The sequence below is a fragment of the Nelumbo lutea genome, chromosome 4, assembly GCF_056320005.1.
Source record: "Nelumbo lutea isolate HS-2025 chromosome 4, American lotus-T2T, whole genome shotgun sequence".
Taxonomy (NCBI): domain Eukaryota; kingdom Viridiplantae; phylum Streptophyta; class Magnoliopsida; order Proteales; family Nelumbonaceae; genus Nelumbo; species Nelumbo lutea.
In genome coordinates, this window is record NC_142687.1 from 47,724,113 (window position 1) to 47,860,405 (window position 136,293).

General features: G+C 38.5%; 5 protein-coding genes, 1 non-coding gene and 1 pseudogene across 6 annotated transcripts; 6 read left to right on the forward strand and 1 right to left on the reverse strand.

Moving 5' to 3' along the window:
- Nucleotides 1-8,691: 8,691 nt before the first annotated feature.
- LOC148855622 (small nucleolar RNA R71) lies at nucleotides 8,692-8,798 on the forward strand. Its single transcript, XR_016095343.1, has one exon. It is a non-coding gene; the product is annotated as a small nucleolar RNA R71 (small nucleolar RNA).
- Nucleotides 8,799-21,586: 12,788 nt separating this feature from the next.
- LOC148855623 (transcription factor JUNGBRUNNEN 1-like) lies at nucleotides 21,587-23,441 on the forward strand (annotated as a pseudogene).
- Nucleotides 23,442-36,171: 12,730 nt separating this feature from the next.
- LOC148855624 (uncharacterized) lies at nucleotides 36,172-37,473 on the forward strand. The gene is made up of 4 exons (XM_088984289.1): nucleotides 36,172-36,359; nucleotides 36,470-36,545; nucleotides 36,658-36,830; nucleotides 37,242-37,473. The coding sequence occupies exons 1-4, from the start codon at nucleotides 36,235-36,237 to the stop codon at nucleotides 37,315-37,317; spliced, it is 450 nt and encodes a 149-aa protein (XP_088840415.1). The 5' UTR covers nucleotides 36,172-36,234; the 3' UTR covers nucleotides 37,318-37,473.
- Nucleotides 37,474-54,125: 16,652 nt separating this feature from the next.
- LOC148855625 (uncharacterized) lies at nucleotides 54,126-55,252 on the forward strand. Its single transcript, XM_088982179.1, has 4 exons — nucleotides 54,126-54,427; nucleotides 54,527-54,602; nucleotides 54,719-54,891; nucleotides 54,989-55,252. The coding sequence occupies exons 1-4, from the start codon at nucleotides 54,315-54,317 to the stop codon at nucleotides 55,062-55,064; spliced, it is 438 nt and encodes a 145-aa protein (XP_088838305.1). The 5' UTR covers nucleotides 54,126-54,314; the 3' UTR covers nucleotides 55,065-55,252.
- Nucleotides 55,253-72,561: 17,309 nt separating this feature from the next.
- Nucleotides 72,562-76,020, reverse strand: LOC148855626 (Protein prenylyltransferase superfamily protein). The gene is made up of 2 exons (XM_088985854.1): nucleotides 75,516-76,020; nucleotides 72,562-74,342 (listed from the first exon to the last, which is right to left on the reverse strand). Exon 2 carries the CDS (start codon nucleotides 73,976-73,978, stop codon nucleotides 72,974-72,976), a length of 1,005 nt encoding a protein of 334 aa, XP_088841980.1. The 5' UTR covers nucleotides 73,979-74,342; nucleotides 75,516-76,020; the 3' UTR covers nucleotides 72,562-72,973.
- A 19,719-nt stretch (nucleotides 76,021-95,739) lies between these two features.
- Nucleotides 95,740-102,269, forward strand: LOC148855627 (phenylalanine ammonia-lyase-like). The gene is made up of 3 exons (XM_088986737.1): nucleotides 95,740-96,903; nucleotides 99,649-100,185; nucleotides 101,601-102,269. The coding sequence occupies exons 1-3, from the start codon at nucleotides 95,815-95,817 to the stop codon at nucleotides 102,138-102,140; spliced, it is 2,166 nt and encodes a 721-aa protein (XP_088842863.1). The 5' UTR covers nucleotides 95,740-95,814; the 3' UTR covers nucleotides 102,141-102,269.
- Nucleotides 102,270-115,388: 13,119 nt separating this feature from the next.
- On the forward strand, nucleotides 115,389-121,644 carry LOC148855628 (zinc finger CCCH domain-containing protein 32-like). Its single transcript, XM_088981881.1, has 3 exons — nucleotides 115,389-115,792; nucleotides 118,960-119,070; nucleotides 119,255-121,644. Exons 1-3 carry the CDS (start codon nucleotides 115,679-115,681, stop codon nucleotides 121,388-121,390), a joined length of 2,361 nt encoding a protein of 786 aa, XP_088838007.1. The 5' UTR covers nucleotides 115,389-115,678; the 3' UTR covers nucleotides 121,391-121,644.
- The last annotated feature ends 14,649 nt before the right edge of the window (nucleotides 121,645-136,293 follow it).

Consider the following 136,293-nt stretch of genomic DNA (forward strand, 5'->3'; position numbering starts at 1 on the left):
AGTCGGAGTCTGGCTACCAATTGCACCCTAAAGACCATGATCTCACCAGGACCGTGCTCCCATGGGAAGTTGCCGGTAGGAAGGCTATATGAGTATTCCCTAGGGAGGTTGAACCTCTATATGAGGTCCTGGAGCCTCTCCAAAGTCATTGTGGAAGGGCTGAACTGATCTGGCACCCGACCTCAGTGGGAGGTGGATGCCAGTTGACCCGAAGCCGCCCGTAAATCAGACGGCTAGGCAGCAGAGGAGCCACCCTGAGCTGAGGTACCCACCTCGGGCTCGTCGATGAGAATATCTACATCTACACTAGATGACATTGCAAGGAAAAAAGGAAAGAGTGCTCGGAAAAGAAAGAGAAGCTCGAGGACACACCACTGGAGACGCGAACTGACTAGAGGAACAAACTGAGCTAGAAGACCCGAGCTAAGAACCTCAAACGCGAGCTCAAACATTGATGCTGGAGACTTTGTGGCGAAGAAATGGCCAAGTGTCCCCCACTATTTCGAGCTGTTGTGCCTGAGCATCAACGGTCGCGATCAAGATGATCCGACGACTCTCAGAAAAACCGGCTACGGGTTCCTCGAGGCGAAATCAATTTAGCATGTTTTTTCGCGTCCGCAAAGTCCAAACCATGTGACATCCGTGCATAAGCTGAACGCGCCCGTGTTCCTTTTAATTGAACCGGAAACTAGACCAGTCCAGCTGGACGGAACGCGTGACGAAGCGGAATAAGTGCCGAAGCCAAATCCACCCGACGCGACAGGAACTCCCCACATAGGGTCAACATCGCCAACACATGGAGTGGGGGGCAATTGATGGAGGGTGATTTGGCCCAACCTCGTAGCCCGAGTACATGTGTGTGTGACCTTGCTCAAACGATGACTTAGCGCGATAGCATAGTAGGCGCAACCGCAACTCGGAGAGAAGGTCCCACCGAGTTCAGCCCGGCAACTCGATAGAATAGACTACTCGCCAGGAGCCGCCTGGCCTGCACCGCCACCCCGAGGACTAAGGCACCCCGAGCTACCTTCGAGCTCGGGGCCCCCTGATCTTTCCTAATACTCGAGCTCCTCTTAGTGGATCTTGAACCACTCCCAGACAGGAACACACAGATCTGCCTATAGACACCCCGAAGTGAAGACACCTCGGGTCAGACAACTTGGCTTAGCTTACCACAGGCAGCTCGCCGCTTATGAGGTAGCCCGACACAGGGTACGGAAGGGTAGTTCGGCATACCACAGCTGCCCGACCACCGCACCCGAAAAATCTGGGGACAACAGCCATATCCCTCATCAGATAGCGCCGTGCCTGCCACCTTTAGAGGGTGCCACACACCTGAGAGGCATGTACCCTACGATGACGGCCCCGTGCGTGCCAGCTCAGCCCCTGCCAGTAACGACTGTGGTAGGCTGACAGTGGTGGTTATACCTACCCTGTTAGAGGCCAATGGGCCTGATGCAATGGATTTCTGTTATTTGGAGCTTATTATTAAGGGAGAGAGGTATGATCTTCTACTCACGCGCTATCTACACTCTTAGTCTTCGTCTTCTCCTTGCTTCTCCTATAGAATACTAACTTAAGCATCGAAGTGCTTGATGAGAGTAGAATTTATCTATTTTTATCCCCAATTATTCTGTCTTTTATACTAAATTAGCATCTAATTGGACTCATATCTCTTGTATTTTGGTCTAGGGTATGAAAGAAGGCATCAAGAGCAAAGAAAGACAAATCGGATGATTTTTCACAGTTTCAACATCGTTCAGTGATCTGGGCCTAACTCGCGTCTCCGAACTCCAAATGGGCTGATTCAAGATCAACTGGAAAGAAAAGAGAAAAAGCCACAACTTTTATGTTTTGGGCTTTCAAAGATTCGGCCTGCATCGAAGTCAAATCCGGGCCCGAAGTCAGGGAAATTTCATAGGAATGCCCAATCCGCAGTTGAAGCCCAACTCGCAGAAAAGCCTGGCTGAAGCCCAATTCGCAGAGGAGGTCTATTACGAATCCAAGAATAAGAAACTAAGAAGAATCCTTCTAAATCTAAATTCTTGATGAAATCTTAGAGTGAAAAAGGGATTGAGTTCAAGAGATAAAGAGATAGGATTAGAATTAGGATAGGACTTTCTATTTCTTGTAAAGATCAACTTCAAGAGAAAATAGGAGACCACTCTCTCCCCTTTAATCTATAAGAAGGAGGGGGTGGACCAGCTTGAGGTATCACTTGATCATTGAATCAAGAAGCAAGGAGCAATCAGTCAAGAAGGGTTCAAGAAAGGTTCAAGAATTCGAGAAACTTCAAGAAGATGGCAGCAAGAAGAGGAGATTTCAGCACCATGGGCGAATTCAAGAGTTCTTTCTTCCCCTTTGTTTGCTTTAATTCTTCCATCATGAACTGATTTGTTTTCTTGCTAGGGCTATGGAAAGCCTAACCATGTTAATGAATATATTTTTATCTTCTTGATTTATCCAACATTGTGATTTTCATATAGTCTATGAATTATTGTGCTTATTGCAATTAAGAGCTTGGCTACCTCTTAATTGATTTGGGTTATGTGAATGAATTGAGAGAGGAATTCACATAATTGACAGAACAATTCATAGTGTGAATTGAATGGTATATAGAGATGTAAATAAATGATTCATCTGAATTTAATGGTTTTCTTGGACTTAATGCACTTCCATCTTGAGAGCTCTACTCGAGAGATCGAAGGGTTACCTGACGGGCGTATGTTTAGTATATCTCAAGAGAGAGAGTATTAAATAAATTTGGGAAAATCTCAGCTTATGGGAATGACAATTAGTCTTGGATAATCGGACCCATCAATATTCATTACATTGGTTAGGTGGACCAAAAGTCCTAGTGATTTCATCATTTACATATTCGATTAGTGATCACCCTTGTTTTATTTTCTTTGTTCCAATTTTATTTTCAGTAGTTCTTGCTCAATCCAAAATTTTGATTGTCCAAATAATTGGGGAAAACTGTAATTCTACTATCATCAAATCCCCCACACTTAAACTCTTGCCCATCCTCGGGCAAGACAAAACTCAAGACAAAACTCAAAACAAACTTAAACTCTTGTCAAGGAATAATCTTAAATCGCCAATCCTCATGTCCCTATGTGAGATCGACAATCAAGGGGAGTAGGCATCTCTTCGCATGAATAATTTAGGGCTAGAGTAAGCCCTCTTTGTTTTTATAATCACATGTGGCAAAATTCAAAAAATATCCTCTCATGATTCTTCAGAACGAAACAAGGAATGTTATTACCATAAGCTTGCTCATGTATCACATCTCCTCCACTTATTATGAGTGCAATGCATCAAAAGGTGAGTTAGGGTTTGGGATTTTGGGATGAGTGCATTTTATGCTCCATCTCATCCTTTTATTCTTTTGGTGTGAGTGCATTTTATGCTCCATTTCACACTAACGATTTTTTCTCTCGGTGTGAGTGCATTTAATGCTCCATGTCACACGAGTTTTTTTCTTTTTGGATAATACGTTCCAATACATGAACTCATTATCGTGGTCTTAACATGCCTAACAAAACAAGTTTTAGAATAATCAGCCATGTTTATCCGTTAGAATCCAAATGCTCACAAGGGTCAACTCTGTATTGCATCTTGCCCGTTGATCATTCAAACTACTGAGATGCCTTCCCTAGCTAGATTTTCCTGCATCCTTTATTGTCTATCCTACCTAAGCACATGATTCAAGGTGGTTTGCAATCATTCAAAAACAAGTCTTTAAGGAGCAAAAATTTCAAAAGGAAAGGTAAAAAATGATGATCAAAGCATGCTAGAATTCAAAAAAAAATTTATCAACCCCTTACTCCCCCACACTTAAGATATACATTGTCCTCAATGTATGGAATATGCATAATACGAAAAGAGAGAGAGAGATTGAAGAGGACTTCCCTGAATGTCTCGCTGAGATCCTACAGATGTGAGATACGAAAAAGAGAAAAACACACTCATAAGAAAAAAGAAGAAAAAAAAAACTGAACAAACAAGTAACTAAACGTAATGGGTTGCCTCCCACAAGCGCTCTTTTTAAGTCGTGAGCTTGACCTTCACCTTTCTTTCATGGCGGTTTCAAGGAGAGGATGGACCTATGGTGGATGGGTTGCTCTCCTTCAATATAATGTTTCAACCGATGTCCATTTACCTTGAATGTACTCCCATCATCATTATGTAGTTCGATTGCTCCATACGGGAATACCCTAGCCACCACAAAAGGTCCGCTCCATCTGGTTTTCAATTTCCAAAGAAATAGCTTTAGGCGAGAATTAAAGAGCAGCACCTTATCTCCTTCCTTGAATTCCTTCCCAGCAATTCGAGAATCATGCCATGCCTTGGTTTTTTCTTTGTAGGTGCGGGCATTCTCGTAAGCGTGATTCCTCCATTCATCTAACTCGTTGAGCTGAAGTTTCCTTGCCTCACTTGCATTGCTTAATTCAAAATTCAGAAATTTGGTAGCCCAATAAGCTTTATGTTCCAACTCAATGGGCAGATGGCATGCTTTGCTAAAAACTAGTTGGTAGGGCGACATACCAATTGGGGTTTTAAATGTAGTACAGTAAGCCCAAAGTGCATCATCTAACTTTAAGGACCAATCTCTCCTGGATGTGGTAACCGTTTTTTCTAAAATCTGCTTTAATTCCCTATTAGAAACCTCTACTTGGCCGCTGGTCTGAGGGTGGTAAGGGGTTGCAATTTGGTGTGTAACACCATACTTATAGTTGTTCAAATTGCCTATTGCAAAAGTGCTTTCCCCCATCACTTATGATGGCTCGAGGTGTTCTAAAACGAGTAAATATGATTTTTTTCATGAATTTAATGACAACTCGAGCATCATTAGTAGGGCAGGCACATGCTTCCATCCATTTGCTCACATAGTCCATAGCCACAAGTATATAAGAATTATTAACAGACTTTGGAAAATGTCCCATGAAATCGATGCCTCACACATCAAATATTTCACGGACAAGTATGTTGCTCAAGGGCATCTCATTTCTTTGGGAGATATTACCTGTCATTTGGAAATGATCGTATGCACTTACATATTTCAATACGTCCCTAAAGAGTGATGGCCAATACAAACCACTTTGAAGAATTTTTGAAGCAGTTCTTGATGCTCCATGGTGACCTCCGGCTTCTTTGTCGTGGTAGAATTGTATGACACTTTGTACTTCCTCCTCAGGAATACATCTCCTTATCAAGCCATCCCTACAGATTTTATACAAGTAGGGTTCATCCCACAAGTAATATTTCACATCAGAGAAAATTTTCTTTCTCTATTGATATGTTAGGTGAAGAGGCATCACATTCCTTGCCAAGAAATTAGCCAAATCAGCAAACCAAGGTTCATTATTATCATTAATTGCATAGAGTTGCTCATTTGGGAATTCATCCTGTAAGGCTGAATTATCAATATTTTCAACATACTTTTCATCCAGCCTTGATAAATGGTCAGCCACTGTGTTTTCACTACCCTTTTTGTCCCTAATTTCTAAATCAAATTCTTGCAGCAACAAGATCCATCGTAGCAGCCTAGGTTTTGCATCTTTCTTTGCAAGCAGATATCTCAAGGTAGCGTGGTTAGTGAATATAATAACTTTGGATAAGAGCATATAGGATCTGAATTTTTCAATAGTAGATACTACTGCAAGTAATCCCTTTTCGGTAGTGGAATAATTTTTTTGTGCTTCATTCATGGTCCTACTTGCATAGTAAATGGTATGGAATTTCTTATCTTTTCTTTGCCCTAGAACTGCTCCTAAGGTATCATTGCTTGCATCACACATTATTTCGAAGGGTAGTTCCCATTTAGGAGCTGATACAATCGGTGCTTGAACCAATTTCTCTTTAAGAATGTTGAATGCATGCAAACAATCATCATTGAAATCAAAAGGCACATCATTAACTAGCAGATTTGTTAGGGGCCTAGCGATTTTTGAGAAATCTTTGATGAACCGCCTATAAAAGCCAGCATGCCCGAGGAAGCCCCTAACATCTTTTATTGATTGTGGTGGAGGTAATTTTTCAATCAGTTCTATTTTAGCTTTATCAACCTCGATGCCCCGGGAGGACACCTTATGCCCTAGAACAATTCCTTCTCTAACCATGAAATGGAATTTTTCCCAGTTTAAAACAATGTTAGATTCCTCACACCTTTGGAGTACCTTTTCCAAATTAATCAAGTATTCATCGAATGTTGATCCATAAATAGAGAAATCATCCATGAAGACTTCCATGAAGTCATCGATGAAGTCACCAAATAATGATATCATACACCGTTGGAAAGTGGCAGGGGCATTGCATAGTCCAAAAGGCATTCTCCTAAAGGCAAAGGTCCCATAAGGGCAAGTAAAAGTGGTTTTTTCCTGATCTACCAGTGCAATGGGTACTTGAAGGTACCCGGAATAGCCATCCAAGAAGCAATAGTATTCGTGCCCTGCAAGTCTCTCTATCATCTGATCAATAAATGGCAGTGGAAAGTGATCTTTCCTGGTGGCCTCATTTAATTTTCGATAGTCTATGCACACCCTCCAGCCAGTTATTGTTCTTGTGGGAGTTGATTCATTATTTTCATTTATGATTATAGTCATCCCACATTTCTTTGGTACAACTTGAACAGGACTTACCCATGATGAATATGAAATTGGATAAATAATACCTGCTTCGAGTCATTTCAAAATTTTTGCCTTTACCACCTGTTGCATTTTTGGATTCAGCCTCCTTTGTGGTTGTGCCTTGGGACTACAGCCTTCCTCCATCAGAATTTTGTGTGTGCATACCAACGGGCTGATTCCTTTTATGTCTGCAATGCTCCATCCTATGGCCGATATGTGTTGCTTGAGTACCCTCACAAGCTTTTCCTCTTGGAGGCCTGTCAAATCAGAAGAGATGATTACCTTTTAAATGAAAAGGTAAGGGTTTGAGTTCCAAAGCTGGAGGTGCTTTGATGGAGGGTAATAGTTGTTTAGAGGAGATCGACCCATCTAATGGTAGAAACTTCCCTTTACTTGGCTTGCATTCTTCTTGGCCGGCCTCTACATAGTTTATATCCTCCTCTACTTCGTCCTCCACTACCTGATGTTATTACCAGAATTAATGAGACAGTTTGCAAGGGGGTCATCTATCTTTGATTTATTAATTTCTGCTACCACCACATCAATGGAGTTGATTACATAAATTTCATGTTCTTTAGTGTTAGGATATACTTCAGGGTTTGAAAAACATTAAATATCATTTCTTCTCCATTAATCCTAAGAGTAAGTTGACCCTTTTCTACATCAATTAAAGCATTACCGGTTGCAAGAAAGGGTCTCCCTAGAATTAATGGCATCAATCTATCCTCCTCCATATCCAACACAATGAAATCAGCAGGGATGATGAAACTCCCTACTTTAACTAAGACTTCTTCCACCATTCCCCTAGGGTATTTGATGCTTCGATCAGCTAGTTGTAGGGTAATGGTGGTAGGTGTTAGTTCATGTAATCCAAGTCTCTTAAAAATAGAGTAAGGCATTAAATTTATACTAGCACCAAGATCACACAAGGCTTTATCGAATTCAACATTTCCTATGGTGCAGGGTATAGAAAAACTCCCTGGATCCTTCAATTTTGGTGGTAGCTTATTTTGAAGAATGGCTTAACATTCTTCGTTTAATTTTACCATCTCGCAATCCTCCCATTTTCTTTTGTTGGACATCACCTCCTTTAGGAATTTTGCATACTTAGGCATCTGCGATAACACATCAAGAAGAGGAAGGTTAATGTGAATCTTTTTAAATACTTCCAAAAATTTTTCAAATTGTTTATCTAATTTGGCCTTCAAAACTCTTCTTGGGTAGGGAATAGGGAGTTGGATTTCATGTAAATTTAGTTTAGGGGTACTTTCCTCATTCTCTTTTTGCTGATTGGCCGATTCAGCTTCCTTGTTGTCTTCTTGGGTTTCACCGATTGTCTTCCCGCTTCTTAAGGCTATGGCATTCACATGTTCTTTGGGATTTTTTTCTGTGTTGCTGGGCAGCCTTCCTTCTTTCCTCTCTGATAACATGCTCACAACCTGCCCCATTTGAGCTTCTAAGTTCTTAATTGTTGTTTCATGGCTTTGGAATTTTGCTTTAGCAGTGTTGATGAACTTAGAAATCATCTCCTCCAGATTTTTCTTTTTTTCTTGTGAGGGCGGTTGTGGTTGGAATCCCATGGGTGCCTTTTGATGATTGTTGCTCCAAGAGAAGTTGGGATGACTCCTCCACCCTGGGTTGTATGTATTGGAGTATGGGTTGAAGTTTGACATGCCAGCATGAGAGATAAAATTAGCATTCTCATGGGAAATAAAAGGACTATTTAATTGACAATCAGAATTAGTATGTCCTATTTGACTACATAAATCGCATGAGATGCTAGATGGTGTATTAATGGTTGCAATATTAAAAGCATCAAACTTCTTATTCAGACTAGCAAGTTGCGTAGATGGCTGCAAGGGAATCGATATGGTGTACTCCCCTCTGATTGGTTCGATCATTGCTCCACTGGTAGCTGTTTGACACCATCTCCTTTATTAGGTCATAATCTTCCTCCGGTGTTTTCCTCATGATCGTACCACCTGCGGCTGCATCAATAATAGATCGATTAGAGGGGTTAATACCATTATAAAAAGTCTGAATCTATCGCCAAGTTGGTATCCCATGGTGAGGACACTTCCTAAGCATTTCATTGAATCGTTGCCATGTTTCATACAAGGACTCCCTCTCAAATTGAGCAAAAGTGGTAATATCATTAATTAATTTTACTGTTTTGGAGGGTGGGAAATATTTAGCCAAAAATTTCTCGATTAAATCATTCCAAGTGGTGATGCTTCCTGCAGGGAGTGAGTTGAGCCAATCTTTAACTCTATCATGCAATGAAAAAGAAAATAATCTTAACCTAATTGCATCATCACTAACTCCATTGTGTTTAAATGTATCACATATTTCAAAGAAGTTAACGATGTGTGCATTAGGGTCATCGCTTGGTAACCCACTAAACTGAATACTAGTTTGGATCATTTGAATTATTGCATGCTTTATTTCAAAATTATTGGCATGGATGGTAGGTTTGCAAATGCTGGATGTTGCCCCATCAATGTTTGGACAAGCATAATCTAAGAGGGCGTGATTTCCTTCTGCCATCTCTCCTTCTATCTCTATGGCTGGTTCGCAACTAACAACCTCTTCTCTTGCTTTTCCTTTGTTGGCCCTTTGCAACAAACGAAGGGTCCTTTCAATCTCAGGATCGAATTCTGCTAATCCTTCCTGTCTAGTGCGTGCCATGCACTAGTAATTCTGAACTAACAAGAATTCGAACAAACAAATAAAAATAAAAATAATAACAGAAATAAAAAGAAATAGAATAATAGAATAATAATAAAAATAATAACAGAAATAAAAAGTCCAAATTAATCAAGGTTAACAAATTCTAATATTATTTTAGGATTAAATCCCCGGTAACGGTGCCAAAAACTTGATAGCTATAAATATATAACTCTAGCAAGTGTACTAGTTATCAAGTAGTATAATAATATCGTTCCCACGGGGATTTAACAAAATAAGTATTAGAATCACAGTTTTCCCTAATTATTTGGACAATCGAAATTTAGGATTTGAGCAAGAACTACTAAAATTAAAAACTAGAACAAAGAAAATAAAAATAGGGGTGATCACTAATCGAATATGCAAATGATGAAATCACTAGGACTTTTGGTCCACCTAACCAATATGAATATTGATGGGTCCGATTATCCAAGACTAATTGTCATTCCCATAAGCTGAGATTTTCTCAAATTTATTTAATATTCTCTCTCGAGATATACTAAACCTATGCCTATCAGGTAACCCTTCGATCTCTCGAGTATAGCTCTCAAGATGGAAGTGCATTAAATCCAAGAAAACCATTAAATTCAGATGCATCATGTATATATATATCTATATATACCATTCAATTCACACTATGAATTGTTCTGTCAATTATGTGAATTCTTCTCTCAATTCATTCACATAACCCAAATCAATTAAGTGGTGGCCAAGCTCTTAATTGCAATAAGCACAATAATTCATAGACTATATGGAAATCACAATGTTGGATAAATCAAGAAGATAAAAATATATTAATTAACATGGTTAGGCTTTTCATAGCCCTAACAAGAAAACAAATCAGTTCATGATGGAAGAATTAAAGCAAACAAAGGGGAAGAAAGAACTCTTGAATTCGCCCATGGTGCTGAAATCTCCTCTTCTTGCTGCCACCTTCTTCTTGAAGTTTCTTGAATTCTTGAACCTTTCTTGAACCCTTCTTGACCGATTGTTCCTTGCTTCTTGATTCAAATAAGAAATTGAATGATTCAGTAATCAAGTGATACCTCAAGCTGGTCCGCCCCCTCCTTCTTATAGATTAAAGGGGAGAGGGTGGTCTCCTATTTTCTCTTGAAGTTGATCTTTACAAGAAATAGAAAGTCCTATCCTAATTATAATCCTATCTCTTTATCTCTTGAACTCAATCCCTTTTTCACTATAAGATTACATCAAGAATTTAGATCTAGAAGGATTCTTCTTAGTTTCTTATTCTTGGATTCGTAATAGACCTCCTCTACGAATTGGGCTTCAGTCAGGCTTTTTTGCGAGTTGGGCTTCAACTAGGGATTGGGCCTTCCTATGAAATTGCCCCGACTTTGGGCCTGGATTTGACTTTGATGCATGCCGAATCTGCGAAATCCCAAAACATAAAAATTGTGGTTTTTTCTCTTATCTTTCCAGTGGATCTTGAATCAGCCCATTTGGAGTTCGGAGACGCGAGTTGGGCCCAAATCACTGAACAATGTTGAAACTGTAAAAAATCATCCGATTTGTCTGTTTTGCTCTTAATGCCTTCTTTCATACCCTGGACCAAAATACAAGAGATATGAGTCCAATTAGATGCTAATTTAGTATAAAAGACAGAATAATTGGGGATAAAAATATGATAAATTCTAATCTCATCATGCACAAAAGATGAAACTATGATAATGAGAGGGGGAAAAGGGTATTTTAGTCAAAATAGGTGTACAATAACTCCTAATGGGGTAAAATAGGCATTTTGAAAAAAATATCATAGGTTTAATGTTTTTTGTCTTGATCATTGATGGAAGGGAGGTTTTTGTTGATTTTTTTTGAAAATAAAAGGAGGTTTTTGCTAAAGTAAAACTATAAGGAAGGTTTTTATAATTGTTAGAAACTTCAGGGGAGGTGTTTTTGTATTTTACCCTTAAATAAAATATTGGATTAATTAGGCTGTATTTGATTTATTAAAGGAAAAAGTAAGAAAAGGAAGGGAAATGTGGGGAAACTTTTAGAAACATTGTATAGGTTTTCCTACATTTCCCTTCCTTCCCAGCTGCTTCAGTTATAGGAGATTCGACATGTATAGCTTTGGAAGAGAAATTGATGATGAAGGTATGTTTTTCGAACCATCGTTGATCCAGATGGTTGGACAATTCAGTCCAAAAATTGTTCAGGCAATATGTCCTATTTCACCCCTAATCCGGTTCTTTACCAAAAACTGTTGATTTAATCAACAATCCACTGAAAAATGGGCAATCAAATTGTCAACCCGTTAAACTCGGACAATAGTCTTAAATTGCAAAGGGAGCATAGTAGCTCGCTTCAATGTAGCGAGAGTTTCTTTCCTCTTCTCATAATTTTGGTGGTTTTCCTTAAAATTTGAAGAATAATAAAGGGTAAAAATGTCTTTTCATTACTACTGTTCAGGCTAATGGCCTATTTTTCTAACGGTGGATTAAGTCTATTAGAAATTGGAAAGCAAAGGGGAGACGTAAGTCTTTAACCCATTCTTTTTGGATTTAAAAAAAAGGGTGTGGTGGTCTGGTTGAATTACTTGGTACGTAAAGACATCCATTAAGAATAAACAAATGCTTAATTGAGGCAAGTGGTTCATGCCTTGCAACAAAAGCAATTACGGTTGTTTCGTCTAGGGATCTGGCCTCTGGGCTGGGCTAAGGGCCATGGTTCTTTCTCTAAGGCCCAATTAGATCGAGGCACATGGGATGAACATTATCATCTAAATTATCATAGATAAATTATTTAAATATATCCTGACGTTTCTCTAAACCATTTAAAGATACCTGTAGCTTTCGAAACTATTCAAAGAAACCATTGTCATCCAAGTCTAGAAGTCCTCTTGGTTGTTCTAATATTCCAATGAAATGGTAGAGATTTATTTTTGATAGATGTTTTTTTTAATTTAATATGGAAAGGAGTGGGTAATTTTTTTTTTTAAGATGAAGAGAGACATGTCAATGAAATGAAACAAGAATTAAAAAATAAATTATTTTTTATTTTAATGACATGATTCTTGTTATTTTAGCCAGTTTCATTTAAAGAAAATAAGAAAAGTTCAAATAGGTATTTCGATAATTTAATGCATTCCATCATTTGACTTAATGATCAGCCGTACTTATCATAAACTGAAAAGTTTAGAGTGTTTTTATCACAAGTGAAAGTTTAGGAGGTAATTGTCATTGATTCCATTGTACGCCTTTGCTTTAAATGAAAACTTAGGGGGCTAATTGTCAGCATCCCATCTCATTCCAAATTTCCTAAAATATCTCCTAAAGGTTTGAGTTCCTATTTGACTACACTCTAGAGGTCCCTTTGCAATTATATACAAACAAGAACAAATGTGTGGACTTCTAGATTCCAACACATTGCCACTGGTAATTAATTCCTAACAAGAACAAATGTGAATGTGAGCGTGTTTGGTATCGTGGGCATTTCCTAAAAAAACGGTGCCACGTCTGCGTAATTGGGAATGGATGTTTATTTGTCTTTGAACCACAGTTTGGTTTGGTTGTTTATCAAAATCAAAAACACCATAAAAACGTAAATGCCTCGAGTTTGGGAAAAAGTTCCTCGATTTATGTGCATATAACTATTCTTCACACCTGGCGCCTCACAGGCGCGTCATTCACACATCCTATCATAGATTAGTAACATCTCCTGTACGTATTTGTTATTATTAATAGGAGATGCTTCCAATGCACCTGTGTGAAACGCCCATTTGTGCGGAGCAGATCTTACCACCGTTTGGGTAAACTTCAAATTATTGCTTCTCCTAACGGTCGGAGCTGAATTGGCATGATCCAGTGTATCACGGGCCACCCAAAGTGCAAGAAAAAAGTTAAACCCTAACAAAAAAAAGGACTTGTAGCGCCGAGGCAACCATTCACACACAGCAATAGGAGGAGCTGTTTCTACAGGAGGCTTTCCGATCGGAAAAACCCCAGTCGTCGTCGTGCTGTTTGATGCCGGTAAGCCAGTCTGTTTGATAAGCCCGTCCATTCATTATCTTTTTATTTTTGAGGAAAAGGGGCCAATAACTCTCCATTTTTTTGCAGGTATAACCTAGATCGATTGCCGTTTGACACCAATAATCTAGTACGACCGCTTAGTTTTTACTTTTCACCGATAAGCCTCAAGTTTTCTCCAATAGATTTCTTATTTTTATTTTTTTATTTTTTCCTCTTTCCACCGATAAGACAAGTATGGGTTTTTCTAAATGAAGGCAGTTTGCTAGGCTGCATTTCAACTACCTTGTTGTATATTTTTATCTCTTTTGTTTGGTTCATGATGTATATAAGATATGATAACACTTTTGCTAAAATTGAAATTGAAATGAAAAAGTTTAGACAACAGACGTCAACCTGCAAATGATTGTTTGATTGCGTTGGTTAGTGATGTTGCGCAATCTCGCTGCTCCTGCTCGAGGTGATTTGACTTCCAGGCAGACGATGGACTAAGTTGATCTGCAAGAGAAGGATCAGAGAACCTAGGATTGCTAGTCCGGCGAGGTCGCTCCGATGCTTAAGTCAGTAAACTGGTAGCGAGCTGAAATAGCTTAAGGATGAAGGAGAGCTAGAAAGCAAAGAAATCACACGTACCTTGAACCACTAGGGGTGTAGCCTTTATATAATTGAGTCATCGCGGGTTTTGCAGATCAGTTCCGGGATTATCGTCATGATAAGATCTGTTTTCGCGTAAGTTGAAAGATAATACTGCCAACTGATAAGGTTCATCACTTCCGCCCGAATCGGTCGGGGAGATAATGCTAGTTGTTACACAACATGATCTCGTGAGGCCTAGGATCCGTTGGAGGGGTTTTCGGGATCACCACGCAGTGGCATGTCGGTATCCCTAAACTGATGTCTTTAAGTCCCGAACTGGGTTGAGTGCCGAAGTGTTCTTGTTACGATCTGGTACCGAGGCGATCTCGTCTCGAGGTGGCCTTGTCCCGAGGTCACTTTAGCCCGGGGTGGTTGGGTACCCGAGCTGGATCTGCTGCGGGATGGTTAGCTTCCTAATTTCTCTGTTATTTGGGTTCATCTATAACAAAAATAGGCATAATAAAATGAAAATAGAATGAACCCAAATTTCAAAAATACTCCCAAATTTGAAAGTTAACAAAATTTACAAAACTATCCACAAAACCCAAGCTTTTGGGAGAAATGGATTATGTTTCACATGGATGGATGATTTTAGGGTTGTATTGAAGGGAGGAGATATCCATCGTATGGACACCCGAATCTTGCGGAATAGAATGGGTGAATTTCAAAAATTTCTCTCCATCCTATTGGGAATCGTATTCCCTATTTTAGAAAAATCATATTTTTCAAGGATCAGTCTTGAACCATGAACCAAACTAGATCTGAACAAAAGCAGTAGGAAAGGGATATACCTGATACAGAGAAATAATATCTCCCAATGGAGGTATTCATGCCCAAGGAAGAAACCAAAAACTACTCCCACTAAAGATGGCGCAGTGCAGGATGAAGTAGAATCAATAGCGTTCTTCAAAAGAACTAGATCTTTCACAGGAATTAGTTGGACAACACATGAACACTTCTTCCAATCAGCCATTTCACAAAAGACTGATATCAAGATCCAATCTTGATCACTCCTACTGACAAGAGGAGACCGAACTAGCAGATCTAGCGGCGATAGGAAGGAGGCAGCAAGAGAGATTTAGCGCAGTGATACTAAATTCTCTCTTCTGTGATTTCAGCTCTGAAGACAGAATGTGATGAGTTATATATAGGCTGCCGCCCCCTCCTCCTTTTATAACCTTAAAGGGATCAACTTCTAATCCCATTAGGAGTTGTTGATCCAAATCATATTTGGATCAGAATTCCCTTTAAGTGATAAGGGTAAACCCTTATCTTATCAACAGATTAGATCAGCCCCCTCCTAATCCTATTAGGAGGTTTCTAGATCTGAATCACATTCAGATCTGGACTCTCTGAGTGGATAGGGTTAAGATTCAATCCTATCTGCTAATCTAATATCAGAATTCACCCCTCATTTAACTGATCAAATCAGCCCAATTTGAAATGGGCTTTAGGCCCAATAAGGTTATGTACTCGCTTAACCTTTCAAACTGCTACTCAGTTGGGATTCCTTGTATGGCGTAGGACCCAAACATTGATCTACACATCAGCCACATGGGTTTAGCCCAGTCTTTGTTACAAGGCCTGGCCGAATACACTGTTATGGACAGTGCACCCCTTGAAATCCATCACATGGGCTCTATGGGCCCAACACTTACCCTAAGTGGTCCTTGGGCCAAGTCACTTTGTAACACCCATGGACTGTGGGTAGATGCAAGATTAGCCCATCGGGTATTACCCTCAATGGCCTTACACTTAACCTCTCAGCCCATAATGATCAAACACTGCCCGACAAAAGATGACCTCTCCCTCGCTGAAAGGAATAATGTTTCACTCTCTTCTCACATGGATCCCGTGAATTAAAACATTTTGCAAAGATTTAGAAACCGTAATATATTTACTTTTATATCTCATATAAAATATATTTTGCAAAACAAATATCAACGATTGAAATCGACTACCGGTAGTCTTGATTTCCATCAGAGATAGTGCATCTCCGATTGTTACCTTTGTCCGACAAAGGGGCTGATCCTGTCACTATGATCACCCACTCAGATGAATTCTCGGACTGCCCCAACATACCTAGGTTTTGACCCCCACTAAGGATCCCACTGATTGGCATATCAAAGACAGTCCAATCTGACACCTAGTGTAGTATCATAATCGAGTCTAGGGGTTATGTGTAACTTTTCAGTTTTGCCCATTAATCTCCAAGGTCCAGGGCAATACTGGAAAACTGATTCGGTTCAAAGATTCAATTAATAATACACTGCATGTGCCATGGGTCTCACCTTGGTGACTGAGACAGGCCACCCCAACATTTGGCAACACACCAGTGTGAGTCTTGGCAGGATAAATCTCCCCAGACTTATCCAACGGTTGTGAATATTCTAAACTAGCATGAGTTTCATAAGTGTCCAGTTTAAGGGTATTACACAGAAACACACCACAGGAACACGAATCAAATATGTACTTTATTCATTTACAATAAATTTATAACGTACATCAATCTGATTGGAGCTAAGGGCATACACTGTCTAACATGCATCTCAAAATTTTTTCAAGCCCTAGCAGGGCGGCTTGGCCTGCAGGTCCTGGTGAATCCCCATGCAACCCACATAAGAACACCATAGTTTTTTATTTTGATGAGACCATAGTTTCTTGTGGGACTCAAGTCTAGAGGTTTTTCTCTGCTCATCTTTCTCTCTCTTCTATTCCAGCCTTCCAAACCCGCATTATCCTTTAATACAGTATTGGATTGCTCCCAATTTGACCAAGTCCTTGCAAAGCTTTTGTAAGCCTCTGGTCTCTTTATAAATGTTAGGCTTCTGCATGGGCAGCCCCATATAAAATGTAATTTATGTAACATCATTTGAAATTACTATGTAGAATATCTCTTCCTATGTTTGCTTGATGTACAAAGACAATAATGAATTCACAAACCATCTTTGCCTTTTAACAATTTTATTTCAGGCATGTGCATCTGTAGCTATTCCATATAAGTTTGTAAGACCTAGAGATATCACCAAACTAGCATGAAATTGATGCTCAACTCATCCTTTTCTATTACGAGCATAGATTAAGCAAAAAATTTATCACTAAGAAAGAAAATGGGACACAAAAGACGACAAAACAAAAGGGGGAAAACAACTCTAAAAATTGCACAATGATCTATCAGCTCCCCAAGACACTTATGTCCTTTTCAGAAGGGCTAAGTTAGACTTGGGCTAAAGAACCAGCTAACTCATTGACCAATCTACTAATTCAGTAAACAAGATGTTCCATTAAGAAGCCAAAGACTAAGTCTCCCTAATAAGATATGGGTGTGCTCATGGATCACCCCAATAACTCATCCTTAAATCATCACCAAGGAATCTCCCTCCACCCAAGCTTGGGAGAAACACAAAGCACACATCAACTGGGGACCCTCTTAATAAATAACAATACCTCCCCTTGATAAATCCTTAAAATGACTCCAATACTAGAAGGTTACAGATTCCACAAGGAACAACCATCAAAATTAATCTTGAAAACTTGAGGATGAAACCAAGCCTGAGGTCACATAGTGTTGGAAAGTGGAAACTAAGGAAGAATCCATAGATGGCTGAGACTGTACAAGCACAAAATCTTCTCAACTTTGCTCACATCTAACACTATTGAAGCACAAGGATCTCTTTTACAAAAATAACTCTAGCTCGGTGTTCTCTCTTTAAAAAACAACTATAAATAACATGTATAAGGTTTGCATAGGTTGTTTTTAACAAGCCCTAATTTAGATCTCTTCCTCTTTCTTCTTTGTTTTTTAAATAAGGTTGAACTCCTCTATTTATAGAGGATTTGAGAGCAAGTGACCATTTTCTAGCCATTGGAGGGATTTTTCTCTCTTTGGTAATGATTCAAATACTCTCAACATGTTAAAAGGATTTCCAAAGATAGCAATAGTTGTTAGAACCTTTAAATGGTTAATTTTCTTCAAAGTAGTCAATTATCAATTTTGTTAGCCAGCCACTTTACGAAGAGAGGAATCTTTTTCTCCTAGTTAACTGGTTCCTCCATATCAGTTAACTGGTAAGATTTGAACTCATTTTATTTGAGGTAGTCAACTATATATTTTAGGTAGTCGAAACATCTTCTCAAACAAGGCATTATGCATGCCTTGGCAGTCATAGTTAGTGGACACATCTTTTTGGGGTAGTTGACAAATCTTCATAGACCTGCCATTTCATGCTTCGACTGTCAAAGTTAGTTGAAACTAGACCTGTTAACAGGTTGGGTTGGGTTGGGCTTTGCCTCTACATTAATAGAATATGCTTAGGCCTGAGCCCGATCTTGGCCCAACCATCGGGCCTAGGTCTTGAGCCTGAGCCCAACCCTCATATAAAGTCTGAAGCCTAAACCTAGCCAGAAATTTGGAAAAACATTTTTTCCTTTTTTATTCAATTAAAAACTATTTTATTTATATTAAAAGACCTTAAAACCTAAAAAAATGAAATATCTTACTATTACTTGAAAAAAAGAGAAGAAAAATAAAGAAAACATATTATATATATATATATATATATATATATATATATATATATATATATATTGTATATAATATATTTTTATTATATATTACATTATCAAGTCAAGCTTGGGCTTTTTTGAGAAAGCTTGAGCTTGACCCAAAAAAAAAGGTTGGGATCGATATTTTAGGCCTAAGCCCAAGCCTATGGGCCTGAAATCCTGTCCAAGACCGACTTATATTAAGTCGGGCCAAGCTTGCCAATGGGCAACCCAACCCATGAATAAGTCTGGTTGAAACGTCTTTTTAGGGTAGTTGACTACTCTTTGCAGTTAGGACCAACTTGCCTAATAGACAACCCAACACTTAGAAACCTCGGAGATTTTTGTCCAGAGGTTTGGAGACACCTCCATTGGCTTTCAATAAGTATTTTCTTGATTTTTAACTCTTGTTTAAGCTCAAGAAAGCCTAAGAACCAAAGACATTAGAGTTTGTGGTTTCTAATGTTAATTGGCTGAATTCAATATTGTTGAGATGTTGTAGCAGATAATCTTTAAGCAACTCCAAAACCATTAAGTCCTTTAGTAGTCTAAATGTTTGAATTACTTGGAGCTTCCTTAGCTTGGAGAACCGATGATGGTGTAGATGTTCTTTGAAGCTTGGGCAGCTAACTCAGCAAAGCTTTCACTTCATATTTTGTAGCATTATAGCTTTAATACTCTTTTGGTATAGATAAGCTTGCTAAAGATTTGTAGCACACTTAAATACACCATTAGTACCCTCAATGTGTTTTCTTCATCAAAACACATTGGGTCAACACTTATCAATACAAAGGTCTACAAATCTTCTTAATTAACTTCCACTACTTGGTAGCCCTCCAAGCTCATAAGAACCTTGAAGAACATCCAACTTTAGTACTATGCCTACTTAACGGCTTCTTGCTCCAACTTGTGAAAATCACTTTAGTGAAAGTCACTTTTTCTAGAAAAGTCCATTGCCTCTAACTTGGAGAGCCCAACCTTTTCTGCACCCTAACCCAAAAAAGAGGTTGCTACCTCTTTGTTCACTAGGATGTTGTGGTGGGTACCCCCTTCGAATTCATCCTTTGCAATTTGTCCATGTACCGAAGACATCCACAGTTGGAGACCCAGAGACTTATTCCTGTTATCTAGCTGCTTTGTTCTGTTGTTTGTAGAAGCATCACTACCAAACTATCCTCTTTTCCTCCTTAAACCATCCATATGTAACCCAATTTTTTGGCATTCCTACCATACTTCATTGAGAACATAATTTTCTTCTTGAACTTATTGTAATTGAAGCACACTCCTAATTTCTTGAAAATCACTTTGGAGCAAAGCCAAAACTGATTCTGTTTGAGCAGAGGTGGATGAGTGGTATATGAATTTGTATGAGTTGGACAAACTGGCTGACGACCTGCAAACAAGACACCAGAGGCCCTGAGGTGGTTCCCCAGGGTGGAGCACTATTGGGCCTCTAATAACATCTTGTGCTCACTGGTTGTTGGCCACTTAGTCCTGCTCAACATACAAATTCATTTCTTACTCAGCTTGGACAACATCAAAAGCTTTGGGGTTTAATTCTATAAAATTTAGACATGGACCACTTTAGGTGCAATGGCTGCTTTTAAGTTGTTCCCATACAATTACAATTGGATCAAAGTTTGGTATTTATCCCTCTTTGCCAAACCCTCCTCAAACACCACTACTTTGTTTTGAACTTTAGACTATGAAAGCAAAATTGACCCACAAAAGTGGTGTTTGCAATTGTGTATAGTTTTGTTTTCAATCATATTGCTGACTTCCCCCAAAGTGTTTTGAGTGTATGGTAAGAATTGATCCAAACCAATAACATATTTAAGCTCCAAAGTACATAGCCCCAAATTTGATCTTTGTGCTTTTCAAAGCAAAAATCCTGAAGCATATGCAAATGCAGCCAAATTAAGTTGTTGAGAAGCACACAGTTTAGCTTCACAATATAAATACTAGTAATCAACTTAATACAACAAGAAAAATTAGTTGCTTCCTGAAATAAAAAATAACCGCCACATCAGCAGTTATATAGCTTTTGCTGATGTAGCAATTGTTTTTGTTTTCAAAAACAAAACCAACAATGTTGTCAAACACCCTTGATGTCCACAAGAATCTTAAGGGGTGTTTATCAATGTGAATAATTTTTGTTTTCTAAAACAAAAACAACTGCTTATCAAGGATAATGGTGACATGTCACCAGATAATCACATGATCCATATATGCGATGAGCTTCACTCTACTTAATCTCTAACTGTTTCTCTGCTCTCTTATCTTGATAAGTTCTATAACTCTCCTTGATAAAATCCTATTCCTATTGTAACTCAGACTAATCTCCTAACTTGAATACTGTACACAAACTTTAATAGTTATATTATATTCGAACTTAATCTTTTTAGTTTTTGTCTATAAATAGAACAAGGTTCGATGACCCCATTTATTCGAACCATTCTCAAAATCTTGCCTCTTTATTTCGAGCTCTGCTAAAATTTCGCTGTTGTAGTTAGTTATTATCTTGGAAATCAAAATTGAAGCATAACAAAATGATTCCCTTGACTTTCTACAACAAGTTTAATGCCAAAACCGAGAAAAAGTCACTACACATGATCTATCTTCTGAAAATATTTTGTCAAATATGGGCTAGGGTCCTCGCATCCACACCATGGGCTTACATGTTATATCTGACTTTTATACGTCCTTGGACTCTCCCGACATCAACTTACAGGAGAGCCCATGTGCATTTTTGGGTAATTTGCAAAAACACTTTCTCCTCTGAAAATATCCACCCCATGCTAGTCAATTTGCACCTACATTAGTCAAAGAGTGCGCCCACGTGACTAATTTGCACTGAAAATTCAAACGCATATTCACATGTCCTTTAATTTTACGTACTCTCAGAAGCCTCTTCTGATTAATTTATAATCACAAGATGACTAGTTATCACACTATCTCAAAAAAAAAACAAAGTAGAGAAGAGACTATTTACTTGCTGCATCATGGCCTCTCTATAATAAACAAATCTTCTGTAAACCCATTACCATTGGAGACTTGGAGAGCATAATAAACCTAACACATGCAAAGACTCGATCGACCAAAGCAATTATCTGTTCTGTACGTAGATCCATCTTCGGCATATCCGAGAAACAGAAAGGAGACAGCGCGCGCGCGCGAGAGAGAGAGAGAGATGACTCAATTAGACAACAGTAAGGATGATGAAATTCTGCTTCCTGGGTTTCGGTTTCATCCGACAGATGAAGAGCTTGTTAGATTCTACCTTCGACGGAAGGTGGAGAATAAACCAATTAGTGTTGAACTCGTCAAACAGATTGATATCTACAAATATGATCCCTGGGATCTTCCAAGTAAGCTTTACTTCATATTTTCTTCTTTTGGGTGCTCAGTTTTCCTGAAACAGTCATCTGGGTTTGCTTTAGAGGACATCTATTGCTAATTTAGAACAAGTTGATAGCTAGCTGTTTATAATTCTTATGTACGTGTTATAAAATTGATGGTAGAAAAGGAAAAAAGAAAGAGACAGAACAACAAATTTTGGTTTTGTCACATAATTAAGCAACTAGCAGAATACATATTAATCGTCTCAAATTAAAGTTTCCAAAGCTTAAAAGAGACGGGAGATGAGACAAATCAAGAAAATGAAAAAAGAAAGAAAAGAAGAATAAAGAAGTAAATGAAATGGAACTGATCGATTATTATTAACTTTTTGTTTTTGTTTCGTTTTATATGTACATGATCTTGCACCAACTTTTGTTTCATCTTCATTTATTTCTGGTAACCAGTCAGTACTGTAGGAGACAAGGAGTTGTATTTCTTTTGCATAAGATGAAGGAAGTACAAGAATAGCATAAGACCCAATAGGGTCACTGGGTCTGGATTTTGGAAAGCAACTGGAATTGATAGGCCGGTATATTCTGTTGAGGATACCAATGAATGCATCGGTCTGAAGAAATCCCTTGTCTACTATCGTGGAAGCGCTGGAAAAGGCACCAAAACTGATTGGATGATGCATGAGTTTCGCCTTCCTGCAGATGGGAAAAACAGCAATAATCTTGATTCCAGGAGCCTCATTCATGAAGCTGTAAGATATTCTAAACCCTTTCATTCAACTAAATTAATTTTGATTCCTATTGATGATCAAGAAACCTATGTTTTTTTTTCAGATTTATATGGGGTTCAGGGAAAATTAATTTTCCCTTGCCCCATCTCCCAGAAACCAGATTTCTTGCCCACTATTCTCTACCCGCTGTAAATTGTAACCACACATCGCCTTCTTGAATTGTGAGATCCGTGGCTGCAATTTAAGGCAAATAGAGTGTGGGTAGAAAAGTGAATAGGAAATTTGGGTTCCATCTTTTACGTGGATAAGTCAGGGAAAGCTATCAATACTAAGATGAGACAAAATTGCCCTTTTTAATAATGAATTTTTATGATTAAAATGGTCATTATCTTATTTAGATGAAAAATAAAGAAGATGAAAAAGAGAGTAGGATTTCTAGATTTTTGGTTTTGATTAATCTATTAATCTATACTTTGATATGCTTTCCGAAAGTCTTTTCTTCAATGGGTTGCAGGAAATCTGGACTCTATGCCGAATTTTTAAGCGAAACGTGTCATACAGGAAGAACACACCAGATTCTAGGACATTCCTCTCCAGAAAACAAAGTCCAACTGATTCATATTCTCGAACATGCAGCTTGGAGCCCACCAAAAGCAATCAGTACTGCATGAGTTTTGGTGCTCTGGTGGACGAGGAGAAGATTGTTTGTACTGAGGAAATGAGCAAGTTATTATCGAGTCATTTGAACTCGACAGTTCAACCTACAATTGGAATGAGCTTGCGTCAGTAGTGGAGATGGCACTTGATCCAAACCTTCTATACGGTTGTAGATAAACATGGAGGTCTACCCCAATAATGTATGAAGGAGGCTTGATATATTCAATAATGTATGGAGTCTATATTTTAGAGCCTGGATGCAATTGATGGTATTACTAAACGGTTTTGGATAAAATTGAATTCAGCTTGTGGCTGATTCTCTTTGTATTTATAATAATTCTGTTTACATAATAAAGGGATATATACAACAATTTGAAAATTTAAAAGGAGGTTACAATAGAATATATTTATCAAAGAAGGTTGATGTTCAGAAGTGGGAACCTTGAGATAAACATTGGGTAATTCGCCTAATCTGCATCAGAGTAAGCAATGATGGAGGTGGACTTTATCGGTTGAAAGAAAAGGCCATGGGTGATAGTGCCTTTGAGGTATCTTAAGACACATTTAGCAGCTGACCAATGTTCAGATGTGGGAGCTTTGAGAAATTGACAGAGCTTATTAACAGAAAAGGCTATGTCAGGTCGTGTAAGGGTGATATATTGCAGTGCACCCATGATACTACGAAAGAGGGATGAATCTTCTAGAGGATGACCAGAATCAACAATCAATTTAGTAGAAGCAGCCATAGGAGTAGGCATGGGTTTAGCTTCATGTAGATGGGTGCGCATCAAGAGATCTTGCACGCATTTGTGCTAATGCACCTCTAACCCAGTGGTAGTACGATGCACCACTAACCCAAGTAAATAGTGGGCCTCACCATGATTAAGATGTCGTCTACATAGACGAGTAAGATAAGAATGTCACCCCTGCCACGCTTAAAGAAAAGAGAAGTGTCAACCTGGGACTCATGAAAACCCAAGGATAGTAGATAGTCTTGTAGTCGTGTGAATCAAGTGCGAGGAGCTTTCTTTAACCCATACAATGATCGATTCAATTTGCAAATAGAAGAGGGATGACGAGAGTCAATAAAACTTATTTGTTGTTTTATATAAACTTCTTCATATGAAATGTCATTGAGAAATGTATTATTAATATCAAGTTGACAAATGGGCCAATGGTAGGAAACAACAAGAGAGAGAATAGTCTTGATAGTAGTGGGTTTAACTATCGGACTAAAAGTTTCATCATAATCTAGGCCTACTTCTAGAGTGAATCCTTTTGCAACAAGTCAGGTCTTGAAGCGTTCAATAGACCCATCAAGTTTACGCTTAATCTTGTAAACCAACCGATTTCCAACAATATTCTTATTTGAAGGTGGTGGAATCAAAGTCCAAGTATTATCATTGAGGAGGGCTTTGAATTCATTGGCCATGGCAAGAACCCATTTAGGGTCTTTATAAGCTTGTGTATAACATGTGGGTTCTGTCTCATAAAGTGGGCTGATAGTGAGGGCATACCGAGGATTGGGCCAAAATACCCCTTTCTTGGCACGGGTTACCATGGGCTGCTTCTTGAATGTACCCTTTTGCAACTCTAGACCCGACTTGAGCTTGATCTTGTAAGCCCATCGATTTCCAACAATATTCTTATATGAGGGTGGTGGAACCAAAGTTTAAGTATTACTATTGAAGAGGGCTTTGAATTCGTCAGTTATGGCAAGAACCCACTTAGGGTCTTTAAAAGCGTGTGTATAACATGTGGGTTCTATCTCACAAAGTGGGCTGACAGTGAGTGCATACCGAGGATTGGGCCGAAATACCCCTTTCTTGGCACGGGTTACCATGGGATGAGTTGAAGTATGGGTCGTGGATGGTATAGTAAGCATATTAGTAGTAGAGGAAGGCCCAACAAGAACGGGTGAAGAGGACTGTAAAGGAGATGATGAAGTGGGGCCCAAATCACAAGCACCTGGCCCAAAGCATTAGTTGTAATAAAGTGAGGAATAGAAGTGGGACCCAAATCATAAGTACTTGACCATATATATATATATATATATATATATATATAATAATAGAAAATGAATGCTGTCTGCATCAGGAAATAGAATCTACTCGTATAGTAATTATTACACTAATTTAATAATTTAGTTATTACAGTAATTAATAATTTAATTATTACAGAAATCTAATAATTACTGATTATTATAATAATTTAATAAATATATAATTAGTGAATATAATCAATAATTATTATTATTATAAATATTGTTAATAACTAGATATTTACTTTAATTTTATTTTAAATTAAAATTATAAATATTGTTATTAAAAAATACTGTTAATAAATTTAATAACCTAATTTTAATAATTACTGGCTATTACAATAATTTAATAAATATTGTTAATAAATTTAGTAATTATTGTTATATTAAAAATAATTAAAAATGATATTAAAAGTATTATTATTGATTATTTAACAAAATATTATAATTACTGACTATTACTGATAAATTCTATTAACTTAATTTAATTTTGGTAATTATTAATTTAATGAATATTGTTAATAGATCTTATTCATAAATTTAATAATTATTGTTATGTTAAAAATAACTAAATAATATTATTAAAACTATCATTAATAATTATTTAATTAAATAGTATAATTACTTACTATTATTGATAAATGTTGTTAATAACGTTCTAACAACCGACGGTTCGAACAGATGGCCCGTTTTGACAACAAAAATTACAAGCAAAAAGTTATGGAGCCGTTTTGACCACCGATTTTTTTGTCGATGGTTCGACCATCCGGTTCGAATGGGTCGACGGTTCAACCATTTAGTTTGAATAGACGACCTGTTTTGACAACAAAAAATTACAAGAAAAATTTCAGAACCATTCTGGCCACCGGTTTTTGGATCAATGGTTCGATCGTCAGGTTCGAACGGACGACTCATTTTGACAACAAAAATTACAGGCAAAAGATTGTGTGTAAAGTCAGTAGTATCATACATGTTATGTCATTCAAGTGTTTGACTCATACGACTTAAAAATGGAATCGTTTTGGCCATCGATTTTCGAGTTGATGGTTCAACCATCCGGGTCAACGAGCCAATGGGTCAATGAGTTGTCAACAATAAAAAAATGGCCAAAACCGTTAAACGGGTCAACGAGTTGTCAGGTCGACCACTCGGGTCAATGGGTCATTGACTGATTCAATGGTTTTTGGCCAAGGACCGGTATTGGGGTAAAACCGAATTGGTTGCCTGGACGGTTCCAAAAAAAAAAAAAAACGGAAGACTCGTTCTGACAACAAAAATTACAGGCAAAAAATTGAGTGTGTGAGGTCCATTAAGCAGTACCATACGTGTTATGTCATTCGAGTGTGTGACTCATATGACCTGAAAACGGAACCGTTCTGGCCACTGGTTTTCGGGTTAATAGTTTGATTATTCGGTTCAAACGGATGGCCCGTTCTAACAACAAAAATTAAAAATAAAAAAACAACAAAAAACCATTGAACGAGTCCACGGTTTGATCGCTTGGGTCAATGGGTCATTGATCAATTTAACGATTTTTGGATAGAGACCGAGATTAGGATAAAGTGGAACAGGTTGCCTGGATTGTTCCTAATTAAAAGAAATAAAAAACGGCCAAAAACGGGGCCCAAACTAATGAATTGTTAACGAATTCAACGGTTTTTGACGAATGACTGGATCAATGGGTCGACGGTTCCATTCCAGCCCGTGCAAAGTAGGGGACCTCCGCTAGTTATAATAAAAGGAGGAGTATCAATGGGGCCCAAACTAGATAAAATCGGCCCAATAGGAGTGGAAGAGCAAAGAAGAATGGTAGTGGGGCCCATAATAGAAGAAGTTTGACCAACATTTGTAGGAGAAGTGCTGATGGGCTAGTTGGGTCCAAAGTTGAAGAATGCAGCCCATTATTAATAGAAGTGCATGGATATGAACCGGAGGTGCCTGATAGCTAAATACGGTCCAAGTAGACGAGTATCATATGTAGTATTGGTAGAAGAGCCCGCTAAGCATAGGGGAAAGATTTTTCATCAAAAACCCGTAAGAAGCTATAATGTGGGGGTGTACCATAAAGTTTCTGCCGAGGAGACATCATGTGGAGAATTGGTGAGGGAATGTGGTTAATGAGAAATACTCAAATACAAATACCACAGCATCAAAAGCATCAAACCACCGACATTTGGGTATACTAGCATTCATCATCAATGTCAAATCGATTTCAACAATATAGTGATGTTTGTGTTCAGATGCGCCATTCTGCTGATGAATGTGAGGTCATGCTTTAGGATGTAAAATACCGGTGCCCACAAACAAATAAAGAACGCAGAGGATTGTACTCGGAGCTGCCATCAGTTTGAAATATTTTGATTTTATTATTGAATGAATTCTCAACATTGTTCTTAATGCAACAAATAAAGAAGGAACCCTGATGGAGGCGAGGAGCCCCAACATGCCTAAAAACCCTTTTACCTCTTTTTTTTTTTTACCCTTCTTGTACAAATGTTACTCATAGAGCCTCTAAGCTCAGTCTATAAGTTTTTTTTTTTACAACACCGGTGTACAAGAACTTTAGAAGTAATGAGTTACAAATCTCTTTTTTTATACATTGCATACATCTATTTTCTAAACACTCAACTTCAAAAATTTTCTAAGTGTAGGTTTGCTCAAAGTGCCTAAGCATAGTATGGGAGTAATTCGATGTGACTAGGCATAGTATGGGATATAACCCAAACTACCTGTGCACCAATAAGGCATAATAACAAATATGTTCAAAGTACCCATATGCCAATGCGACTAGGCTCTGTCGTGGTGTCGAGATCATTACCAGCTCAGCATAAGGGCCTTTAGGCTTAGAGTGACTCAACATCCACTCCTCCGTATGTAGTTTTAGCCAGTGTGCACTTCCTGCAAGGCGGCTTGATCGGATTGCCGAAGTGGGTGGTCTTCCATACTTAAAAAAATTTTGTTGAAGTTTGCGGATGCTTTATTCCCAAGTTCGTAGTATTTTTGTAAGTTATCAACATTTCAGGCGCAGGGTAGCTCGAAGGCTCCTCCTATTATTGTCATTATCTTTTTCAGAATTCCACATTTCCACCATTTTGTAGCTGAGATTCATTACACTGCAAGAGATGAAGACTCCTCCTATTGCCGTCATTATCTTTTTCACCATTGGGTTCATCTTGTAATGGCAAAGGATTCAAGGGGTAGACGATTTCCACCATTTTGTAGCTGAGATTCATCACGCTGCAAGAGATGAAGACTCCTCCTATTGCCGTCTTTATCTTTTTCAGAACTGTCTTCTTCCAGAGGTTGAAAGGAAGTCCGTATAACCTAATAGCAAAGGCTCCATTGTGAAGTTCCTTGCTATTGTAGGAGATTGCCCAGCTCTGCACCAAAATCACACCCAACCCAATAATGCTTATCTTTTATCAAAATGGAAGATCGACACACCTACAACCACTTGAAATTTCTTTTTTCAGAACATTCAAAATATAATCCCCCAGTCCAAAACAACTCTACCTGCTTCCAACACCAGTATCCTCTCCCATCCTTCTTTGTTTCCATCGAAGACAAACCAACCCTTCTGATTAAATTTTAAAACCACATGCATGATATTTTCTCCCTTGAAGTTCCGATGAACTCATCCAACCGATTTTCTTAACTGAAAAAAAGTACTCCATCGATGAACCCTTTCAGCCAATGTGTAGCTTCTTCAATTATGAAAATAGTTGCTCTTCCTTCTTCTCTTAGTTTCAAAACTGAAATGTTTCTATTTCTTGCTTTTCTAGTATCAGCTTCTTCACTTCAATCGTGAACTGTAATCTCCATCTTCTTTCTACGGTAGGAAACCCTTCCATCTTGCTTAGCTCCACCGATTCATAGCATCTTGGAGGATAAGCAGATAGTGTTCACGCCGGTTCGGTAATCAATGGAAAATAGAACCGGGTGAATTTAAATTTTTACACTGATGATATTTGGTTGTCACAGTGTAAAGTGAAAGGCTTTTCTGCTTGGAAACTCTCCTTATCTCGGCAATGCAATGCCAGAGACTAGCGTGTCATTGCCAGATAATTTTCTCTTCGGAAAATACGAACTCGGGAACGACTCTTTGTTGGTGAAGATGGGGTCACTGTAACTTAGGAGGAGAAGCTCTGAGGCGCGTCTGAAGACACTGTCTTTAGAACGTTATTTGCCCCCACTCAGTTTTACTGAGTTTGCTATTGGGTTACAGGCAAATTCGTTCCCAGGATACAACAAAGCCTTGGACGAGAATCTGCAACCAGCAAAGTTGAAGAGTCTCCAAAGAAACCTTCTGTGAGACTGTAGCAGACAGGACTGAGAGAGAGAGAGAGAGAGTGAATTTCGAAATTGTATGTTTTGGAGTCTGATTCATGCTCCTTAAATAACTTGTGAAGAGGTATGAGGAAAAGGTAGGTGCTGATTTAGAGAAGGCACCTTGAACAGTCACAATTTCAACCATTGTGACTGTTTAAAAAGTCATTAACAGTTGGTGACTGTTAACTTTGAATTGTGCCTCTTGATCACACCCGATCGAATCGTGACCGTTGATCTCATCAATGGTGATCAACGGTTATCAATGTAACAAAACCAAAGCCGCCCATCGCAAGCCACGCGGGTGCACGCAAAGTGCGCCTCTAAAGTGCCTCATTGCGCCACACACACGCGCGCGCACGCGTGCATGCACGTTGCATGATATCAAATCCCCATACTCTCCTCTACTAATTCTAACGAGTGTAAATCAGTTTCTATTGAAATATTGAAAACAAAACTTATAATTTTCCAATGTGGGACAAGTTCAAAACTGGGTTTTTGTAAGAGAAAAACTGATTTTTTCAAACAAGTGTACAAGTGCAATTTCTCATGTAATTGACCAATCAAACCCATTGGATTTAATCTCTTATGAGATTAGAATCCAACAATCCCCCACATTGATTGACCAATTACATAGTTCTCTCTCAATCCAAACTACTATGACACAATTATGCATACAAAAGGTGTTTATCAACTTAAACGTCTTGTTAGTATAGTTATCTCAGAGCCTTGTCAAAGTTATTGGTGGTAAGACCTTAAACCAACCACTCTCAAGACAGACCGGAGACACCTATACACATAAAAATATTCAGTCTCTGCAAGAGTTTCAAATTTTGCTCAGCACTGTTATGGCCATGTGCTTCTTTCCTGGTTTCATGAACAATCCCGAGAGCAAACCCAAACCCTCATGAGAAGCGGCACCACTTCTATGTTCACATAGGTGAAGTTCCACTATGTGCTCCGTTATTTGACACATTTCAGAACTTCATTAAGAGTTTATCTCAAGTTTTCATCATAACGGACAGCATTGTTTATGTTGTGATGGGAAATTTCTCAATGTCAGTGCTAACAGTCACATTGCTATAACTTGTTGTTACCCATTAAACCCAATACTGATGGATTTTTAGTTCAGGTTGGGTTACCATTACAGGTGACTAAGTAAAGGGTTTTAATCTCATCTCTTTGGTTGTCATTCTTACCAATTCTCTGGCTAAACCCTTGGTAAGAGGATCAGACAAGTTTTTACTTGACCTCACATAGGTTATAGTGATGACTCCATCTTGAATTAGTTGCCTAACAAATTCATGTCTCAGACTTATATGTCTGGACTTATCATTGTAGGTACCACTGTAGGCCCTTGACAAAGTTGCCTCACTATCACAGTAAATGGAAATTGGAGGCATAGGACTAGATCAAAGTTTTATATCCAATAATAAATTCTTAATTCATTCAGCCTCTTTTCCAGCAGCCGCTAAGGCTATGAATTCGGAATCCATGGTCGAGTGAGATATACAAGTTTGTCTCTTGGACGCCCAAGAGATCGCACCCCCACCAAGGACAAAAATTCATCCAGATGTGAACTTGTTATCTCCATTACCTGTAATCCAACTTGCATCAGTGTACCCTTCTAGTACAGCTGGATAATCACAATAAAACAAGCAAAGTTCCAAGGTTCTCTTGAGACACCCAAGAACGCTCCCAACTGCCTTCCAGTGCTTTGCACCGGGATTACTTGTAAACCGACTGAGTTTTTACTTACAACAAATGCAATATCAGGTTTGGTACAAAGCATAGCATACATCAAGTTCCCTACTGCACTAGTATACTCAAGTTGTGCAATTGCTCTACTAGTATTTTCTACTAGTATTTTCTACTAGCTTTATACTAGAATCATATGGCGTGCTATATTCTTTAAACCCTAAATGCTTAAATTTCTCAGGTACTTTCTCAATATAATGTGATTGGCTTAATACATAGCCCCTATTATGCTTTTTAACTTTTATTCCCAAGATGGTATCTACTTCTCCTAAATCTTTCATCTTGAAAACAGAGGATAAGTAGTTTTTAGTTTCATTTATGCCAACAATATTTGTACCCACAATAAGCATATCATCCACATAAAGACACACAATTACTTCATAATTTTTAGTGAATTTTGAGTAGATGCATCTATAAGCACTATTATGTTTAAAACCAAAAGCTAGAATGCAAGAATCAAATTTCCCATGCCATTGTTTAGGTGCTTGTTTTAATCTATATAGTGATTTAACAAGTTTATAGACTTTCTTCTCGTTTCCAGGAAGAACAAATCCTTGTGGTTGTTCCATGTAAACCTCTTCATTTAAATCACCATTTAAGAAAGCAGTTTTAACATCCATTTGGTGAACAGATAAGTGATAAATGGATACTAATGCTATAAATGTTCTAATAGAAGTTGTTCTAGCCACTGGTGCATAGGTGTCAAAGTAATCAATCCCTTCCTTTTGACTAAATCCTTTGGCTACCAATCTAGCCTTAAAAGTTTGCACAGTTCCATCAGTGTTGTATTTTCTTCTAAACACCCATTTACATTTTATTGGTTTTGATCCTGAAGGCAGATCTACTAGTACCCATGTGTTATTTGACATTATTGAATCCATTTCATCATTTATAGTTTCCTTCCAAAAGGCAACATCTCTAAAGGTCATGACCTCACTATAGGTTTTTGGATCATTTTCAATGTTTAGGACAATGGGTATTTTATTTAAAATCTTCTCTCTATCAGCTTCAACCAAAACTACAATTGACTGAGTAGAGATAAAATCCGAACACAAGTGTTTCTCTATTATTTGTCTTTGACTTCTTCTAAGTCCTATTTTAAGTGTTATAGTTGTGTCATTTCTTCTTTCAGTCTCATTATTATCAACAGGTATTGAGATCTGAGTTTCTCTGTCATTTTCTGTGGATTCATTTTCTACAGGTTCAGAACACAGTTTATTTTCAAAGAATTCAACATCTCTAGTTTCAATTATTATGTTGGACTCTAAGTCTAGAAGCCTATAGGCCTTTCTATGTTCTGCATATCCAACAAACATAATTTTCTTAGCTCTGAGTCCTAATTTAGTTCTTTTAGGATCTGGAACTCTATATGCTAAGCACCCCTACACTTTTAGATATGCTAAATTAGGTTTTCTTCCTGTCTATAATTCATACGGGCATTTGTTATTAACTCTAGAAACAATTCTATTATGTAAATGGCAGGTTGTTAGGAGTGCTTCCCCCCACAGGTTTAAGGGTGCATTAGCTTTTAACAACATGCAGTTTATCATTTCTATAAGTGTTCTATTTTTCCTTTCAGCTAGGGTCTTATCCTTATTGTCTCTAAACCAAGACTCTTCTTCAATACGAAGGTGTTGTTGAATTTGCTCCAAGGTAAGTTCTTCAGCCTTGTGCAGAAGCTTCTTCCTGCAATCCTTCTAAGAGGGTGGAAGTTTGGCAATGATTGCTCTCACTTGGAAAGATTCAGGAAGGATGATGTTAAGGGATCGAATTTTATTGACTATCATCTGTAGTTCATGAACTTGCTCTAATATGGGTTTATGGTCGTTCATGGTGAAGTCAAAGTATTCTGCAATAAGATACTTATTCGTACCTACTTCTTGCACTTTGTATTTGAATTTCAATGCCTTTCAAATTTCTTTTGGAGATGTAAGTTCCTTGTAGAAGTTGTAGAGCCGGTCTGATAAAGCATTTAGTATGTGTCATCGGCACAGAAGTGAGTCTTCTTCTCGTTTTGCTCTTTCCTTCTTTAGTTTCTCTGAGTCTTTGTTAGTGGGTTCAGAAAGTGATTGCAGATTCGAGTCTAGGAGATAGTATAGCTTCGGTGTGGTCAGAAAGAAGATCATCTTGTCTTGCCATCGACTGAAATTTGCTCCATCAAACTGATATAGTCGAATAAGATCTCGGTTCATCATCTTGATTGAAGTCATGCTTGCTTCCGCCTCCATTGCAGAATAATGTTCTAAAAATTGTTGGGGAAGATGGGGTCACTGTAACTTAGGAGGAGAAGCTCTGAGGCGAGTCTGAAGACACTGTCTTTAGAACGTTATTTGCCCCCACTCAGTTTTACTGAGTTTGCTGTTGGGTTACAGGCAAATTCGTTCCCAAGATACAACAGAGCCTTGGGCGAGAATCTGCAACCAGCAAAGTTGAAGAGTCTCCAAAGAAACCTTCTGTGAGACTGTAGTAGACAGGACTAAGAGAGAGAGATAGTGAATTTTGAAATTGTATGTTTTGGAGTCTGATTCATGCTCCTTAAATAATTTGTGAAGAGGTATGAGGAAAATGTAGGTGCTGGTTTAGAGAAGGCACCTTAAACAGTCACAATTTCAACCATTGTGACTGTTTAAAAAGTTGTTAACAATTGGTGATTGTTAACTTTGAATTGTGCCTCTTGATCACATCCGATCGAATCGTGACCGTTGATCTCATCAATGGTGATCAACAGTCATCAACGTAGCAAAACCAGAACTGCCCATCGCAAGCCACGCGGGTGCGCGCAAAATGCACCTCTAAAGCGCCTCATTGCACCACACACACGCATGTGCATGCGTTACACGGTATCGAATCCCCATACTCCCCTCTATTAATTCTAAGGAGTATAAATCAGCTCCTATTGAAATATTGAAAACAAAACTTATAATTTTCCAATGTGGGACAAATTCAAAACTAGGTCTTTGTAAGAGAAAAACTGATTTTTTCAAACAAGTGTACAGGTGCAATTTCTCATGTAATTGACCAATCAAACCCATTGGATTTAATCTCTTATGAGATTAAAATCCAACACTCTCTCTCTCTCTCTCCATTCCCCGCCCTAGTCTCTTCACCACCATCCTCTTTCTCCTTGAGGTCCCACCGTCCTGTGGCTCCACCCAAGATGCAAATACAAACAATGAGGCTCCGTGAGGAACCTCAATGTTCTCACAACTGCACCTTGCTCCGCCGGCCTTATTATTGATCGTGGTCTCTTTGCTGCCTCCACCACGGCCTTGTCACTGGAACAACTCTCAGTTCGTGTGGCTGTCATCTTCTTGGGTGGTGCAGACGACCGAGGAGCCTACATTCTTCCCGAATGGTGGAAGGTCCAACCACAACTGCCCTCCTCATCACACAGTTGATCCTCTCTGATTCTTCTAATCCCAACGATTGGGACGTCAAACTTGATACCGTAGTCATCACCAATTTTAAATCAAACACCTCCCATTGTAGAAATGTTTTCTTCAGAGAAGAGGTGGTGGAAGACGAAGAACAGATGGTGAAGATTATTCGATCCATTCACACTAGCTCTGACCTTATATTGGTGGGAAGGCGCCACACCATGGAATCCCAGATCATGGCTGGGATTGGAGAATGGTCTGAATACCCGGAGCTAGGTGTGACAGGGGACATACTTGCTTCATCCGATACAGATGGCCAATTTTCAGTCTTGGTGTTGCAACACCACGCAGGTTAATTTAGATCAGCTTGGCTCCACGTCGTAGGCTGCTGCAGGCAACAATTGATTAAAATTAGACCCTGTATATAACTACAAGCAAATTAATTAGTTGTTCTAGTCTCGAAACTGAAACTTTATTTATTTGTTACTCCATCACCCACCCTAGTCTCCTTCACCGGAAATCACGGCCGATTTCTTTCCATCGCTTTTCTGCTAGTTGCACCCTTGGCTATCCTGTTGTACTCTGCATATCAGAACTGGAGACTGAAGTCAAGATCCATAGATCTTGAACATCAGATCAAAGATCAAAGAGCCGTTGTTGGTTCATGGAACCACACCAGTGACACAGCAGCAGAAGCCACAGGCGAAGATGGGGAAGTGGAGGTGAGGCTATCACCCCCTGTGATCGGAGAAGAACACACGATCCTAGAAGCGATCAAGACCTTGGATTTCTGGATCTCGTGAGTACGGGGTTGGTGGTAATGAACAGCATGGGTTAGATAGGTGGGCGCTTTCGATAATTTCATCTTCAAATGATGCCATTCTCCGGTGAAATGGTTGCCCGGAAAAGATAACCATGGAGTAAAATTCCACTGATTCTCAATAAGTGAAATTTTACGCTAATTTACGTTGTAAAACAACAACTAAAACAAACATAGGGAAATTTGAAGGGGGTGTAAAATTTACCCAGTTCTCATTTACACCCAAAACAAACGCAGCCTTACTAAAATATAGGTGGTCACTAAAGGGAGATAATGAATGTTAGACATTCGATGAATACAATCCTATTTGAATTCGAACATAAATTAATCAAATTTGGATGTAACAGCTATACGGACCGGATAAAAAACAAGAATCTTCATTTCGGCCACAGTTTTCACCCATCAATCAGACTTCAATCCGTTGAAACCGTCATTAAACCGGGATACAGAGAAAATACCATTTCCGGTTTTACGGTCCACCCTCCGGTCCGACCCAAATCGCGACCCCAGGCATGATACGGGAGCCACGTGTGGTTTTGCATGAGAGGATCAATCTAGAAGACTAGAACATTCCAGTTGCAACCCGTCTAAGTGGAGAGCGCGGAAAGCCGAGGTCGGAAGTCGGAAGTCGGAAGTCGGAAGGAAGAAATGGCGGTGGCGGTGGCGGTGGTGGAGTTACTGCCGAGAGAGTATGGCTACGTGGTTCTGGTACTGGTTCTCTATGCTTTTCTCAACATCTGGATGTCTCTGCAAGTCGTCAGGGCTCGCAAGAAGTATGAAAACGCAGACGCAGAACCCTTTTTTTTTGTTTTCAGATATCAGTGAATGAAGGAATTAATATAATTAATCCAAAGGTTTTGCTCTGTTTTGGTTCAAATTACAGGTATAACGTGCAATATCCAGCTCTTTACGCTTTAGAGTCTGAGAACAAGGACGCCAAGCTCTTCAACTGTGTTCAGGTACTGTGAGAGGAAAACAAATTAAATGCCCAGCTTCGATTTGTATTTGGGTGGTGGATTTTGGTTCTGATTCGTGTTTTCTGAGTGAATAATGGGTTGTTTTTGAGCGCAGAGGGGGCACCAAAACTCTCTGGAGATGATGCCGTCGTTCTTCGCTTTGCTACTTCTGGGAGGACTCCAGCATCCTCTGATTGCTGCGGGGCTTGGCGTTGTTTACACAGTGGCTCGTTATTTCTATTTCACTGGCTATGCCACTGGAATTCCTGGGAAACGTTTGACAATCGGGTACATATCTTTTGTTTCTTTAATTGCTTCTGAACGCTATATTTGAGCTGAAAATTGATTCTTTTCTAAAGCTACAAAACTCCAGAGAATCAATTCTTACCTAGAACTAAAAATAATAATTCTTAATCCTTTAAAAGCATGTTGCTAGCTTCAATTGAAGCTTAAAATTCCGATCCAAACAATAATCACTATTTGAACTTTGAAGAATGAGTTTTGAAACAAGAAATGATTATGTTCTGTAGCTGATTTTTCATACATCAGAACTTAAAAAATAATTCTTACAATTTTAAGAAGCAGCAGAATTAGTTCTCTAAAAGCATGCCAAACACAGCCTAATCTTGTGAAATTCTGTTTGGCACTTGATTTCACTTTAGTGTTTTTTTTTTTTTTTTTTGGCTCTGTATGAAACAGGAGGTTCAATTTCTTGGCGGTGCTGGGTTTGATTATTTGCACGGGTTCGTTGGGGATCAATCTTCTCAAGAAGTGAAAATGGTAGAATCTATGTTTTGTTTGTTGTGTTGTTAAGTACTTTACAGCGATGCAGATTCTTGCTTTTCCTTTTGTGGGATTTTTGTTCAAACTGCTAGAAGTGTCAAGTTTTCAAATGAAAATTGAACCGATCTTTTGCTTTTTGGTTTTCCAATTCTCTACGCTTATGGCAGGCGGGTTCTTCTTTAAACCCGATTGCCCAGCATTCCCGGATAAAGCATGATTTCATTTATTGCCTGATTACAAATCCAGTCATTGGGGACCTACTTATTTTTGTTCATAAAGTTTATAAATTAATTCAACCCCGTGCCAGTTCGTAACTCATTTAAGGCACCTTTCTTCCTTTTTTTTTTTTTTTTTTTTTTTTCTCTTGATGCCACTTGGGCTAAGTTTAGGTGTTTGAAAATAAATTCTTATTACAGTAAGCATTTATTTTGGGCCGGGACTATATAAATAAGCACTTATTTTCATTTTGGAAATAAGCTTGAAATAGGTGTTAATAATAAGTATTTATTTGAGAACCCAAATTTTGGACATATTTTTAAATGCTTATTCAATAAGTACTTATTTCCTTCTAGCCTATTGTGGCTCATTACATCATTGTGAAAATATTTATACTAAAGACTTATAGATGTTTATTAGAATTAGAATAAGCACTCACTTGTTTTTTAAGTATTTATTTTTCAAATAAACACTCAAAGACTTGGGGAAATATTTACTTGATGGGTAAGTACATTTATCCAAGTTTATTTTTTATCAAAAGTGTTGTATAGGTAAATATTTTTAATCGTTTTTACTCAAAATGTAATCATTAGAAGGGCTCAGAAAGTTTTAATAATTTTTTTCCCAAATGGGAAACCAACTTATGCAAACTTATCAACCCGGAAAATAGATACCCATGGTAAAAGTAATTTATCTGCAATTAATCAACTACTAATAGGAATCCATGCAAAAGCTAAAAATAGAAACACATAAGAGTATATATATATATTATATTATTTTTAATAAATTTTTTATAATACAAAAATAACAATAATTAATTTCAATTAGGGTTGTTTATCAAACTATTGAAACCAACCAATTCGATCAACTAGAGCTGAGTTGGTCAGTTTTCTAGTATTTTTGGTATATATATATATATATATATATATATATATATATATATATAGTTTTTTAATACAAGAAAGTGGAAAAACTCCCATATTTCTTAGTATTTTTTTAATAACAAGAGTATTATTAAATCTATTAGAATTATTTTTTGTGTTTTTAATAAACATTTTAAAGTTATTGTATAATTTCGTTAGAATATTTTAAATAATTATTGAATTTTTTAATTCAAACATTCTTTAGATAAATATAGATAAAAAGGAGTCCTCTTACATGTTAGTATGCACGGGGAGATGTTTCCTTTGTGGATAGTCATCTGTTTTGGCATCATCTTGCAATGGGCCTGCAATTGAAGCGATCAAAGTCCTATGACGGTACATGGTGTTTGCTCTGTTTTGGCGTCAACAAATACAAGTGGTTCTTGAATTTTCTCTTCTTGTAATGTAAGAGAAAAGAGCTCCATAAATCTTTGCATATGGTGCAGCTTAACCCCTTCACATCTCCCTTAATTTCTTGACGTCAATGATTAATTATTAGGTCTGCTCTGCAATTTGTTTACCTTCTCTGGATTGATGACTTGATTACTGGGTCAATCTTCCATGGAATGGTTATACCTTGTCTTGATTCTCTTTGTTGAGAAGCTTCGGTTATTAATTAGCCATTCAATTGGTAAATAGTGGCATTCCACGGCATTGTAGATTTTGGACTAGCTCTGTAGCTCATAGAGCCAAGTCAATAATTCTCTATAGAATACTTATCGAAGGCACACATTTCGGACACACATGCACGTTAGGTACCGTAGTCTTTTACATGTGCTTCGACTATCTATTCTCTGCAATCCATTTGCTACTTTTGTCAGACTGTAATCTTCTAATGTGGTTCAAAAATCTCATTTCATTCATGGCATAAAACCATCCCTTGCTACTTCAGTTCCTTTGGACCTCACTATGGAACAAATCCTCAACAGAGAATAGTAACTCGAAGATGCATTTTTAAAATGGCTAGTTTTTTTTGGTTGATGCGTTGGTTCAAGATTAGTTAGGCTTAAGACAGAATGACAAGAAAAAAAGAAAATAGAGAAAGTCTAGTAGGGTATTTGGTAATTTAATGGCTTCCGTCAGTTTAGGGGGTTCTTTGTTGCAAATTAAAGTACCGGGGGGGTCTTTGTCACAGATCTCATAATACAAGGGGTGTCTTTGTAATTTATCCTAATTTAAAAGATATAAAAATTAGAGATAATTCAAGAGAAAGTGGGGGAGGAAAGAGGTAGTTTAAGAAAAAATTTAAGAGATGAGATTATTTAAGTTATTGGAAACGTTGGAGATAAAATCATAATTAGAACCCATATAATGGGTTTGGTTTTGCGGGCAGAATTGAATCATTGACTTCTACACATGGGGCCCACATGGGACTTACATATTAAGTGTATGCAACACTGGCATATTCATTGATGATAGGGTGCCCATTGACAGTCCTATACATGGGACTCACCACATCTTAAGTGTACGGTATTGTTCTGCATGATTATCTTGACTCAAATTTGATAGTTGTTTTACAAACTGTGGAGTCAATCATCTTTTATTATTTTCTTTTTCAAATCAGCTATCAATGTAAATGAAAGAAGTTCAGTGATTGTGGGCATGTACACTTTATAGCGGGCCTAGAGCAAAATGATTGGGCCTACAACCAATAAAAGCTGTTACCAAATTTATGGATCTTTCAAAGGGTAGGGTTGATTAATCAATTATCATACTTCCTAGTATCATGAATTTTCAAAAAAGAGATATATATATTACAATGCCATCTCAATGTAAACAAGGAGAAGATTGGTAAGGTTCAAGCAAATTACCGTCTTCAAATGACATGTTTGATATTGTTACCGTAAAGAAATAACATGTCACAAAACTCCAACATACAAAGTTCAAGCAAGCACCTGTCTTGTTGAAAGGAGAGTTTTTTTTCATATGAATGGTCAATGTGTATATATATATATACATACACTAAAATAAGGAAGTCTATTTTTTTTTTCCTTTTTAATAATTTTTATTTTATTTTGTTCCATGTCATTTTTACAAATAATTAATAGATATAAAAACAGAGTTGCTTTTTAATTTGTCTAGCTAAGTGGCGCCACTATTTTCTTTGCTACAGTCCCATTCTAATTCTCCTCTGTTCTTTCCTTGACTTTCCTAATACACCCATTATTCTCTCCTAAATTATCTCTGATTCTTATCTCTTCTCTCCCACACTTTCTCATCTAAATTTCTCTAAAAAAGTTTGAATTAAAAAATTTTAAAAATATTTAAACATTATAACTGAATTATGTAATAATTTTAAAATATTGATTAAAATAAAAATAATAATAATAGATTTAATAATATTTGGATTATTCATAATTTTATATTTTTATACAATTCATAACAAAAATCTAAATAAAAATTCTACAAATGTTATTTAAATAATAAAAAATATAAAACAAAAATATTATTTAAATATTTCAATAAATAAATATTTTAAATAAAAAATATTCAAATAGATAAATAATTATAAAACAAAATGTTTAATATTATCTAATAAATTTAAAATAAATAAAAATTAAATAACAAAACTTCTTAGCTACTTTTGTAAATTCTTCATTATTTTTTTATAAATATAACGTTTTTATAATCCATTCTTTTTGTTCTTTTGACACCTTTAGAAACCATTTTTTTCTTTTTTTTTTTTTAAATCTTAGATCTAAAAAACTTTTCTTTTTCACGTTTCGAATTTTTTAGTCACTGTATTTGGGAGTAGTGATAAATAGGAACTTCAACTTTCACTTGCCCCATAATGAAGTACCTTGTAAATCAATAGTTAAGCCCAAGTCCATTAACTAATGTTATAATAATTCATAATTTTATCTACACATCTATACTATTTTTAAAAGTGTATTTTCATTGACATAAATTATTCTTCAGACTCAGTTTGGGAGGAATACAAATACAAAATGTAGAGTGCAAAACCTTGTATTTTGTATTATTTTGTATGTATTTACACTATACATATTTGTATTTGTACTCTTTCCGAACCTAGCCTTAACCATTAGATCTCCAAGGAACAATTTTGTATTTTCACAAGAAAAATGTAATTAAGAAAGTTGATATTGTAGTAATGTAGAACTGTAGAAATCATGTGAATAAGCATGACATCATCCGTTGGTTAAAGTTCACCCAACCAAAAAAAACACGTACCTTCACCTTCACGTACACAAACTACCTTCTCCTCTCTCATTCAAAGAAAGGGGACAAAATTTACAAACAGAAAAAAAAAAAAAAAAAAAAAAAAAAAATCTAATTCTAAATATATGATGGGAAATAATGATAGTTATATAACATTTATAACATTTCTTTTAGAAATCTTACTAAGACATTTTATCCCCTTTTAAATTTCTTATATTGATTGAAACAAAATGGCTATTAAAAATTCTAATCAAATGCAATTTGGCTTCATAAGGGATTTTTCCAAGACTAGAGAAGTCTGAAGCCCTCAAAACTTCTCATATGGCAGATATCAGAAGATCACATTTTATCATTAGATGGGTTTCACAGGATAGGGTTGCAGTAGAAATCGATATTCTCAGTTGTCTTCTAGACCATATGAGTGCCTATTTAGGAGGCTTTTCATTTAAGAGTTTCTAGCTTTATGAGGTGAGGCCCATGGAGAACACTGGGATGATTTAGAAACTAAGTCGTGCATACCAGGCTAGATAACTTATCAAGAATGAACATGCCAATGTTCCATGGGACCAAGGTTCAAAATTTTTATTCGATACATCTTCCATCGGGTGTATTGTATCATCGTATCGTATTGGTAGCTCCCTGAAACCTCAGATAAAGGGTATTTCGGAATTTAGCCACTTAATAGACAAGCCTAAAAACCGACCTCTTGAAACAATTAAAAAACTTACAAAAAAAAAGTTATGAAGTATGAAACACCCAATGCGCCTGTTCATGCGTATCGATACTTTAGAACCATGTTTGTGGCCCACATGGAGCCCACACCATATGTATGCTTATAGAGCACTGGTGTGTATGACTTGTTTCTAGCTTATCCAGTCTCCATGACCAAACTATCATCAATATTTGGTCTTGGTAAGTAGGGGTGTAAATGGATCGAATTCAAATCAGATCAGGCAATATCTGAATTCGAAAACAATTAGAAAATCCGATATCTGAATTCAATTTGATATCCAACGTATATTGAAAATTAATATCTGAATTCGAATTCGATTAAATATTTGAATATTCGATTCAATTCGAATTCGAATTCTATTAATTAATTATTTTAGATAATTAATAAATATATATAATAAATATTTTATTGATATAAAATATATAAATATATAAATTATTTATATAATTTAATTGTTATATATAAAATATTTTATATATTATATATAAGAATTAAATAATCGGTCGAATTCAAATATTTATCGAATCAAATCAGGTCATATCCGAATTCAAATCTGATTAACTATTCGGTATTGATGTAGCGCAATCCGGTCACTCCTAACTGGCACTTACGTGGCCCCTGGAAGATACCTGAGAGGAAGAAGAAGAAGAATCCTCAGGGGTTTACCCGGTGGGAACACTCCAATGCTTAAGTTAGTACTCCGTAGGAGAAGAAAGGAGAAGATGAAGGCTAAGAGTGCAGATAGCGCGAGTGTAGAAAATGATAATGATCATATCTGTCTGTCCTCCTTGACGTTAAGCTCCTTATAACAGAAATCTGTTGCCTCTGGCCCCTTGGCCTTTGACAGAGCGGGTATAATCGCCACTGTCAGCATGCCACAGCCGTTACTGGCAAGGCTGAGGTGGCACGCGTGGGGCCGTCACTGCAAGGTACGTTCCTGTCGGGTGTAAGGCACCCTCTAAAGGTGACAGGCATGACGTTGTCTAGCGAGGGACATGGCTGCTGTCCCCAAATTTGTCGGGTACGATGGTTGGGCAGGAGATCCTTCTACGTTATGCCGAGCTACCCTGTGCCGGGCTATCTTGTAAGGACGAGCTGTTTGTGGCAATCTAACCTGAGTTGTCTAGCCCGAGCTATCTAGCCCAAGGTGTCTTCACCTCGGGGTACCTATCAGCGAATCGGTGTGTTCCTGTCTGAGAGTGGCCTAAGGTCGACTAGGAGGAACTCAGATATTAGGAGAGGTCAGGGGGCTTCGAGCTCGGAGGCGACTTGGAGTACCTTAGCCCCAACGAGTGGTCTATCCTGCCGACTTGCTGGACTGATCTCGGTGTGACTTTCCCACCGAGTTACGGCTATGCTTGTTGTGCTGTCACGCTGAGTCACCACTTGAACAAGGTCACGCCCACGTGTACCCATGCTACAAGGTCAGGCCAAATCGCCCTCCATCAATTGCCCCCTCCCCATGCTAGGGACGGGGCCCCAGTGCGTGGAGTTCATGGTTTGTTGGGTGGATTTGGCTCGGCTCTCATGCCGCGATGTTGGGTGGTTCAGCGGCTAGACCGGTTGGGTATTTAGTTTGCGCGAAGGGGAAAACCCATGTCTCGTACAATTCACGCATGGACATCACACGCTTCATGCTGCATGGACGTCAAAAAACACGCTAAACCAAATTCGCCTTGAGAGTTCCGCAGCCGGCTTCTTTGAGGTCCGTCGGATTGATCCAATCTTGACCATTGGCTATCAGGCCCCGCGACTATAAATAGCGGGATTCTGGCCATTTTCCTTCGTCGCTAAGTTTTTTTCGCATTGAGCTCGCGTCTGAGGTCTCCAACTCAGGCCTTCAAGTTTGGTTTCGTCTCTTTCCAGTGAGTCCCCAAGTCTTCCCTCTTTTCTTTTTTCTCGATTCGTTCTTCTTCATGTCTAGTGGGGATAGTCTCTCGGACGGACCCGAGGCGGGCACCTCGGGTCATGGTGGTCCTGCTATTGCCCGACCTTCCCACGAGGCACCAGCAACCTTGAGCAAATTAGCATCCACCTCTCATCGAGGTCGGATGCCGAACCAGTTTGGTCCTTCTACTCTGACGCTGGAGAGGCTCCAAGACCTCATTCAGCAGTTTAACCTTCCATCAGAGTACTCCTGCAGCCTTCCCACCGGCAATTTCCCCTGGGAGCACGATCCAAATGAGGTCACGATCTTCAGGGAACAACTCGTCGGTGGGCTTCATCTTCCTCTTCACCCTCTTATCCCCGAGGTGTTGTGGCGTTTCAGCATCATGCTGGATCAGCTCCACCCCAATTTTCATTCGAAACTTGGTGGAAACCATTTCCCTCTGTCACGAATGGAAGTTCTCTTTGGACGCGGGCATACTCTACTCCATACTATTAATAAAAAAGAGTGCCTCCAACGCTCCCCCCAAGCATGGGCAGGTCTACTACTTGTCTCCTCGCCCAAGCTTTAAGTTGTTGCATAAGTTCCCGAGCAAGGTCCCGGCCTGGAAGCGGAACTACTTTGTGGTCCAGGCCAGCACAAGGTGGCCCTTCCTCACAAGCTGGAGGGTGGCCACCCAAGCCACCAGCATCGCCCTCAACCAGCAGACGTGGGAGACCTTCCATTCGTGGGCTCAGGCTGAGCTCGATCATCGGGAGTACATCACTGAAGAGAAGCTCGTTTAGGCCATTTTGAGCCCGGGTAGGTCTATTTCTGTATTTTGGTGCTTTGCTTTTATCTGCTTGTTGTCTTCGGGTTTACTGACGCCAATTTTGTTGTAGGTCCCATGGATGAAGAAGAAAGGATTACGGCTACCAAGCTCCTCAACCAAATGAAAAAGAGGAAGAAGCGGACTGCCAAGAAGGCTGCCAAGAAGGCTCGCGTGGAGCCGCTGAGGGCTTCCTCCCCTAAACCCGATCATTCCCGGGCTCCCGCCCCTGAGACCGAGCTCAACGATGCTCCTCCAGTGATAGATCTTGATGATGATTTTCCACCCCAAAAGCCTGAGGCTGTGAAGGATTGGCGGACGAGCCAGCCGGGGCTGCTGCCGAGGCTCCGAGTTCTACTAGGGCAGCTACCGAGGCCACCGAAGAGTCGGCTCACCGTGCTACAGATGCGGCGGCTTCTAGTTCAAGGATTGGAGAAGAGGAGTCCATCTTGGATCCCGAGGTCAGCCTCGACCGAAGTAAGAGGGGTATCATCAATGCAGAGGTCGTGAGTTGGGCCGAACTCTCCCCAGGTCAGCTCGGGGGCCGTGCTGCAACCCACATCGTAGTGGTAAGTTTTTACTCTGTGAGCCAACACTCAATCCTTTTCCTCTCTTCTTTTTTTTTTGCTGACCAGTTTCCTTCTACTAGGCGAACACTGTCGTGCACGCCTTGACTCTCCAATCTGACAAACACCTGAGGCGCGCTTTGGCTGCTGAGGAGTCGTCCCACGTGGCTCATGCCGAGCTAAAGGCAACACAGGACAAGGTGCATCAGTTGGAGAGTGTTGCCGCCGCTCAGAGGAGCTTGAATGACTCCTTAGCGTTAGAGAGGGAGGAGCTGGCCCGTGAACGAGACAGGCTAAAGGCTGAGGTGAACGGGCTCCGAGTTGGTCAGGAGGCCCTGAGGCTCGAGGTGGAAAGTCTTAAAACGGCCCAAAAGGCTTCGTAGCTCGAGATGCAGGCCCTCAAGGAAACCAAGGAGGCCTTGGAGCATGAGGTGGAGTCTCTTAAGGCCGATATTAAAGAGAAGATGGAGATCTTCGACTACGCTCTAGAGCAGACCAAGGTTCAGTCCGTCATCAACTACATCAATTCGTCGAGGTTCGATAACATAGTGTCAAAGGCCTACCGTAGGGGGTTCAAGCTCGGCCGGTGGTGGATAAGGTGTGCCTACCCTAACCTGGATATAAGTGCCTTCACTACTTTCAACATCATGGATGACATGGCATGCCAGGCCGCGGATGACCCAGATTCTGAAGATGATGGCGGCAACAGGGAGGTTGACGCTACCGATATGACTGATTCTTCCGAGGAGATCCCTGAAGAAGCCTCGAGTAAGGCTAATGAGCCTGCCAAATAGTCAAGTGCTCCTTGTATTCTGGGCCTGCAAGCCCGACTTCTTTCTCTTTTGTACTGAACATATTTAGGTCATGAAATTTATGTGAGGGAGTTTATGCAATGAAAAATTCACTTTGCCAAATACTTGTGCAATGTTCTTTTACTTGCCGAAGTGGTTGTCTTATTCTAAACTGCTAGGCTACTAGGCTAATTACCCAAAGTGAGGGTTCCTCCACTGTCGTGGCCCCGAACTGTATTCCAACTCTTACTAGGGGTAGCCTTGTGTACATCGAGGTGAGTGACATAGTAGGGTACATGCCCGACCTGTCTGCACCCGGGTTAAGTTGACATCGGCTTGTCCTTTACGGATTCAATTAGTTGCATGCCAAGGCAGGCTATCCATCACAAGGTTATCGCCCGAACTACCTGTGCCTTGGGCATCGCAAGTATTTAGCCCATGCCGACGAGGCAACTAGGCCTTGTGTGCTACCGAGGTCTTCCATTAGCTCGGCGTTTTAGCCCTTAGGCTGGAGCGGCTTATGATCCGTTCTCCTGGAGTTTGCCCATGCCATAGAGGTGACTGGGTCTTATTGGGCCGAGGTCATGTTAGCTTGGCATTTTGGGCCCTTAGGCTCGGGGAGCGGCTCGTGGTCTACTCAGTTGTTACAGATAGTATTGTCTTAAGTTGACAATATTCCATGCCGAAGGTACTTGTTTCTCTTCGAGGGTCTCGAGCTCGTACGTTCCTTCCCCGAGTACTCGTTTCACTCGGTAAGGTCCTTCCCAGTTAGACCCAAGCTTGCTAGTGCCGGGCTCAGGTACCATAACTTTACGAAGAACCAGGTCGCCAATGTGGAGGTTCCATTTCTTGACCCTGGCGTTATAATACCAAGTTACTCTCTTCTGGAAGGCTGCGGTCCTGATGTACGCGAGGTCCCTTACTTCGTCGAGTAGATCGAGGTTGGTACAGAGCTTATATTCATTCGTCTGGTCACTGTATGCTTCTAGTCGCAGCGTAGGGACTTCAATCTTTGTGGGGATAACTGCTTCGGTGTCGTAGGTGAGGTTGAAGGGTGTTTCTCCCGTGGCGGTCTTCTCTGTGGTCCGGTAGGCCCATAGAACATTGGGTAGCTCATCTGCCCACAACCCTTTAGCTCGGTCTAGTCGTGCTTTCAGACCATGGAGGATGGCTCTATTCGTGACTTCTGCCTGACCGTTTGCTTGAGGGTGTGCGACTGAAGTAAAATTATGTCAGATTCCCATGTCTTGGCACCAGTCTTGGAATTTGATGTCCTTAAACTGCTTGCCGTTGTTAGAAATCAATACCCGAGGTAACCCGAAGTGGCACACGATGTTCTTCCAAAAGAAGTTTTGGACGTTCCAGGTTGTGATCGTTACAAGGGGTTCAGCTTCTACCTACTTGGTGAAGTAGTCCACTACTACTACTAAGAACTTCCTCCCACCCATTGTTGGCGGGAATGGCCTGAGTAGATCGATGCCCCACTGTGCAAAGGGTCATGGGCTAGTGAGATACTTGAGGTAGACAGCAGGTTGGTGGTGAATATTGGCATGCTTCTAGCATTTGTCGCATTTTCTAACGATCTCAATAGCATATGCCTTCATTGTTGGCCAATAATACCCCTGTCGAAGTGCCTTATGGGTGAGGGCCCTACCCCCCAAGTGTCCGCCGCACAACCCCTCATGAGTGTTGCGGAGTACGACCTCGACGTCGATAGGTCACAAGCAACACAGGTAGGGAAGCGTGTAAGACCTCCAGTATAGTTGTTCGTCTATCATAACGTATTTGGCTGCCTAACACTGCACCCTTCTGGCTGCATTGCGATATGCAAGGAGGGTCCCGTGTAGCAAGAAGCTCGCGAGCGGGTCAATCCAGCTCGGCTTTGCTTGAACGACGGGAGCGACCTACTCTGCCTCCCCGAGAATGCTAGGCCGAGGCAGGTCCTCTACGTACACGGTTCTCATGGTGATGTTGCTGGCGCTGGTTAATCTGGACAAGGCGTCGGCCTTAGCGTTCTCTAACCTATGGATTTGCCTGATAAAGTGTGACTAGAAGTTGAGCAGGGCTTCTTTGACTTTGGCTAAGTAGGCGATCATGGTTAGCTCGCGAGCTTCATATTCGCCAGTGACCTTATTGACCATGAGCTGGGATTCGCTACAGATAACCATGTGCTTGGCTTTTACTTCTTTGGCTAGAGCTAGTCCAGCTATCAATGCCTCGTACTCTGCTTCATTGTTAGATGCCGCGAACTCAGAGCGTAGCGTGTACTCCAGTTCGTGCCACTTGGGCCGTGCAAAACTATTCCGGCTCCACTGCCCTGTTGGTTTGAGGAGCCATATAGGTGAAGGATCCAGGGATCCTCATCCCAACTCGTACTTGGCCGAACTAGAAGAGATGCCACACTAGTTGCTGCCTCACGGGGCTCAGACTCAACCGGTCTGGGAGCTTCGGACTCACCCGAGCTGGGAGACTCGTACTCAACCGGCCTAAGAACTTTGGAGTTGAATGTGCACTCGGTGATAAAATCTGCTAAGGCTTGGGTCTTAATGGCAGTTCACAGCTTGTACTGGAGGTCGTACTCGCTGAGCTCAACGGCCCACTTCGTCAACCGACCAGAGACCTCAGGCTTAAGTAAGACTTGCCTCAAAGGTTTGTCAGTGAGGATGATAACAGTGTGAGCCTGGAAGTACGGGCGGAGCTTCCGAGCTGCAATTACCAGTGCGTATGCTAGCTTTTCTATCTCTAGATATCTCATCTCTGCTCCATACAATACTTTACTAACATAATAGATGGGTCGTTGAACCTGATCTACTTCCTTTATTAGTACCGAACTGACCACTTCGTCACTTGCCGAGAGGTACAATTCTAAAACATCACCCTCCTCGGGCCAGTTTAAGATCGGCACACTAGCGAGGTATTTCTTGAGCTTGTCAAAGGCGAGCTGACAGTCTTGGGTCCATTCGAACCCTTTGCCCCTGATTTCCTTAAAGAACGGCAGACAACGGTCCGCCGATTTGGACATGAAGCAGCTCAGGGGGCTATGCGGCCATTCAACCTCTAAACCTCCTTCAACCTCTGGGGTGGTCTCATATCTAAGATGGCCTTAATCTTATCCGGGTTGGCTTCAATGTCGCGCCAGTTAATGATGTATCCCAGGAACTTGCCTGAGGTCACACCGAATACACACTTGTTTGGGTTCAGTCTCATATTTAACTTATGTAGAATTTCGAAAACATAATGCAAGTCTTGTATTAATTCATGTGAAAATTGAGTTTGGACGACCATGACGTCTACATAGCATTCTACTTTCTTGCCAATTAATGGCGCAAACAACTTATTTACAAGCCTTTGAAAGGTTGCCTCTGCGTTTTTCAACCCGAAGGCCATAACCTCGTAACAGTATAGACCGAACTCCGTGATGAAGGCAATTTTTTCTTCGTCGCCGGGTCCATCTTGATTTGGTTATAGCTCGAATAGGCGTTCAAGAAACTTAGCAACTCATGCCCTGAGGTCACGTCTACCAAGCAGTCAATTCTGGGGTGCGGGAAGCAGTCTTTTGGGCAAGCACGGTTTAGGTCGATGTAGTCGACGCACATGTGCCACTTGCCATTAACCTTCTTTACCAAGATGGGTTTGGCTACCCAACTCGGGTAATGGACTTCCCTTATGAAGTCAGTTGCAAGGAGCTTCTTGACCTCCTTGTCGACCGCTTTCCACCGCTCCAAGGCTAAGTTGCATTTCTTTTGTCTAACGGGCCTAACTACAGGATCAATATTCAACTTGTGAGTTATAAGATTGGGGTCTATACCGAACATTTCTACCGCGGACCATGCAAAAATATCTAAATTTTGAAGTAAGAAACTTACCAGTTCAGATCGTAGAGGTTCCTGGACAGAAGCACCGATCTGAAGCGTCCGAGCTGGGTTTGCTGTTGAGGTCAGGACTGTAACTGTTTCCTCTATGGGCGCAACTCGTTCTTCGCCTTGATCCATAGGCCGCTCCAGTTCAAGGTCATTGGCCACCTTGGTCTTTCCCTTCAGGGTGGTGACATAGCACTTGTGGGACTCGAGTCGGTCGCCTCACGCTACCCCCACACCAAAGTCTGTAAGGAACTTCATAGCCAAATGATAGGTGGAGACCACCGCCCGTAGGATATGGGTGATTGGCCGACCTATTATGGAATTGTATGGGGAGGGGGTCGCGACCACTAGGAAGTCATGGTTGAGTCTGACTACGCAGGGCCATGTGCCGACTTCCACAGGCACTGTTATTTTCCCAAGGGGCCGGACTTTTTCTCCACCGAAGCCCACCAAAGGAGTGTCAGTGGGCTTCAAGTCACTTTTCTGCAACTGAAGCTGGTCGAACGCGGCTTTGAAGAGGATATCTGCCGAGCTGCCTGAGTCAACCAGTACGCACCTGACCTCGAAGTCGTTGATCCTCAGCTTTATCACAAGTGTGTCATCGTGGGGGTAGCGAACCCCTCGCGCATCATCATCCGTGAAGAAAATTGGCTCTTCTATCCTCAGCCGCTTCGGAGGATTCTAGTCTTCTCGGGCGGCCTCACGAACTGACATCCGAGCTGCTACTGAAGTATAACCCGCGACGATCGAACCTCCCACTATCACGTGGATGGTGCCCCAAACCGGCCTCTCTTCCGGAGGCTGCCTCTATGACAGTTCAGCCGGCCTGCTGCTAGACTCGGGATCATCCTTACCATGCTTCCCTTGCCAACCTGTTTTATTATTATTACTATTAATTTGTACAAAGTTCCTTAAATATCCGCGACGGATGAGCTCCTCAATCTCGTTGTGGAGGTTTTTACAATTTTCGGTACTATGACCGTGATCTCTGTGAAAACTACAGTACAAATTCTTATTTCTCTCATTGGGATTTCCCCTCAAGCGGGGTGGCCACTTCACATAAGGGGCATCCTTGATTGCCATCAGGATTTCGGCCCGCTTCACGTTTAATGGGGTGTAATCAGTTCGGTTCGCTACTGGAGTTCGGAACGACCAGCCCAACTTTACCCCCCGAGCTGCATCTTTTTTCTTTCGCTGTCTGCTTGACCGGAAGGCTCTCCTTCCCTTTTCCTCTTTTCGGGCGCGCCCTCGCCCTTCTGGTTGATCTCTTCCTCGGTGGCCATAAACCGGTCCGCGAACTTGAGGAATTTAGTTATGGTCATTGGTTGGTTGACGACCATGTGCCACTTGAACTCTTTATGCGTCACGCCTTTCTTGGCTGCTGTGAGGTGCACGATAGGGTCCAAGCGCGGTATCTGCATGCAAGCATCATTGAACCGCTTGACGTAGCTCCGGATGGACTCTCCTTCTCTCTGCACTATGTTGAGGGAATTTCTTCAGTCCGCGAACACCGCTTGCTGGTAACGAAGTGGGACGTGAAGGCCTGCGCGAACTGCGCTCAACTTCTTATTGATCCAGGCACCAGGTTTCGGTACCATGTGCAGGCTACTCCTCTAAAAGTGGTGGAGAAGGCCAGCACATGCATGATTCATTGGCTCTCGCCATGTGCATCTACGACTGAAAGGCGTCCACATGATCATTTGGGTCGAACGACCCGTCGTACCTGTCAAGGGGTGAGGGGAGTTTGAAATCTTTAGGCATTGGGACTGCTAGGAGCTCGAGAGATAGGGGGGATTGAACTGAAAGGATGGGAGCCTTGACTTCGCCCGAGCTTACCTTTTATTTGCCTCCGAGCTCGGGCAGGTCGTGGGTGGCAGATCGGCGAGCTCGGCGGCGGCGTCTCTGCTTCTTGGTGGGCTCGGCATTTGTGTTGCTCACCTCTGTGCTATCAGGAATGGTGTGTGCAGGAAGTAGCTCAGGCTGCTGGTGATGGCTGTGAACAGAGGGATCTTGCTTGGAGCCCGTGGCTAGGATCTCGAACCGGTTCTCTAGGAATGGGGTATCGGGCTTTGAGGGCTGAGGCGACGTGGACCTAGCAAGCGGAGGTCCTCCCGACCTGACTGCCCGCGGTGAGACCGGAGTGGCCGGTCTTTCTTGTCTACCGTGGGAGGAGGCTTGACTCCTAGGAGGGTTCTGGGGGGGCCTCTCCTTGGCGAGAAAGGTGCTCCTCCTGACGGCGAGGCCTAGCTCGCCGTGAGGTTGGGTGCCGAGGAGGGAGTTGCGGCTACTGAAGTTGAGGTTGAGGCAACTAAGGGAATTGTTGCTGATACTGGTACTGGGAGACTTGGTGTAGCACCTATTGCTGATAGAGCCGGAACTATTGAAACTGTTGCATTTGGGCCTGCATGGCCCGCATGCACTGCACCAAGTCCTTCAGTTGGTTCGGGTTGGCCGCTGGGGGCACAACCAAGGGTTCGGTGAAGGTTGCTCCGACTGTGGTAGGGAGTGGAGCAACGACGGGTGCCCCTGTAAGAGGCACGTTCAAGCTAGGGATCTCATCCGTTGATAGGGGGACGGTGAACTGTCCGATGCAGACAGTATGAAGCTGGGGTTGTTCCCTGGAGTTATCCATCTCCATGCTTCATCCGATGTCACTTGAGGAAGCCATGAGTGTTGAGTTTTCAAGGAAGAAAGAGCTGTGAAAGTTTAGAGAAAGGCTTTTCAAAGCGTATTCCAACAGTTGGCGCCAAATGATATAGCGCAATCCGGTCACTCCTAGCTGGCACTTACATGGCTGCTGGAAGATACCTGAGATGAAGAAGAAGAAAAAGAATCCCCGGGGGTTTGCCCAGCGGGAACACTCCAATGCTTAAGTTAGTACTCTGTAGGAGAAGCAAGGAGAAGATGAAGGCTAAGAGTGCAGATAGCGCGAGTGTAGAAGATGATAATGATCATACATGTCCTTGATGCTAAGCTCCTTATAACAAAAATATGTTGCCTCTGGCCCCATGGCCTCTGACAGGGCGGGTATAGCTGCCACTATCAACCTGCCATAGCTGTTACTGACAGGGCTGAGGTGGCACGCGCGGGGCCATCACCGCAGGGTACGTGCCTATCGGGTGTAAGGCACCCTCTAAAGGTGACAAGCACGACGTTGTCTGACGAGGGACATGGCTGCTGTCCCCATATTTGTCGGGTACGATGGTCGAGCAGGAGATCCTTCTGTGTCATGCCGAGCTACCCTGTGACGGACTATCTTGTAAGGGACGAGATGCCTGTGGCAATCTAACCCGAGCTGTCTAGCCCAAGCTATCTAGCCCAAGGTGTCTTCACCTCGGGGTACCTATCAGCGAATCGGTGTGTTCCTATTTGAGAGTGGCCTCAGGTCCACCGGGAAGAGCTCAAATATTAGGAGAGGTTAGGGGGCTTCGAGCTCGGAGGCGACTTGGAGTACCTTAGCCCCGTGGAGGAGGTGCGAGCTAAGCAGCTCCCGACGAGTGGTCTATCCCGCCGACTTGTTGGACTGATCTCGGTGTGACTTTCCCACCGAGTTACGGCTATGCCTGTTCTGCTGCCACGCTGAGTCACCGCTTGAACAAGGTCACGCCCACGTGTACACCCGTGCTACAAGGTCAGGCCAAATAATAGGATATCCAAATTCATTCGATTAGATATTTAAATTATCGAATTCGATTCAATTATATCAAATATCAAATTTGAAATCGGAGTTTCGAATACCTTGGGGTGAGAAAACCAAAAAATAGATGTCTTTTTTAGTGGCTTATCCCGTTAAAGAAGCTCAATAAAAGCTTCGGCCTCCCCAAAACATCTACTTGACTTTAATGAGTCAAAAGTACTTTTAACCACAGCCCAATTTGGCAGCCGGAACCAACGTTTTGGCCTATAAAGTCATCGTCAGGCAATATGCATTTTATATACAGTAGATAAGAGTCAAAAGACTAGAGAGCAGAGAATACAAGTCTACAACCGGGTCAACTCAGATCGGAGCAGCGAAGCAAAAGAGATGACAGTGGTGGAGTTGCTACAGAGAGAGTATGGTTACGTGGTTCTGGTGCTGGTTCTCTATACCTTTCTCAATTTATGGATGGCTTTCCAAGTTCTCAAGGCTCGGAAAAGGTATGAATCAAAAACCCCACTTGTCTATTCCAAACTTGATGCCCTTTTTCTTCTCGAAGTTGCAGTCTAAATCTTTCTCTGTGACTGATAAAATTGCAGGTATAAGGTGTTTTTCCCAAACCTCTATGCATTAGAATCTGAAAACAAGGATGCAAAACTCTTTAATTGTGTTCAGGTACTCAGGAGAGAGAGAGAGAGAGAGAGAGAGAGAGAGAAAGTTAAATTCCTCTCTCTATTTTTTTTTTTTCTTCTGGGCTTTAGTTTGATGAGTTTTTGATTTCATGGCTGCAGAGAGGGCATCAGAACTCACTGGAGTTCATGCCTTTGTTCTTCATGTTGCTAGCTCTAGGAGGTCTTAAACATCCTCTGTTTTCTTCTGTACTTGGACTGATTTATACAGTAAGCCGCTATTTCTACTTCACCGGCTACTCTACTGGCGAACCCAAGAACCGTTTGAAGATCGGGTAAGTTTGCTTGCTTTCTCTGTAACTTCTTAATCTGTTTGGCTTTGATTCTGTTGTTTGTGCTTTATTTGTTTACTTGTCTCGGCGCCTGAACCAGGAGGTTGGGCTTCCCGTCTTTGGGTGGTCTGGCAATTTGCACGGTCTCTTTGGCGATCAATCTTCTTCTTAAATGAAATATCTAGAGTTTGGCCTCTAGTTTTGTTGTATTGTTAGAAAGTTTTAGCTTTATTTCTTAGATTTCGAGATTTGAGTGATTGCGTGTGTTGGAGAGAACACCAATATAAGTGAGACTTTGTAATGTAGTTTGTTTCTTCGATATTATGTTTGTTAAAATAAGATGCAGATTATCTTTGTGCCTTGATTTCTTTGTGGCTACCCGCTTCTAAATATGTACATTGTAAATACATACAAAATAATACAAAATATAAGGTTTTGCATTCTAGGTATTTGTATTTGTATTCTTTTCAAACTCAGCCTAAAAGTTTACCATGAGAATTCAAATCAAACTACTCGCTAGATAGTCTAATATGAGTAAGATTTGCCTAGTTAAATTCCAACCTAAAGGGTTGGATTAGGAGAACAAGAGTCTCTCCAACTTAATCCAAAACTTGTGAGGAGTCATAGATAGACAAAGAGAGGGATCTTGCAGCCCTCCATAGTCTATAGATAAGGAGCAATCGGAGGGGATGAAACCATATAAGTTCTCCACATCATTGCTGAAATCGATCCAACCTTACGAGACCTTTTTAGCTAAAGTTTTGAACCTCATTCAACCTAACTTGTTAGCCAATCTTTATAGCATTGTTCCAGACTTATTTTGGGTACTGTGTAAAAGGTCAGTCATATACATAGTTGCACAACCTTCAACTAGTTGCAGTGATTCGGGAAGATTCAAGCTTGGATGTGAATATCACTTCGACTTCTGCAGTTATGGACATCAGAATCAAGTAATACACTCAATATAGGTCCAAAATATTTGATCCTTCTTGGTCCAATAACCCAAACAATCCAAGAAGAAAAACCGATTGTTTCGTTCCTATAGTTTCAACATTAAGGTTTCTATCAAATTTTGAAAATTTTACCTCTAATTGTTGGAGGTTTTGCACAATATAATCATTAGACAATCATCTTTTAATGGTATCAAAGCATGGTTTAATTTGAGCCGTTGAATCATGATGGATCAAAATGTTTGGACTCCCAAAACTTTCTTTTTCTTGCATATCAATTTGGTGATTTCAATGTTTTTTAAAAGTTTAGTTGTTTTGAGTGTTTCACAATTAAGGGCATGTGATATGAAGCTAATTAGGGTTTTAACTCTTTAATTATAATGTGATTTTGTTAATTTAAACTTTGGATGATTGTTGGGTTGATCTCTTATGTTCTTGATTCCAATTTTGCAATAGTTATCATTCTTGAATGGTTAGAATGTTAGTCGATTTGATAAAGTTGTAATTTTTTATTTTTTTATTTTTATTTTACTTTCATTAGATGAAATTATATTTAGGTTTCCTTTGTAGGCATTAGAATTAGGATTTTTCAATTTATTGGAGGACCAAGGGCTGAAACTTGCAAGAGGAAAAACACCATGAAGATCAAGGATCAATGTGCATAAGAAAGAGTCCATGATGTGGCAAATTGAAGAGAGTAACATGAGTTCAAATCAGGCCCCCACAAGACTTTTCCCCACAACGTCTCACAGCACATCCCCGCCGTGTATTGGGAATATCTCCCGATGATAATATCCGGAATGATGACGTCAACATGAGGAGATGTTCCCAATATATGACGAAAATGTGCTGTGGGACATTACGAGGGGCAGTTTTGTGGGGTCTGATTCGGTCTTGAGTAAGATAGCCAATTCGTCTATAGCTCGTTATAGCTGTGGTTATGTGTTTGATGTGTTTTACAATGTTTTTACTTCCTTGTAGTTGCGCACAGCATAGTGAATCTCTCCCCACCCCCTGTTTTGCTAAGGCGTCTGCTACAAAGTTAGCAAATCTCTTAGACCCATATGACCCGTTAATAAACTTTTATTTTTAATAACAAGTTAATAAAATAATTTATTAAAATTAATGTATTAATTGATTAATAATTAATAATAAAATATTAAAGGTATTAATTAATTCATAAATTTCACTAAATTTTTTATTATTAATAACATATAAACTAATAAAAATTAAAACATTAATTCTGAATCTCTGATTGAATAATTAATTAATAATAAAATATGAATAAATAAAAATATTACTAATTAACTAATTAATTAATTAATTAATTATGTTATAGGGGTTGACTTTCCCACCATATTCCCTTTTCAAAGCAAGCAATGGAACATCAAATATTTTCACTCGTTTTCCCTTTCTCATCCCATCCCGCAAAAATCTTCCCTTAAACTAAACACAGCCTTAAATATAGGCACAGTTACACAACTGTTATAAGATATGGATTGCAGCAACTCAAACAAGTGACCTCGAGTGTCAATTGATTAATGTTTTTTTTTTGTCACCATATGATTAATGGAAAATTGTTGAAACTTCCCCTGAAGTGTCTCACCACTACTGAAACTTCTTTTGTCACAATCCTTTGATAAGAGGCCCAAAAATGTTCAAAATACCCATATAGTTACTATTTAGGCTGGTTTCTACAATAAAAATAATATAAATTTTATGAATAACAAAAAAGAAAAGTGTTTAAAGTTACAATTTTATCTTTGAGCAATTGATATGAAAATAACTCAATTTCAGAAAAGAGATTGGAATACAGGATCAAACTAGCAGATATAAAGGTAGCAGAATGATATCGGATTGCCAATGAATTCAAGTTTGGTTCTGATCCCACCGAAGGGTCCCAACAACCAGCTGCAACTGCCATTGCAATCGTGCATCAGGATTCACGAATGCTTCCTTTGCCTTTTATGGCAAGATGTGTAGCTGCAATGGATGTTGGGACCCTGTATTGGTACTAGATTCAGACTCAATGCATTCAGGGTGCGTGCACAACTTTGTCCGGAGGAGATCCAGGCTGCTAATTTGGTCCCATGCAGCCATCCCACCCCTATTCCTCTAAGTCCGGATCACCTGCCAATAATGTTCCAACAACCTATCAACAACACCTGATACCGCACATCTCATACATGGCAGGTCTCACTTTTATGGCGGGCCTCAATTTTATAGCGAGTTGGAACTTGTTTTGTTGGCAGGTGATGCTAATTCTATTCCTCTATAAAAAAAAAATGTTTGCATATATCATGCCTCTTTAGGTATCATAGTTGGACCCATTAATTATAACCCGATTAAGTAAAAACACAGAAAACCAAAGGTCATAACAGCATTAGATTTATTGACCTTCCTATTGAGGAAAGAATGTAGCACAGACACTCAGGACTCAGAAGTATGGTTGTAAGTGAGCTGGCTTAATCAGTAAGACAGCTTAACCCTATAGGATATGGGGTCGGGTTAGTGTTAGGGTTATTCAGGTGTTGGATTGGGGGTCTTAGGGATTTTATGCTTCAGTTCATGTCAGGTTCAGGTTTCGCTAACCCACCCATCAAGTAATGACGATATTCACCTTTCCAAAAAAAAAGTAATGATGATATTCGTGTAATTTAATATGACTTAGAATCCGTTTGGTTCACAGATAGGACCGGAATCAGAATCGGAATCCGAATCATTTATTCCCAATATCTATTTGGTTAGTCAAGAATCGGAATGGGATTCCAATTGTTTCTGTTTGGTTAAACTAAAACCTAAAATCAGAATCAGCCAAAATTTTTAATTCATCGGCTGAAATGAAACTTTCAGCCATGTCCACACCCAGGACTACCATAAAAGGCAGAAATATGAGAAGGCCAGTTCGGCTGAAGGGAGAAATAGATCTTTGGTAATTGTTCGTAGAATGTAGTGAAATTGGGTAGGGATCCGCCAAAAGTTGCTATTGTTGTCTTTGATGAAAAGATGACGACATTGTGCCTTTTGAGGTGATTACTGCGTCCAAGCCAATGTGCACTAGTTCTAAAATGGAGTTACTGTAAGCCCAAAAAACCCAGTTCTATTCAGTCTAAATTAAAATGACGAAATCTGTAGAACAAAATCCTGTACTAGGAGCAGCAAAATCCCAGCTTTAATGGGATTGTACCAAGAAAACTCGATGCCGACTACGGAATTGGAGATCCCTAAACCTAAAAAATTGTATCGGAAAAGAAAGGAAAATCCAGTGCTTCCAGAACAGAGACAAAGAAATTTGGGAAGAGTAAAGCAGAGAAAAATTCAAATCCTTCTACCTATAGCCTGACATTCTTCAAGCTTGAGTTGACTCGACCAGATTTAAACTAGGGAAATGTAGAATTTCTCTGGATCAGTTACACACTTGAAGACTTCAGCAGGCAGATTGGAATACTAAGAGAGAGGCAGAGGAGAGAGAGAATTTATGTATCTATGTCAGCGATAATTGCTAAGAAATCAAAATTTTATCCAAAAAAAACTAAATAGTGGAACATGAATGGCATTCCAGGAGATGAGTCGGGAATGGCCATTCCCCCATATAGGGGAGTCACATTCCACCTACTCATTCCCATTCCCGTTGACCAAACATCCAGAAATGGAATGGCCCATTCCGATTCCAATTCCAGGGTCCTATTCCCTGGAACAAATGGACCCTTAATTCATAACCATAAGATGTATTTTCTTGTTTGTCTTTTGCTTTTCTTCACTCAATAGTATGAACAAAGCCCATGACTTAGTGACTGAGTCAAGCAAATCAACGATTCAACCGCTCTAATCAAATTAGTTTTAACCGTCCAGATCAACAACAACAAATTGAAAACATTATTTTAAAAACTTACATAATGTAATATAATGAAATGTTTAGGAAATCGGATCAGACTAACCAGTCAAATCGTGACACGGGACCCTAGTCGAATCGATCGCAACCCAATAATCGCAAATGTTAAAAACCAAGTAAAAACCGATTGATCAACTGATTTACACGAAAAACCAGTGAACCATTCCCGGTTTCATGAAACCACTTAGGTCCTTAAATAATTGAAATTTTAAAACGCGTTTAATAAGTCATGAACACATAACCTCTTACTTTTATATATTAATTAATTACCATTAGTCAACCCTTTTACTTATATTAACCACTTTTTATTGTACATATTACCTTATTTTGCACGTATTTTATTTTAAGAGACTTAAACTCTAGTCATTTGTTTAAAAAATTAAGAAACTTGTCATCCATCCACCATATTTAAATATACAAGAAATTATAAAATATATTATATATAATATTTATATGACCCGTAGTTTATGTGTGTAAGAGAGAGAGCAAGAAAATCTAATAACTTGAGGTCTAGAGAAAATAGTGCTATCAATGCTGTCATCCAAGACAGCGCAGACCCAAAAGTAAATTTGCAAAACCAATCCTAAATGTGATCCTATTGGGTTTATATTGCAAGAATTAGGGATGGCAATTTCTACCCTACCCCACAAGTACTCACCCCAACCTTGAAAACTGAATTTTGGGGTGAGGACAGGTTTTGGGATTCTACAATCCATACAAGCTCGGGAGGGGTACAGTATTAGGCTAAATCCAACCCTCCCCAACTTGCATATTGTTGGAATGCATATGACCCTATGTACTAGGTGTTTGAATGCAGTAATATTTTGAGTTTTATGTGAAAGGTTATTTATAGTTTGAATTTTTACATGTTTAATCAAATAATTGAAAATTTTAATGTTTGTTTATGTTATTTTTTTACGAGTTTAGTTCATACTACTTTACTTGTTTATTACTTGTAAATAACAAGAAGAAATAAGAAATTAGATGTGGCTTCTAGACCCAACCTGCCAATTCAACTCACCCCACCCTCAAATGTAGGTAGGTAGGGTCGGGGAGGGTTTTGCATTTTCATATGAAGGGTTTGAAATCTAAAAGTCCAACCCACTATGGGTTTTGGAGATGGCGGAGTGAGAAATTTAGGGAGGCAGGTAAGGTCTAAACTTTACAAAACCCTCCCCGAACCTGCCTCGTTGCCATCACAGCAACATTTTTAAATTTTAACCTATGATTTAACAACAAACTGTATTTATTACTAATTTATTGGCACATTTAGACAAAATAATAAGATACTATTACAAGTATACCATGAGAAAATAAGTAATTTTTATGGTAAAAGAGAAAAGATAGGTATTAGCAACTAAGGGGTGGTTGTTGGTCATTGGTATGTTAGCTGGTTTGCTCCAATATTGATGCAGAATCAATTCCACAACCACCAATTTGGGAAAAAAAAGGGGATTATTAATGGTATGTAGCATCAAATACCTAAAAAAATAAGAAAATAGGCATTAAGCTGGAGGCATTTTTGTAAAATGTGATACCTATATCTTCACATATATTACTTATTAATGGTATGTAGCATCAAATACTTAAAAAAATAAGAAAATAAGAAAATACTTGCCTTGGTTTTAGTGGAAGTCAAAAAAAAAAAGAGTGCTTATCATATAAGGTCAATACTTATATGTTTTTTCTAATAATTTTGATACTTATTATATCTTTACCCTTCCATCATTTGTTAGAAGAGCAGATATCGTCAACGTGCCGCTCAACTAGTAATTATATATACAATTACAACCAAAACTGATCCTAACCCAATAATTAGCAGAACAGAAACAGACCTAAACCCTATATAATTGTGTTGGTTCGGTTTGGGTCTATTAGGTCTTCCTAAATCCTAACCTATTGACAGGTCAAACAAAATTTGTGGATTTATTTGTATTTGTTTTAGAAAGGGTAGATTTATTTGTATTTCAGTCAGAATTAGAGGTCCGATTAGCTTGGGAATTTCAGTGATCTGGATACAAGTTCCAAGGAAAGCAGGTAGGGTTTCAGAGAGAAAAAAGTGGAGAGATAATTCAAAGAAAATAGTAGGAATCTCGGAAAATAATTATTACAATCAAAACTAATCCTAACCCAATAATTAGAAGGACAGAAAAAGACCTAGACCCTATTTAATTGTGTTGATTCGGGTCGGGTCGGTTGGGTCTTCCCAAATCCTAACCTATTGACAGGTCAAACAAATCTTGTAGATTATTTTAGATGTATTTAAGTTAAAGAGTGGTCCGGTTAGGTTGGGAATTTCAGTGATCTGGATGCAAGTTCCAAGGAAAACAGCGAGGGTTTCAGAGAGAGAGAGAGAAGTGGAGAGATAATTCAAAGTAAATGGTAGGAATATCTGAAAATCGACACACACACACTTAACCAGATCTTAGAGAGCTCCAAATTTGAGCTTTGGATCTTAAATGACTCCCAATAGTTCTTGAAGAAGATAGAAAATAAAAAAGGTAAATCCCCAAGGAATTTGGAGCTCTTAGTTTTTTTATTACATTTTACACAATGGAGGGGACTCAGGTTAAAGATAGAGGTGTAAAGTGGGCCATGTCGGGCCGGCATGGCACGACCCGTGGGTGTCCCTCCGTGGCGTCCTCCTTAGTGAAAATTTTGGGGGTCGGCCCAGTATAGCCCATGGCCTAGGCCCAAGAGGGCCCGTGTCGTGCCGTGCTAGCACGTGGGCCTGGGCCGAGCTAGGAAGCAGGCCATGCCATGGGCTTGAGCCGTGCTGGGCTGGGCCACAAGGCAGACCTTGGGCCTGGTCCAAACCGGGAGAGATTCACTGAATGGATTATTGTCAAATCAAATGTCATATCAGGGATTCAGGATCACTAGATCAGGATTCAAGAATCAGGATAAGAAACGAATACTAAATTAATAACAAATTTATGATTACCCAATAACCCAAAGAATAAATAAATAAAAGTATAAAACAATTCAAATAGGAATTTAAAAATTTTATTTCATTTAAATTTGAATGAATAATGATACAAATTACAAAGCATACAATTATACAAATATTGAAATTATGAAATATACAATGGTTGGATACTTCATAAACTTCATACTTGGATAGTTGGATGAATGAAATATGAAAATGGAATAAATTAATAAAATATAAAAAATACAATATAGAATTATAGACTATATAGTTACAAATTGAAAATATAAAATTACATTAATAGAAAATAAACTAAATAAAATTATAACAATATTTATAATAATTTGACAAAATAAAAAATTGTGGGTTATTTGTTAAAATTTACAATTTAAACAAAATTTATATATACATTATGATGAAAGCATTCACACACTTTCATCATCTCCTTCAGGTGAAAAACCATATATCCAGTGTATGTAGTACTGTAGTAGTCTGTAGTATCATGCCCTCCTTTGTCTTGTAATTGTAAAGTTGTAATCTATATTTTGCATCATGATTTATAACTGCATCTAGCCAACCCTGGTAGGCTGGTACAGTGGGTAGTGTCGTAGTGTGGTACCTGCAAGTCCTGCACTAAAACAACTAAACAAGACTCCAATGGAACTATAACTTGTAGACACCAGAGGGGTTAGTAGATCATGGATCACGTGCCATGGCAGAATTGGCGGCGAGAAATGTTCTCCGAGACTCCGATTTCTCCCAATATTTTTAAAATTTACTTTTCATTATTTCAAAATCTCATTTAAATTGTGGGTTATTTCTTCTTCCTTCTCAGGTGTGAGAAAATGTTTGGTCAAATGGCCAGTACCACCCTTGCTACAATAGCTAAAGTCTTTTCTACATTTTTGGCAAACTACTCTTTTCCCCTTCCCCTCAACATCCTCTATTTTAAATATTCTCCAAATTAGGCTACTAAACTTGGGGTTTTGGGAAGAGCTAACCATTATTTTCAAATTCTAAAAAATAAAATAAAATTAATTTAATCAGACTTACCCCAGAATCCCAACTTGATTTCAATGGTTAAAGCCTTTCAACATGACAACATCCAAGGTTCAAAGTGATACGTGCATGCATGCAGCAGCCGAAGACCCGGTCAAAGTGGATAGCAGCAGAAGACCCGGTCATGTTAGCTCTTAATTGGGATAAGCCTTATCCATTCAGTTTTAATTCTGTTAGAATAGATAAGTCTTCAATTCTGCTCCTAGATAAGTGCATTCTGTTTCCTAGATAAGTGCATTAGATAAGTCTTCAATTTCTGTTCCTAGATAAGTGCATTCTGTTTTTTTGTTGATAAGCTCCTAAGAATAAGGGGCAGTAGTTCCTATTTCTACTCCCAGTTTGTAGCACCATAAGGCTATAAATATAGCCTGAATGAATGGAGTTGGCATTGGCTTTTCTACAAACAAACTCTCTCTCTCTCTCTCTTCTCCTTATTCTAGATCCTTCTCCCTCTTGTTAGATAACTTGAGCGTATCATTGGTATCAGAGCCGGTTCGACCATGGACACCCGTGGAAAGACGAACGCGGAGTTCCGCAATGAGGTCAATGAAACCTTAGCACGACATGAGTCGAGCTTCGACCAAATGAACACTGTCTTGCAAGCAGTGTTAACTGAACTCCAAGCCCTTCGAGCCTCACGAACCACTCCCAATACCACTCCCGAGACCAACCCCTTCGCCCATGAAGAATCCTCACAGCCCCATACTTCTCGTTCAAGCTCCACCCATGACCACCCTCATCAACACGTCAAGCTGTCATTCCCAAAATTTAATGGGGATGATCCGAGCAGTTGGAATTACAAGGCGGAGCAGTATTTTGAATTTCAAAATATTGTTCCGGACCAACAGGTGCAGCTAGCTTCCTTCCATTTGGAAGGCATCGCCTTACAGTGGCACAGGTGGTTGACCAAGCATCGCGGACCGCTCACATGGGAAGAACTCTCCAAAGCGGTGTTACAACGGTTCGGCCCCACCGACTACGAGGACCCATCAGAGGCATTAACCCGCCTAAAGCAAACCACCACTGTGACGGCTTATCAAGAAGCCTTCGAGAGGCACTCTCACCAAGTTGACGGCCTGCCCGAGAGCTTTCTCATTGGCTGTTTCATTGCAGGACTTCGTGATGACGTTTGTTTAGATGTGAAGATCAAGCAGCCTCGAATTTTGATAGAGGCGATTGGAGTGGCCCGGTTAATTGAGGAACGAAATCACTTACAGCGGAGAGCTAGCCAACCGATTCGATCCCCATCAGCCTTGACAACCTAGAAGGCGTCGCCCAACCCCATGGCCGGTGTACTTGGGCCTCCACCAAGCTCGCGCGCGAACCAGGTTTCCAGTGCTCCTTCCTCAACATTTCAGCGACTCACCAACCAGGAGGCGCGAGAACGTCGTGAGAAGGGGCTGTGTTACTACTGTGATGAGAAGTTCACCTCTGGCCACCGTTGTGCACGTCCACAACTGTTCATGATTGAGGATCCAGAACCGGCGGACGCGGAGGAAAACCAAGAAGCCATCCCTGAAATCTCCTTCCACGCTATTGCAGGAGCTGAGCACCCGCAAACCATACGTGTTTTTGGGAAACTGAAAAACAAGAACGTGACCGTATTAATTGATGGCGGCAGCACCCACAACTTCATTGACCAAGCCATCGTCTCCAAGCTCGGGTTGCCAGTGAACCGAGACAAGAAATTTCAAGTAATGGTGGCCAACCGTGAAAAGATCGAGTGTATGGGGCAGTGCCGATCTCTCACCCTCGCAATTCAAGGACACCCCGTTACCGCTGACTATTATGTTCTTCCCGTCGCAGCATGCCAGTTGGTGTTGGGAGTACAGTGGCTAGAGACGCTTGGACCCGTCGAGATGGATTACAAACAACTAACCTTGACGTTCAAAAAGGAGGGACTCTCTTGCACCTTCCAAGGATTGGGACGAGCCAGCATCGAAGCCTTAACCAACAAAGAATGCAATGGGTTACAAGGTACGGGATTTTTTTTTCAAATAGTTCCTTCACATAGCAGCGGCCAACCAGGTTTTCTTCCACCCGAGATGGACCACCTTCTCACCGAATTTTCCCATGTGTTTGAGCCGCCCACAAGCCTGCCTCCTAAACGACCACATGACCACCGGATTGCACTGCTTCCCGACAAAGGACCGGTGAGTGTGAGGCCATATCGATACCCGTATTACCAGAAGACCGAAATAGAGAAGATGGTGAAGGAGCTTTTGCAAACAGGGCTGATAAGACCAAGCAATAGCCCATTCTCATCGCCGGTTTTGCTAGTGAAGAAGGCTGATGGAGCTTGGCGGTTTTGCGTGGATTACCGAGCACTGAACGAAATCACTATTAAAAACAAGTATCCCATTCCCGTGATTGATGAATTATTAGATGAGCTCTACGGCACCAAATTCTACTCCAAACTAGATCTACGGTCGGGATACCATCAGATTCGAGTGCAAGAAGAAGACGTTCCTAAAACGGCTTTCCGAACACATGAAGGGCATTACGAGTTCTTAGTGATGCCGTTCGGCTTGACGAATGCACCTGCAACTTTTCAAAGCCTCATGAACGACATCTTCCGCCCATACCTCCGGAAATTTATTTTGGTCTTCTTCGACGACATTCTGGTTTATTCTAAATCATGTGAAGACCACCTATCTCATTTGAGAGTTGTTCTAACTGTATTATCCTCTAACAAATTATTTGCAAAAATGTCAAAATGTCAATTTGGGGTTTCGCAGGTCGAGTACTTGGGTCATGTGATTTCAGAACAAGGCGTGTCCGTTGATCCAGCCAAAATACAAGTTGTTCTCGCATGGCCTACACCGACATCAGCAAAGGGGGTCCGTGGCTTCCTCGGGTTAGCAGGATATTACCGGAAGTTCATCCGCGACTTCGGAAGCATTGCAGCTCCCTTAACCCAACTGTTGACCAAAGGGGGATTTCAATGGAACGAGGCAGCAGAGCTGGCCTTTCAACAATTGAAGAAGGCACTCACTTCACCGCCAATCCTACGTCTACCAGATTTCTCCCAACGGTTTGTGATTGAATGCGATGCGAGTGGAACCGGGATTGGCGCCATCCTCATCCAACAAAACCGACCGGTGGCCTACTTCAGTGAAGCATTGAAAGGTTCAGCCTTGGCATTATCCACCTATGAGAAGGAGATGTTAGCTATTGTCAAAGCCGTTAAGAAATGGCGCCCATATCTGCTTGGGAAACCATTCACAGTCCGCACCGACCAAAAATGTCTTAAATATTTACTCGAGCAGAGGATAACCACACCGGCACAAACGCGGTGGCTGCCAAAGATAATGGGCTACGACTATGAGATCGAGTATAAAAAAGGGGCTGAGAACCAAAGTGCGGATTCCTTGTCATGTATGGCTGAATTTCAGTTTCTTTCCATCTCTATACCACACGCAGACTGGTGGCCGACGCTACAAGAAGAGGTCAAACAAGACACCTTTTATGGGGAATTGATGAAAAAGCGACCCTCCCACAAGTTGCTTCAACGGGATGGGATATGGTTCAAGGGGGACAAGATTTATTTGAGCCCCACCTCCACCTTGATTTCAAAGGTGGTGGCGGATTGCCACTCATCCCCTGTAGGGGGACACTTTGGGTTTCATAAGACCCTCTCTCGCATCAAGCATAGCTTCCTTTGGCCCCACATGCGTCGGACGGTGAAGGAGTTCTTGCAACAATGTGACGTATGTCAGCGCTTCAAAACAGATTGCATGAGACCAACGGGATTGCTTCAGCCATTACCAATTCCTACTCAAATGTGGACAGACATCTCCATGGACTTCATCGAAGGATTGCCTTCCTCCAATGGGTACACGGTTATCATGGTAATTGTGGATCGGTTGACAAAATATGCCCACTTCATTCCCTTAAAACACCCATTCACTGCCACCACAGTCGCGAAGGCATTTGTTGCCAACGTTGTCCGCCTACACAGAGTACCAACATCCATTGTTAGCGACCGTGACAAGGTATTCATCAGCTCATTCTGGCAGACACTTTTTCAGATGCATGGGACGAAATTGTGTATGAGCTCCAGTTACCACCCCCAAACCGATGGGTAAACCGAAGTTGTTAACCGGACGTTGGAGCAATATCTACGGTGCTTTGCAGGTGACCAGCCGCAAAAATGGGTAGAGTGGGTTCCTTGGGCAGAATACAGCTACAACACCTCCACTCACTCTTCCACCAAAATGACACCCTTCGAAGCAGTCTACGGAATCCCACCCCCTAGTCTCCTAACCTATGTACCGGGTACAGCTCGAGTAGGGGCAATTGACGAATACTTGCGTGACCGGGACATCATCCTACGCGAGCTACAACATAACCTCCAGGTAGCCCGGAACCGGATGAAATGTCAAGCGGACCAGCACCGACGAGAAGTCTCGTTCGTAGCAGGTGACTTCGTGTATGTGAAGCTACAGCCTTACCGGCAGACCTCGGTGGCGTTTCGGCGTTCCATGAAGCTCGCCCCACGTTATTTTGGGTCGTACCCAATCATTGAGAAGATTGGTCTAGTAGCCTACCGCTTAGCCTTGCCCCCCAGCTCTCAAATCCACAATGTGTTTCATGTCAGTTTGCTGCGGAAGCACTTGGGACCCATCACCCCTACTTCCACTCAGCTTCCTCCAATCTCGGATACTTCGACCATCCTACCCCAACCGGAAGCAATCCTGGATCGCCGTATTATTCACAAGGGCAAATACCGCCCAAAATCCGAAGTCTTGGTCAAATGGATTGGGGCGCCAACTGAGGATGCAACCTGGGAGAATGAATGACGCTTCAGAAAAGCTTATCCCGACTTCCTTGCGGACAAGGGTCCTTCAGGGGGGAGGAGAATGATACGTGCATGCATGCAACAGCCGAAGACCCGGTCAAAGTGGATAGCAGCAGAAGACCCGGTCATGTTAGCTCTTAATTGGGATAAGCCTTATCCATTCAGTTTTAATTCTGTTAGAATAGACAAGTCTTCAATTCTGCTCCTAGATAAGTGCATTATGTTTCCTAGATAAGTGCATTAGATAAGTCTTCAATTTCTGTTCCTAGATAAGTGCATTATGTTTCCTAGATAAGTGCATTTTGTTTTTTTGTTGATAAGCTCCTAAGATTAAGGGGCAGTAGTTCCTATTTCTACTCCCAGTTTATAGCACCATAAGGCTATAAATATAGCCTGAATGAATGGAGTTGGCATTGGCTTTTCTACAAACAAACTCTCTCTCTCTCTCTCTTCTCCTTATTCTAGATCCTTCTCCCTTTTGTTAGATAACTTGAGCGTATCACAAAGCCTCCCAAATTGCTAACTTGGAGAATCAAACAATCAACCAATCAAACTATGAGACTATCAGAGTTCACTCAGATGGCAGAGAATGTATGAGAGACTGAAAGAGACCGAGAGTCTAAGAGACTGAGAGAGGAAAGACTAGAGAGATTAAGAGAATAACTTAATAGGAGAATTGTTGAATGTTGATTGTTGAATTCGTGTGATGAAAATGGTGGAGGATAGGGCTATTTATAGGAATTGAACATAATTCAATTACCAAAATACCCAAAAAAACTATTTGTTATTTAGTTATTGGGAGGCGTATTTTGGTCATTGTAAAGTTACTTATAACTTTACCCAAAACTCCCAATGACTATATTCCCAAACGAGCTGAGCATGGCCCGTTACGGGCCTGGCGAGCTGTGCTTCGTGTCGTACCGCAGGTTGGGCTGTGTTGGCACGCGAGCCGTAGGCAACACGGCACGTGTTGTCATACCGTGCCATGCCGGCCCAAGGGCCTCCTAGCCCAGCATAGCACAGACCTCTATGCCAGGCTTGAAATGACCTATTAAACTTCGTGTCGGACCACGGGCGGCCCGACCTGATTTACACCTCTAGTGAAAGATGCATGTGAGCCTGAGGCCCACTGGCCATATCACATAGAGTGGTTTGATCCTGCACCTTTATTTAGGAGTGAGGTTGAATGATCACCTCAAGTTGTTGCTATAGCTTCTTCGCCCTTTTTTCTATTCTTTTTCTTTGGATAAAAACAGGGATTCAGCCCCTATATTTTCGGAGTTTTCTTTTCTTTTTGTTCTCGAGAATACATTGATTTTCTACATATAAATTTTTATATGAAATACATACTTATTTTATGAAAACTATTGAAAATTACTAGTGAAAGACAATTGCTAGTAGGATTGTTCATAAGAAGGCCCAATCCGACCAAACCGACCAACCCGGACAGACCCAACCCAAGTTGGTCGGGTTTTCATAAGCACCGGTCGGTTTCAGGTTGTACAAATTCATAAACCGATGGTTTAGGTCGGTTTCAGTTTTCTTGTGTAAAAACCAAAACCAACCCAAACCGAACCGACTTAGTTCCTACTTAACTAAGTTGCATCTATCCTAATTCCTAATTACAACCTAACCTAGTCTTCTAGTTCCTACTTAACTAAGTTGTCTCTATCCTAGTTTCTATAATCTTTTACACCAAATAGGCAACCAATTAAGCAATTACAATTAGAATTAGGTGTCCTTTTTTACTTAGATTAGAACTTAGAAAGTTTCTTGAAATATATAAATTTCAGCCTTCTTTCTATAAAACAGTTTGACTTTCTACTTTCTTGATAACTTTTGTCTTCTATTCTAATTCTAACTTGGTCCGCCCCCCTTAGCCCCTCAACTCAAGCACAATCTCTATTCTCTAATACAATTTGACTCTCGACTCAAGAATCAAAAATTTAAAATTTCAAGTTCTCAAGTCTCAATTTTAAGACATCATTTGAACTTGGCTCTCCCAACTCCCATCTTCTCAAAGTTCTCATTCTCTCAACTCAAGCTCAAGTCTCATTCTCAAAGTCTCAACTTCAGTCATTCAAATGTTAGTATTTTTTTATTTAATTTTTTTAATTTAATGCATGTTACAAGTTGATATATTTTATTTGTGTTTTGTTTAAGTTTAAGCTTTGAAAAAAAAATCCGGCTAATGATGATATATTTGCACAAAAAACTTCAGTTTTGTATGAAAAACCTAATCTATTTAAATATATATTTCGGTTTTAATTTAAATATATTTTATATTTAAAACTGTTAAATAAAGATATTTCAGTTTTACATAAAAACTGAAATATCTAAAAAAATCTATATCTAAAAAATATATATTCCAATATATTTGTATGTATATATATATATATATATATTTCTAAAATACATATTTCAGTTTTAAATATACTTCCAGAAAATATCTTTAAAACTTCAGTTTTCAGTTTTGTATGAAAAACCTAATCTATTTAAATATATATTTCGGTTTTAATTTAAATATATTTTATATTTAAAACTGTTAAATAAAGATATTTCGGTTTTGCATAAAAACCAAAATATCTGAAAAAATCTCTATCTAAAAAATATATATTCTGAAATATGTGAGATATATATTTCCAGAAAATATATATTCCAATATATTTGTATGTATATTTTTGTTTATATATATATATATATATATATATATATATATATATATATTTGTTTATTTCTAAAATACATATTTCAGTTTTAAATATATTTCCAGAAAATATCTTAAAAACTTCAATTTTCAGTTTTCAGTATAAAAATTTCCTTAGAGGCTTCTATGTCCTTTTTGTACAGGAGCAAAACCGAAACCGACCCAACCCAACTCAAACTGACCAGGTCGGTTTTGCTTAACACTGGGTCGGTTGGGAAAACCCCATTAAACCGACCCAACCTGACACGTGAACAACCCTAATTGCTAGTTGCTATGAATCACAGGAAATTACCTAAGACTTTAGGATTTATTTAAAAAATTAAATTGCCTAGGCAATAAGGTGCTACCTGTCTTGTTGGCATCATGATTTCCCAAAAACCCATACCACGTACGATCCACAGTAGAATTTGATGAATCAGTGATTTTTTTCATGTTTGGTTGGTTGGATTACGCCAATATTTGGGAAATCATCCAAAAATCGATTATTAAAATCAGTCGTTTTCAAGGATCACCTTTTCGGGTGATTTCCTGATTTTTAACTGATTCCGATTTTTTGAGGATGGCATGGAATTGAATAACTCTAATACAAAAATAATTGGCCAATCAGTACCAAACAGACTCAAAGCCAATTTCTCAAAAATCAGCTTACATGCATAAATGATACCAAACAACAATTTTTTATGATTTTTCAAAAATCACTGATTCCAGAAATCACCGATTTTTGAATAATCAAGAAGAGAAATCATCATCGATGCCAAACATCACCTACATTAGCAGTTAAAAGAATGGTTTCCACTGATGCCGGAAATATGGCAGAAAAACTTATACCAATCAACCGGCTTCATAAATGTGGTAACCAATAAGGTGGGTTTTTAACAAAAATTGATGGGGAGTTTTCATTGGTCAAATCCCTTTGGGTATCACGTCTTTCCAGCATCATAGGTTTTTCCTAAAAATTTCAAATCATGTAATTTAACATAGCATAAAATGAAAGAAACAACAGTTACCAAAAACAAAATGAAAGAAACAATTATAAAACTCCAATAGTTGGGAGCTTATGGCATCATCAAACTGAAGTGAGAGAATCTTGTTTATATTCTTGGAGCTAATAAAAGATCCTGAAACAAACAATTTGGAGAAAATGACTCGCTTCATTGTCTTCATTTGGCAGAAGATAGTATAACTAAGTGGGGCAACAAACACTACCAAGCTTTAACATGGGCTGATGGGGTAAATTTTGAAACCAGAAAGCTTTCCATAACCACCAAATAGATCAGATTTTAGGCACCTATGTTAACATATCATCCTCTTCTGTGTCAAATCTGCAAATTGATCTACTGATCAAAAAAAATCTGCAAATTGATCTGGCAGATACCCAGGGAAAGACAGGGTCCATAAAGATGTCTTACAATGTAGAAATTCAATGCCTCTGTACCCTTGTTATGGTTCATTATTTTTTGAAGTTTTCACTATTAGTTTGAACAGGCAGAAACTGCCACAGATTATGCTATATTTACCTATAGAAGCACAAGACAAATTTTTCCTTTCTCTGTAATTATTTCCTATGAAGCTGCAATGGAGATTCGACAGCCTTGCTTTAACCTACAGAACCAAAAAGTAAGTACCTACTGAAAATTTTAAAACAAGCAGAACTTTACCAGACAAAATCTCAACTCTGCCTTCTGGAGAAATATAACTTCTCTCCCCACTTATTATCGAATCCTCAGCAACAAAAAATCCACGATGTTCAATTATCTGAGTCTGTCCCAAACAGCTTCATCCTCGACAATGGAGTCTGCAAGAACCCCTCCACCTCGAATTTCTTGGGACAAAGTTCGCGGTATTTCTTAAACTGCTCTCTCGCCTCCTTGTTCCGATCAAGCAAGCTATAAATCACCCCTTGGCAAAAGTAAGGCCTGAAATCCTTGGGGTCCTCCTTGGCCAATTCCTGATAACTCCTCAATGCTTCATCCACATTCTTCTGAAGATACTGAATCTGTGCCATTATCAACCTTACGTCGCGAGCTTCTTTCACCTTGTTTTCCTCCTCTGCAAGTTTCAGGGCTTCTTGGAGCCGGTTAAGCACTGCTTCACCTTCTCCACAGCGGTCCATAAGCAAGGCATTCTCGAATAGAGCTTCGAAAGAGAGAGGATTCACAGCCAAAATAGCTTCAAAAACCTGCCGAGCTTCATCAACTTTCCCCATTTCATTCAATAATCTCGCCACGAGAAATTTCCATTCAACCTCCGATGGTTGAGCAGAAACCAAGCGTTCCAATATCTTCAAAGCTTCCTCATCCTCTCCATCTTCCAGCTTCCGTTGCAAGAGAGATTTCAAGGCGTCAATGGCGTCAGAATGCGATTCTAGAAACTGAGACAGCGGAGATTTCTGGGATTTCTCCTGCTCCTGCTCTTGTCCCAGCTCTTCTTCCAACACAGGTTTTTCCTCCGTGAACGTCGCCGGGGGTTCAGCCCTGGCCGGTAACTGAGAGAACCTTACCATCAATGCGGCCACTGCAGTTGCTAGAATCGCCGTTGAGGCAGTGCCCTTAATTCTTCGGATTATGAGGTTTTTGTCACAGTTAGTACTGGAACTCGAAGAAACCCTAACGCTTATAACCCTAGCCCTGGTTTGGGAAATTGAAGGTGGTTGGGTAGAGAAACGGAGATGGGAAGGTGATGATGAAGTGAAGGAGATAGGGAGAGATGTTCTGCCATGGATGAGAGCTCCTCGGAGTAAGGAAGTATCCATGGCTAGGGTTAGGGTGTAGGGTTTTATCTCTTGATGGCAAAGAAAGACGAAGGGGTTGAAAACAATGAGAAGGGCTTTTGCTATTGCTGTTTGTTATGCAGAGAATGGTACGAGCGGGAGAGTATCAAAATTACCTTGATGTCCGGAACTTTTCCTTATTTCCTTCTCACATGTGGAACTGACGAATTGTAGGTGTGGGGCCTAGAGGGGTCGAGACGGTTTTGCTTTGCTAATCGGGTCGTGTAGGCATCTATTTGGCATCGTTGCCGTTGCTCCGAAAAACAGCGTCACATTGGAATAAACGATGCTTCACCAACGATACCATAAAAAGACATTGTTTTATGAGAAAACGGTGATAAGCAGCCTGAATGATCCAGTGCATTACACGTGTTAGAACAAGTCTAACTCTCAGTGCATCTGCCATCTGATTTTAACGGGAGTGTTTAATGAGTTGAGAATTTCCGCCAATAAAACACACATTCCAATCCTTTACCAATTTCATCTAATACTGGACCCACCATAAAAATGGGACCTGCCTAATACGCGATATAAGATCACATTGGTAGAGGATTGGAATGTATTTTATTGGTAGTGATCGGAGTTGTGTTTAATGGGTTGCTATTGTTTTGTTGGGTAAACTGAGTTCAAAAACCAAAGACACATGTGCTCTTGCATTTATCGCACCCTCCGATATGAACATGCCACGCCATCTCAATTAGAGTCTAAATTTTTAGGGACATTCTTTTTTTGGATTTTGAGAGTGGGAAAATTGGTGAATGGGATTTTAGTTTTCAAGAATCTCATATTCATTTTTCATATTTATGTGAGACCAAATAAAGTTTATATTCCTACTATCATTTATCCTAGGTATATAAATAACTTTTTCACGTAGTAAAAGGTTGTAAAATGAGACAAAAAGGTCTTTTTTAATAATCAATTTTTATAGTTAAAATGGTCATTATTTTATTTACCTAGGAAATAAAAGAATATGAGTAAAATGCACTTGGATAAGAGTTTCTTAAAAGAAATTTATCTAGGTAATTACATTTACCCGAATAAATAACTTATAAAAAAAACAAACATGGCCTTAATAGTAACAACAGACTCCAATCGGATTTAATCTATCTATTGGAAAATGACCTCCCAACTAAATATGGATTTCTTATTCTTTTATTTATGTATTTTAATAAAGGACAAATTTCTTAAATTATCCCTATATTTAGTTAATTACTAACTTTACCCTTACTATTGTCTTGCACCACCGCTATTGTTTATCACAATTGTCATGCCATTTTTCCTCTCTCCTCACTCCCTTCTCTTGTATTATCATCGTTGTTGCAAGATCTAACGACAAACATAGGTAGTTGTAGAGGTGAGCATTCGGTTTTTTCAGTTCAAAACTGAGCCGAAAAAACCAAAATTTTAAAAACCAATTTAATTATATGGTAGATCGAACCAAAACTGAAATATATGAAAACTGAATAAATTGAATCGATTTTTTTTTCGGATATTTTGGTTAAAACCGAAATTATTTAACCTGAAAGATGCAACGCAGCGTAGGAAGACGCAGGTAGCCAACGACACTCGGCAACGAATCAACGTCGTTCGTGTTTGGAGCCTATAGCGCAGGAAGAAGAAGAGGATCGAAGTCTGGAGGAATTGAGGAAGATGCAGCGCAATAGCGGCAGCTGGCAGCCGCGACACTCGGCAACGAATCAACGCCGTTCGTGACTTCGTGTTCGGTGTTCCTACTGGTGTTGGGTGAGCCGGTAACATCCAGTAGCCATGGTAGTTGAAGAGACGAACTGAACTGATGTCCAGCAACCGCGACAGTCAAAGAAACGAACTGAGGAAGATGCAGCCCAGCAACCACCAACCGCGAAACTTGACAATGAATCAACACCGTTCGTGACTTCGTGTTCGGTGTTCCTGTTGGTATTGGGTGAGCTAGTGACGTCCGACAGCCACGGCAGTTGAAGAGATGAGACTCTGGAGACACTGGACTCTAGTCTGGAACTGGAAGACGATTAAACGAGAGTCTCGAGATGGCAAGTCGAAAGAGATAGGAATAGAGAGAAAGGAGAAAGGGGTCTTAGTCTCTAACGGAGTGACAGTCTGACAGTCCGACTCTTAGATGCCCACACGACAAGAAAGTTTCTTGTCTAAGACGTTTTGCAATTTGCTTATTTTGGAATTTGGCAAATAGCCAAATATGCTTCTTAATTTATTAAATATTAATATAAAATTAAATTATAAATTATAATATTAAATCGATTTTTTTGATTAACTGAAATCAAGTTTGATAACCCAAACCCGACTGAAAAACCAATTATGCTCGCCCCTACGTAGTTGACCTGTTATCTACGATTTTCCCTTGTTGGTGAAGCATCGTTGTCAGTATCAGTTGGTTGTTCTAATAGAAATTACACTTCCGGAGATTTACCCTTCCACGTAGAGAACTAGGCGACCAGGTTTCCCAAATTGTTTATTCTCAAGGATCGGAGATCGAAGATAGCCTTAGCCCTCAACCTCCCCAATGCCACTCTTGCCCTGTCAATGATCAACCTCCTTGATGACTGTAGTACTGAAGAGATTTCTCCAACCAAGCTTAGTTTTGGCCTCTACATCGTGAAACCCGACCTATGACAATGCGCAAGGCAAGGTGAGGTTAGGTAGTACCTCATCACCGACTGTTGTGATCGAACCATAGCACCTCATCACCAACAAAACCAGAGATGAGGTAGGTGATTAGGTGAGGTGAGGGAAGGAGATTTGGTAGTAGCGACTGCTGTGTTTGAACCATAGTACCTCATCACCAACTACTATGTTCAAACCCTAGTACCTCATCACCGATTAAACCATAGATGTAGTGGCGAGGCGAGGCGGGGGATGGAGGGTTTGGCAATAGTGAGGCAAGGTGGGGATAATGCCTGAACTCTACTAGGCTCTCTCTTTCTCTCTCCTCTTCGTCTTCTCTACAATCGAACAAATCGAATAGGGCTTTCTCTCTTCTCTTCTTCATCCTCTCTACAGTCGAACAAACCAAACATCACTTTCTCTCTCCTCTTCTTCGTCTTCTCTATAGTTGAACAAAACCAAATAGGGCTTTCTCTCCCATCTTCTTCGTTTTCTCTACAATCAAACAAACCCAAGCAGGGCTTTCTCTCTAATCTTCTTCGTCTTCTCTACAATCGAACAAAACCAACAAGCCTCTTCTTTCTCTTCTCTTTCAATTGAAGCCTTGTCCTCAAAGTCTCTTTCTTTCCTTTACTCGAATCCAAGAGCAAGATCATCAAGACAGGGGACAGATTTTCGGTGCACAGAAGATCTATGCCGTCTATTTCCATTTGGTGTGAAAAAGATTTAGCCACCGAAAGACGGAATGCCAAAAAGATGCGGAAATCCCATTTTGGGCTGATTTCGGGAAGTTTCAAATGAAGATTCTCCTGTCTTTCACATTTTAATCTCGCACGGAAAGACACGTGCTTTGGACTACTCAAATCTTCATACAAAAGCTCAATTTATACGAGAAGATCTTCCCAAAAAGATGTGCCAAACGGGCCCCTAGTTTTAGCCTATGTTAAAAAAAAAAAATCTTTCCTTGTTTCAAAAAGAGAAGAAGAAAAAGGAGAAAAGGAAGAAAGAGAAAGATAGAAGGAAGAGAGAGAGATTGGATGAGGAAGGGGGTGTTAATGTTATGTCACTACGTAAAGAGGAAGGAAACAAGGGTAATATTGGGCTTTAAAAATTTAAATGTCACATGTGTACGAATTTTGACAGAATATTAATGGATGTTAACAATAGGGTAGAGCTAGTCAATTGTTAGAAACAATAGGGGTGGTGCAAGATAATAGTTAAATAGTAAGGGTACAATTTATCAATTAGTTAAAAAGTAGGGGAAATTTAAGAAATTTTCCCTTTAATAAATTTTGTTTGATACTCGTTTTTTATTTTGTAACTTTAAATCATTACTATTTGATTTTTTTATCTATATATTTATTTTTTTTAAAAATGCCTGACAATGCATTCAATGGCTAAAATAATTATATACAATGGAAGATCTAAGGAAATCAGTTGGGGACCATGTGTGAGGACAATTTAATGTAAGACCAAATTTGGCAAGTGTATGTGCCACAAAATTCATTGATCTAGGAGCATATCTAACCGACCAACTAGGAAGGTGATTGAGAGAATTTCTGTAATAGGCAATTATAGCATGAAGATGCTACAATGGTTTAGAGTATACCACCAAAGTCAGTAATAACTTATGCATCACCTTCAACTATAGTAACTGACTAAAACATTGATCTAGAAAATGCAATAATTTAGACACACTTTTTTTTCAACAACAAATGAAAAGCAATGGGCTATAGGCATAGCCCGAGCAAAAATAGAAGCACCAAAGTGATTTCTTGCAACCCAATTCAACAATGGCTAAATTGTGCTTAACTGTGGCATTAACATTTATCTTGATTACATCAATCGGTGGTGGGGTCAAATGTAGTTGTTGGCTTGGTGACAAAAGTAGATGTTTGAGTAGGAGATATTGGCAAGGAGAACACATTATCCATGGTTGCATGAGATTTGGATATAACCATTACTAGATGTTGTTGAAGGTGCATTCAACCAAAAAATCTCATAACCCCTAGGCTTTTATGGTAGGCTTCGGGTTGTATGCAATGTTAAACTCTTGTAGCTCTGTAGCCCACTTTGCTAGCCAACCCGAGGTCCCAGGTTTTTGCAATATTTGCTCCAGAGGTTGGTTGGTTAATACAATTATAGTGTGAATTTTGAAATAGGGTTTGAGTTTCCGACCATTTTGAGACTAGTGATGTGTTGATTAGTTTGGAGACTCTTCACAACCATGTCATCAACATAGACTTCAACGTAACGGTTGATCTATTCCTTGAATATTTTATTAACCAGCCATTAATAACTGAGATCGACATTCTTCAACCCAAATGGCATCACCCTATAATAATAGGTGTCATGTTCTATGATGAAGGTAGTCTTCTCTTTATTGTCGAAGTGCATTCTGATCTAACCATAACTGGAAAAAGCATCCATGAAGATGAAGAGTTCATACCCTGGGGTAGTTTCGATGATGCAATCATTATTCGACAAGGGAAAGATGTCTTTGGGATAGGCCTTATCGAGATCTATAAAATCAATGCATATTTATCATTTCCCATTAGCCTTTCTCACCATATCCATATTAGCTAATCAATTAGGGTAGCATACTTCTCTGATAAACTTGGCTTTGAGTAATTTATCCACCTCCTCTCTGATCATTTTCCATTGGTTTGGTCCGAAGTTCCTCTTCTTTTGTTGAACTAGCTTATAGCTTAGGCCATGTTAAGTTTATGAGTCATGACTAAGAGGTCAATTCTTGGCATGTCAGCAGCAAACCAAGAAAATACGTTAGCATTGGATTTAGGGAAGATTACTAGTTCAAAATGTATGTCCTTAAGGAGGGACCCAACTTGTATTGTTTTCTTGGGTGTGGCCTCGTCCAAGGGTACAACCACAAGGTCCTCTATAGGTTAACCTCGGATGGCTGGCCCATCTTTGAGGTCGAGCCTTTCAAGAGGTAGGATTCTTTGGTTTTTCCTAGTAGTGTGTCGAGGCTCAAGTCCTACCATGAGAGGTAGGGTAATCTTCCCTTCTGGTTTAACTACTTCCCCAAAGGAATTGACCAAGGAGATATTAGTGGGCTAAAGTCAATTCAGGGAAACTTCATCTTTTCAAAGGCCTCGTAAAATAATTTGTGAGTTAAGGAGTTGTTATCTACGTGGATCCTTTTTACATCAAAATTGAAGATCATGAGAACAACCATCAATGCATCATCATGGGGGGTGACAACCCCCTATAAGTCATTGTCAGAGAAGGTGATAATCTCCGATTTGGCTTTCTTATAAGGCTTGTGTCCAATCTTGAGTTATCGGGCATAGGACTTTCTGGCAAAAGAGCTTTCTCTAACCAACGTTGACCTCCTAATATGACATTAATGACCCTAATAACAAGGCCTAAGTGATTACAGTACTGACCCTGCAGGCTGTGGTTGTGCCACATGTCCTCATATGATTGCATGAGTGAATTTGGATACATCACCTATAAATAGGGGTTCCAATTCCCATTTTGGGAGCATCGTTTTGGACCACTATTGATCCATCACCCTTTCGCTAGTCCATTTCTCTCTCTCTCTCTCCTACCATTTTCCCATTTTCTCCCTTTCTCCTCTACTACAAAAGCTTTAAGCCATCTCCCCAAATTTTAGGGTTTAGACCACCATGTCAATTGGCCTTATACCAAGTAAATAAACCAATCAACCTCACATGGTTTCTAGTACTTCCTATCAACATAGTTCCATGGGAAATTGTCACTGAAAAATAGTTGCAGAGAACACCATTATCATTGATGATACAAAGGTTCTCTACTAATCCTCTTTGTAGTTATTGACCTAAAAAGAAAGGGGTTTTAGACTACCGCCATTTTTAGAGAAGATAAGTAATTATGGTTGTTGTTATGGAAGAAAACAAGCTAAAAACTATAATTTTGTCCAATGTTTAGAAAACTAAACCACATCGATCGATCAAACCATGCCACGACTTGGATTATGCTCGGTTCAATTGTACCATAGAAATTGGACTACATAGAAAATTGCTTAAAACCGGATGCAAAATGCAAATAATAAGATTTGAAACCATGACCTTTTCTTCATGTATATTGACTTATTACCATTAATCCACTTCATTATTTATGTTCCCAAGCTCATCCTCGTCTAAGGATATGGTCATGAGGTCCTCTACTGGTTGGCCTCGACTAGTTGGCTCATTTCTGAGGTTGAGCCCTTCAATAGGCAATGTGTTTTTATTTTTCCTTTAAGTTCTGCAACATAGCATTACCTTGCTATAAATTAGTCTCCCCTGACCACTTCAATGCCATATTCCATGGGGAACTTCCTCACTAGGTGGTATGAGGACAACACCACCTTCATAGCATACAATGTTGATCGAATGATAATTATATTATATGGTGAGCCGAGCTTGACGACCAAGAACTTGGTCAGTAGAATGGTGTGTTAGGGCTTGGCCAGTACCATGAAATATAGGGTAATCTTCCCTTTTGGTTTAATTATTGCCCCAGATAAATCAACTACGAGGACATCGGTGGGCTGAAGTAAATCCAGGGACAACTTCATCTTTTCAAAGGCCTTGTAGAATAATATGTCAGATAAGGAGTCATTGTCTACGAGGAGGATCCTTCTTACATCAAAATTGGAGATCACAAGAGCAACCACTAGTGCATCATCATAGGGGTAACAACCCCCTATAAGTCATGATTAGAGAAGATGATAATCTCCCTCTAATTTGGCTTTCTTCTAGGGCCTATGTCCAATTTGGAGTTGTTAGGCATAGGGGTGTAAATGGGTCGAATTCAAATCGGATCAGGCAATATCCGTATTCAAATCCGATTAAATATTTGAATATTTGATTAGATTCAAATTCGATTAATTAATTATTTTAGATAATTAATAAATATATAAATAAATATTTTATTGATATAAATTATTTATATAACTTAATTATTATATATAAACTATATAAAATATTTTATATATTATATATAAGAATTAAATAACAAGTCAAATTCAGATATTTATCAAATCGAATAAGGTCATATCCGAATTTGACCGATTAGATATTTGAATTATCTAAATTCGATTCGATTATGTCGTATATCGAATTCAAAATCGGATTTTCGAATACCGTTGACACCCCTAGTCAGGCATGGGCCTTTTTGGAAAAAGAGCTTTCTTTTCTTGATGTTGAACCTCCTGATATGACATTAATGACCCCAATGAAGAGTTTATTAGTTGGGGGATCATCTAGCTTTCTTTTATTTTTTATTTATAAAATATTAAAAATTGCAATTTGAGGCCAAAAAAGGGTTTTTTTTTTTTGCAAAAAATAGCGGAGGCAAGGCACCTATGGCTCCTTAGGATGCATAGATCTCAAAAAGTTACCCAAAATTAAAAAAAAAAAATTATCACCACAATCAGGCATCAGAGTGCAAAGTTATGGCCTCCCAAAGTTTACATACATAGTATGCAACCCACAACCCGGTCACCAGGTCGACCAAGTTAACAGTCCAACCATCTGGGTTAGAATGTTTTTGACCATGTCAACGCGTTTTGACCTTTCTCCAAGTTTTACTCAAATTGGACCCAAAATCTTGATCGGGTGATAGTTCGAGTGGTTCAACCGACCGGGTCAATGGTGGGTTGAAAACACTGTAGCAAACTAGTTTGGAAAGCTCTATACATTAAGGTGTCAAAGAACCATGAAAAAGAGCATGATTGTGTAGAAGCTCTCAAATTGGGAGCCTTAAAGTTTGAGGGGAGAGGCTTCGTCATAATGGTTAGTGAAGGCCTCCATCCGCCTCGCTGAGGTGTGTTAGCTAGTTGAGGCATCAGCTCTACCTTCTTAAAATTGGTATATTTCAACTCGGATAACAACAAGCTCTACTACAATGTCATTAAATCTACAGTCGTGATCCCTAAGGTTGTGCTTGGTTTGAAGGAAAATGTAGGAAAAGGAAAGGAAAGGTAGGGAAAGCTTTACAAACCTTGTATGGGTTTCCCTACTTTTTCCTTCAAACCAAACATAGCCTAAGGGGGATCTTGGTAGGGATGTCTTCCTCACCCATGAAAGGTTTGGGTGGTTTTGAGAGTGTCCCGTATCAACCAGAATGTTCTCTCCCTGGGTCCAATTGTTGTTCAGGTGCTCATAGAGGTCTGATACTTTCATAGGAGTGGGCTACTGGCCAGCCTCATTTTGCTAACTTGGATTCCATCATTCTTGATGTTTGTCAATGCTCTTATGTTGGCCCAAAGGAAAATGACCAAAGTGATATCTACATGTGAGTACGGGAGCAGTGTAGACCCGCCAAATGGCTATTGCTCTTGGTTTTATAGTGGTCATCCCTGGTTCATACTTTAATAGGTTGGCTTAGCAAGGCATTGGCAGACTTCCTGCTCTGGTGCCCCTAAGCATCAATGTGTTGACCGTGTTGGGGTTAGCCTCTTGTTGGTTTTTGCAGGTTATCCAGACTATTGGGTCCTAGGATCCTAGGGAGTAGGAGGAGTGTTGTTTCTCACCCTGGTATCATCTTGGTGATTGATCATAGTAAGTGAAATGGAAAATTTGCTAACAATCGTTCCCCCCAAAAGTTCTAATTGATGTTGCCAAAGATAGAAACAAAGTCAGTGTTGAAATTCCTAGGGTTATGAGCTTAAGAGTCCCACCTGCAAGCACATAAAAGATGTCAGACATCCTGGGGTGTGGTCCCAAGGGTGAGGATTCTGATTGTCAAGTCAATTGAGAAATCAAGGAAGCAAATGGTGTAGGAACAATGATAGTTAAGTGAGAAGGAATAAGAGCGTTACATGAGACCTTGAGTCTATACTTATAGTCGAAGCCTCCCCTAAGTGGGCATGATGAGTTCTTGATAATGGCTCCACATGTCAAGCACCATTAAGAATGGGAGCATTAAGGTGTTGACTACATGATCAAGCATTACTCTACCAAAAAAAAATGCACTAGAGAGGGCTGGGTTGAAGACATAATATTTGTTATTAAGGCTCCACACTAACCCGAGAATGACAAGATGGGGATGCCCTTGAGGCCTGAATGATGACAATATTTCCCCTATGGACATGCCACATGTCCTCGTACAATTGGAGTGAATTTGAATACATCACCTATAAATAGGTGTCCCAATGCCCATTTTGGGGAATCTTTTTGGACCACTATTGGCCCATCACCCTTTGGCTGACCCATTCTCTCTCTCTCCTATCATTTCTTCCCCCATTCTCTCTTTCTTCTCTACTACAACTTTGAGATATCTCTCCATATTTCAGGGTTTAGACCACCACGTCCATTGGCCTTACACCATGTAAATAGACCAACCAACATCACATGGATTTTGGTACTTCCTACCAACGTAGTTCCATGGAAAACTGTCACTAAAAAAGTTACAGAGAACACCATTATTAGTTATGATACAAAGGTTCTCTACTAATCCTTTTTATAATTATTCACTTGAGAAGAAAGTAATGATGGAAATTCTCCCCACTAAACCGAGGCATTGATCCGACCCACCTCGAACGAGGTAGATTTTCCCCAACCTTAAGTGGGAACAAGTTAGGTTTAGGGATTTTCTTTTACCTTGAACTAATGATGGGGTTTGCATGTAAATCCCCAAACCCGCCTTGAACCCGGTGGTAAATTGCATTATTACCCTTTATATATGTAATATAGGTGTTGAGTGATGACATGGCACATGGCTCTTAGTCTTAGGTTTTGGACCTTTGTCTTTTAGTTTCCAGACTTCGACATTTCCCCCAAATCAGTCTAAATTCCAAAAGCCAAAACCCAAAAAGTGACAAAACTCTTCCCTTTGATAGTGATAAAGGAACTCCCAAATGGATAAATCAAAAATTTTGAAATCAATTCTTTAAACTTAGTAAGCAAAAGTGGACGGGTTTGAAATTGCAAGTAATAGCAGCAATTTTGTCTTCTAGAATCTAGAGTCGAGACTCTCCTTTGTTTGGGTGGTGGACAAATTATTTGATTGATGTATCAACTACTTCTCCCTACCTCTCTTAATCTTAATTATTCAAAGAGATTAGTGATTTTATTAACCCATGTAATAACAAATTAACAATGAATGGATGGCAAAATATGATTCATATAGTGATGATGATCTCCTAAAAGAAAATAGGGGATAGTCAATATTGGTTTTAAGGAGTTTGTAGGCACTAGACGTATACACCTAAATATTCATACTTATTTTTTAAGTTATTGAAATGGTGAAGCCCAAGAGTAGATCCCCTCTTTAAGGTTCTTTTGTTATATGTTTACTTTTCATATATAGAAGTTTCTCAAATTTATTTTTTTAAGTTATTAAGATGTTATTTGTTTATTTTAATTTAGGTCAACAAGTCTTATATGAGCCTTTCATTTCTACTATATTATTGATATACTTGTGATCACTACAAATTAAGAAAATTATATTTTGTAGCCAACATCTATAAACTTTTGCGTGACAATTGACATGTGCTCATTTACATCAAAATTCAATTCTTATTCATGATTCTAGAAATAAACTTCTGCATGTTAGTTGCTACTGTACATCATTCTACATATCTTGTTGTAGTAACTTAATGTACCATGTTTGTCTTGGCCATAGATTTCACATTTTTCCTTTTTACTTTTGTATGATTTCCATAAGGTTTTAGTCAAACATGAAATTATTTTAGTCACATTGGTTCAATCTTTTATCATCATTATCTTGTTTACTCTTATTTGCCATGCTTTATGTTTGAAATTTTTGAATTATTGTATTCTTTTCTTCTTTAGCAATAGTTTTTTCTAATGTCAAATTAGTTCATTATATGAACTCTCTACTAGTTAGCCAAAGTGTTATCATGTCTCTTGCTTTAATCCTAAATGATACAATTACAAGAGTTCAACATTTAAACTCTAGTAATGATGCTGATAAATAAGGTTTAAGTACTAAAACTTCAGAAGCACCATCTAAGAAAATAGTCATATTTATTACATGACATCATTTAAAAAAACAACTATTGAAAGACAAATCGAGGCGGATTCTAACTACTATAATAAGAAGTTTGGTAGGGACTCAAAAAATGGAACCAAACATTTGCATCAGCATTTCAAAAGGTGTTTAAGGCGTAATAAATATGATATAGGGTAACAAATTTTGGGGGACAAGTCAAAATAAGAATGATGAAAAGTTGAAACTCACATACATCACCTTTAATCCAAAAATTTTAAGAGAGAACTTGCTAATATGATTATTTTATATGATTATCTCCTTTCTATGGTCAACCACATTGGATTTAGGAGGAATTCATATAGTCTTTAACGTATTTCTACAGTGGTTTAAAAAAACACAATTAAAGATGCTTTGAAGATTTTTTAGCAAGAAAAAAATAATAATAATTAAGTTGCTGCAAAGGAATTAGAGTAGAGTAGCCATCACAACTAACTTGTGTATCGCTAATAATCAAAAAAAATGTTCATGGCCATCACAACACAAGTCATTGATGTTGATCAGGTTCTACGAAGTTGAATTATAAGGTATGCCTTTTAATATAATAATTCGTTACTAGTATTTTGTATTCTTAAGTAAGTTATGCCATGTTTTATATTTAGTATTGTTGCTTAGATTTTTTTCCTTCTAATTTTATTTATATGACTTATCCACACATAAAAGAGGTTTTATAGATATGTTAATAGAATGTTTTTATATTGGATTATGATATAATGTTGTTTTTAATTGTTGTTGATAATTATATAATAAATGATATAATTTTCAACGATATTATGGAAGAACTATCTTGAGTTACGTTGTATGAAAGATTCTTGCATATGTGGGACTAGTTATGCTTGGAGATACCATTAAGAATTCGTAATAATATTGTGTATTGAAAAATGACCCTAAAAGATAGTAAAAAATTGAAAAAATATCCCAACAATTACAAATCAAAGTAGGAAGAACTCACTTGATTGTAAAAATATATGAAAATCAATATATAAAATATTTCATATTGTTTTGATTTATAAGGATATTTTCTCATTTAAGACAACGTTGTATCACAATATAAATGTTTGCCTAGTGAGTGTGGAAATTGGAAAAAAAATTGTAAGAGGATAAAATTATTTTATAATGTACTAAATTATTATCAAAGATTAAGTATCTCACAACAATTTTATATTTTTTCAAAGTTTGTGAAGTTAGAATAGTATTATTCCTATAGCTTAAATATTTATTTAGGATTATAAGGAAAATGACATTAAAGTTGTTCGAGAAATTTAACAAGTATGGTGTGTAGTTAATGACATTTTGGGTGTAGTATCAGTGTTGGACCCATGATATAATATAAAGTTAATAATATTATTTTCTTATGATATATGAAGATGGTGTAATAGATGTGATTGAGATGACTCATCAATTATGTTATGACTTCATGAGTACCAAATCAAATCCAAGAATAAAGAACTTAGACATAGTAATACAGCTTTAATTAATCTAACTTATACATCTGAAATTATTGATATGAAAATATAAGATCCAATTTCCAATTATGATTTGTTTGTTAGTAAGAGTTAAAGTAATGTGGTTGTGAAGTTAGAATTTGATCATTATTCAGAAGAAAATATATTGCTTAGAACTCAAAGTTTTGATATTTTCGCTTTGTGTAAGTCAAATAAATTCAAGTATCTTACCTTACAAATAATTGCCAAGGAAATGTTAGATATTCCTATTTTAATAGTTATTTTAAAACCTACCTTTTTCATTAGGACAAGGTTAATAAGTTTACATTGTAGTAGACTTCATGTCATGACATTGAAGGCATTTATATGTGCTTAAAATTGGTTGGCATATGAAATTAAAGGTAATGTTATTTAAATTGAAGTTTTATTTATAAAAAAAAAATTGAATGTTCATCAGTTCAACTTTAAAATTTACTTTCTTCTTTTATGTAGATGCTCCTATTGGTGTAGATCCTTGCACTTATAAGACCATCAATAATAATGATTTTGATATAGATGTTGAGGTATATAATTTAAAATGATTATTAATGAACATTATATATAAGTAAAAATAATTTTTTACTTAGTCTCCATATACTTACTCTTGCTTTTTAATTTAAAGTAATTGCATATCACAACAAACATTATCAAATAACTTTGTATCTTAAGTCTCAACAATTCACAAAAAAATAAACCATCTATCTAAATCAAACAATGTTCTATTTCAATCCACAATCCAATTTTCCTAAGATAATTAAAAGGCAATAGTAAATATATAGAGACTAATATAAAATTCAATAATAATCATTTTAAATCATATACCTCATCATTTATATCAAAATCATTACTATTTATAATGTCATAAGTGCAAGAATCTTCATCGAGATATGATGTTAGATTAATTAAAGTTTTATTACCATGTCCAACTTCTTTATCTTTAGATTTGGATTGAAACTCATAAAATAAGTCATAACACAATTGATGAATCCTCTCAATTTCATCAAATGCATTATACCCATATATTATAAGAAAATAAAATTCTATCAATTTTTATCTTATATCTTAGATCCAATATTACTACCAAACCCAAAATGCCATTAATCACACACTAATATTTGTAAAATTTTTCCAACATTTTTAATGCCATTTTCTTTACAATTTCACATGAACATCTAAGCCACGGAGGTAATGCTATTCTGGTTTTGGAAAATTTGGGAAAATATAAATTTATCATGAACTTAGTCCCCAAGAATTATCCAATCGCATTATAAAACAACTTTAACATCTCATAAATTTTCTTTGCCAATTCCTACTCTTCCTCACTTTGTAAACATTTATATTATGGTTCACATTGTCTTAAGTGGGAGAAAAATCCTTATAAATTATAGTAAAATGAAGTATTTTATATGTTGAATTCAATCTAGTTTTACAATCAATAAATAATTTCTTATTATCAATATTTTAATATAAAAAATGATATTATTTGTAATATAATTATCAATAGTAATTGTGGATAATAACTTTCTATCCATATTTTAATATAAAAAACATTCTACTAGCATATCTACAAAAACCTCTTTTGTGTGTGGGCATGACACATAAATAAACCTAAAACAATAGATTACAAGTGAAGAAAAGGTAAGCAACGATAGTAAATATAAAAAATGGCACAACTTACTTAAGCATAATAAATGGTAGTATTGAATTATTATATTAAAAGGCATACATTATAATTCAACTTTATAGAACTTAATCAACACTAATGGAATGTTTTATGATGATCATAATCTCTTTCTTCTAATTATTAGTGGTCCACATGTTAGTTGTAATGGTTACTCTGCTTTCATTCTTTTCTAACAACTTAATTATTTTTTTCTTCTCTTGCCTAAAAACCTTTAGAATATATTTTTTAATTATGTTTTTGAAACTATTGCAATAATAAGTTGAAGACCATATGAATACATCCTAAATCCAGTGTGATTGATCATAAAGAAATGATAGTCATATAAAATAATCATATTAGCAAGTTCTCCCAGTTCTCTTATTGAGATTTTTGGATTAAATGTGGTGTATGTGACTTTAAATTATTCATCCTTCTTATTTTGACTTGTTCCCCAAAATTTGTTGCCTTATATCCGATTGAATATGCATTGGACATATTTGGAAATGCTTATGCAAGTGTTTGGTTTCATTTTTTATTCCCACCAAGCTTCTTATTATACTAGCTACAAATTGACTTAACTTGTCATTCAATAGTTATTTTTTTAAATGATCTAACATAATAAATATGACTATCTTCTTAGATTGTGCCTTTCAATGTTATTCACAAACAATGTCAAACTGAACAAACCGGCCTGATCTAACCCGATTTGGTTGGTTTTTTATCACCACTAGTCAGTTTCGAGTTATGAAGAGGAATAATTTGATAATTCGGTTCGATTTCGGTTTTCATGTGTGAAAATTGAAACTGAACTAAACCAAATCGAGTTAATTAGTTTCTAATTTCCTAGTATTTCCCTAACTAGATAATCCCTATCGTACTTTCTTTTTTCTAATTAGCTACTCATTAAATAATAATAAAACATTAGCTAAATGGGAATTACTTTTGTCTTTAGGATTGTTTTCCTTTTTTGAGTAGGAAATTTTACACCAAATAGTAAACATTAAATATGGCTATGGGGAGAAAAGAGTAAAAAAGAATGGACACATTGGAAACTTAGAGTCTTGGCTTCTTGCATTTTTTGAAAGAGTAAAAGAGATGTTCTACTTTCTAAGTATGCTTTACACCAAATAGAGAAATAGGAGTCCTAGAATTTTGAATCCTGATTTTTCTTTAATTCTTTCAAATTTCAATATTCGTCATTTCTTGCTCCACCTTCTCAAGCACTCTTAAGGCTTCTTTCAAGTTTCATCCACCACCATTACAACTACAAATCTCCCATCTTCTCAACTCTCATTCTCTCAACTTTCAACTTCTCAAGACTCAAGCATCACATTCATAGGTTAGTATTTTCTTTTTTTATTTAATATTTTAAATTTTAATGTATGTTAAAAGTTGATATGTTTTATTTGTGTTTTGTTTAAGCTTTGAAAAAATCTGGTTATTTATGATATATTTTTCACAAAAAAAAAACATCAATTTTGTATTTAAATCCTAAAATATTTAAATATATATTTTGATTTTAATTTAAATATGTATTTTATATTTAAAACTATTAAATGTAGATATTTCAATTTTGCATAAAAACTGAAAAGAAATAAACTTAAATATAAATAGATATTTAATTATTTAGATATAGATATTTTAGTTTTAAATAATAAATATATAAAATATATATTCTAAAATAAATCAGATATATATTTTAGTTTTACAATATGTATATTTCTTATATATATTTATGTTTTAAATGTATTTCCAAAAAATATATTCTCATTGAAATATATTAGAAGTATATATATATATATATATATATATATATATATATATATATATATATATATCAATTTTAATTACATTTTCAAAATATATATTCTAAAACATATTTTTATATATTGTAGTTTTATTTATGTAGGATAAAAAATAATATTATAATTTTTTATTAAAATTAATTAGTTACTTTTTCCTTTATCTGTTTCATTAGAGATCTTCATCTTAAGAAACTAAAATACCACGCACATTTTCACTAAAATGGAGGATAATGTTACACATGTGACACAAAAAATTATGGCACTAGTAACATGTAGAGTCATTTGCAGCAATAGTGCATGCAATATCTCTATAGGATTGATTAAAGGTAAAAGACAATGTATTTTGAGCCTAAAAATGAAGGAGGAGATGATGGTCTCACTACTAATAAAATAAAAGTAGTGACATTTAGTATTGAGGAAGATAGAAAGGAGCTTGCTAAAATGGTTATAATTGATGAATTACCTTTTATGATTATAGAGGGGGAATTAAGAACTACTCTCGAACTTTGCAACCTAAGTTTACAGTCACATCTTGTATCATAGTTTTTAGAGATTGCATGAAAATTTTTCTTGAAGAGAAGATGGAACCACAAAAAGTGATGAAAAATCAACATTTATGTCTTACCATTGATACTTGGTCATCAATCTAGAATTTAAATTATATGTGCTTGATTGCACATTGGATTGATAGTGAATAGAACTTGAACAAAAACCAAATAAACTTTTTGCCAAATTCCTAATCACAAGAGAAAAACAATTGGTAAGATTATTAAGAGTACTTGTTAGAATGGGGTTGATGGTATTTTTACAATTACTGTTGATAATGCAAATTCTAATGATGGTGCAATTAGATATTTAAAAATAACTAGGGATTGAAAATGCACCATCTTAGAACATGAATTCATATATTTAAGATGTTATGCTCATATTGTGAATTTAGTGGTGAAAGATTGATTCGAAGACTTGAGTCTATTCTCAAAATCCAAAATGCAATAAGATGTGTGAGATCATCTCCATCTAGGCTTCAAACTTTCAAAAAATGTTGTAAAAGCGAGAAAATATAAAATAAGAATCTTGTATGCCTTAATGTTGAGACTATGTGGAATTCTACATATTTGATGTTGAAAGTTGCTAAAAAATTTGAAAGAGCTTTTGACTAATTAAGGGATGATGACCCAAAATACCTCTTATATTTTGAATGTGGTGATGAAGATGAAAATGAGGAGAGTGGAGGCGGGAATAGGAGAGGAAAAGGGAGATAGTCTCTTGAGACAATGCCAGATGCTTTGTGAAGTTCTTGAACTCGTGGCATTGAAAACTATGTTGGTTCGTTTGTTTAAAAGGGAGATAGTCTCTTGAGTTCTATAGCAGAGCGCATGAAATGAAATTTTATAAATATTAGGAGAACATTAAAAATCTGAATTTTTTACTATATGTTGTCATTGCTTTGGATCATTGTTACAAATTAAAATATGTGAAGTTTTGTTTTGGTCAAATATATGATAGCTTAAGGGCTAGAGAGACGAACGAGAGAGTAGAGGCAACTCTTAATTGTTTATTTTACCGTTATTATAATCATGAATGTAATTCAAATTCTAATGCTAGACATGAAGCATCAAGTTCAAGTAAACTTCTAATGAAATGGATTTTGATGATAATGAAGAGGATACATGGAGATTCTTAGCATCTCAATTTGCAAATCACTTAGAAAATGAAGAAAGTGTAGAAAACAAATATGAGATTACAAGGTATTTGTTAGAGAATTATGAAAAGCCAAGCAATTCATTTGACATTTTGATTAGGTGGAAAATGAATTCTCAAAAGTATCATATACTTTACCAAATAGCAAGGGATGTCTTGGTCATACCAATTTCTATAGTTTTTTCTAAATTGGCATTCAACACAAGTAAGCATTTATTTGATCTATTTAGGAGTTCACTATCTCCGAAAATGGTGGAGGCTTTAATTTGTGGCCAAGATTGGTTACGGTCCAAATCAATCCCAATTGATGTTTGAGAAGCTATGCATGAAGTGGAAAAATATGAAGAAATCTCATAAGATAATATTTGTGGTCTTGTGAATAAACCTTATTTCTTGATATTATTTATAACATATATAATTTTTTGGGTTACATTCTAATATTTGTTTCTTTGATTTAGAATTCTCAATAACAATGAAACAAGTGTAATTAAGTATTGATGAATGATGTTTTGGTAAGACTTAATCTTTACAAGTGTAATTATTTTTTCTACAATTTAAAATTTCTTTTTCCAAGTAACTTGACAATTTAAAACAAACTTGTCTTGTTTGTTTCTTGACGGTTGAGTTATTGGTAGCATTTTTTCTTCAAACGTGAAGTTACAAAGTCCATTAGGCCACCTAGTTTTCAAATGGCTACCAGAAATTTTGGATTAATGATTAATGAACAACTTTTGTGATCATTACTTTTCACACCTATAACATTTAAAGGGTAATGATGTAATTTACCATTGGGTGAGGCTGGTTTAGGAATTTATATGTAGACCCCATCCCTAGTTCAAGGTAAAAAAAAAATCCTTGAACCCGACCCATCCCCATTTAAGGTCGAGGAAAATTCACCCCGTTCTGGGCACATTGGATAGGGGCCTCAATTTAGTGGGGAAAATTGACATCCCTAGTTTTAAATTGTTGCCATTTATGGAGAAACAACTAATTATTGTCGTTGTTGGGGAGGAAAACAAGTTAAAATCAATAATTTTAGGAAATCAATTGAATTGATCTTAGTTTCTTAAATTGGATTGCATAGAGAACTGCTTAATACCAGATGACCCATTAGTTTAACCAAAAAATCAATGAATTGATCTTAGTTTCTTAAAACAACTCGAGTCTTAAATATATAAAATTTTCAAAATGCAAGTAATAAGATTTAAATTAGACATGTTCATAGACCGGGTAGCCCGACGGGCTATCCCGGCCCGACCTGTTATTAAGTCGAGCTTTGTCATAATTTTAGGCCCATGGACTAGGCCCGACTTTTTTTGGGTCGAGCGGCCTAGGCCCGAGCTCGACTTGATACTATATACTAAATGATAAAAATAATATATATAATAGTGAGATGTTTATTATTTTTGAGTTTTAAAGGTTTTTAATATAAATAAAACACTTTTTATTGAATAAAAAAGAAAAAAAATCTATTTTCAAATTTTTGGTTGGGCTCGGGCCCGGGCCCGAGCTTCGGGCTTTATATGAGGGTCGGGCTCGGGCCTGAGTGTATTCTTTTGATACATATACAAAGCCCAACCCGAACCCAGCCCGACCTGACCAATGAACATGTCTAATTTAAACCCATGACCTTCCTTCATGTATATTGACTTTTTACCATTAATCCCCTTTATTGTTTACGTTCACTTATAAATATTTAATGCATGTACTACTTTAATAAATATGTATTTTAAAGAAGATGGAAGTTATGAGGTTTGATCCCTAGTCAATTGCACTAAAACTTAAAGAACTAACCATCTATCCACCACATTTAGGTGCAATAATACCTTCGCTTTATAGTTAAACCTCTAATCCATGAACCTCTCCCTTTTCTGATTTTATGTTCAATTCGATTCTTTGAATAGTCATTTTGTTTTTAAAACAAATGTCACAAGCGATCACACTCACTTTTGTATGTTGTGGTGGTAGAATAGTGGACTAGATAGGATAATGATTTGGCCAAGGACCTAATGCAACATGCTTGAGATTGTTGGGTCTTGAGAAGCTTAAATGAAAATAGGGAAGAACTTTTAAGTTTTAAAAGTTTTAAAGAAAAGAGTAAAATGGTCTTAAAAATAATGAAAAACATAGTTATAAAGTTTTAAGTATGGGTGTAAATGGATTGAATTTGAATGGAATTATGCAATATCAGAATTCGAATCCGATTAGAAAATTCATTATCCAAATCCGGTTTGAATTCAACCAATTAACTATTTTAGGTAATTAATAAATATATAAAATAAATATTTTATTTATATAAATTATTTATATAATTTAACTATTATATATATAAGCTATATAAAATATTTAAATATTTTATATATTATATAAAAGAATTAAATAATCGGTTGAATTTAGATATTTATCGAGTCAAATCAGGTTAGATCTGAATTCAAATACGATTAACTATTCGGTATGGATAAGGTATCCAAATTCAATCGATTATATATTTAAATTATCCAAATTTGATTTGATTATGTTGAATCTCGAATTTGAAATTAGATTTTTGAATACCGTTGACACCCCTAGTTTTAATATGCAATTTACTGATATACATCTTGCCATGATTTTCCATGCAAAATGACATTCTAAGGGCTTGTTCATTTGCTCTGAAAACCTGACATCTGCAAGTGCAATAATTACATTAAGAAGTATATTGGCATTGATAAACTTTTCTTTTCTCTAAACTCTGAATGCAAAGAATATTGTTCTGAATTCTGAATTCTGAAAATTATCAATTATCTATTTTGACTCCATATATGAGAATTTTTGTTTATCTTTTTTAGAGTATCATTGAAAAATAAAAAATTGTATAATTGAACTTCAAAAAATAAGAAAAAAAAGAATCGGACAACCACTTTTTCTCTTAAAATTTAAAGATTTCTATTAAGATATAAAATTTAAAAGGAACGAACTGGCACCAACTTCTAACTCAATAATCTCAAACACATGTTTCACTTTCGTCGCTGGTTTTAGTGTTTATTCTTGAAAATGCAATTGTTACCTACCTATCAAAAACCAAAGCCGCACATAATTAAGAAATAGCAGAAACATGCTAGATACCCTACACACCTTGCTATTAACTATTACCTATCGGCTAGGAAGAGATAGGTAAGCACATGCGAAGCACGAAGTAGTTGGAATATGTGGAGAGGGAGGGGGAAGGGCTGTTGAACAGTTGGAGTTGGAAGTTGTTAGTGTTGAACGCACGATGACGGCTGCGACAACCACCGCTTCTCTCACGTGCGAACCCAATCTCCCACTCTCAACGACCAAACCGTGGTGGAAGGTAGAGAACCAAACGCTCAGATCTCCCCACGACACACCCTCCCTTCAACCCATCCTCCTTCCTTTCGTGGCATTTCCTCTCACCGCACACACACACACTCTCTCTCTCTCTATTAAACCCATCTCTTCTTCTACCTCTTTACCCAGTTCTATCCCTCAATCTCCGGTCCTCCGCTCTCTCTCTCTCTCTGTCTCGAACCTCTTGCACGTGTCACCATGGTTGCAGGGGCCGAGATAGTGCAGAATGGCTCGCACTCGCAGATCAAAGTCCTTCCATGCAGCATGTGCGAGGAGGATCCTTTGAACTGGGCCAAGGCGGCCAAGGAGCTCCAAGGTTCGCACTATGAAGAAGTGAAGTGCATGATCGATCGATTCAGTCGAACCAACTCAGTCAACTTGCAAGGTCAGAACCTCCAAGTCGCAGACGTCGTCGCCGTCGCTCGTCGCCAAGCCGACGTCGAAGTCCGACTCGACGCCGACACTGCCAAGTTCCGGGTGCAAGAGAGCGCTGCCTGGGTCTCGGCTCAGTCCTGCAAAGGTACCGACACTTATGGCGTCACAACCGGTTTCGGCGCCACCTCGCACCGCCGGACGAACCAAGGGGTTGATCTTCAGCGGGAGCTTATCAGATTCTTAAACGCCGGCGTCATTGCCGGAGACGGAAACGAGCTCCCCGGCGATGTTGCCCGAGCAGCCATGCTTGTACGTACCAACACTCTTCTTCAAGGCTACTCGGGCATCAGATGGGACATACTTAGTACCGTCAAGGACCTCCTCAACGCTGGCCTGACACCGTTACTCCCCCTCCGCGGCACAATCACAGCCTCCGGCGACCTCGTCCCGTTGTCCTACATTGCAGGAGTAATCACCGGGCGTCCCAACTCCAAGGTCCGTACATGCACAGGCGATCTGATCTCCGGAGCGGAAGCTCTCCGGCGCGTGGGATTGGAGAAGCCATTCGAGTTACAACCAAAGGAGGGGTTAGCCATAGTCAACGGAACGGCAGTGGGAGCAGCGCTGGGGGCTATCGTGTGTTACGACGCTAACGTCCTGGCGGTGGCGTCTGAGATCTCATCGGCGATGTTCTGCGAAGTGATGCTGGGGAAGCCGGAGTTCACGGATCCGTTGACTCACCGGCTGAAGCACCATCCGGGTCAGATGGAGGCGGCGGCAATGATGGAGTACGTTCTCGCCGGAAGCGGCTTGATTAAGAATGCGGCAAAGCTTCACGAATACAATCCCTTGCAGAAGCCGAAACAAGACCGATATGCTCTTCGTACTTCTCCCCAGTGGCTGGGCCCACAGGTATGATTACTCTATACTTAAGCTCTCGATCGGACGGTTGAAAGAGGTCGGCTGTCGATCGATACATGCACATGGTGCACGTAATGTGTAGGTTGTAGCAACGTTTTCAAACCTTCGTTGACCCGGACGGTCGGACCGTTCGGCCCGGGAACCGTCCAGGCAACCGGTTCTGTTTTATTCAAAACCCGGAATTTGGTAAAAAACAGTTGAAAAAGTCAATAAACCGTTGACATGGGCGGTCGACCCGTCAATCTATTCAATGGTTTTTTACCATTTTTTTATTTTTTAATTATTTTTAATTTTGTTGATAGAACAAATCATCTGTTCGAACCGGATGGTCGGACCGTTAACCTAGAAACCAATGCCTAGAACGGTTCCATTTTCCGAGTCATTTTTAAAAACGTTGGGTTGTAGTTATATCAGACAATCAGATGATGAGCGTGACCATAAATGAAAGAGGGGCCCACTCAGGGTTATGAAAAGTTGGCGAGATCAATGTTTAAAAAACTGATTCGAAACTGTTCTACCACCGATTTCTAGGTCGATGGTTTGAACGAATATTCTGTTTTGATAAAAAATTTTAAAAATTAAAAATTAATTAAAATAAAAAACGAAAGAAAAAACCATTAAATGAATCAATGATTTAATCGCCCGAATCAATGAGTAATTCACCAATTCAAAGGATTTTGAACAAATACCATGTTTGAGGTAAAATGGAATCGGATGCTTAGATGATTTTCGGTCTGAATGATCTAACCATCTGGATCAACAGCGGCTCGAAAACATTGGGCGAGATGGTTAAGGTTAATACATATTTATTACATTAATACATACAATCAAAGTCCATCTATTTAATTTAACTTGAAAAGTTATATAATAAATAAGAGCTAAAATTCGGATAATTTGCTCGTGGCTAATCAAATCAACTGCACTTATTATCCATGTGGTGGCAGTTGAATAATTGACTTATTATCCATAATTAAAATCTCTTAAACAAATTAAAATTCTTTTAAAAAACAAAAATTAGTATAAGAAATGAAAATATTAGATAGAAAATAATAAAAAACGTTTATAATAGTGAAAATTGTAGAAAATAAAAAGAATAATAATAAAAATTCACTCCTCTCTAGACTTGAAGCATGAAGAAAATTGTTATATTCTTTTAGTATTAATCACTACTTGACACCCTTACGGGTCATTACTTTTTAGGTGAACAATACAACATTATATTAATATCTCTTTTCTTTGATAATAGTGGGGATTCAAAGTCCCACCATCGGTGGGACAACTTATCCATCGCACCCAATGTTTTCGAACCGTTGTTGATTCGGATGGTTGGATTGTTAAACCTAGGAATCGTTCAAGTAATTAGTTCTATTTTATTCCAAATTCAATCCCAAACCAAAAATCGTTGAATTTGTTAATAATTTATTGACCCAAGTGGTCGAACCATTGACTCGTTTGACCCGTTCAATGATTTATGGCTGTTTTTTATTTTAGTTTATTTAATTTTTTATCAAAACGAGCTATTTGTTCAAACTGTTGACCCAAAAACCAGTGGCCAAATCAATTCTAGTTCTAAGTCGATTTCGGCTGGTGATGAAAAATGTTATATAAGCTAATTGGATTAGAGTTGTCCAAGAATTTGGAAAGTCCAATATGATTTCAAATCCAATCTCTCTTTACGAGTTACAACCCTAAATTGAGTGTTAGATATTGATAATTGAATTGGACTTAGATGGCAAGGTGACTCCTATCCAAATCAGCCCTAACTAGGGATGGATTTGAATCGAGCCAAGCCAAATACTTGGCTATTCGAGCTCGACTCGCTGAAATTGTGTTAGGTTCGAGCTCGATTCAAACTAGAGACTTGAGCTCGAGCTCGACTCGGTTCAAAGCTTGCAAGTACGAGCTCGACTTGGCTCAAGCTTGACTACAAGCCAAGTTTTTTTCTAAGCAATAAAAATTATAAATATAAAAAGTATATTATTTAACATACAAAAAATTAAGAATTATAAAAATTATTTATTATTATACATATAAAAATAAATATACACATATAAAAATGTTTTCATTTTACATGCAAAAAATAAGAATAATAAAAAATATTTTCTATTATACATAAAAATAAAAATATTATATATTACTATATAAATAATAAAAATTATTATATATATTTATATGTATATGTATGCAGATAATAAAAAATATTTATTTATCAGAATAGGCTAGATTAGATTAGCGAGCCTCACGAGCCGAGCTTCACTGGGCTCGAGCTCAGCTCGATTAGCAAACAAGCCTATATATCAGGCTCGAATTCGGCTCAAAGCTTGGTTTAAACCGAGCTAAGCCGAACTCAAATAGCTCGTGAGAAGCTCAGCTCGTGGTCGCCCCTAACCTAAACCCTAGGTTTAGAGTATGGTTTTGAAAATTAAACCGGAAATGGAACCACTTTAACCATTGGGTCAAATGGTTTGACCATCTGGTCAGAACCCTGGTCGGATGGTTTTGGGGTCTAAAGATGAATCCGGAGCCATGTCCCTTCTCAAGTCAAATGGTCCGACCATCCATTCCGGTCCGATTTTCAAAAGCATGGTTTAGAGTTTGTAACAAGAGATATAGTGGGTCAGAGGTTACCGATGGGACAAGCCGGGCAAGGAAAGGTCAATCTGTTTGCAACGGGTTGGTGGGTAGGGTAGGGTCAAATATTGTGAACCAAAGTAACATTGATTACGTTGGATGCAGATCGAGGTGATTAGAATGGCCACCCACATGATTCAACGTGAAATAAACTCGGTGAATGACAACCCGGTTATTGATGTGGGCCGAGACAAAGCCCTCCACGGTGGCAACTTCCAGGGGACCCCAGTCGGTGTAGCGATGGACAATCTACGTCTAGCCGTGGCGGCGATCGGAAAGCTGATGTTCGCGCAATTCTCTGAGCTAGTGAACGACTACTACAACGGAGGCCTGCCTTCCAACCTCAGCGGCGGACCCGACCCCAGCCTGGACTACGGATTCAAGGGTGCTGAGATTGCCATGGCATCATACACGTCAGAGCTTCAGTATTTGGCAAACCCAGTCACAACCCATGTACAGAGTGCCGAGCAACACAACCAGGATGTTAACTCTCTCGGCTTGGTATCCGCCCGGAAGTCGGCGGAGGCTATCCACATCCTCAAGTTGATGACTGCAACCTACCTGGCCGCGCTCTGCCAAGCCATTGATCTCCGTCATCTTGAGGAGAATCTCCGCCAGACCGTCAAATCCGTTGTTGCACAGGTGTGTATTCCAGTCAGCCACTGACATAGCTACACTAACAGTTATTTTTATTTGACTTTTCTTTTTTAAGAGTATATACAATTTAATTCATTAAAATATGGGCCGCTGTTTCTGGGGTTCAACAACCTTGGGCCTAGTTTTTCTTTTTTTGTTCAGGTCCAGCATAGGCCCACAAATTTATGGCCGCGCCTGGGCCTAATACTCCTGGCCCAACCTAGCCCATGTTATAAAATATTTATATATGATTTTTTATATTGCATTATATAGTCTTATATATATATATATAATCTGTGATATGATATGCATAATTTATATTTTATATATTTGATGTATTTATAGATATAAACACGGGCCCGCAGCTTACTGTTTCAAGGCCTAGAACCCACACTGGGCTGGTCTGGGGCCCAGCTATAGCCTTAACCAAAGGTACAAAGCCTGGCTATGATCACCCCTGGCTTTTTCTAAATCAATTGGGTTGGTCTAAAGTTCAAAATATCGATATAGCCGATATGCATTGTATCGAGGCATTTTCTATGAGACCAAATCAGTCCCCCCACAACATCCCACATCATATTTCCATTTGGAAACATTTCTTGATGATAATCTTAGAAATGATGATGTCATCATCGGGAGATGCTTTTAATACACAGCAGAGATGTGTTGTGGGGAGCAATATTGTGGGGGTCTGATTTGAACTCCTCCTCTATACGCCTCTATAGGGGATGTATCAGGTCAGGCCATGGTTCAGAGGGTAGTCAGGACTTAAACCAACCCTTTTGAAAAAAAATAAATAAAACGCAAAAAAAAGCACTGATACAGGTTGATACACCCTTAACGGCGTATCGACATGTATTGATATTTAGAACCTTGGGTTGGTCTAATGAGTAAGATATGGAAAAATCTATGTTGTCAAGAAGAGAATTCTAAAAGAGCTTTGACCAATTAACACCACCATACCGCATGATTAATTACCAATTCTTTGGTTGATTGGTTGCAAGCTTTTCTACTATGTCTTTCTAGTATCATAGTTGAAATCTTGCAATTTTTCAATTTTTTTTTTCCTTTTCGTGGCAAGGTCCATACCCAGTTTGGATCTCTTAGTGACAAATCCTTCCCATATCCCCTACCCATAAAACACCACCCCTGTGTATTGAGAATAATCTCCCCATTAATGACAAGGGAGATATTCCCAATATTGTCGTGTGGGTAAAATTGTGGGAACAATTTGTGGGTATGAGATCCAAGCGCGTCCCATGCAAAACACTCACAAAATTGTGGTATGATTTTTTTGAGAAAAAAAGTGCAGCCGCTCAATTCAATTAATTTCTCATGTACCATACCAAACGCCAACTAATTGGGCTTATATTATTATATGTATCTTAGCAACTAAAACTCATTGATATTCCATGGCACAGGTAGCAAAGAAGACCCTAAGCACAGGACCCAACGGTGAGCCGCTCCCTGGCCGATTTGTTGAGAAAGACCTGCTCCAAGTAGTGGAGAGCGAACCAGTATTTACCTATGTGGACGACCCTTGCCGTGCCGACTACCCTCTCATGCAGAAGCTCCGCCATGTCCTCGTTGAACACTCACTACAGAGCTCGCATACAGAGGCGGATGCTAAGCAGGAGCTGTCGCCCAAATCTGGTGTCTTCGGACGGATAAAGATGTTCGAATCCGAGCTCAAAGCGCAGCTCAATGCCCAAGTTAAAATTGCGCGTGCCAAATATGATAACGGAACCCCACAGGTTCCCAACAGGATCGCCGATTGCCGGTCGTACCCGGTCTACAAGTTTGTCCGTACAGAGCTTGGTACTCAGCTGCTTAGTGGCACCAGAAAAGTGTCTCCTGGGGAACAAATCGAGGCCGTCCATGCGGCTATCTGCGATGGCAAACTGGCTGCTCCATTGATGGAGTGCTTGAATGGATGGCCCCAGAGGCCTGGGCCATTTTAATTTGCTTTACTTTGGTGTTGCCTTCTTGTGTTTTACTTTTTCTTTCTCCTCCTCTACGGTTTGTAGGAAGAGGCGATTCCAAATAAATTATAGATGTGTGAAAATATAAGCCTTTTCAAGTTGCTTTAATGATTTTGCTCATAACTCAAATGGCCAGCTACACATTTTGTACAGAGAGGAGGAACCTATGTGGAAGACTAGATTGGATTATTCATTCTTGCCACGTGGCAGCATCTTATGTTTGTTTAATTGTTTAAGAAAATTATTTAATTTGTTGTTGTATACAATAAAGCAAGTGTTTTGAGGGTGCAATTCGTGTCCTGCCTACGGCCTACCCAACTGGGACCAAACCCAATTTAATGCGGTTAAATATTTTCAACCCATTATTGACACGATATGTTGGACCAATGGCCTGTCCACAATAAAAATTTGGGTCAACTTCCAACTAAGGATGGCAATTTTTACTTGTACCTATCCATCTACCCTTATTGATAGAAGGCATTAACCCGTATAGATATGGGTATAGTACGGTATTAGGCTAACTCAATCCTCCCCAACCCGCATATTGATGAAAAGAATATAAATTTTATGTATTATGTGTTGAATTTAATAATATTTTGAATTTTATATAAAGGATTAATAGTTTATTTATTTTTATACGTCTTACTCAAATAATTGAAAATTGTGTTGTTTGTTTGTTTTATTTTACTTATTTATTACTTATATGTAACAAAAAATAATAGGAACCCAATCCACCCTACCCTTGAATGCAGGGAGGGCAGGGTTGGAGTGGTTTGGGTTCTTAAAATCCAACCTACTACGGGTTTTGGGTCATGCTGGGCTAGGCGGCATGGCTCGCTCGATCGTGCCATGTCGTGCCGGCCCATGGACCTAAAATTCCAGGCCCAGCATGGCATGCAGACCGTGCCAGGCCTAGAACGGCCCGTAGACCATCATGCCAGACTGTGCCAGGCCGATCCAAGTTCGTGTCAGGCCACAGGCGGCACGACCCAATTTACACCTCTACTATTAATCATGATGAATCTCTCCAAAATGATATTAACTACCATGAGTTAGAAGAAAGAAGAAGAAAAATATCATTAAAATCCAAAGAAGTTCATATTGTGTGGTCAAAGACCAATCTCAATTAACATGAACCTTAGAGACTAATAGTTAGATTAAGCTTGGTTCTTAGGTGTTCCTAGGCTTTAAGTTTGTTTAATCTTGCTTTGAAAACCTAAGGCAATAATATCTATTCATTTAGAAAAAAAATCATGCAAGGTTTTATAAGGTTCTGAATAGTTAGGAGTTGATTAATTACTATTAATGAATCACCTACCATTGACAATCGAGGCATGAAGTATATATTTCACTATTTATGAGTACTTATGATGAGTCGACCACCTTTGACATCTGAGGCATAAAATGCATTGTCATTGTTCATGAGTTGACTACAACATCCTGATAGTCCATTACCTTTGATGATAACCAAGAGTTGGCATAAGTTGTTAGTCAACTTATATGAGGGGTTCATCAACTATCAATGAAAATAGATTCCCTCCTGTGAGTAATAGTCATTCAATAGAAGTCATCAATCCACTACTTGTAGTCATAAATGATTGTTTGAAAGGCTCAACAACTAGTTTCTTCTTTTGGTAAGCCTTTTATTCATTGAGAAATTGTTTTGAAGATTAGTGTGATCCTCTCCAATGTCTCTCTAATGGTCATTTAGTCTCAACATCTATAAAATGAAGCTTAAGAACTAAGATTAGACAAGAACTACAAAAGAGAAACATCTACCATATTAAGAGCATTTTTCTATGAGCAAGAATCTTAACAGAAGTATAGTTCTCAGAGCTTAAAACAATTATGTAAGATAAACTGATTAGGAAGTCTGGTTTATAGGTAAGGGTGAGCAAACAATTTGGTCAATCTGATTAACCAAATTTCCAAACCTAAAAATCAGAACCAAAACTAAAATTATATAAAATCAAAACAACCAAACTAAAGTAACCAAAAACTGAAATAATTAAACTGGAAACACCCAAACCAAAACTTTTGATTCAGTTATTTATTTATTTATTTATTTTAACCAAACAATGACAATTATTGATGAGTTCAATCGTTTTGAAAAAAAAAAAGAAAAAATGGAGTGGCCATTGGGAACATGGAAAATCAATATGAATTCAAAAAGAGAAAAGATAGAAGCTATCAAGACCAAGTATAAAATGTCCCCTTCAAATGTTAGGGAGACATAAGGTAAGCTTGAATTCAACTCCACCAAGAAATTTTCATTCCAAGTAGATTTCTAAAAAAAAAAAAGAAATTTCGGAAAAAGATCAAAACCTTGTGATTTAGATTAATTGTCTAAGGAGTCAAAACATCACTCTTAGCTCCATAATTTAATCCTATTGGCCAAAAATGAGGAACTAAGAAATGTGAATGAAAAGTTTAATGATTTATCCAAAGGTTAATCAATGAATGTATGAATTTAAAATTTGAGAAAGGTGACCTCTTAGACACCATAGAGAAGTTTACATGTGAGACTAATAACCTCATTAAAATGTTGGGAAGCCATAAGCCTACCAACAATAAGAGAGGAATCAGATTCAAAAGAGTCAATACTCCATAACTAAATTTGTAGGAGTAGGAAGTTTGGAACAAAACACACAAGTGTGCTTGCTGTATGAATAGGTCACTCAATTTATCAGTATTAATATAAAGAGAGTTCAAAGAACTCAAGTAAAAATGTAATTTAAAAGAAGAAAACAACTAAATCTCGATGACCTAAAGCATATAGGTTATTAAACTCTTTCTTTTAATCTATGTACGTGCTCAATAAGGAGTAAATGCTCAAAGAAGAAAGGATAATTAGCCAAACATAGATTTGAAATAAACAACACTTTATTTAGAATGAATGCTTTCTTATAAACTTGTTTGAATATCTTTTTAAGGGCATCTTAATAATTTCTATGATAACTCAATTAATTTGTGAAAAATATTAGTTAGTTCCATTGGGTACAATAGATTTCAAATTGAAGAGTGTAGGCATTGTGGTGGGGATGGTCTAGGTTCTGAGAATAAGAAGTATAAGGATGTGACGTATGGAAGAAAAAGGGCAGGGGTTAATTTGGTTGGTAGAGATAAGCTTCTTAGATAATAAAGTTCTCTATAAGAATAATAGAATAAGGAAAACCCATCCCCTCCATTACAAGTCTTGCTATTTATAGCCAAAGGAGGGGTTTTGGTTTAAGCAAGAACTCCAGAATATTCTTCGGGGAGTTATAGGCTTAAGTCCCCAGATTAATTCAAAGGTGTTGACATGCGTCAGCCTACAAAGTGAAGGGGACCATGGCTCAACCACCACTCTTGCATGGTCTTACCAGGTGTTGCATTAGGGGACAAGTTCTGGAACCATGCAAGTTCATGCAATCTGCCTTGTTTCTTTTTATAGCGGTTACTTTCTGTACCACCGTTTTCATTCTCATCTCATTACTAGAGACCGCAATTTTGCTTTATTTTTTTGAAGGAAGTAAACTATTGTGTATTCTACCATAGAATCCTCCACGACTTCTCTAAATATAGTCACAGTTACCATGTGGTGACACCATAGTATTATATCAATCTATCTCCTTACAAAAAGATACACGATCGTGTCAGAAAGAGCTATGAAGATATCAATGTGAAATATAATTTTTTTTCACATGATTATTTCTTGTAAGGTTTAACCTCCAAACCTAATGTTGTGATCAATAATAATATTTGAAGTATGAGCATACTTGAGGAGTTGACTACTTAAATCTAGTAGTTGATTATTAAAAACTATTTGTTTCAAGTAATCAACTATCTAAAATAATCGGCCCACTACTAACACCCATTAGTTTACTACTTCATACAACCTTCCTCTTAAATACAAATCTTTCTTCAATGGTAAAGTCTTACTTGCTCAAAACTAGAAAAGATAAGTTTGTGCTCATCATTTATCTCTATCTTACCTTATCAATGACCTCATTAAGTGGAAGAAAAAGAAGAACGCTCCTACTAATGCCCAAAGAGGAATGTTGGTGACTAAGGAAAGGTACCAATAAGACTTTGCTGATAGAGAAATTCTTGAAGAACACATGATTGGTTTATCTTCTCTAAAGGGTGAGGGATTAGATATTGAAACTCTTATAAACTACCTAGGGTGGGAAACCCTAGTTCAATTTCATAACACAATTCTCTAAAGCGCAGCGATTGTACTTTAACTTTACTTTAAAAATTTTTGGACTTGAAACAAGTGTCAAAGGAGTAAGGATACTTGTTACACTAGAAGACTTGGAAACAATTCATGGGATAAGTAGGGAGAGACCCATGGTTTATGAGAAAAGGAAGTGACATGATAATGTAGATGTTGAACATATAGATGCACTACAAACTGTATTCAATGACCCCACTCTTGATCAAACTGATAGGCCTAAATCAAAGAACTTAAGAGTACCCATGAAGGTTATGCATATAGTAATGGCAAAAGGGTTCATTCTAAATAAAGGCTCCTTTGAAAGTATTTCCTAGTTAAATTTTTTGCTGCTCCATTACAATGATACTGGAGATGACGCTCCTCTATTGCATCAAAACATGTATTCTCTAGTTAGAATTTTTGTCTCAAGTCTACTACCATATGGAATGGTGCTCATAGAAATTTTCCAACAAGTAAGAGTAAATCTTAACAATAAGATAATGTCAAATTTATAAACATCCATACGTTGAGGAGCATGAACTTGGCATAAAAATGCTTTGGGGATTTAGAATGATATAGAAACTATTGACTTTTTGAATATAGAAGAGCCAAATGTGATGGGTGAACATATTCCTCACTTTAAAGGACATGGGTAGTATGGCCAGGATAATATGTCATCAGGGGTAAGACATTATAACCCTATAGATATTTCATCCTCATTCAACATGAATGATTTTGCTAGTTGTCTCAACTCTCTCAACACTAGCATTTTTCTCATATGTGATAAAGTAATAGGGATGGATATATGCTTTGATATTCTAGAAACTCACATAGATTCCATTTATGAAAATGAATTGATGATCATTCTCTCCATTGAAATGTTTTATAATGAAATCTCTGAGCTCTAAACCCTCTAAGAAATGATGAAAAAAAAGGAAAGGCAAGAATCTCATGCCTTTCAAAGGAAAATCGTAGAGGGTGATTAGGGAACCCGGTTGAAGTTTCGACAATTGTTAGGGAACAAGATCTTAGGTGTTGTTTAAATCATCGCTAGTATTCTCCATAAATTCTTTCTTTGTTTTAAGAACTAATTTATGAACTCTTTAATATTTATATATTTATTAAGTTTATAAATGTCTAAGAACTTATCTTGAGACCTTGTCATTATATCTATGAGCTTAAATCAATTGATAAATGCTTTTATGTGTTTTTATGAGTTATCTATGTGCTTATCTACTTATATTTTATTTTCTCCTATTCCCCTTCTTTTTTTTTGTTGATGCCAAAAGAGGGGGAAATATGTGCTTGATTGAAAAATGAAATACATTTGCTTTTATCAAAAAGGGAAAATATCTCCTTAAGAAGAAAAAGGGGGAGATTTGAGAGGAAGTCTCTTCAAAAACTTTGAGAAAATTTGAAACAGACTCATTTAGTCTACAACAAATCCATCAAAACAAGGGGAGATTTATCAATTATGTAGTAAACCCTTACATGATTCAAGGGGACTTTAGTGAAGGTGCTTGAATGTCTATTTTCCTTAGAAGGAGATCAATAAATGTGCTTAAATGTTTGTATTTCTAAATATTCACATGTTTGTATGAATCTTATGCATTTATATTTAGAACACTGATAGGGGGAATTATCATTGTACTCTCCATTTGTGCTTTATTTGTTATCATTTTTCATCAATATTTTGTCATCATAAAAAAGGGGAAGAATGTTGACACTATGTGTTTTGAAGATAATAAACTCATTGAGAGTACTAATGAATGTGCTAATTGTACAACTGTTCTATGTTAATCCTATTAAATTAAAATGTTTGACAAATCACATTGAGGAATTAAAGTTTGAATGAATGGATTGCTACAAAGAACTAAAAGGAAAGAGCATCAAGTTCTAATGTTCTACAATGTATCATGTTTTTAGGATCTAATTTATATCATTTGCATGAGATGCTACACTCTATGGGCTTAACTTACTAAAATCAGTTAACCTAACCTTAGAGACTAATGACTAGTAGCACGTTTGGTTCTTAGGTGTTACCAAACTTATTTTTAAACTTAACAATTAAATATAAGTTTGGAAGCCTAAGAAAATGATTTATAGACCTTTGGAATCAATATCTCAACATCTCTATGGCTATAAATATCAATTACGCATAAACCTATAATTGACTATGTCTCATGGCCAAGACTTGACATAAGCTAGTAGTCGATTACTAGAGAAAAAAGATTCATCCCTACAAGTGTAATTGAATACTATGTAGTGATAGTCAACTACTTGAAAATTTTGACCATTTAAAGGCATAATGACTATTTCCTCTTCTAGTAAACTTTCAACTCTATTGAGAACTTGCTTTAAACATTTCCAAGTATAATCTAATCTTTTCTCAATGGATATATATAACGGTCATATGCTCTCAACCATTATAAATTAGTGATTTGAGTTAAATAACTCAATGAACTTTAACTGGTGAAATTTTGCTAAGATAAAGAGAGCATTGTGAGCAAGAATTTTTAGTGAAGAAGAGATCTCTAAGCTTTATTAGATCATATAGTGAAAAAAACTAAGGATCTTTGGGACTAATTGCTTCTCATTGAGATTTCTTTAATCTCTTCAAGTGTTTGTGCCTATAGTTTTGTGCATACTCTTGTATCTAATATAGATTTGTTTGTATTTGTTATTATTAGCCTATTAAGAGACATTTGCTTTGTATTTATGCTTTACATTTTTATATCTATTGTATTTGTATGTTTAAGTATAAATACTATATTATAGGTTTGGTTGGCACTGTAAACCCAACTATTCATGTTTGGTTAACACCCGAAAGTTCAACTATTTAGGTCTTATAAGCACCTAAAAGTCTTACTGGTTGTAAGGTTTTATTGGAACTTGAAAGTCCAACTATTTAGTAGGATTTCTCAAAAGTTTGCATAAGGAGAGGACATATGCCTAAGTTTGGATGAACCTTTATAAATCCTTATGTACTTTACAGTTCTACACTTGTTTACTTACCTATTTTACTTAATCTAATTATTTTGTTATTTGCATTGCATCAAGTAGCACATACTCATGGCCTTCTATTACATCAAGTTTGCATTCATTCATAGAAGGCTTTAATTAGGGGAAAATCTTTTAGTATTGGGTTAGGTTATCTGTAAGGGTGTCAATGGGTATGTTTTGGGTTGGACTCCATCCAAATCAAAATCAATTTGGACAGATTGGATGGACCAATAAGACATATTGAATTGGACCAATCCAGGTAAAGTATTTATTGGATCGGACTGGACCTAATTCATCCATAAGAATTTATATTGGGTTAGATTGTATTGAGCAAATATCTAGTCTATTGATAAAAGATAAGAATACGAGTGTCAAAGGACTAGGTTCGAGTTGGAACCAACCTAAATTAAAACAAATTTGATCAAATTGGATGGTCCAAACATTGAATTGGATTGGTCCAAAATATTCATTGGATTGAATTGGACTACATCCATTTGTAATGGACTCACATTGGACTGGATTGGATTGGACCAAATCCAATGCAATTGACACCCCTAGTTATCTGGGCAACGTTACTAAACCTTAAAGAGGATTTTAAGCTTTTGGGGTTCTAACATAAAAATACATAAAAATGTTGAGGAGTCCTATTAATTATTACAATTATACCATTGGCATTGCCTCGTACATAAATATAGACAATGTCCCATACAAGACCACATGGTGATATACTTATGACACTCTAATGGTGGAACTAATAAAATCAACCATGACATAAGTGCACAGATTTAGTGAAGCTATCTATTTCTTAACACCTATGAAGAAGCCTTGTATCACTTTAATAGGTACCATTAAAATCAATCAACAAGCAAGAATTCAAGTCCTTTTGTGAAGGAAGTTGGCATAGATACCAACATATCAATAGGAAAATCCTAGTCACAATGGATTATTTCCATAATTACAATAAACTATACAAACAAGGCATACAAGATTTATAAAGGTTCGGCCAACATTGCCTATGTCCTCTACCTTAAGCCACCCCTAAGGATTTTCACTAACCAATTGGGATTCATAGGTGTCGGCAAAGCCTTTACAATTAGGACTTCCAGGTGCCTACAATATCTTAACCAATAAGACTTGTAGGTGCTTGCAATATTTAACCAATAAAAGTTGCAAGTGCCTACAATATGTAACCAACAGGGCTTACGAATGCTTGTAATACCTTGTAACTAAGCTTTACTTTGGTGGCAATAAGACCCTAATGGTGTTAAAACTTAAAATCCTACCTGTAAACAAGCTATTACAAATATAGCATAAGACAGGTTTACAATAAGAGACCTCTCAAAGGTAGATATAGCAATACAAGTACAAACAATTCAATTGGAAGAGTTTTCTTAAATGCTCAACCCAGTGAAGAGATATACAATAAATGAGTGAGACTATAAAAGCACAATTTTTTTCAACTTTTCAGACCTATAAAACTATTACATCTTAAGAATATCTTCAACAAAAATGATTCTTACTTTGTTTCTTTGAAAAATAGCTATAAACTATGTACAAGGAAGGCATATATTGTTTTTCTCTTGATTCCTCTTGCTTTGAATTAAACCAAACCCCTCTATTTTTAGAAGATTTGAGAGCATATAACCATTTTCTAAATGTTAGAGGGATTTTGATTTAAATTCCCTCCAATCTGATAAAAGGCTTTCGAAAGATGGCAATAGCAGTTTGAGCCTTCAAATGATCAAGTTCTTTGAAGTAATCGGTTGTCAAATTTTTGTTAGTCGGTTATTTCTCTTTTAGTCAATTGCTTCCTTTAATGAATTGATTGATATCACTTTGAACTTAGATTTTCTTGATTAGTTGACCATCTATCTCAAATAGGGCATTTTCATACATTGGCTATTACAATTAGTCAACTATGCCTTCTTGGGGTAGTCAATTATGTCCCATAGTTTTTGCAAGACATGCATTGATTATTTAGTTAGTCAATTGTGCCTTTTGGCGTAGTTGACTATGTCTTATAGTCCTGGCAAGGCATGTCGGTCAGAGAGCCCAACACTTAGAAACATTGGAAATGATCATCCAAAGGTTTGGAACTTCTTCCTTTGGCTTTCAAATGGAATCTTAAGATAAACTCTTGTTTAAGTCTAGGAAAGCATAAAAACCAAACCTATTATAATCATTGGTCTCTAAGGTTGCTTAACTTGAATTTAGTCTTATTGAGCATCATAGAGAGTGCAAGTTAAACAACTGATTATATAAAGATCCTAAAAGATGACACATTTGAGAACAACTTAATGTAGTCCTCCTCCTTGATGAGTTGTTGTAGTAAATGGTCATTTAGGTAGCTCCAAGACTTTCAACTCTTACAGTAGTCTTATCATGCTTGAATGATGTTAGAACAACCTCATGTGGAGGATTTAGTGATAGTGAAAATATAAAGTTCAGGCAACTAATCAAGTAGAACTTCCACTTCATCATCTTTGGTAGCATTCTTTCTTTTACACAATTTAAGCTCAAAGAACCTTACTTAAAGAAGATGGGTAAACCGAACCGAGTTATCTATAAATATATTCTCACTGAAATATTATATATATAATATGTATATTTCAGCTTTAAATATATATTTCTGAAATGTATATTTCAGTTTTAAATATATTTCTAAAAAATATATTCTAAAATATTATATATAATATGTATATTTTCGATATATATAAAAAGCTGAAATATATATTTCAGAAATGTATATATTTAAACCCAAACCGACCAGGTCGGTTTTGCTTAATAGAGGGTCAGGTCGGTTGAAAAAAAAAAAACTAGTAAACCAACCCAACCCAACCCGTGAACAGCCCTAATGCCTATGTGGCAAAAAATGCCACCTGTCATTGGATCTTGCTAGGTACATATTTCTAAGACAATCCAAATTAGCACATTTACATGTTATATGGAATAAGTCAATCATGAATTATTTTATGAATTTCTCAAAATTTTCTTGGTAAATAAGCATCAGAAAATATATTTTCCAACATATATATTTAGCAAATGAACCAAACACATGCCACCTAGTGGAGAAAATAAATTTCTCTTTCCCCTTACATCTATACTACTATTAAAAGTGGAAATGAAGTCTAGATTCCATAATTTTTCTTTACGAAAATACCCATAATTTGAATACTACTTATATTAAATTCACTTCATTCCCTCTTATTAAGTCCTATATTTAAGGTATTAACTCCCATCCTTTCTCATTTATTTACTATATATTGAATTAATAAGTTTTGTGGACTTTTTCTTAATTAAAACACCCCTACTTTTGATTTTTGTCATTCCCTAACTATGAAGACAATAATAATAATAATAATAATAATAATAATATGAACTATTACTTTTCATTTCATTCAATTCCCTCTCATTAAGGTGTTAACTCCCATTCTTTCTCCTCCATCCTTTATTTGAAGTATTTTTGTTTCTAACCAATAATTCTATTAATTAAATCTATACCCAATAATTTTAAAAATACAAAACTTATGTGTTTAAGCACAACATGAAAACTAAACTATACTTTTGTTCGTGTGGTGGGTACATAGTTCAACTATCTAGCTCAAATGGGTCAACAAATGGTCTCATAGTTAAATAATATATGTTTAAAAATTAATTAAAATATAAAAGTTACAAAAACAACTTAGGCTCATCTCTAAAATTATATATTTATCATATTAAACAAAAATATGTATAATAAAAAAGAAATATTTTTATTAATGATGAAAATGAAATATAAAATTTAAAACTGGCCCAAAAATGAAACCACTTTCCTATTCAATGATTTAAACTTTTAGGTCAAATTGGTCAATCTACATTGTCGTAATTAAATTAAAAAAAAATTCAAAAAGATAGAGACATCTTTTTTTTAAAATACAAAAAATTTGTAAAAAAAATTGGGTACATCTCCAATATTATGTATTTCATCATATTAAACAACAATAAGTGTAATAAATAAGAATTATTTTTATTAATGATGGAAATGCAATAAAAAATTAAACTAACTCAACAAGAACTATTTTTCCATCTAATTGGTGGTATGTGACCCCCAGCCCCTAGGGGTGTAAATTGGGTGGGTTCAATCTAATCCTAGACCAAACCAACTTGCAATTTTAGATGAATTGGCTTGGATTTTTGCTTTTCGGGATGGGCTTAGGCCTAAGCTCAAAACTTTGGGCTTTTCTATTTTTAGAGTTGTGCCCAAGCCTAGTTTTAGGTATTTCAAGCCTAGCCTAGCTATATACATGCATACATACGTACATACATAGGAATGGCAATGAGGTAGGGCAAGGCCGAGTTTTGTATGCTCCAGCCTTGACCCCAAATTTAAATACCCTGCCTCGTACTCCAACGTGACTAAAAATTCCAACATCATCCCCATCCCTATAAGGAACGGGAATCCTCAAATTTTCCCTACCCCACCTTGGTCATTCCTATTTGCAAATCTTTTTTTTTTTAAACCGACCAATCCAAACGCAAGCATAACTTGAGTGCATCAAATTTTAGTGCGGGCTCGACCCTAATTGCATAGATCAAGATTGACCTTAGGCTCAAGCTTTAGGTCCAATGCATAGGGTTGGACCTAAATTAAGCCCAAACTTGGCCCATACTGCCATGACTTGCACCCTAATGGTCCAATCAGTTAAGTAAAATGGGCCAACTAATGATGTCATAATTAAATAAAAAAATAGATACAATTACGAAAAACAAAATATAGAAAATTTACAAAAAAACTTAACATATCTCAGATAACATAAATTTGTTATACTAAACAAAGATAAATGTGATAAACAAGAATTGTTTTTACAATTAATTATGGGATGAATAAAAATTTTAAAAATTCTCGAAATAGATAGAAATAAACAATTATAGAAAATACATAATTTTTGTCAAAAAAACTTGTGCACATCTCTAATATTACATATTTATCATATTAAACAAAAACAAATATGATAAATAAGAAGTATTTTTATTAACAATAGAAATAAAATACAAAATTTAAATCCACCAACACACCATACTTTAATTAGGGTCTGTTTGTTTTGCGGGAATAAGGGTTTGGAATTGAAATCAGATTGGCCCATTCTGATTCCAACTGTTGCTTGGGTGGAATTGGAATCCCATTTCCATTCTTGATGGAATGATATTCCCCCATTTGAGGGAATATCCGTTCCATCCCTTCCCTTGGGAATGAAATCTCATTCCAACTAATTTCAATTCCCATACTGATTCTTGTCCAAACCAAACAAACTATGAAAATATATCATTCCAATTATGATTTTGAGGGTTTTTTATTCCATTCTCACTGTTAGGGGTGTCAACGGTATTCGAAAATTTAATTTCGAATTCGAGATTCGACATAATCGAATCGAATTAGGATAATTCGAATAGTTAATCGGTCAAATTCGGATATCCTATTCATACCGAATAGCTAATCAGATTCGAATTCGGATATGACCTGATTTGATTCGATAAATATCCAAATTCGATCGATTATTTAATCTTTATATATAATATATAAAATTTTTAAATGTTTTATATAATTTTTATATATAATAATTAAATTATATAAATAATTTATATATTTATATACTTTATATATATAATATTTATTTTATATATTTATTAATTATTTAAAATAATTAATTAGTCGAATTTGAATCTAATCGAATATTCGAATATTTAGTCGAATTCGAATTCGAATATTAATTTGATATCGAATCGAATTCGAATATCGAACTTTTTAATCGGATTCGAATATTAATTTGATATCGAATCGAATTCGAATATCGAACTTTTTAATCGGATTCGAATTCGAATATTGCCTGATCCGATTCAAATTCGATACTTTTACACGCCTACTCACTATGAACCAAATGGATTCTTAATTTTGTATGGATCGTAATAAAGATATTGAAATTACCACGTGCATTGGACGTGCATGTGTACCGGTCCAAATAAATTTTCTCTTTCCCCTTGCCCTTTCTCATTCCATCCTTTTTCCAGCCGAATTTTCTCCGGAACCAAACGGACTAATACTGAAAAAAAAATATGTTCTTCCTTGATCAGTTAATCGCCTATGATCTTCCTTCTTCCCTCCCCACCTCCTCTCTTTCATCACGTGACTGGATCTGCGTCTATCGGATCGGTTCCATCCATCTCTTCACCCTTTTCCTGCCCTACCAGCCTCGTCCCCTCAAGTTGCATCTGTCTGTAATCGTTTCGGGATCAAAATCGGGGAATCCAGTGGGCTTGTAGAGCTGCCGGAGCCGCCGCCATGGAAGCGGCAGCACGAGATTCGACCCAGCCATCGGCCACTGCAGAGGAAGAGGCCCTCAAGAAGAACACGGATTGTGTTTATTTCCTTGCATCTCCTTTGACCTGTAAAAAGGTACAATTTTGTTTTCAATGCTGCTTTACTTCTATTTTTGGGGTTTCTGTGGTTGTTTTGATTGAATATTAGGGAGAGTTTAAAATTAGCATGATGGACCTGTTCTTTTTTAATCTTGATCGACAAAAAAAGGTAGTATTTTCTTTGAATTTGTTTTTTCTCATCGAATTCGAAGAATAATGTTTTCAGTTGCGTCTTTCTCACAGTAAAGTTTGGATGGGGTGTTTAAAGATGTTGTTTTGATGGTTAATCTAATAGGAAGAGCATACTAAGAATTGAAGGAATTCGGTTTGGAGCTTCGTCTTGGAAGCTTGGAAGTTTCAGAGAGTGTGCTGGTCTACGGTTTTCTTTTTAATTTTGACATACTATGGTTTCTCTGTTAGTCTGAGTGGGGAAGAACATAGCGTATGATGAAGAAATAACCGGAAGGCTTCTGCCTTTTATGTTCTTTGGTCACGAGAGCATACTTACTAGTTTTCCAAGATGATTGTTGGACGGAATTGAAATGTCATCCATATGACCGTCCTAACAGTTTAGCCAACTAACTTCTGAAGTAATATACGTTGGTTTCTTGCTTAATGAGTTCAGACTGAAGGAGGCACCTTTGTGTTCTTTAAAATGGAGTGGGGAATTTGTCCTTCCTGACTCCTGAGTTATATTTGATGTACTGATGTTCCTTGCTCATTCCTTCTAAAGGGTATCTTCTCAGAGACATGATTGGAATGAAATAATAAAACAATTGGTGTGATTTCCTGGTTCAGCTTCCAATTTATAGTTAGATTTGCATTTATTACTTACTAGTGGGTTCTGACATTACAAGGTTGGTTAGGGGTATTAGTTCCCATAGGTAAACTCCACAGAAGTACCTCCCAGGACATAATTTTACATTTTCTTTCCAGAAATACCTGGTTAGAAGCCAATGAAGGGGGGGGGGTGTAAAAAGAATGGCCTTTTTTCTGACCAAAACCCTTTAAAACTCATCCTTTACGAGGATGGGCTGGGTTGGAGTGAATAAGAAGAATGGATTATGGCCCAGCCAGAATTATTCCATCATTGGTGTGGAGTGAGAGGACATCATCTCCCTTTTTTCTCCACCCTCTTCCCTGCCCACCCCCACCCCCAAAAGAAGAAAAGGAAAAAATGGTAACTGTTTTTCTTAATCAATTTTATGTGCCATTTTAGTCTTTGTTAGTTTGATATGATATTGTTAATTTCTGTGGAATGAGATCCAAGGGGCTAAACATCATCATCATCATCATCATCATCTAGCCATATCCCAACTGTTGCATTTAATATATTAGCAGCATAAATCTGATGTCTAATGCAGTGTAGGTCAGTTGTGTTTTTCATTTCCTTTGCCTTTCTCTTTCAGTGTATCAGACCTTTTTGGCCCTATACTGATCCAATAAATTCCTCTGTATGACTCTATCCTATAAGAAAAGTGGGGCAGAGAGTAGAAGCTTACTTCTGCTATTACATTTAGTATTAGAAGTATGATAAAAAGTAAACAAAGATGTCTTATTTTAAACTTACTAGTAGTGCCCTGTGCAATGCATGGGAAAGCCAAGTTGAACCATAATGAAAGTGGCCAGTTTCACATAATATATTCTAACTTTGTAAAAAATTAACTAAGGTGGCATTTAGCAAGTCTTTTGGAGTGGTCTTCTGGGCTTCGACAAACTCAGAAGACCAAAAACTGGTCTTTTTATGTTTGGTAACCAAAAGGTGGTAAGACTGGAAGACGCAAGCGCGGAAAGACCCGAAAAGACTGAACACCCTGAATTTTAGGAAGTTTCAAATGAAGCTTTCTGGTCTTTCTGTGCGATAAATAGCCTCTTAACGTGTTTTTAAGAGCCCGGTAGACCAAGCCACTTGCCAAAAGATTTTTTTTCTCTTTAAAGACAAGACCCCAAAAGCTCAATACGTCTTTTGGCCATCTGGGCTGCTGGAAGATCTTTCTAAAAAGATTTGTCAAACAACACCTAAGTAATCTTAGTAAGCTTCTCATTCTAAGGATAAGAATAATGATTATGTCTTATATTGCTCTTTTTACTGTCTATTTTGTATCTTAGCAACTAACAAAACAATTTCTCGTGTATATCTGTGGTATCTTGAGCAAGTAATGTGCCTTTGTTGACGCTTTAGCATTTTATAACATTTTGTAAATTGCCACCTTTTTTCATGGCATCTCAAACACTTCTACCATAAACATATTCATTATTTCTTGGCTAAATTCCTGCAATATTAATGTTCTTATTTAAAAGAAAAGTTTTTGCATATTTGTCTTTTCCTCAGAATTGCAAGTACAAACCCATCCTTATAGAAGGAACAAGCCCTTCAACACTGCATCCTCGGTGCTTGAAACCTCCTTCAATCTATACACATCTTTTATTAAGCTCTATAGGTAGTTGGAATGTATGAAACTTCTAGCTTAGTATATGTTTGGTTCCGTGGGTGTTTCCTGAGGGGTGTTTTTTCAGATAAATGTTTACCGAAAAATGCTGCTTTAAACCCTTTTTTTTTTGCCATTTCTATTTGGTTGGGCATTTTATGGGCATTTCAAGTAATACCCCATAAAATTGCTTTCTACTTCAGCTTAAAGTGCGCCATATCAGCATTTCATTTCATGACCCAGGCATTGGGGGAAATGAGAATTTGATGTTTCCCCAAATGCCCAATGCACCTAAACCAAAGCGTTTCAGATTTTGTGTTCTTTTTGATAAATGGCGAAACCAAACAGTGGTTTCATATGCAATAAACACCAACGCCTATGTGGCACTGATGTGGCAGCATTTTTTCAATAAACACCCTCAGAACCAAACATAGCCTTAGTGTTGATCTATATCCTGACTTTCCAGAGTATTAAGACAATCCTTTTTCACATTAATCAGATGTGGGATATCTCTGACCAACTTTTGAAGAGATTGGAACTGGAAAAAGATGGAGAAATTGTCTTTGTACTATATGTACTTAAATATTATGCAGTTGTACCTTTGGCCAGTGATTATATCAGACCCGGCTATTATTTATTTATTTACTTCTGTAGGATTAATGTTTCTTCTTCATTTCTATAACTCATTATACTATCAATACTGCTTGTTTATTATCCTTCTCATTAGTTGTATCCCTAAGAATCTTGTTCTTATGCTTTTTTCTCCATCAAACAGGGAAGCGAATGTGAATATCGCCATAGTGAACCTGCTAGGATTAACCCCAGAGATTGCTGGTTCTGGATGAATGGCAATTGCCTAAATCCAAAATGTTCATTCCGACATCCGGTGGGTCTTTTTTGTTTACTTTTCATGATGGCTGTTGTAATGATTGTTCTTGTCTTTCCATTAGCTTTTTTATTTTGTTTTGAACTGACAACATGGATGGATCCTTTTTATTTCATAAATCACCACAATCTTGTAATGTGAATGATTTTCAATGCCTAATTTATGTCTATTATTTCTTTTCCAGCCTTTGGATGGCTTGTTAGGAACCTCAGGGGCATCTTATGTGGGATCATATATGCCTGCACAGACTGGGGCATCAACAAAAATTCTTCCATTGCATGCTCCCGCTTATAGTTCAGCTAAACAATCTATCCCCTGTATTTTCTTCCAAAAGGGACTTTGCTTAAAAGGTGACAGATGCCCCTTCACACATGGACCACAACCAACTAGTAATCTGCCCTCACAGCCACCATCACCACCACCAAAAGTTGTTCCTATTACTGAGCCTCAGGATTCAAATAAGGCTTCTTTTTGGGGGCTTGAGAAATTCACCAAACAACAGCAGATCCCAAGACAAAATTTTGTAAGCCAAGTTGAAGTACCTTCTTCAGCAAAATCAGTTACAAAGCCTGAGATTGCATTGTCGAAAAATGGAGTGCCAGTTAAGAAGAGTGTACCACCAATAACTGTATCAGATGATGAGTGTCTTAGATATAAACCAGCAAATGGTTCTGGTATCAGTGGAAGTTCCATAAGTAGGCCATCAAATGGCCCTGGCATCATTGGAAATTCTTTAAGTAGGTCTCACCGTAGTCGTCAAGCTCAGGTGGATGAGCAGAGTCTACAGAATGGCAAAGAGGGTGATGATTACTTGGGTGAATCCTCACCTGGCTTTGATGTACTCGTAGATAATGAGCTCAGTGATTATGATTATTACCAAAAGGAAGATGATGTTGGAAGGACAAGAAGTCATAATGGAAGGCATTTGACCTCTGTGAATGAATTTGATTACGACAACTGCTCTGTTAATCACAGTTCAATGAATAAATTTGACAGGGAGCCATACAAAAATGCACGTGAGTATGACCTATATGGACGGTCTCACGATCATTATGCATGGCAACAGAGTAGAGCTTCATCTGAGAGGGTTACAGAGAGGCCATCTCTACCAGAACAAAGGGGGTTCACAAGAAGTGAGAACCCTGATCAGATTAGTGAGTCAGATTTGCGCCACCAGCTATCGAAGCAAAGAAGGGTTGGTGGATCAAGATCTGCCATTAGTTCAGATCGTCATGGTGATCACCATTGGAGGGTTGATCATGACCACCACATTGAGGATCGAAGAAACCGGAGTCAATCTTGGAGAGAGTCACGCCATTTGCTTCAAGCGGGTTCCATAAGCAATCGGCTGCAAGGTAGAGTTACGTTTCCTGGTAGATCTTCACCAGACAATAACAATACCAATGGCATGCATCCAGAGCGGGAAATGGACAGGGGAAGAAAAAGGGGCAGGTTGTCACCAGGCAGAGCACCAGTATTGTCCTACCAGGGAAGGCACCAAAGCATATTAAAACGCAAAAGTGAGAACTTAAACATGGAGGAGAGAAATTGCAGGGCTCCTCTTGTCAAAAGAGATGAGGTAGGGAACAGCTTGGATTTTGCTGGTCCAAAAAGCCTTGCAGAACTGAAAGGTGCTAAGGTTACAGAGAGCAAAGAAGACCACCAGCAAGGCAAAGATTGTCAAGTATTTTCTGTTGGAGAGCAGAGAAACTCTAAGATTGGAAAATGTGTTGCTCAAGAATACGAGGACTCACTTTCCTTTGAGAGTCCCAAGCCGCTAAGCATGATTTTGAAGAGGAAAAGAGTAGTAGAAACCGCAGCTTCTGGTAATAATGAGGTTTCTGGAATGGGAGATAGTGACATTCAGAGGGAAGGGAGTGAAAACCATGTGGGCAACTCCAGCATCACAACAGTTGCAGAGATACAGACTGTTCTTTCTTCTGATCTCAAAAAAGAAGCCAATGAAAGCACAGTCAGCAATCAGGAAAATCCTATAAATTCAGCTGCCCTAATTGACGATGAAGAAGGTGAGATCTTTCCAGAGGGTGAAGAAGTGGCTCATGAAGGGGAGTCATATGCACAAGATGGGTCTGAGGTCGAGATTGATGATACTATGGAAGATCAAGAACTTGAAACCTTTGATAAGAGAGATGGTGAATCTGATTATGAGCAAGCTGATGATGACCAAGATTATAGGACAGAGGAAGTTGAAAATATGGACCCTGAAGAGGAATACTTGGACGATGAAGATGGGGATGACTTTGCAAAGAGGATTAGCATCATGTTCTCTGAAGAGAGAGAGAGAGATGAAACTGATTGATCATTCCCAATGGTAAAAGACCATGTTAGCATTATTTTTTTTATTTAAATATAGAATGGCTCTTTTTAAATGAGCTAATGTAGCTCATTGTTTTCATTTAAATATAAAATGGCTCGTACAACTGAGCTGATAAAGCTTGCATTCTGGGTTATGCTCAAAAGTGGGAACCTTGTTATTGTATTAATGGAGTCTTGTTTCAATGTATTTAAGTTGATCTAATGGAAATTTCTTCTTTCTCGTTTTCACTTTGCAAACTGTGTCCAGTAAGCTTTTAAACTTCAAAACTTCTAAAGTCCTCCCAAGGCAATTCTTCTCAACGAAATCCTATTAGTCTCTAACTTCATGGCCTCGGTGAGGAAAGGCGCCACTATGAGAAGTTAAATGGTTGTGGATTCATGTATTTTATTACGGGCGGTGGAACATTATCATTGATTCTACAGCCCACTGAACAGCTAGCTATTGCACCCAGCTAATCCTTCCTCCCCATTGAGAACTGGTGTCATAATGGGGAACACATGCCAACCCAAGTGGGGTTCTAACCAAGGACCTGGGCTCCACATGTTAGCATTTGCAATTTTGTTTTGCTTTATGAAGACTTAAAATGCGTAGAGCTTTTATCTATCCAAATTTAGTAATCTCTTTGATCATCAACAGATCAAAGAATAATCCTCTTCAGGGAAGTACCACGACCCCCCATTTCGAACATGGCGAGCTTTTGCATCGATGGGGAGTTTCGGTGAAGAATGTGGGAAAGCTCAACGAAAGACTAGAGTTTTTGCACCAATGTTTAGTTGGGAATATTGTATTCCAAATAAGAATGATGGAAATATTGTTGGTTTGATCTATCATGAAGGAAAAAAATGAAGATGAAGGATGGTTTTGGTATGTTGCACATGTATGTAGATGGAAAAAGTGAGGATAAGGCTGGAGCTGTAATGGAGAATATGAGTTTGGTAGCAAAGAACGTGAAGAGACAAGTAGAAGTTTCCAAGCTTCAAAGGCAAGGGGAAGAACAAGCTGTTGAAGGGGATGTTGCGTTAGATGAGAGAAGTTTGAGGATCGATACAAGTGATGGAAGCAAGATCGATTCACTTGAGTTTGAGAGGACCTTTGCCTGCAAGTGCAAGGGAGAAGAGGTAACAAGGATGAGTCTCTCTCTGGAAAGACCATTGCAAGAGAGTGTAGAAAAACAAGCTAGTGTTCAGAATCGACCTGGCTTCAATGGGGAAGAGAGGAAAGGTGAAGCGAGATAGGTATGTGGGTTTCAATTGGAAAAACTTGTGGAGAATGAGGGTATTTTTTGAAGGATAAAAAGAGAAAACTCAGTGTTGTGGTTTGGGAAAGGTTGTGGAGCAAGTAGGACTAGTAGCAAGGTTTTAAAAATCAGACCGTTGGGGAAGGGGGAACCCCACGAAGACCTCGATGGGCAATCTCATTCTGACAATCCTAGAAGCCCTATCCGACCCAAACACAAACATCCGACTATAAATAGGTATGCAGCACTCAAGGTAAGAGACTTTTGGAATTGCATTCTTTGAATACCTCTTTGCACTATCTCTTCGGCTCGGGCCAACACTACCTCAACTTGGTCGTCCCAGCCACATCTCTCATTATCCTACTGACTTAAGTGTTAGAGTGCCTACCCGAGGAACAACTCCTCGGGCCTCAGTTCCTTCTCTTGGTTGCAAGTCCCGGTGCATAGCTTCGTTCTTCCACATTGGCCTCGTCTAGTTGGTGGGAATATATGATCATGTCCTTAGTTCGAAAGACCTCGGATCGGACAACATCATATTGACGCCATCGGTGGAAAGCATACAAAAAGTCATTTCTCAAACCCCTTTCTGTGCACTAAAAGCAATCATGCCTAAGAACACATCTAACCACTTTGGAACCCCTTCCCCATCTCGGGGATCCCGCTCACTTTGCAGCTCCCCGCCTTGGGAGCCCTAGCATCAGGCAGTAGTCGACCTCGTGCAGATCCAAACCATGCTGCAGAAGGCCGACCGTATCCTAGCCATGATGGAGACGCTAGGGCAATTGGCACATGCCCCCAAGCTACTCGCCTTGCCGCACAGGTGCCACATTGACAAGCATAGGACCCAATCCAACTGCGAACGATCACAACCATCCAGAACATCTAACTCCTTAACCCGACCTCGGACACATGGCGCCTACACTAGATCCCATCACTCCACCGCTCAGGTAGCGACAAAAGAACAACTCAGACAACTTCTATGGCAACCGCTAATCTTGCTAATCGAATCCGACTTGGTTCGAGAATGGAATGCGATCCCGAAAGGGGAAAGGTGCAACTCCTTCGATGACTTGACTCTCAGAGCATGACCACAACCAACCCACAAAGGAACATATCTTCGTCCAGGAGATTGTTGACGAGCTTCCCCCAGCCGGCTAGCAACTCCCTCAATTTGAGAAGTACAATGGAGACTCGAAACCCAATGATCACATTGAGGGGTTCAAGGCGATAATTATGTTGTACAGCTCCTCCCAGGGTCTCATGTGCAAGGCCTTCATCGGCTCCCTCCATAGAGTCACTAGAATCTGGTACACCTCCCTTCTGCTCCAATCCATATACTCCTAGGAGCAGTTGGAGACATAGTTCTTGGCACAATTCACCGCCAGCCGAAGGCACTGGAAGATGTTGACCAGCCTCATGCAAGTACGACAGAGGAAAGGAGAGACCTTAAGGGAATACTTGGTGAGGTTCAACACCAAGGCTCTTCAAGTCCAAACTCTAGACTAGTTGATAGTTGTGACAACTATCATAAAAGGGTTGTGGTCCTCAATGTTTAGCTTCTCGCTGCAAAAGAACTCTCTAACCAACCAGATTGCGCTCATGAAGCATGTACAAAAGTACATGAACGATGAGGAAGCCCAGGAACTACAAAGAAGTGAAGAGGACCAACATAATCAAAAGCAAAAGGACCACGATGAGTGTAGATCGGACAGAGTCAGCAAGAGACAGGACCACTGACCTAACCATAGACCAAAGACCCCGCTACCAACGTATAGAAGCTTTACTCCCTTGAACACGCCACAGGCCAAAATATTGCTGAAGATCTGCGACCATAGCTTTTCCACCACCCATAAGACCTCGTCCAATGTGGATACCTCAGTGGATTCATCGATAGCAAAGAGCATAAACCCAAAGAAGAGTTGCACTGCACCAATGAGCCCCTAGCCCGAGGTCCTTTGATGGGGGACATCGCCATTATCTCGGGTGAGACCACCCTTAGAGGGTAAAACTAGGCACGGAACAACTACTTCAAAGAGTTGGAGTGCTAGGACTAAAATGTACTAATGACAATCGGTGCTAAGCACTAACAGTGATCGAGCTATACAAACTCAATAAATAAAGAATTTTCTTCAAGCACAAATGACCAAATGCTTGCATACAGTCCGACTAAACTCCGTGCTAACCAATGGAGGTAGCGTGACAACAACCTCGTCAAAGACCTAGCCAACATATAACATCCAAGGCTCGACAACCATCACACAAAAGACCCAACCAACCAGACGATCGATGCTAGAGCAAAACCTCAACGGGCACTAACATCCCCATCACAAGGGCAAGAGGACAAACATCAAACTTCGTGCATCATCCTGACTCGTAATCGAAGTAGAGCTAATCGAAGACCACAGCTAGCCCAATCAAAGAATGTAAGGCTCTACAAGACCAGGTGCCACCAAGCTCCCCGACAATGTTGATAACTCGAAAGCACCTTAGCCAAAATGACACCGAGGCCTCGAAGCCGGTGGCCTCGGCAAGCCGAAGACTTCGGCTAACACGAGACCAAGACCACAAAGTTGAAGGCCCCAACTATCTAGCGTCTAGCCCAAGACCTTGGCCAACATGAGACCAAGGCCACAAAGCTGAAGACCTCGATAATCCCAAGACCTCATCCAACATGAGACCAAGGCCACGAAATCGAAGACCCCAGCCATCTAGTGTCAAGCCCAAGACCTTGGCCAACATGAGATCGAGGCCACAAAACTGAAGACCTCAACAAACCCAAGACCTCGGCCATAATGTAGAAGACCCAACCACAATGTCAAGTCTGAGACCTCGACTAGCCTGAGAAGAAGTATAGGAGCACAACCTATGAACTCTTCTGACCAACCAAATTCTGAAGTGGAGCAACTTAGAAAATGAATAGAGAATCACCACAAAATGTGCTTGGCAAGAAAACAAAATTTCCATTAATTAAGAAGTTGGTACAGTGATTATAAGCCTGACATACCAGGCCAAATACAAAGACCCTCAAAAACAAAGGGGGGGGGGGGGGGGGGGGGGCGGTGGGGTGGGGGGGGGGGGAAGAGATAGAGCATCAATTTTCCGCTATGGGTCCTCGGCATGCTCCTGGGCATCGGTAACCATAGTATCTTCGCAAGTAGGCACTTTGATATCGAACAGGCCGAACCTCTGAGTGATGCCAGCTACCTCTACGAACCGATGCATCACCCACTGATGATAGAGAGCAAACCCCTCCTGCCAAGAGTTAGTATCATAGTCGTCCAACTTGTTTTGATGAACCTCCGAATCTCTATGCTCAGCGGTGCTCTCCTCCTCCACCCGAGCTATCTTCACATCGGCCTCCTCGAGCCCCTTCTTCAGCACCTTCCACGCTTCTTTGAGATCATGGATGCAACCCTTCATCTTATGGACGGTCCCGTCCCTCTCCTTAATGCCGCGCTTCAGCTTGGCTGACTCCACCTTCAGTTGGGCATTCTCGACCTCTCACAATTCATAAAATCGTCGTAGCCCGTAGAGGTGGTCGACAAGGCCAATGACCGAATAAACCGACTACAAGGCACCGAATAGTTAGTACTAAAGAAAAGAAGAGAGGCAAGGAAGAACAAGTAGATCCAAACTTATCGCCATGATCTGATGGAGAGCCGCACTCTCTAGGAAGTTGTTGGTGTGGCTATTGGCTTCCTTCCTAATACCGGGGAGAAACACATCCTAGTCAAGTTGCTTGGCCACCCCTCCATCTCAAGGGTGTCCTCTGGCCGAACCGACCATTGTGGCACGTACACATTGGCCAAGCCCTCAACCGGACCATATTCCAAAGCGTCCCCCCTCTGCGACGAAGATCACCTGAGTTGAGTTGTGGCCTCCTTAGAGTCAACCACCATGACTTCCTATGTCGACCTTGGCCTCTTCACCTACTGAGGTATGCACTCTACCAAACAGCGTTAGAGCTCCACGCCCAAGGTCCTAGCCACCTACACCTTCCTCGTGGTCACGGCTTGCATACATCGTGCTCTCTCCTCAACACCAACCATGTCCGAATCTACACAAACCACCACAAAGTTAAAACCAAAGTAAAGACATGCTCATAAAAAAAAAGGAGACCATGAGGTCGACAGACCAAATCGGGATTGTTCGAACGAAGTGCACATCAGCCCAACCAAGGTCAGCAATCGGGATGATGTGTACTCCCCGATGTGCACCCACACTATCCTACTCACAGTAGCTATCTCCTCCTTCGACAACTCAACCTGATATGGACCCTTATCCTTGGTCCACAAAATGGACAAGGTGAGGGAGGATGGCCAACCTCCTCGGCACTTCACAAAGAAGAAACCCTCATTCTAGTGCTTAGTGGAAAGAAGGAGCCCTACTTGTGCTTCTTCAGGTGGAGGAAATACCTAAACATCGACAAGGTAATCTCGATAGCCTTGAGAATGCAGTAGTAGAGTAGCCTGACAAGATAGCAAAACGAGTTCGACATCAATTGAACAGGAAGGACTCGATTCCACCTCAAGATGGCCAATACCCCAAGATCTAAAGGGAACCTAAGGCCGAAAATCAAAATATGGATGTACACACATATCCCCAGGACTGGCCAAAGTGGCCCTCTCCCCGATCCCAAGACACCTCAATATGTACTCTTTAGGAATGCGATACACTTCCCAGATTCAAGCTAGGTCGACCAGAGAAAGGCTACATGGAGTCGAGGCAAACCACCCCCCAAATCGCCTCTCGAGTGCTGGCCCTTGTGACCCCACATCGGCTTCAATTGCCTCATTGGCACCAGCTTCCTGAGCACCAATCTCTTGGACCTCAACATAGCCCTCGTCATCGACCTCGGCCACATTGGCGCCAGTATCTAGTACCCTACTCAATTGACTCAACTGAGGAATACCCTCACTCTCATCCCCCAAAGTATACCCAACAAAAAGGAAGACAAGGAAAACGTATTTGAAGACATCTTACTGAAGAAAAAAGAAGCTCAATACACCGAAAATACCAAGCAAGAGACGTCAGCCGAACTCCAAGGCGTAGACTCTTTACAAATGACAAAGTGAAATGGCTCGCCTACCCCCTTTTACAAAAGCAATCAACAGTCCATATCAAATCAGATCAATGGTGTAGGACAGTCGCCGCACTTCGCACACACGTGGCCTCAGGAATAAGAAATGATGTGCCTTCCAAACCGTAATGGAAATGGTATGAGCATTGAACCACCCAGTCTGCCCACCAAGGGAAGGAAGAGTAAGGATCCATCATATGGATGGCCGAACCATGCTAGATGGCTGGGAAATTTATCAAAATTTCCATAATCCTTACAGGAATCCATTTCCCTGTGTTTTGGAAAACTGCATTTTTCTTGGATCAATCTTGCACTAAACCAGACCAGATTTGAAACCAAAAAAAAAAAGAGATGAAGGAAGGTGAGATCCATCATATGGATGACTGAACCATACTAGATGGGATGGGAAAAATATCAAAAAATTATCTCACTTTCGGGAATCGCATTCCCAAGATTTAGAAAAACTACATTTTTCAAGGATTGTTCTTACGCCAAAACTGGACTAGATTTAAACCAACCAAAAAGGGAGAAGTATAACAGATACGGAATCCATAGATGTAATTCCCAAAGTGGTAGTTCATGCCTAAAGAGAGTGCAGTCCCGATCATTCACTTTGTCCGACAAAGGGGCTGATCATATTACTATTATTACCACTCGAGTGAATTCTCAGATTGCCCCAACATACCCAAATTTTGACCCCTAAAGAATCTCACTGATTGGCATATCGAAGATAACTCAATCCGATACCTAGTGAAATACCATAATCAAGTCTAGGGGTTAGGTGTAACTTTCGAGATTTTCCCATCAATCTTCAAGGTCTAGGGCATAACTAGAAATTTGTTCAGGTTCAGTGTTTCAAACAAACACACACTACATGTGCTTAAATTCTAACCCTAGCAGCTGAGACAAGCTGCCCCAAGTTCAATGGCAGCACATTAGTGTCAACCTTGGCAGGATAAACTCTCCAAGTTTATCCAACAGCTGACCACATTCTAAATTAACACAAGTCTCATAAGTGTTCAATTTAAAGGGTAATTACACAAAAATACACCAATCATAACATGAAACAGTTATGTACTTTTATTCATTTACGATAAATTTATTTGTACATCAATCTGATTGGAGCTAAGGGTATACACTGTCTAATAGCTCCCATTTGCACTTAGGTCCAATCGGGTACAAGTCTTAGTCCCATACTGTCCACGTGTTTCTCAAACACTTCCTATGTTAGCGGCTTTGTCAATAGTCTACCACATTCTACGTTGGTGCTATCTTCTGAATCTGGACGTCCCCTCTATCAACAATCTCCCATAAATCCAATATTGTCATGCAATAGTGGAATGGGTGATATGGTAGGATTCCAAATTCCAACATGAATTTCTTCATTCATACTATTAGGCAATGTCACTTACGACAATGTGCTTGGCCTTGGTCGTGGACTATTTGTTGTGGACTCTTATTTGTTGCTCTTCCAACTAACTGTACAAGACCATATCGTAAAGATGTAACCAGATGTAGACTTTCTATCATTTAGTTCTAACGAACTACCACCGAAGACAAGACAATATTCTTTAGTCCTCCAAAGGTATTTAACTATTTTTTTCACAGTGATCCAATGCTCAGGTCCTAGGTTTGATTGGTATCTACTTACCACACTCACAACTTGAGTAATGCCTAGTCGAGTGCATAACATGACATACATGATGCTCCCTACGGAAGAGGCATAGGGAACCCCTCTCATGTCATCAATCTCCTCATGGGTCTTGGAAGACATACCCTTGGAAAGAGCGACTCCATGTCTGAAAGGGACAAATCCCTTCTTAGAGTTTCTATGTTGTACCTATTAACAATTTTGTTAATATAAGCAGATTGGGATAATCTTATTATCCAAGGGTAGGATGTCATCTTATTATCTCAAGATATAAGAGGCTTCTCCAAGATTTTTCATGGATAATTGCTGTGAAAGTCATACCTTCACCATAGTCAACATTCCTACATCATTACCAATGAGTAGAATGTCATCTACATACAGAATAAGGAATGTAACATTTTCTCCCACTATTTTTCTATAAATACAGGGTTCATCCAGCTTAAAGTCAAATTGCTTAACCATAGAGTCAAATCAGATGTTCCAACTTCTAGAAACTTGCTTTAATCCATAGATCAACCTATTCAACTTGCACAGCATATGTTCTTGACCCGAGGCAACAAAGCCTTGCGACTATTGCATATAGATATCTTCAGCAAGATCTCCATTTAGGAACACAGTTTAGACATCTATTTGTTAAATCTCATAGTTATAGTGTGCCGCTATAGCTAACAGAATTCAAATTGATTCAAGCATGGCCACAGGTGAAAAGGTTTCCTCATAATTGACTCCTTGTTTCTGAGTATACCCTTTTGCCACCAAACGAGCTTTATAGGTCTCAACCTTTCCATCAAGGCACTTCTTCCTCTTGTAGATCCATTTGCAACCGATTGCTTTCACTTCAGGGGGCGGATCCACAAGAGTCCAGACTCTGTTGGTTTTCATTGAGTTCATCTCGACTTTTATGACATTTACCCACTTCAAGGAATCTATGTCCAATATAGCTTCCGTAAGTCACGGGATCTTTCTCATTGTTTGTAGCTTCCATCAAGTAACTTTCTTGATTATAGTCGTAACGAACTGGAGGTCTAGATACCCAAGTAAATCTTCTAAGTTTGATGTCATCTGGAATTTGTGGGACATCTCCCACTACTCTTGAGCTCTCCTCATAATTCAAGATGTATTCTTCTTCCAAGAAGTAAACATTTCGACTAACAAACGTTTTTTGTTCTCTTAGGTCATAGAAAAGATATAGGGTTGCCTATAAATAGGCAATGACTAGTCTTGTATTCTAATTTGTCTACACTTGTTCTTTTAACGTGTGCTGAACAATTCTAAATCTTCAAGTGTCTTACACTTGGTTTCTTATCGGTCTAAAGCTCATAGGGAGTCTTACGAATGGATTTGATTGGAACTTGGTCAAACACGTAAATAATACTTTCTAATGTGTGCCCCCAAAAGAATATAGGTAGTTCTGAATGCACAAGGAGTTATTGGACCATATATAATAGAGTCTAGTTTCTTCTCTCTAACACACCGTTTAATTGTGGTGTAGCAGGAGGAGACAACTGTGATATAATTCCATTGTCCTTAAAGTAGTCCATGAATTCATTGAATAGATATTCACCTACTCGATCTGATTGAAAGGCTTTGATGTATCTCCCCAATTGTTTCTCGACTTCTTGTCTAAACACCTTGAATTTTTCAAATGATTCAAACTTATGTCTCATTAGGTACACATAACCATACTAAGAATAATCATCTGTGAAAGTTATGAAATAACAGTGTTGGTTGCATGTCCTAACATTCATGGAACCACATACATCAGTATGTATCAAGTCAAGTGTGCCTATATATCTTTTTGGCTTACCCGTAAATGGTCATTTTGTCATCTTACCCTGAAGGCAAGGATCACAAGTTAGTAGAACGTTCTATATTAATATGACCAAATCAGTAATGCCACATGCATATAGGATTAATTGTATCACGTGTTCTTTTCTTAGAGATACATTCTAACATAATTTCGATTATATTCATTTCTAGAAAAGGATGGAGGACATAGAGACCATTCTCAAGTTCTCCATAAGTAAGGAATTTATTATTCAATTTGATAGTGATCTTATCACTGAATAAAACGGGATATCCATCCTTACATAATTTAGAAACCGAAATCAAATCTCTTCTAAGTAATGGTACATAAAGACAATCTTTTAGTGTTATAATTCCTTCTCTGAAAAATAATGCTACTTTTCCTATAGTAGTAGAGCACCACTTCGTCATCACTCAACCTTGTACTTTCCTTGAACCCCCGCAATGTATTACATGCATGAGTGAAAGTGCTAGAGTCAATACACCAAGATGCAAAAGTGACCAACATATTAGTCTCTATGACAAGAGATTCGAAATTACCTTTGTTGTTCTTGCAGGATTCTAGATACTGAGGACAATTCCTCTTCCAATACGTAGTCATTTTGCAGTAGTGACACACATATGATGATTTATCTCTTTTCTGCTTTTTAGAATGGCTCATCTTCTTCTGAGGCCTCTTCTTACCCTTCCTCTTTCTCTTGTTAGATTTTCCAACTTCAACAAGCATGGCCACCGGCTTTTCCTCCTTTATCAGTTCTTCAACCCTCTGCAACATATTGTTGAGTTTCTGAAGACTAATATTTACCTTGTTCATGTCATAGTTCATGACAATTTGATTGAAGGATGGGGTAAGAGAGTTTCGGATGGCATCAGTCTATGTGATCATTGAGCCATGATCCAAGAGCCTCCAGTTCATTTATATACCCCATCATCTTCATGACGTGGTCATGAACCATCTAGATTTTAGTCATCCTTGTGGTCATCAACAGCTTTAGAACCTTTTATCTGACAATATGATTTTGCTCTTCGTACATAGTCTTTAGACTATCAAGAATATCTTTGCAAATTTTGATCTTATCGAATTGTCTCTGGATACTGTTGTCTAAAGATGTCACGACATAACATCGGCAAGAGAGTTCTTTTCCTCCTATTCCTAATATTCCCTCCTACGTGCTTCAGAAGCCTTATCATCTAGATGTTCCAGTGCAGGGTTCTTGGCAACATTGTCCAATTTCTCAAACGTGAGCACCAAATTAAGGTTACGATACCAGTCAACATAGTTAGGTCCTTTTAGTTTATTGTCGTCCAACAATTTGGCGAATTGTCTGTCTGCCATTTTTTTATAAAAGGCAACAGTTATTAGTCCATGACCTAAAAATATTTTATGTTGTCTGACATAAAATGGCCGTTTATCTAAGTTTCATTTTCATTTGTTCATCTCTGAGATTTCCCTCCTACCTTAGTGACGAGGACACGGTGCATATGCCCCTAAAAATGTGAAAAATCACATAGGTGCATGGAGCCAACTTTTTCAATTGCTTAACCCCACCACTTTCTGTGAAGGATTAAGTACCCACCCATCCAATGAGTTTTTCCTTTGGCCACCATCAAACAAGGTTCATTGCCATTTTAGGTTAAACCTTTCTTCTATCTGGTAAGTGCTGATCCGTCAAATCGTGGACCCAATGGTACCATGAAAGAGTTTTCCATTTTAGGATATGCCTCTCCCATCTCGGTCTATGATGTCCCTATCATCTCATAAAGCAATAGCACTGATTGAACTAGCAAAATGGATATCCCAATTTTATGGTGCATCTCCATCCACTGAAAACTCATTTTCATGCTAATGATGAAAGGCCTTTGGAGAATTCATCATATGATATTCCCTATCTCATTGCACTTATATTAAACCGGAGGGAACGAGAAAAATAATCCCTACATCTGATTTAGGTCATACCATAGTGGCTTCCATTGACTTTCATAAAGTTAAATTCGAATGAGCCCAAAACAGGCTAGGGTTCCACGATGTTCCTCTTGGGGAGGAAGCTGATCAGAGGCTCATCGAAAAGGGAGATCATGCAATGATCTAAGGGCATCATCGCAATGATGTGCATTCAGCCAGTATGTTCGCAGAGAGACATAAACATGTAAACATGGGCCAAGCATTTATGGCCCATGAACGAATCACATTCATTCAGCACAACAACTACTCAGGTTAAGACAATATTAGTCCATTAAAAGCCCATAAAACTATCCAATAATTTCATCTAGGTATATGGTCTAAACTACAAAAAGCAATTCGGCCCATATAACAATTTTGCTAAAATGGGTTGATTTTGCTTTAACATAAATAGGGATTTCAAGGGAGGGCCGAATTGGTCCATGTAACGGACCATCAAACCCTTGGCCCAATCTGATTTTGAGCCATCTAAAACGTGACCCATGGGGCTGTGATCATACCCCATGGAACCATTGGTTTGGTCCAACTAGTTTGGACCAACTAGTTTGGACCAAACTAGGTCAAGTCGATCTAGGGTTTGGTGTCCAAAACATGCAACAATTCATATGAATATGATCTGAATTTTTAACATCCAAAAATTGATAATCAATCACATCAAATAAATAATAAATTAGGGCTACAAGTGTGATGGTCTAAATCTGATATAGACGAACTGCGAACCTGCAAAAAACTGTTAACCGCAGATTTCAATTTTTTTGCAAAATCTTCCTTCTTCTCCTCCACGTGCTCTAGTAGGTCTTCCAATGTCAAAAAAATAGAAAACCTTAATTTTCTATTGCTTACATCAGAAAAAACCAAATACAATTTTTCTAAAAAAAAAATCACAAACCAATAATCAAATAATAATTTTCTTGAGTGCACAGATCTTGGCGCCATAAAAGAATTTGATCTCCATCACACAAACAACCCAAAAACCAATGATACAAAAGTAGAACAATTCTAAATTATATCAGAATATAATCCTAAAAATTTCAGATCAATTCACCCAAAACTAAGAACCGAATTCTCAGAAAACTACAAACTACTCAAATTCAGCCAGACTAGTTCTGTCAATTTGAACCTTGGTTCAGATATGGTCTTTTCCGGATCAAAATTGAACTTTTGGCTATGAAACCACTGAAGGAAGGTGAGGTCCATCATATGGATGGATGAACCATACTATATGGTTGGGCGAAATTTCAAAAATTTCTTTCTCACTTTCGATAATCGCATTCCCAAGATTTTGAAATTTTGCATTTTTCAAGGATCGTTCTTGCACCGAAATCGGACCAAATTTAAACCAAAAAAAAGGGAGAAGTATACCTGATATGGAATCAACAGATGTAGCTCCCCAAGTGGTAGTCACACCCAAAATGAATCCAAAAATCAGCCTTCACTGAAGATGGCGCAACTTGGAATGAAGCCAGTTCAGCATTGCAGTTTTCAGCAAAACTACAATCCAATAGTATGGATGTAACAAGGGAGGTGAGCACTTCTTTGCAATTTTCTTGCAAGTTTCAGTGAAGGAACTGATCAAAAATCAGTCCAAGAAGGGGAGGTTGAACTATGGCATCAAGAGCAGAAATGGAGAACTGAAAGCAGAAGATTATCTGGAGCTGTTCGCCTCCTCCCTTTTTATAAGCCTTAAGGAGCACCACTCCGAATCTGATTAGGTGTTGTAATCCAAATCTTTATTTGGATTTGGACTCTATCAATAGATAAGTCCTTATCCTTTTATAAGAATGGATGCTCCATACCCATATCTAGACCCATGTACGCCCATGTCACATAACTGCTTAAATTGTCATGTGGCATCTTGATTAATCTAATTAATCATGGGCGTTAGGCTCATTAAGCAAGTGGATCACATACCAAGATAGTTGTTGGCCTATTTAGGTTCAAATTGTATGGCATGGGACCCCAACAATGACCTCACATAAGCCCACAAGGGTTCGGCCCAACCTTTGTAAAAAGGCTTGACCGAATTTACTACCAAATGCAGTGAACCCCTAAGTCCATCAGTATCAGCTCTTAATGGGCCTAAAATTTATAGTTAAATTTTCCCCGAGTCCATCCATCCTATGAAGGCCCAAGGATAATGGACTTAAGTAATATATAGTCCATCAGGTAAACAACCCTTAATGGTCTCTTACACTTAACCTCTCAACCCGTAATGATCAAACATTGCCCGACAAGGAAGGACCTCTCCCCTAACTGCAAGTGTAGTGTTGCACTCTCTGCTCAAATGGTCTTGGGAATTAAAAACCTTTTTGCAAACACTTTTCCTTAAATCATAATATATTTATATCATATAAATATATTTTGCAAAACAAATCTCAAACACAGTTGAAATCGACTATCGACAGTTTTTTGTTTCCATCAAAGACAGTGCAATACCGATCATTCACTTTGTCCGGCAAAGGGACTGATCCTATTACTATTTATTACCCACTCGAGTGAATTCTCAGATTTTCCCAACATACCCAAGTTTTGACCCCTAAAGAATCTCACTGATTGGCATATCGAAAACAGCTCAATCCGATACCTAGTGAAATACCATAATCAAGTCTAGGGGTTAGGTGTAACTTTCGAGATTTGCCCATCAATCTTCAAGGTCTAGGGCATAACTAGAAATTGGTTCGGGTTCAATGTTTCAAACAAACACACACTACATGTGCTTAGATTCTAACCCTAATAGTTGAGACAAGCTGCCCCAACTTCTTTGGCAGCATAGTAGTGTCAGGCTTTGCAGGATAAACTTCCCAAATTTTTCCAACGGTTGAGAACATTCTAAACTAACACAAGTCTTATAAGTGTCTAGTTTAAGGGGTAACTAGACAAAAATTACCAATCATAATATGAAACAATTTTGTAATTTTATTCATTTACAATAAATGTATCTATACATTAATTTGATTGGAGCTAAGGGCATACATTGTTAACAAGATATGTGTACCTGATACAAATTCCACAAATATAGATCCCAAAGCGGAAGTTCACACCCAAATCAAACATAAAACTAGCATCCACTGAAGATGGTGCAACGTAATCTTGAAGCCAATTTAGCAGCGTTGTTTTAAGCAAAACTACAACCCAACTACTTGGATCAAAC

What these genes read in the sequence shown, in the direction of transcription:
- LOC148855624 (XM_088984289.1), top strand. Translation starts at nt 36,235, where the DNA reads ATGGCGGTGGCGGTGGCGGTGGTGGAGTTACTGCCGAGAGAGTATGGC. An exon ending in GTCGTCAGGGCTCGCAAGAA is followed by an intron (nt 36,360 to 36,469) that starts GTATGAAAACGC and finishes TTCAAATTACAG; the next exon opens with GTATAACGTGCAATATCCAG. An exon ending in AGCTCTTCAACTGTGTTCAG is followed by an intron (nt 36,546 to 36,657) that starts GTACTGTGAGAG and finishes TTTTGAGCGCAG; the next exon opens with AGGGGGCACCAAAACTCTCT.
- LOC148855625 (XM_088982179.1), top strand. Translation starts at nt 54,315, where the DNA reads ATGACAGTGGTGGAGTTGCTACAGAGAGAGTATGGTTACGTGGTTCTG. An exon ending in GTTCTCAAGGCTCGGAAAAG is followed by an intron (nt 54,428 to 54,526) that starts GTATGAATCAAA and finishes ATAAAATTGCAG; the next exon opens with GTATAAGGTGTTTTTCCCAA. An exon ending in AACTCTTTAATTGTGTTCAG is followed by an intron (nt 54,603 to 54,718) that starts GTACTCAGGAGA and finishes TCATGGCTGCAG; the next exon opens with AGAGGGCATCAGAACTCACT.
- LOC148855626 (XM_088985854.1), bottom strand. Translation starts at nt 73,978, where the DNA reads ATGGATACTTCCTTACTCCGAGGAGCTCTCATCCATGGCAGAACATCT.
- LOC148855627 (XM_088986737.1), top strand. Translation starts at nt 95,815, where the DNA reads ATGGTTGCAGGGGCCGAGATAGTGCAGAATGGCTCGCACTCGCAGATC. An exon ending in CCCAGTGGCTGGGCCCACAG is followed by an intron (nt 96,904 to 99,648) that starts GTATGATTACTC and finishes CGTTGGATGCAG; the next exon opens with ATCGAGGTGATTAGAATGGC. An exon ending in TCAAATCCGTTGTTGCACAG is followed by an intron (nt 100,186 to 101,600) that starts GTGTGTATTCCA and finishes TCCATGGCACAG; the next exon opens with GTAGCAAAGAAGACCCTAAG.
- LOC148855628 (XM_088981881.1), top strand. Translation starts at nt 115,679, where the DNA reads ATGGAAGCGGCAGCACGAGATTCGACCCAGCCATCGGCCACTGCAGAG. An exon ending in CTCCTTTGACCTGTAAAAAG is followed by an intron (nt 115,793 to 118,959) that starts GTACAATTTTGT and finishes TCCATCAAACAG; the next exon opens with GGAAGCGAATGTGAATATCG. An exon ending in AATGTTCATTCCGACATCCG is followed by an intron (nt 119,071 to 119,254) that starts GTGGGTCTTTTT and finishes TTTCTTTTCCAG; the next exon opens with CCTTTGGATGGCTTGTTAGG.